The 119,697-nt window shown below is 40.6% G+C and overlaps 1 protein-coding gene across 5 annotated transcripts; it reads right to left on the minus strand.

Moving 5' to 3' along the window:
* Positions 1-1,088: 1,088 nt before the first annotated feature.
* Positions 1,089-98,262, minus strand: lin54 (lin-54 DREAM MuvB core complex component). Of its 5 annotated transcripts, none has more exons than XM_060825762.1 (14): positions 98,063-98,262; positions 80,612-80,712; positions 76,600-77,201; positions 56,942-57,035; positions 56,699-56,844; positions 50,194-50,410; positions 47,013-47,083; positions 45,694-45,891; positions 43,783-43,874; positions 42,113-42,184; positions 34,484-34,586; positions 22,149-22,286; positions 12,662-12,864; positions 1,089-6,946 (listed from the first exon to the last, which is right to left on the minus strand). In XM_060825762.1, exons 3-14 carry the CDS (start codon positions 77,164-77,166, stop codon positions 6,745-6,747), a joined length of 2,103 nt encoding a protein of 700 aa, XP_060681745.1. In that variant the 5' UTR covers positions 77,167-77,201; positions 80,612-80,712; positions 98,063-98,262; the 3' UTR covers positions 1,089-6,744. The 5 variants fall into 5 exon arrangements, with proteins under 5 accessions (XP_060681745.1, XP_060681729.1, XP_060681743.1 ...); XM_060825746.1 differs by having other exon boundaries at positions 76,489-77,201; XM_060825760.1 differs by lacking the exon at positions 98,063-98,262 and adding an exon at positions 97,168-97,213 and having other exon boundaries at positions 76,489-77,201.
* Between the last annotated feature and the right edge of the window lie 21,435 nt (positions 98,263-119,697).

The raw sequence follows: 119,697 nt of genomic DNA on the forward strand, positions 1-119,697 counted from the left end.
TTGTGAATTGATGGGACACTTTTAGAAGTGTGAGCAAATCACCCTATGTCTCCGCAAACAAGTGTAAATGTTTGTAAAAGGAGAAAAGCAGCATTCTGATCAGCGTAAGAAAATCATCTCAGCGAGTCCTACAAACTGTGGACCTCTGAACTGCTTTTCCATGTTTTCTTTTGTGTGTGTGTAAAGTTTATACGCAGGTTAGGGTTTTAACAAAGTAGAATGATAATGCCAATGGTTCATGATTGTTTACTTGTATCTAGATTACATTTACTTATCAAAATTTTTCTGTAAAGATTGCAAAGCATAAGTGCAATGTGGGGTTTTCAATCGTGTTAAAATGCTAGTAAGGCATATCCCAAAAGTGTGTCACATATTGGTTGTAGAAGAGGTAAACGGTTTTCTTCTCAGCATCAAGTTATGAGGTTTTCTATTACATAAGGATTTTTTTTACTCTATAGCATGGAGGCTCAATGCAATCCTAAAATCCATGCCTCAGTTGAAATGTTCTTCAGTTTAAAATATTGTGTAATGCATATCACAACATGCACCGGTTGCCCTTTAATTTACTACTGGAGGAGCTATATGCAGGTTATTCTTCTATCAGATGGAGATAAGCTAGAAATTCACCATAAAAACTAGTCTCTGGAAATTAGAGCAAGTTTGTCACCATCTATTATGATAAAAATTAGTTCCATACTTTTAAGTTTCTACTCAATTGCCTCTGGCATATTATGTCCATGGAGAAAGTGAGGACTGCAGATGCTGGAGATCAGAGTCAGAGTCAAAAAAGGAGAATTGATGTTTCGGGTATAACCTCTTTATCAGAACTATCACGATGAAGGGCTTATGCCCGAAACATCAATTCTCTTGCTCCTTGGATGCTGCCTGACCTACTGTGCTTTCCCAGCACCACAATTTTCTACCCATATTATGTCATTTTATCCAGTCATTTAAATTGTAGACAGGGAGGTTAAGAAATTCAGTTTTAAATGGTAAGATTACAAAACAAAATATTTGTTATGTTGCTAAAATCAAGACAAATGAGCAATAAAACAAGTAGCCAATTATACATTTTTATTATAAATGCAGCTATTTTTATATAAAATTCGCATAAGTACATTACAAAAATCAGTTTCTAATGAACAGAAGATAGAATTGAAATTAACACAATTAAAGCTTCAGATTCCATTTAAAAGGTAAAGTGGAAAATCATCAAGTACCTATTCACCCAATGAACCTTACAACAGGTGCTTAGCACCAGCAACATATTCTTATTCAGGTTTATTCTGACCACTGGTACAATTTTTTTCAGCTGAGCCAATTAAATCCTATTACTAGCATATTGATTATGTGGCTGCTGCTTTAAAAGCATATGCCAGTTATGATTAAATGATGTGATATTAATCAAATCGATTCAATCCTGATTTCTCTCCAAAAGTTATCAACTTCAAGAAACACAAAATTGAAAATGCTGCAGATCCCTTGAAAGTGGTTAGTATGAGTGAGACGGTTAATATGGTGATGATTCCCTTCAAGTGTGAGGAGTAATGAACATTGTGGAAGATAAAGAATTAGAAATCCCACAGTTGGGTGGTTAAAATCTCCACAGAAATTTGTGCTGAACAAATCTGACATTCACATAGAAATGATCAAGCAATGCAGCAGTCAGAAACCCTTCAAACAGCTGCATTTAAATATATCAGTTTCAGTATACTACATTATATATAAAAAGGTTTGTTAATCCACAAAGCAGCAGAGGGAAAGCAACACAAATGAAAATGTAATGGTCTTTTTTTTGCCATTATCAATCTGAAGCATAGATACCCTTTTGCAATTAGAAGCACCAGAGCACTGCAAACTCATACACTGTCACGAGCGCACAAAGTGTGCGTACAGAATGCAAAGTTTTCATCCCTAGCAGTAAATATCAAATGTTAAGAACAGAAATTAGAACATCCAGCTTCTCAGAACATTATGAACTGAAGTTAGTTTTCCTTGAAGTTCAGAGGCTGACGAACAGCTTGGCATCACAACGCCAGAACAATGTCAGGTTCAAGTGGTGTGAGACAACCTCAGTGTCGAGCAATGGCAATTTCTTTATTGCTCCACAGTCAAACTGTGACCTAATGTCATAGAGATAGTCACTCCTATAGTGCTGTGCATTGGAAGCAATATAGAAGTGACCAGATAACCTTTAAAAAGAAATATTCTTAATAATGATCAAAGTTCTTCTATCCCTTAATATTAGGAAGTTGTGCAATATAACAGCTCCTCCATATTTGTATTTTTATAGAAGTACTTCACACAACAGTCTTTGACACCCCTCTCTAGCAGTGCAATTAGTAACATTATCATGATTTGATCGGATTTGTTAGGACAAAAGCACATGCGCTATTAAAGTCAATACTTTTTAAAAAGGTATCTCAAAAATGATATAATGGAATAATTTTTATTAACTTGATTTATATTCTGGTATACCTTAAAAGGTTAATAATCACTAAAGGAGAAAGGCCATAATTTAGGTATAGGATGAAGAAAGTAGTTTTCAATTTCTTACTTATTATCAGTGAAATTCACAACAGGACTACAAAGGAGGACTTCTTTAATGTTGGGAATCCTGGAACTGGCCACACCTGCATGACCTTTGAAGTAAAGTTTACTATAAGGAACAATATCTTTCCTCCACATGCACCTGGCTCATGCACCAATCATGGTTAACCACTTCAGAGGAGTTTGCAATGCCATTATGAATGAGCTGTTGCAAGTTATTCTAGAACATGTTACTCCTCTTCTCCTCAAGGAGTCAGGAAGAGAGGGTGCTTGGTATTTCATTACAAAACTGAAGGTTGAAGCCCAAATCTGTATCTTGTCCACAGTGCCTATGTTATCATTGTTTTTTCAAAAAAATCCAACTAAGGCCCAGAAGCTAAATAGTAGACAATAAGTTTAACAAACTACTTCAGAGAGGGAGAATGAGAGTCCAAACTCAGTTGTTTTATGATTCATAGTCAGCTAAATGACATCCATAAAAGGAAACTGACAAAACCTTGCTTCTCAGAACATGTATGTTAAGCTTTTTGGTTGTTCCTTTGTCTAGAAAATAGTGTGCACAGATCAAAAGAATGAGAGAAAATTCAAAGACAAAGCAAACGAGGTTAAACCAGAAAACATCTTATCCAAATTTGTTGGGAAAGTATGACATCTTTTATTCCCCTGGATCATATACAGATTGCAAGTGCTAGGGTTACCTGCTCATCATGTCACAATGAAATGACACCATAAAATTGGTAGGAATTGCCCAAGTGCAGGTAAAGGATATTCTGTGGGGACAGCAACACAGCTGAGGAATTAAAACTTGGATCAGAGAGTGAAGAACACATGCCCACAATCCATTGTACCACATGCTAGTTATTCCAGTGTTATGCACCATCCCATCAACTGCAAAAATAAAACAAGTCTAGTCGCTACAAGACGTTTCTTCCTTTAAAGGTTACAGGTTATGTTTTAGCATATACAGTAGCGCCTCGACATACGAACGACCCCGTTCACGAACAAATCGATTTACGAACAGGATTGTACGTAAAATTTTGCTTCAACATACATATGAAGTTCAAGGTATGAACGCAAAAAGCCAGTGTGCGACCACATGGTTTCATTGTTCTGCTTTGCTACGCGTTTGTTGAATGCAAAAGCTCTCGGGCCCCGCGTGATCTCATTCAGTTCATCTTTGGCGCGTGCACTGTGAACAGCGTTCGTTGCTACGTCCAAGCATTCTTACGCTAACTGAACAATGGGAAAAATTGATTCAGTTCGCGAACTTTTCGGTTCGCGAACTGGGTCCCAGAACGAATTAAGTTCATAAGTCGAGGCGCTATTGTATACTTAAAAATTAAATTTGCTAATATTAATTATCTTGGTGTTGTTCTCTAAGCTCTCATTCTTTACTGATCACAAAATCAATCCCCAGAAATCAAAATTACATTAAGATGGGCCCCTTTACCAACATAAACTGCTCTTCAGAAGTAATTTGTGAAAGGAAGGGTTAAACAAAAAATGACAGCATTGTCAGTAAACTGTACTGAGAATCATGCATTTTGTCATGTCTAATCCTCTCAAGTAGTGAACAGTTACAGCACAAATACATTTGAGGAAGTCATATTAATAAGATCACAGACAATACCAAGGACAAATATTGCTTTACATTTAACTTGAAAGTGTATATCCTGAAGTATATATTTGAAATATCCAAACATGATGGCTGTTTTCTGGAGAGCTTACATAAATTGTCCATTCAAAGATTGATGCCCATTTATCTGGCTATCAATTTAAGTTGTCACAGGGTATTTAAATCACCTAAATTTAAAAAAGAAGTGACAAACCGTGTTATCTAAAGTTTTACAGCTTTCACAGGCTTCCCAGTTTGCATGAAATACAAATCTAAAATTGATTTAACATAAATAAAGTATACTTCTGCTTTCAAAGGTGACATAGAAGGCAATTAATCAATTTAATATTTGGGTTGTTACAAAAAGGTTCTTGCACTGTATTTGACGAGCTTGAAGAAAAAAAATATGTAAAATGTAGTACAGAAAAATCAGAGGAAAACACAAGACACCAGAAAGATATGGAACTGCATCTTCAAATTAAAACCAGTAAAACACCCACAGTGATATCCACACTATTTTCACAATCTACACACGTAATCTGAATTCCATTCAGATAACCAAAAGTACTTTTGTATACAATATTTAAATATACATAATACAGCTGCAGAAACTAAATAAACAGAATATATACAAATTAGTATAGCATTTCAATTCCTGGTACAGTAGAGAAAGACAACACTTTCCCCCCACCTCTTGAAACCTGATAAAGTACAAGCTTGAGAAACAACTTATCTACTAATATACATTTTATACATCATTACTCAGAATAATTAATCTAAGGCAGGTATGGACTGTAATCAAATACCCTGTTCTAACATTCTGTAAAAATACCTTTTTAAAAACATCCTTGTCGATCTGTATGTTAACAGGCTATTCCTCAAGTTATATGAAAATAGCAGTAATTAACAAAAAAGTTGAGAAGATTAGGACACTGTACACTGCTGGTACCAAATTTCACTAAGTTGACTATTAATTTTGATTCAAACAGGCAAACCTTCAACATGTCTTTCTACAGCAGAATTATGTAGTAATACTTTAGAAAACGTCTTTAAAATTTCAAATTAAAATAAGGGAAATAATCAGTTTTGCCTACATTTTTCAAAAACAGTTTTTAAAAAGTGTGCCTTGAATTTTTGCATATTGCACTGTCATTGCAAATGGACATGCTGACATATTCAAAGAGAAGCATTCACTTTCAGGCTTCTACCTCCATTCATTAATCATTGAAATGGTTATAGCAACTTTATTCAACAGAGCACACTTTACAAAAAGGTCGTGCAAATATGCTTTTATGTAAAAAAAAAGCTTACCCTAAAAATCGTGTGTTTTACACAATGTTAGGTGACCCTTGTGTGACAAGATTATATTTCTCTGAAGACTTTCTTTTGGAAAGATAAAAGTGATGACCGTTCTAGCATTTCTTTTCCTTTTCCTATTCTCTGTTCATAGCTGAGAATGTTTTTGGACCTCTGCCAATACTATTTCTACAAATCAAGGGGTAGCTCTTTATTGTTTTCCCCTTTCACAGGCAAATACCTGTACTTTGGTATGGCAGCTCACAAATAGCCAATAATAGGAGGGAGGGAAGGGAAGAGAGTGAGTGAGTGAGGTGGTATTGGAGAGCAAGGGAGACACACAAATGGACAACCTGCTACACCCTACACTGCAGTGCCAGCTTGTGATCTTAATTGGCAGTTTTGTTCAGAGGTGGAGAAAAAGTCAACAAAATGGTCAGAGGGTGAAAGTCAATGTTAATCAAATATACCAAGATACATGAATTTGCCATGTCTGATAAAGGGCAAAGCCATCAGTTGATCAAAGTGTTATAAAGCCAATAGTCCCTTCAGTACTAGCTCACAGCAAGTTAACTGATTTTCAAAGTGCTATGGACCAAATGACTCAATAATTAATGATGCATCTCATAAGGAGATACACATTTACATTAACACCAAGATGATATGTAATGCAAAAGCTTTTCAGCCACACAAAACCGTATTTCCATCCGCAGGTTCTGTTACATTTTTAATTATCATTATCAAAAACTTGATCTTCATAATGCTTTTGGAAAGTAATTTGAGGGTACCTTTAATTGTAGGTATAGTACTCAAATCTTCCACTATCAAATGCAGCGACAGAATGTACCACAAACTAACAAGACACTTTTCACCAAGGGATCAGAATGCCCAAAGTGTCAATAACATCCTGGGGAAAAGGTGGTCAACAAAGAGAAAGCAACCTTGCATAGAGGGATGGAAAATATATAAAATGTCACCACTAGCATGAAAACGGTGTCTTCTTCACAACGGTTTTGCATATTCACACACTGATTTTACATCATAAAATCTACTTACTCTGTATTCTAAGCATTAAGTTTAAAAAAGGCACCTCAGTTAGACAATGCACACAAAGTCTGCCAAAAAGGAATAATCTGACTTATTGAAAGTTCTTGCTAACCATACAGCTGTAAAATATCATGGTAAGCCCAAAACTTTTCAGATTTAATCTAGGAAAAAGCCATTAGCCGAGTTTTCACAGATGATTTTTCCTGTTCAGTTTCCACAGGACAGCAACTGGTGGATCAGCAACTCAGAGCACAAGTATCTCCTTTGGCTTTTCCTGCTGAGTTTATAATCTGCATTAAACAGCGCCCAAATTCTTCCAGGATCATGCGTTCCGTGACAGCTTTTGTCTGACTATTCTTCTCTGCCTCTTCAGCTTGTGCCAGAAGGCATTCACAAGTTGCTTCTGCCACTTCTTTTGTCACAAATGTGAATGGCAACCTGAAAAACAAAACACAAGAACAATGAACAAAATTTATTAAGTATGTATCAAATTCATAAAGGCTTACTACAAATATTTCTTAATTTACCTCAAAAGTATCTTAAACATGATGGTCCCTAAAGGATTAATTCTCGAGTGAAACTAGTATGAGGGGTTAATGATCAATTTGATTCTTGATCTAAATCAAGTAGGTTCATTCCATTATTAATTAATGGGTGAGAGTGTGTTGAAGCCAAATTAAACTTCAACAAATTAAACTTGGGAAAATTGCTGGAAAAGATTTTTAGGGTCACTATTTACTTGCGTTTGGAAAAATATGGTTTATTAGGAATAGTCAGCATGGTATCATGCAGGGGAGGCTGAGTCTCAAACATGAATTTCTTTGAGGAAATGACAATGATGATTGATGAGAGTATGGCAGTGGATGCTGTCCACATGGACTTTACTAAAGCATTTGACAAGATTCTTCATGGTAGACTAGTTCAGAACATTAAGTCACGAGATCCACAGTGAGTTGGTAAATTGGATACAAAATTGGCTTGGTTATAGATAACAGATGATAATTGTGTTTTTCTGACTCGAGTTTTGTTCGTAATGTATATAAGAATTATTTGGATAAAAATGTGGAGGTTTTGATTAGTAAGTTTGCAGACAACACAAAAATTAGGGGAGTCATAGAATCATATAGTTAAGAACAGGCCCTTTGGACCATCAAGTCAGTACCATCAGAAATATACTACCTACACTAGTCCCATTGCCTCAAATATTACAATACTTCAAATGCTCAGAGTACGTTTTAAACATAGTGAGAGTCCCTGCCTCATTATCCTCCCAGGCAGTGCATTTCAGACCTCCCCAACATCTCTGGGTAAAAAAGGCTTTCCTCAAATTGCTTCTAAACTTACTTTACACTTTAGTATTGTGCTCAATTGTTACTAACCCTTCGACCAAAGGGAACAGCTGCTCTCTATGCACCCTATCCATGCCCCTCATAATCTTGTACATCTTTATCAGGACACCGTCAACATTCTCTGCTCCAAACAAAACAACCCAAGATTATTCATACTCTCTTTATAGTTGCAATGCTCCATCCCAGGAGACATCCTGGTGAATACACTTGGCACCCCCTGCAGTGCGATCACATCCTTCCCATAGTGAGGTGACCAGAATTGCACACAATTTTTCATCTGTGATCTAAACCAAGTTCTGTACAGCTTCAATGTGATCTCCCTGCTCATATAATCTATGCCATGACTGATAAAGGCAAGTATCCTCTATATTTTAAACTGAATTAATAACCTCTCCTGCTACCTTTAAGGATCTATGGTAAAGCACTCCAAGATCCCTGTATTCCTGAGCTTCCTAGTGTCTTACTATTCGAGTACTATTTTGTCTTGTTCCTACTTCCAAATACTTAGAGTTAAATTTCACTTACCACTGATTTGCTCAGCTGACCAATCGTTTATATCCTCCCATAATCTAATACAAGCCTGCCCTCCCTGTCAACAACCCAGTTAAACGTTTGCAAATATCACCTCTCCCACATTCTCATCTACATCATTTACAAATGTCACAAACAATCAAGGCAGCTTTGCAGCATGCTACAGCACACCAGCTCCAGACAAAAACAGTCTCCTACCACCACCCTCTGTCTCCTGTCACTAAGACAACTTGGAATCTATCTTGCTAAGTTATCCTATATCCTATGAACTTCTACCTTCTTTCAGTTTGCCATGTGGGACCTTGTCAAAGGCCTTGCTGACGTACATATAACTGCATCAACTGCCCTACCATCATCCAAACACTTGGTGACTCTATGACTAACTGTATCCCAGAACATTGTGGGAAGTTAGGAAGGGAATTGCAGGGTCTCCAGCAGAAATACTTATAATATTTAAAACCATAGGTGAAGTACCAGAAGGTGGCTAACGTTGTGCCATTGCTTAAAAAAGGCTGTAAGAAGAAGCCTGGAAACTACAGACCTGAGAGTCTGAACATCAGTGGTAGCTAAGTTGTTGGAGGTGATACTGGAAGATAGGATTTACATGGAGAGCTAAGGATTGATTAGGGATAATGGAGGTGGTGCTGGTGTTGGCCTGGAGTAGACAAGTTAAAACAAAAATCACATAACACCAGCTTAGGGACAGTCAGTATAGTCTTGTAAGAGGAAAATCATATCTCAAACTTGATTGAGATTTTTTAAAATAAAGAGCGGCAGACGTTGTTTACTTGGACTTGAGCAAAGCCTTTCACAAGGGTCTGCATGGTAGACTGACTAATAAAGTTCGACTAAATGGTATTTGGGGTGGGCTTACCAATTGGATACAAATTTGGCTTGATGTTCGGAGACAGACGGTGATGGTGCAGGGTTGTTTTTCAGACGGGAGGCTTGTGACCAGATCAGTACTGGTCCACTTCTGTTTGTCATTTATAAAACAATATGGATGAGCGTATAGGAGGCATGGTTAGTAAGTTTGCAGATAGCAGCAAAATTGGTGATATAGTGAACAGCATAGAAGGTTTTCAAAGATTACAAAGAGATCTTGGTCAACTGGGTCAATGGGCTGAGGAGTACCAGATGGAATTTAATTTGAATAAATGTGAGGTGTTGCATTTTGGAATACAAACAAGGACAGATTTTATAGACAGGAAAGGCTGGTGTTTTTATCCCCAGAACACAGGAGGTTGAGGGGTGACCTAATTGAGGCTCATAATATGATGAAGGGCATAGATGAAAAGGTGAATGGCCAGGGCTCCCTGCCCAGGATGGAGGAGTTCAAAATTAGGGGTCATATTTTTAAGTTGAGAGGAGAAAGATTAAAAAAAGGTAAGGGACAACTTTTTCTAAAAAAACAGTGTGGTTCATATGTGGAATGAACTGCTAGGAAATGCATGTAGAGTTATAACAATTAAAAAGACATTTGATAAGTACATGTACAGGAAAGGTTTAGCGGGATATGGGACTAGTTTAGTTTGGGGATATTGTTGACATGGATTAGTTGGACCGAAGGGTCTGCTTCTATGCTATGTGACTATGATCTCCTCAGAAAATCTCATCAGATTTGTTAGACATGGTCTCCCTCTGACAGAGCCATGCTGACTGTCCCGAAACAAATCTTGCCTCTCTAAATGGAGAATTCCAGTTATTCCTAACTGTTAACTTTTTTTTCCTTCATATTCCATGTGCGTGCGAGGGGGTATGCATGCATGTAGGGGGTGTGTGCACGTGCCTGTGTATGCATACATGCACGCATATGCACTCATGTGTGTGTGTATGCGTGCGTGTGTGTGTGTGTGTGGTGACAATCATCCCTTGGTTTTGAATAAAGCATGCATCTGTTTTAACCCTAACTAGTTGCTGCAGGTCATTATAGGTTGACCTTTATCAACAGAAACAGGGAAATAAATATGGATGAAGAGAATAAGAAAAAAATCAGATCCTCTCTCCCATTTGTCTGCAACACAGGACCTTTTTAACACCACAAGAACAAAATATATTTTATCTTCTGCAAAATATATCAATACAATAGTTTGCATTAATACAATGTTTTCAATATCTGAAATGTTCTAAGCCCATCAGACGGAGCAATGGACTGAGAAGTGGCAGATGGAGTTTAACTTAGAAAAATGCAAGGTGCTGCATTTTGGGAAAGCAAATCTTAGCAGGACTTATACACTTAATGGTACAGTCCTAGGGAGTGTTCCTGAACAAAGAGACCTTGGAATGCAGGTTCATAGCTCGTTTAAAGCAGAGTCGCACGTAGATAGGATAGTGAAGGCAGCATTTGGTATACTTTCCTTTATTGGTCAGAGTACTAAAGTACAGGAGTTGAGAGGTCATGTTGCAGCTGTACAGGACATTGGTTAGGCCACTATTGGAATATTGCATGCATTAAGTGGGCGGCACGGTGGCACAGTGGTTAGCACTGCTGCCTCACAGCGCCTGAGACCCGGGTTCATTTCCCGACTCAGGCGACTGACTGTGTGGAGTTTGCACGTTCTCCCTGTGTCTGCGTGGGTTTCCTCCGGGTGCTCCGGTTTCCTCCCACAGTCCAAAGATGTGCGGGTCAGGTGAATTTGCCATGCTAAATTGCCCGTAGTGTTAGGTCAGGGGTAAATGTAGGGGTATGGGTGGGTTGCGCTTCGGCGGGTCGGTGTGGACTTGTTGGGCCGAAGGGCCTGTTTCCACACTAAGTAATCTAAAGTAATCTAATCTAATTCTGGTCTCCTTCCTATCGGAAGGATGTTGTGATACCTGAAAGGGTTCAGAAAAGATTCACAAGGTTGTTGCCAGGATTGGTGGATTTGAGCTATAGGGAGAGTTTGAATAGGCTCAGGCTGTTTTCCCTGGACCGTTAGAGGCTGAGGGGTGACCTTATGGTGGTTTATAAAATCATGAGGGGCATGGATAGGATAAATAGACTAAGTCTTTTCCCTGGGGTGGGGGAGTACATAACTAGAGGGCATAGATTTAGGGTGAGGGGGGAAAGATTTAAGAGAGACCTAAGGGGCAACTGTTTCACGCACAGAGTGGTACGTGTATGGAATGAGCTGCCAGAAGTGGTGGAGGTTAGTATAATTACAACATTTAAAAGGCATCTGGATGGGTATATGAATAGGCCAGGTGCTGGCAGGTGGGACTCAATTGGGTTGGGATATCTGGTCAGCATGGATGAGTTGGACCGAAGGGTCTGTTTCCATGCTATACATTTCTATGACTCTTCAGAGAGTTAACCAATAAATGGACATCAAGCTCAAGGCAGGAGATTTCAGGACCATTGAATTAAATCATGAACAAATGGCAAGATTTATGGAAGATCTGAAGGGATTAGGGCAGAGTCCATCAGCGTGCTGACGTTGAGTTGGTCAAGGGGGAGGGTTGAGCACCTCAGCTCTGCATGACGTTCCTAAGGGCAGTGTGCATTTAAAAATAACAGGGCAAAGGATAGGTCATTCAGAGAGAATCTGCATGCAACACTCTGGGGGCAGGAGACACAATGATCAGTAGGTAAGGGTGGAATCAATGGACAATGGAGGAAGACAATGGCTGTGCTCAAGGAAGTTGAAGGAGGTCAATGTATTGGCATAAAGAATGCTATCCAATGCTGAATAAGGTCTTTTCCATGATGTGGTCAGGATAGAAACCTCACAGAAAAGATTCTGTCATAGAATTGTTAAAAGATAGACAGTTTTGAGACATGACAACACATCCAAAAACACAGCAAAGGGCTGTTGCAGATCAATCAGTAACCTGCAAGTAAAGCACTGAAGATATTTTGAAGTAGGGAGTGACAATGGCAGGTTTGAAAGGGGAGGGAGATCGAACAGAAGTAGCGAGAACAAGTTATGATAGCCCCTACATCTGAAACAGAAACCTATCAGTTAAAATAGTTGCAAGTATTAAGATGAATTATGGGGAGATCAAGTGTGCTATGCAAAAATACTAAAAAACCTATAACTTCAAATTAAACAGACTTGAAACAATTCTGAAAACAACAAATGCTGGAGATCAGTGGGTCAGACAGCATCCACAGACAGAGAGACAGCAAGCTCCATCGATGCAGTCTGACCTGCTGTGACCACTAGCATTTGTTGTTTTCAGTACAGATTCCAGCATCTGCAGTAATTTGCTCCTACAACCTTGAAATAATGGTATTTTTAGCTTGTCTAAAATCTGATCTGGATACAAGTTTTGGAATCAGTGAATGACCTACTTTCCCCCTCCACTTGTAACTGCTGGCATTGTTCTGGTCAGTAGGTCAGATATTTGTGATGAAAGCTTTGTTTTTGCAGCCGTCTGTTGCTGGACACGCACTTCTGCAGCATCTGCCAAATGCATGAGGGTCTTCCGCTCAGGGCTTTCCTCAAAGTTTTTACAGCCAATACATTTACATATCGATGAACACATTATCTTTGCCTGAGAAGCAACAACATAAAGGAAAAACATTAGATTTCAATGTCATGTATTTCAGTCAATCATCATCTGTAGCTGGCAATTGTTTTATGTTTTCAATGAGCTGAATCATTTTGATAAAATAATGTTGCACTTCTCTAAAACAAAGGGCACGATAAGCAGAACTGTCAAATTTTCATTTAAAGGTCTACCAAATATTGAAATGCTGAGAAGACTTCAAGAAAACTCATTCCATGCACTATTACTTTAAATCAGAACCGTAAAGAGTAATGTGCTCAAGCTAATCCATTAGTTTGTCATAAACCACTCTTAGGATTATACCAGTTGTTATGTGAGTTCAATTCCAGGGCCAATCTCCACTCGCCTGAGGTGTGGTGACACTTAGGTTAAACCACCACAAGTTCTCTCTCCATCTAATAAGAGTAACCCTATGCTCTGAAAGACCATATTGACTTCACTGTTCCACAACTGATTTTTCCATTCCCATCATTGCAACATTGAGAAATGACAGACTACTCAGAGAAAAGATGTACAGATTCCATATAAATTAAACGACCTAACCTCTCCAACATTTATTTTGTAAGGTTAAACGTAGTTTTTAATTCACTCATATAAATGCTTTCTTTTTGCAGTTTACTGCTGTAAATTGTAGTCAAGAGTTTTACCAAAGGGAGTTCAATGTTAGTCTTACAAAGGCCGAGGAGGAGGATTCTTTTATCAAAATCTTATGAGATTTTTAGGCAGCAGAGGATCGGGTGTCTGTCATATAGTACTTACACATTATCTTTTCAGCAATGGGCAGTAGTAAAAGAAAATTCACAAGTGAATACAGGCAGTAGATCCAATGTAATATGTTACATGCCCCCAAAGCTTTGCCCACAAGACAGAACACTGAGGCAAGAACAGCCCAAATTTTCAAAAAGGCTAAAAGGCACAGATGCAAACATCCTTCTTGGTAGAGACGGAGAGCACAGGAAAAATGGAGAAACATTCAGTTAACAAGTAACTAGTTAGACATGAATTTAGGTGAAACATTATCCCATAAAGAAGTAAACTTATGAAACAGACTGAGCAAAAAGACCTCCATACTGTGTTCATGAATTCCTTCATTGGAAGTGTTGGTTTTGGATCAAGATTATGTTCCTAACAAAATGAATAGACTCAAAGGATTAAATACTTCACCAGTCACAACATTTTCCTCTAAATTATCATGCTAATTACCATCTACAAATGTTTTCAGCACAATTGCACTGACATGTTAGCTTTGAAATTTGCAATTGGGTGGCAGGATCTGGTCTCTTACTGAAGCCCGTTTCCCACCTAGCACCCATTATTTGTTATGGAATGAGTGAAGCCTCTCTTCCAATTCCTCCAGTATCTTTTGAATGGAGCACTTCATCTCTTTCTACTCATCACCATTTTAAAATTCTCAATGACTACTGATCCTACCAGACAAAGAGTCAAATGTCTCAGAAACAGACCCATAAATCTAACTCATATGCACCGGCCAGATCCCAATCTGACCTAATGCCATTTGCTGCAATTGGATCCATGTCCCTCTAAATCTTTTCTAGTCATGTACCCATCCAGATGTCTTTTAAATGTTGCAATTGTACCATCCTCTACCACTACCTCCAGCAGCTTGTTCCATGTCTACACCAACCTTTGCATCAAAAATTAACCCCCTCAGGTTCTTTTTAATTTTTTCCCCTCTCACTTTAAACCTATGCCCTGTAGTCGTGCCAATTGTTGTGTGCTGCTATCCCTTTTCAAATTAACCTTATCCTCAATTTTCTTTCACAGCTTTTATGTCTTCTTTCTTCTAAATGTATTTCTCTCCTATTCTCAGTACCTAACATCTACTGTCATAAAACTCTACTTGTGCTATCCACAGCCAACCTCTCATCTTTGCCATTGTCTATCATTGCTTCCATGGTCATTTCTCGCCAGTACTGTGTGCATATCACAGATCCTTATCTTTAAAAACTTTCTGTCCTCTCGTAATAGCTTCTTATTTTTGACTTGGTGTTCATTTTATCTCTTCAACAAATGGGTTTATATTTTCTTGTGGAGGCACAATATAATTAAATTGAAATTGTTGCTGAGCTGGCGGGACTTGGAGATAGGCAAGTACAGTATGTGGAAAGCAACTATCCAGGGTTATACTGTTGTAAAGTGGGAACAGACACTTTAGTGATGCAATATTACCTATGAGAATCCAGAATTCATTGTGCTAAAGTTCTCACAAAAGGTTGTGAAAGTGGGATAGAGTCATCAGCAGACCATGATCTACATTCAGACTTTTACAAGATCCAAGCAATTTGGTTTATTGCTGCATTTGTTTCAAGTCTCTCTCGTAATGTTGCAGTCCACTTTTCTTACAATACTCGAAGTGCAAAGCATTGCTGCTACAGCATTGGAATATAACCCAACCACGTCAAAACATTAATTTGTTTGGGATGGATTAAGTTATTATTATTATTCATTTGTGGGAAATGGCCATCATTGGCAAGGCCAGCATTTGTTCCACTTTGCTAAATGCCCCTGGACTACATGGTAGAGGGCAGTTAAGAGTCAATCACATTGCTGGAGATCTAGAGTCACAGAGACCAGATCAGGCAGGAGCAGATTTCTTCCCCAAAAGGTGATTAATGAGCCAGATGATGATAGTTGTCATAGTCACCATTTCAAAGATCAGCTTTATATTCAAAATTTGTTAATTTTTATGGAATTCAAATTCTAACAGTAATGGTACGATGAAAATTCCACCTCCAAAGCATTAGCCTAAGCATCTGGATTATTAGTCCAGTGGTATTATCATCACCTCTCCCAATTGTGGAATTGAAACAAAGCAAAAATTCTTCCCAAAGTAAAAACAGAACACAACAATAAAGGTGCTCAGTCAAATGAATTGATTTAGAAGATATCAAGCCAGAAAAGTTTGGAGAATCAAAGTTAGCCACTCACTAATACAACAAAAAAGGGTTGGATTTATGTGACTCTGCAAAATAACAGATGAAATTTAATGCAAATAATTGTAAAGTGCCACTCGCTCAACTTGCCCAAACAATGGAATAAAACAAACAAAACTACTAACCAAAACAGCCAAACAGAAAGTTATACAAGTTTTATCGCTCACTGGCAATGTTGCACCTGGAGATCGTTCAGGTCAAGAAAACTAAGCCACCCCATAGGAAATGCAAAGACCACCTGCCAGGCAGATGCCTAGAATGAAAAGCTTACACTTTTGGACAAGAAAGGAGATGTTAACATTTCAACTCGGAAAGGAGGTTCATAGATTATGTATCCCTTGCAGTGCTATAATGAAAGGATTTTCAGTATCTTGAGACAGTGAAAGTGCAATGATAGAGTTCAAAGTCAAATTGATATATAAATTTTAATGTGGGGGGTGTTCTCATGACCAGTTTTTTCTTTTAACAAAAGTGCTAGCAGTAATGGGTGATGCAGTCCAGTTGTGGTAAATTGTTGCAATGCCCCTTGTATATGGCACATACTGCTAACACAGCGTACCACAGGCAGAGAATATGCATGTTTAAGGTGGTGGATGGGTTGTCCAGGCTACTTTGTCCAGGGTGGTGTTGAATTTCCTGAGTGTTTTGGGAGCTGTTCTCATCTAAGCAAAATTCCTTTACAAATCTGACTTGTGCTTTGTGGAGTCAGGAGGTGAGGTACTTGCTGTAGAATTTTCAGCCTCTGGCACACTTTTGTAGCCAGAGCATTTACATAGCTTGTCCAAATAAAGTTTATGGTCCAGGATATTGATGCTGGGATATTCAGTAAAGGTGTCAGATAATCAAAGGGTGATGGCAAGATTCTCTCTTGCTGCAGATAGTCATTGCTTGGCACTTGTATGACACAGGTGTCTTGTTATTACCAGTCCAAACCTGAATTTTGTCATGTACCTGCTACTTGCAGCCATGGACTGCTTCTTGGGATGATGACAAGACTGACACAAGAAGCCAAACTAGATCAGTTAGGACTATATTCACTGAAGTTCAGAAGAATGAGAGAGGATCTCATATAAACCAATAAAATTCCAACAGGACAAGACAGGGTAAACTCAGGAAGGACGTTCCCACTAACAGGGAAGTCCTGAACCAGCGGACACAGTCTAAAGATATGGGGTAGGTGATTTAGGACTAAAATGATAATATTTTTCACCCTGACAGCAATAAGTCTATGGAATTCTCTGCCATAGAGAACAGTGGAGGCCAAAGCACTGAATACTTTCAAGTTGGAGACAGATATAGTTTTTAGGATTAAAGGAATCAATGGGTACGAAGTGAATGCAGAAACAGAGTCCCGAGTGGAATGATCAGCCATTATCATACTGAATGGCAAAACAGGCTTGAAAGATGGAGTAACTTACTCATTTTTCATGATGTTTTGGTATCTTTCATTTAATGTCTCCTGCCTTTCACCCTATCACAGAAATTGTTTATTTCTCACTGCTTCACTAACCCTCCATTCCAGCTACTTTGAAGCTATTACATTTCTAACTGTTTCCCAGTTTTGAAAATAAGGGACCTGATACATTTAACTGGTTCTCTCTCCACAGATACTATCAGCCATTTTCTGTTTTAATTTCAGTATCTATGGAGACGGCATTGAATGTCGTACGATCATGAGAAACATCCCTAATCATGACATGAGGGAGGCTATTGATGAAGCACCTGAAGGTATTTGAGGAATTCCTGTAGTGATGAGCTGGGCTGAGGTGACTGACTTCCATGAAACACAATCTCCTCCTTTAGTGCCCACATGAACCCAACCAGTGGGTTGACTCAAATAATTCAATTTTGCTTGAAGTTTTTAGATTAGATTAGACTTACAGTGTGGAAACAGGCCCTTCGGCCCAACAAGTCCACACCGACCCGCCGAAGCGAAACCCACCCATGCCCCTACATTACCCCTTACCTAACACTACGGGCAATTTAGCATGGCCAATTCACCTGACCCGCACATCTTTGGACTGTGGGAGGAAACCGGAGCACCCGGAGGAAACCCACGCAGACACGGGGAGAACGTGCAAACTCCACACAGTCAGTCGCCTGAGTCGGGAATTGAACCCGGGTCTTCAGACGCTGTGAGGCAGCAGTGCTAACCACTGTGCCACCGTGCCGCCCAAGTTATTGATACCACTCCTGATCAAAATGTACCTTGATGTCAAGAACTGTAACTTTCACCTCTGGAATTTAGTTGGGTTTTTTCCCCAGTGTTTGGACAAAAGCTGTCATGAGGTTTGATGAAGAACACTCTTGGCAGACCCCAAACTGAAAATCAATAAGTGAGCAGGTTATCACTCAGTAAAGTGCTTCTTGATTGCACACTCAGTGTTATCTCTCATTATCGAGCACAGGAATAGGGATGTGTTGTTACCATGTATATAGGACCTTGGTGAGACCACCTACAGTGTGCCGTTTTGGTCTCCTTTCCTCAAGGGAGCACAGCAAAGGTTTACCAGGCTGATTCCAGAGATGGCAGGACTAACTTATTAGGAGAGATTGACCAGGTTAGGATTATTTTCATTGGAATTCAGGTGAATAGTGTGGGTGGGTGGGGGGGGGTGGAGGATTTCAAAGACTTACAAATTTGTAACAGATAGGGAGGATGTTCCCAGTGGTGGGTGTGTCCAGAAGCAGGATCACAGTCTGAAGATTTGGGGTAGACCATTTAAGATGATGAGGAGACATTTCTTCACCCAAAGCATGGTGAGGAATTAATTACCATAGGAAGTAGTTGATGTCAAAATATTGAATGTATTCAAGAGGCAGCAAGGGACAAATGGCATCAAAGGTTATGGGCAGGAGGGCAGGGAACAGCAGGATTAGGCTATTGAGTTGGACAAGATGAATGGTGGAGTAGGCTTGAAGAGCTGAGTGGTCTCCTGCTACTCCTATGTTCTATGCTGATGCTGCAAAGTAAACAGATAAGGTGATTGGAGACATGTAGAAATGTGTCAGACATGACTGAAAAAGGCATTCATGTACACTAAAGGAATAGAAAAAGCTAAATCTGGACTACCATTTCAAATTAAACAGAGTTTGTTCAAACTATTGAAAAGTAAATTTAAGACTGATAACAGGAAGTTTCTCACATGCAAAACAAACCAATATTTGTGATGGACTTAAAAAAAAACCCAAGAACTGCAGATTCTGCAAGTCAAAGACAAATTAGAGATCGCTAGAAAAACAGCATCTGTGGAGAGAAAACAGAATTAATGTTTTGGATCCAGTGACCCTTCTTCAGAACTGAAGAACAAAACACAGTTCCTGCCAGACCGACTGAGTTTTACCAGCAATTTCTATTTTTGATGCTTGTAATAGACTGTCTGGTAAACTGGAAACGAAAACCTGAAAATTAAATCTAAAACAGAATAATAGAGGTGGGGAAAATGTGCAGTTTTTTCTGGCTGGCTAGATTAAGATTTAAAATAGCCTGCTCGCTGAGATACTGGCATTCCTGCTCCTGGGAAATATCAATTAGCTCATAGACGGATAGTTATTTTGAACGGTGAACTTGAAAGCTACAGAATTCTGTGAATTTCAACATCTGTGTCTTCAATAAAGATGGGGCTGGAATTTTAGGAGCAGGCCTTTCTTGCAGTAATAATGGTATAATGATAATTGGCAGTTATCCTGAAAGCTATAATTACTTGAGATAAGTTTGCATCCAAATGGTAACTTCAGCTGGCAGGAACTTCAAAAGCATAGCATAAATGTTTCTATTTGTGGGGTAGTACATTTGAATTTTCAAATTCATTTGATCAGGTTCCATACAAGAAGTCATTACTCATCAATTCTGTATGACTGATTCCTTTTTCTGAAGCTTTGAGTTTTCAAGCACCCAGTCAGGTGTGACATCTTCCCACCTGCCTACACATCAATCCATGGGTTCATGGTAACTGAAATAACATATTAGCATGAATTGAGAATTGGGAAAATAACAACAAACTGATCTTTTTCAAGCTGGCAATCAATGGAACAATGGAAGGATCAATGTTACGGCCTCAGCTACTCTCAATTTACATTAATGACTTAGATGAAGAGAAATAGTGCATCCAAGTTTGCTGATGATACAAAGTGCAATGGAAAAGTAAACTATGAGGAACTGAGAAGTGCAGGAGGGATGGTGGCAAATTGAATATATTCACTTTGGTTGGAAAAACAGATTTCTTCCAAGAAAAAGATTGGAAATGTTGATATTCAGAGGAATGTGGGTTTTTTTTTTGCACAAATGTCACAGATAGGTAAGCCACAGGTACATCATGCAAAATGAAAATATATGGTATGCTAATGCTTTCTTCAAAGGAATTGATATGGAAGGGAGAAGGTGTCTTACTGCAATTACGTAGGGTTTAGGTACTTGGCAAACTATTACAAGATCTGGTGGTCTTAACTGAGGAGGATATACTTGCCATAAAAGGTGGTGCAACAAAGTTCGTTAGACTGATTACTGTGATTAAGGAATCAAGTAGACCTGGTCTATATTTCCTAGAGTTTAGAAGAATGAGGGGTAATCTCACTGACACATATAAAATTATTAGTGGGATTGATGTGGTAGACAAGTGGGAAAGATGCACCCCTGGCTCGGTACTAAAACTCTAAGCTTCAGAATAAGGAACGAGTCATTTAAATTGAGGCGAAGAGAAATCTTTTCATTCAAAAGGTTATGGACTTATGTGATTCAGTCCATAAAGTTGCAGATGCTCAGTTGAGTTTATTCAGGCCAAAAATCAACAGTTTTTTTGGACACTAAGGAAATGATAGGTAAACATGTAGGAAGATGGAATTGATATAGAAGATCCGCCATGATTTCAGCCTGCTCAATAACGACCAAACCTTGCTCCTATTTCTTAGGAGAAAGTGAGGACGACAGATGCTGGAGATCAGAGTACAGTATGGTGCTGGAAAAGCACAATAGGTCAGGCAGCATCCAAGGAGCAGGAAAGTTGATGTTTCAGGCATATGCCCTTTGTCAGAAATTAGGCTCATTCCTGACGAACGGCTTACGCCCAAAACATTGATTCTTCTGCTCCTCGGATGCTGTCTGACCTGCTGTGCTTTTCCAGCACCATACTCTCAACTCCTATTTCTTAGTATACATTCACATGTAGACCAAAACTAGGGATCAAAAATACAAGATAATCAGCAATAAATTTAACATGTAAAGAGTTTATGAATGTGGAATTTATGATAACAAAAGAGAAGTAGTAGATAGCATAAATGCATTTGGGGGTATACTGGCTAAGTTGAAGAGGCAGAGAAGGAGTAGTGGAATACAGTAATAAGATAATGCCAAAAGGCTAGTACGAAACTCACATGAGGCATAAACTTGGTCTTGAGTCAAATGGTCTGCTTTTCTGTGCTGCAGATGCCATGTAATATTGATGAGTGAGTACTTTTTCACAGTTTTCAGAAGGAGGAAATGTATGGACAAGACAGAAGCCAAAGATCCTTGAAAATTCTTTCACCTTTAGATTGATTGGTATTTGATAACTTCGTTCAGCAACAGCTAGAGATTGCAATTAGTTAAAACATCCCTGGTCTCCATAAGGATAAAAATCAGTCAGAAGTTTCATCTTAGCCCTGTCAAACCTGTATACATTTAGATGTTGGGTCAAACTAAGTTCCAATTTAGCTGAAATGTCTGTTAGTCAAGCAATTCATTAATTTCACACAGACTGTGTAACATTTGAGGAAAATGCCCAAGATTCTAGGGCGGCACGGTGGCACAGTGGTTAGCACTGCTGCCTCACAGCGCCAGGGACCTGGGTTCGATTCCCGCCTCAGGTGACTGACTGTGTGGAGTTTGCACGTTCTCCCCGTGTCTGCGTGGGTTTCCTCCGGGTGCTCCGGTTTCCTCCCACAGTCCAAAGATGTGCGGGTCAGGTGAATTGGCCATGCTAAATTGCCCGTAGTGTTAGGTAAGGGGTATATGTAGGGGTATGGGTGGGTTGCGCTTCGGCGGGTCGGTGTGGACTTGTTGGGCCGAAGGGCCTGTTTCCACACTGTAAGTAATCTAATCTAATCTAATCTAGTTGTCAGATTGAATACCAGAAGGCAATAGAAAACCAAAAAAAAGAGGAAGGATGGAGAAGAACACATCAGTACATTTAAAAAATAGTCAATCTATAAAGTGTTCTGAGATAGATTGAAATTTGTAACCTTGGGCATATAATGAAAGACCTTTACTCTGTGGCCAAGTAATAGTTTACTCAGTTTCAAATCTGAAAGTACGGAACAACATCTTGCCACCATGCTTACCTCATAGCATTCACAGTAATTTTTCAGACACCCTGATCTTTTACAGTTACATCCTTTGCTGTGTCGTCTATCAGATTCACCTTCCTTTCCTTTCCCAATCTTAGGTTTAAATGCTTCTGGATTTCTGTCAAGACATGCCTAGAAGAGAAGACAACTTTAGGGCATTTAGAGATCTAGGTTTAGAATAAGTCATCAAAAATGAACATAACATTATACATTAGCTCTTCTTTAGTTTAGATTTTGTGGTCAGAAAGCAACTAAAATCACAGAAAACATTGCAAGAATCTTGCTCCAGTCAGATTATTTTGCAAGATAGCATTCAGCTAAATAGAGAAAACTACCAACCCAAAAGTTCACAGACACAAACTGGATCCAAGATGTTATCTTATAACGATCTTTGTAAACGTTTGGCTTTGATAAAAAGTGGGGAAAGAAAGATGGTTTTCATAACATCAGAATATCAAATCAAAAAAAGACTGACCACCCCAAAGTCAAATTTTATTACTTTTAATCCCTTATTTTCTCATAACCCATTCCATCTTAAAAATGACATAACTTCTTTGCTGTACCTCTATAAGTTGGGTAATGATCACATTTGGCACAAAATTGTCTGTAATTAAAAAAACCATATAGAAGCAAGGATGGCTGTTAACTTGCACTGCTGTAGAGTTCTCAGAAGAACACTACAAAGTATTTCTGTGTTGGTTTGTGTAATATCAGTTCACCTTTGTTCAGTTGGCATTAAAGGAGAGAATAAATGTGGGAAGAGGAAAAATTGGATCAGGAAAATCCAACAGGATCTCCATTAAGAGTTGAAACTCATGAATAGATCACATAGATCATGGGCAAAAGGCAGCTTGGCAACCATGTTCCTATAGCCAAAGGGTCTGTGTGTGAACTTAGGCCCTCTTTTGGTGACCTGGCTTCCTTCCACAGTCACTTTGATTTCCATTCTCTCTGCTCAATGGAGGGGCATGTGACTGTACAGAAGACAACTGCAACACATTACAAGGGAAAGCAATGTCCTAAGCCTTAGCAGAAGAGAATGTTGCTCTGGTGTCATTCTGAATTCTCACAGCAAGGATGTGCAATCGAGGGCAATTCAAAGGCAGATCAGGTGAAGTATCTTCAAAGCTTGCTACTTCTCTTCCAAATAATGATAGCTGACTCTAACAGATTCAGTGCTGTGTAAAGAAATCTCTCAGTTAGTCCATTTCTGGAGTTGTTCAGTCCAAATGACCAAAACTTTCACAAAGGCAGTTCCTCTCATGTTCACCTCACTATCAGATGAAAGACAATGAGAGACTAGTTTCCTTTTGAAAAGTGGATTTTCACTGAAAAGTTTAACTTAAATCAGTTTCTTAACAAGTTCAATTGGCTGTCACCATTAGACAGATGGCTGCCAAAGCATTCAAGCCACACAAAGAAAAATGGCAGGAGCAGGAACATGTTGTGGTATTTCTTATCCCTACTTCTCTCACCTACATGGGCCTGGGAACCACCATGCGCACCTCCATCCCCACATATCAGACCTAGTTTTGAGATTAAAATATTGGTTTTATCTTGTAAAGTGTGACCATAGAATCAAACCATGTTTACAGAAGATTTCCATTCACTTAAAATGGTAAAAACTATTGCCATTACAGCTTTTAAATACAAATCCTTTGTAAATTGTGATGATTCCCTTTCCTGATTTTCTTTTAAAAACAACCCTCTAAAAGCCTAATAAATCTAAACTGGTTTGTTAAAAATTCAAGCTTAATTTCTTCTCTAGAGTTTCAAACTGATGTGTTTTCAGATTTTCAAAACAGACTGCAATTTGAATGTTCTTTGAACTAGAAATACAAAATCCATGGGATATCAGCATCCCTGCAAGATTGGTGTCTCTTGTTTCAAGTAGCTTGCTGGGCTACTTCAGGAGCTACTGGGAGAGGTTGAAGTCACAAAGAACAGCAATCAGGTTTTCTTATCGGAGAAGTGATAAAAGAACCAGTTGTATTTTTATTACAATATAAAAACTTTCCGATAATTTTTAATGAAATCAATTTTTTATTCAGATTTAATTTCTTGTTAAAAGCAGAATTATACCCTGAAAGTTACTGGTGGGGGGCAACTGAACTAATATAGCTCGAAACAGTCCAGTCATTTGGATTAATAGTCCAATAATTTAGTGGCTACACAACACTAAATATTTACACAAAAGAGACTAATCAAATATAGAAACATAACAGAAGGGCATTCAGACTTGCAAATCTTTTTTGCCACTCAATAGAATCGTGGCTGATCTTCTACTCAACACTATATTCCTGGTTTTTCTCCATATCCCTTGATGTCTTTAATATCTAAAAAATTATCAATTTCTTTTTTGTATACATTTAATAGTGGAACCATCACAGCCTTTAGCGGAACAAGTTGCATATGTTGACCACCCTCTCCGTAAATAAATGCTTCTTAACACGGTCCGAAATGGCCACCCCCATAACACGACACAGTGACTTCTGAATCCAGACTCTACAACCAGGGGCAACATCTTCCATGCATCTCATTTCTTTAGTCCTGTTAGAATCATGTGTTTCAATAAGATCCCCCTTTCTTTTTTCTAAACTCTAGTGAATACAGACCCAGTTGAAGTAATCTCTCATATGACAATCCCACCACTTTTGGCATTAGCCTAATGAACCCTTCACTACTCTCTCTCTACGGAAAGTGCATGAGATACTCCAGTTGTGATGTCACCCAGAGCCCATATAACTGCAGTAAGGCACGATGGCTCAGTGGTTAGTTCTGCTGCCTTACTGCACCAGGGACATGGGTTTGATTCCACGTTTGGCCGACTGTGTATGGAGTTTGCACATTCTCCCCATGTTTGCATTGGTTTCCTCTAGCTGCTCCAGCTTCCTCTATGATCCAAAAGATATGTAGGTTAAGTGGATTGGCCATGCTAAATTGCCCATATTGTCCAGAGATGTTCAAGGCCATGGAAAATGCAGGCTAGGGAGACTGGGTCTGGGTAGGACGCTCTTTGGAAGGTCAGCGTACACTCGATGGGCTGATAGGCCTGCTTCCACACTAAAGATTTGATGATTCCTACTTTTGAACTCAGAATAGTTTTACAATGAAGGTCAACATGCCATTTACCTTTCTAATTAATTGCTGCATCAGCTGGTTTACTTTCAAATGACTGGTGTACAAGGACCATCACTTTTTTTGTAATCCACATTTCCTAATATTTCATCATTAAATAATACTCTTATTTTTCACACGGAAATCTTGAAATTAATATTTACCTTTGCTATTCTTTACTGGCCACGTGTTTGCTAACAATCAACTTATCTAGACAGTCCTTGCATCTTTCTCACATCTCAAAGTTGCATATTGCAGATAAATGTAGCACACAGCCATCATAAACAAACTGCACCATTCACAAAATTACTTAAGCTCGAATTTTTTCTTAAGCAAAAATTGCACTTTTTTAAAAAAATTGGAATGTGCACAAAAATCAATCATGAATTCCCATGTAAAACATACTCTACGACATCATTTATGGGAGCAGCCACCAAATTAAAGACAGAAGAAAATGTTGTAATGAGTAATATGAAGCAATATTGTATTCAATGTACTAGAAAATGCAGAAAAGCACCTAAAGAGACAGACAATAGAGTACATATTTAATAAATACTTCGTCTCATAGCAGAGTGTGAAGCAAGCCTTCAAAAACTTGAAAATGACAACGTGAAGGACAACTAGTCGGTATTTGCACGAACAAGAAAACTGTTCCCAACAGTCTTCAGGTATTAAGAAGTTGCCAAGCAGAAGGAATAGAGTCAGAGTAAAACCCAGGAAGGGATAAACAGTGATGACTTGAGGCCTAAGAGTACTAGTACAGTGCCATGACACAGTTAGGTTGGGAGTGGACAGCTGGCATTCAAAAGAGAGAGTAATTAAGGTGTGACATCACAGGAAAGCAGCCAAATGGTTGTTCAGTGTTTCTTTGTAACTTTCCCTCTGTAAACTAAGGCATTAGAATAAACTACAAACCAGGAAATCAATAATTTTAATTGGGGTTGAGTATAACAGTAAATGCATTTATAAGAGTATTAAAACTGAGTAACTGTAAAGGGAATGATTAAAATTAATAGTAACATCACAAAAACATATTTGTGTCAAACAGTGAATACGTAAAACAAAGCCAGCATGCTGGATTTAGGGGGAAATTGAGCTACAAGTTTTTCAAAAAGAGCTGGAGAAGGAGATCAGTAATTTCTGAGATATTGGAGGTTTTAAGATTCTGTGAATGGCAGGAATTGTCAAACTTCTGGCTGAGAGCTCAGTGAATACCAATGGGGTCACAAATAAGTGTATAGAGGTGCCTTTAATGAACGTTTACTCGCAGAGCGTGGTAGTTGTCAGGCTGGTAACAGTGGATGTGATCCCAGCCGTTGTCCACGTAAAGGGTGGTCCTTGTGCTAAGAAATGACTTGGCTAGCTGAAAGACCGCTCGGAAAGAGACTGAGAAGGTTGGTAAGATCAAGACAATTCTAAATGGACACAGAGGACTGAGGAAGGATCAAAAGACCCGCAGGAGGCAATAGGGACTATATGAATTAAAGTAGCTGAAGAAAAGCTAACAAATTAAGAGGGGTCAAGCTTTTTTCTTAATTTGTTCACCAGATACGGATATAGCTGGCTAGACCATAATTATTGGCCATCTCTGATTAGCTTTGAGCAAGTGGGGATGAGTAGCATTTTTCACCACAGTAATCCTTGGTATGTAAAGACACCCTCAGAGCTGTAAGGGATGCATTCCCAGGATTTTCACCTAATAGTGAATGAATAGCAATGTAATACCAAGTCAGGATGGTGTGACTCTTGGAGGGGATCTCCAGATGGTGTTCCCATTCATCATCTGCTCTCTACTGCAGATGTCACAACTGAAGAAGCCTTGGTGAATTTTGCAATGTATTTAGTAGATGATACACTCCACTGCTACTGTGCATCTGTCGTGAACAAAGTTAATGTTCAATTTGGTGAACGGGATCCTAATCATGTAAGCTGCTTTCTCCTAGATGGTGTCAATTTTGTTGAGTATTGCCTGGATGAGTGTGTCTCTCAACAAGTGCACAGTATTCCATCACACTGTTGACTGTGACGTTTTTGATGGCAGACAAGTTATGAAGTAGTCAGGTGGTGAGTTACTTGCCACAGAATTCCCAGTTTCTGAACTGTTCTTGTAGCCATGTTATTTACCTGGCTGTTCCAGGTCAGTTTGTGGTCATACTAAGATAACCCTTAGTATGTTGACAGTGAAGGATTCAGCAACAGTAAAGGTTAAGAGCTACTGTTAAATAAGATGGTCAAAATGAATCCGTTGACTTGAAAATGACCAAGGCAGGGACAGGGTTAAAGAAAAATTGCCTGAAACAAGAACATCCGAAAAATGGCTAGCAGAGACCTGACGTGACAGGACAAACTAAATGACCTCAAAAGTAAAGGCATATCAAGATAGGAGCAATTAAAAATATGATTAAATGTTGCAGTTCACAAGGAAAAGAGTGGGACTAAGACTAGTATTTTAAAATTGAAACAGAACAACTATGTGGGCACGAAAGCCAAGTTCTCTGAAGCAAACAAGGATATTAGAATTGTAGGGAGTGTCAAGTTTATAAATGCAGGTTCCTTCAGGGTCAACTTGAATATCTTACCAAACAACCTATCCAGAGAGGTTGGGACTCAAATTTGGGTATTCTTGCCCATCGAACTGCAGCCCAGTCTTCGAGATATTTCTCATCAATTCCAACTTTACTGTCTACAAAGTGAACCCATGCCCCCAAAACAAGAATCTTGCTATCTGGGTTAGCAGACTAGTGACGTTACTACTGCACCACCTTGTGACAGAAAAGGGTCAACCAGAACGGCTCCTCACTTTTTCCAGGAGATGTGTAGTAACAGGTCTGAATAGATTATTGATTTTAAAAAAAATCTTACATCTGATTGGGCTGATTTGAAAATATCAAGAACTGATTTCTACCCTTGAAACCTTGAGACACAGAAAGGCATATGGGGACTAGAGTACATTATTCCCCTCTTCTACCATTGTTGTGAAACTGTCCCAAATAGGCAGTGTTTGTTGTTATTTGCTTAATTAGTTTGTTGAGCAATTTGGAGGCGAGTCTTACAAAATAAAAAACAGCTATGTTGTTTGCCCATGGTGAGCAGTGCCAGTAATTTGTTTTGGATTAATTAGTTAATTGGGTGATTTTGGTGGTGATGTTTAAAAGAAAAATAAAGAACTGGATTCTTGGATAGAGAATTGATTGGCTGGCTGGTTGGCTGGAAACAGTATGCATAATGGATTTTTTCAGATTGGTGGGATATGACAAGTGGGGTCCCACAGATGGGTTAGGCCCTTTTTATTTTACAATCTGTATTAAAAACTTAGGTTGAAGTATGGTGGTTAAATTTGCAGTTGACACAATGATAGGAAGGAAAGTGTGTTGTGAAAATGATGTAACAAGGATGCAGACTGATAGAGATAGGTTAAGTGAGTCAGCAAAACCTGATGGATAGAATATAATAGAAAAATTCAACAGAAGGAGGGGAGTTGAGGACTTTACCTTTTTTTTAGGGCAGAGGTAGGTTGATTCTTGTTAGGCAAAGGAATCAAACGTTAATTAAGATAGATGGAAATTTGGAACACAACCAGATTAGCCACAACCTCAACAAATGGCAGAGCAAGTTTGAAAGGCCAAATGGCTTACTTCTACTCCGAATTTAAATATTTGTATTTAAATGGGGATAGAGAAGTCCCAGGAAGACAAAACAATATTAAGGAATGAATTCAACTCCACAGGCGTATTTCCGAAACAACAATGACCAAATGTAGCCTAAAACAAGCCATATCAACAAATTATAAACTCCAGCTCGATTACATTTTTTTTCTGGAATCTGGTAAACCTATCCTTCCCAATTCTAATACACGTGTGCGCAATACATATGAAAATTGGTGCATGCTTCATTATTTTACTTAGATCTGTTTGAGTATAATAAAACAGATCTCTGAAGCTCAAGAAAACCTGTGCTATTGGTTCTTTCATGTTAATGGCATGCAAACAGTTACTAACTGAATTGGGCAAACATCCTTGTTAAGCACAAGCCTTTTACAGTCAAACGAGGACAGGGCGAGGGGGAACCATTAGACCCTTCCTCACCTGACTGTAACGTTTACAGCAAGCTACTAACTAGATTTTACAAAGAGGAGTTAGTGATTTTTTTTTAAAGTCATGGATAGGTAGCTGAGACCAGCTATTGCAATTCCTGAGCTATATAGGAACCTGAATATTTCATGGGTCTTGGGTGAAATGTAAAAGATATGTCTCCATTTGCTTGAACTTGGGCCTTTGAAGCTTGATTGATGGCTGCAGTCACTGTGGAGCAGAGATCGTGATGGTCATTGAACTGTGTGCTCCATGAGGCGGTCACACCACAGGGGAAGTTAAAAATCCCACAACACCAGGTTATAGTCCAACAGGTTTATTTGGAAGCACTAGCAGCATTTTGAAAGAGCAGCACTTCGAAAGCCAGTGCTCCTGAATAAACCTGCTGGACTATAACCTGGTGTTGTGGGATTTTTAAGCTTTGTACACCCAGTCCAACATCAGCACCTCCAAGTCATGAACACCACAGGCAGTATGTGTTCAACTGAAAGGCAATGAGTGGACACACTGAAGAATAGAAGAGGTGACTGAGGTACAGAAAGAAAGAAGAAAGCACAGCAAAAAAAAAGTAGAAAGGAGTGTAGTAGCCTGTGACAGTTCAAAGTGAGATAAAAATCATTAAGGAGGGAGGCCAGAAATACAGGTGCAGCAACTGAAATAAACAGGGTGTCAAACATTGACCCAAAAAAAATGCTGGGAATGCCTGAGCCAAAACAGACAATTCTGTCAGGCGTCAAGTCCTTGCAAGATCAGCACCCAGACAATTGAACCAGAGAGTCCCCAGAATACATTAGGAAGTGTGAAAAGGGCAATTTAACCCTTCCTGACAAACAAGCACTAGATGCACAGGGAAGACATGCTTCAGTATGACAAAAGACCAGCTGTATATTCTGAGATGGAACCAGACTTCCAGGCCAAAGAGCAGACATAAAGGGATTGTTGTTAAGCAAGCCAACAAGAACTATTAGCAGCATTTCAAGATGATAAAGCCAATTTATTTGATACTTCTGATTGTTCAAATCTTGGAAAGTTCCAGAAGGTAGCCAGGAGGGTATAAGAATCCAGCCTGGCAGGAGTTGGGGGACCTCACTCTCCAGCCTACCTATAGGCATATTGGGATATAGCAGCAACCACAGCCTGCCCCCTGACCTGAGAGGGAATCAACATGTGAAGAGAGGAACAGACCAGCAAAAGCTACGAGTATCTGCCAAGCATTTTAAGCTTCTAAAGAAATTAGAAATAGAGTTGTTAAACATCTTAGAGACACCCTGTTCTAGGCAACAGGAGTGTATAAAATTCCAAGTCTCTTCCCAAGCAGAATCCAAATCCACATCACAACAACTTCCAAATGGCTTCTTCTGCCAAAATGTTTCAAAATCAAAAATTACCAGGTTATAATCCAAAAGGTTTATTTGAAATCAAAAGCTTTCGGAGCACTGCCCCTTTGGCAGGTGAAGTGAAGACCGCATTCAGGCACAGACTTTATAATCAGAAAAATCAAAAGATCATATAAATGGCATGAATAATAGGCCTCCAAAGGTGATCAAGTTTTGGCGTGAGTAATGTGTCAACAGCAGAATAACAAGTGGAGGGAATACCTATAATCTGATTAATTGAAGCAGAGATATAATTACAAAAAATCAAAAATAAGGTGATGTTGGAGATAAACCAAACAACTGGAACAACATGCTAGGTATAAGAGTCACATTCTGAGGGTCTAACTAAAGTAACATGTAATCTAAAACCATACAAACTAATTAAGGTAGAGAGAACATAGGTTATCATGGTGATGGGGTCAAAATAGGACAGTAAGGAAGATTTTACAAATACTGAACAGTATGGTGGGGTTACATGCAGCACAACATGAATCCAAGATCACTGTGGAGGCCACCTTCATGCATATGGACTTGATCATCAATTTTTGCTCGGGATTTTGCATTGCTGTGTGTCTCAAAAAAGTTGCCCAAAGATTGGAGGCTGAATGTCCTTGTTTGCTGCAGTGTTCCCTACTGGGAAGAGAATTCCTGCCTAACAATTGCTGCATGGTGTCCAGCCATGTGTTGTCTTAGTGTCTGCATGGTCTCGCCAATGTACCATGCCTCAGGGCATCCTTGCTTACAACATGTGAGGTAGACAACGTTGGCTGAGTCATGAATATCTGCCATGTATGTGATGGGTGGTGTTCCCACGTGATGGTAATATCCATGTTGATGATATGGCCTATCTTGCAGAGGTTGCCATGGCAGGGTTGTGTGGTGTTGTGGTCGATGATGTCCTGAAGGCTGAGTAGTTTGCTCTGAACAATGGTCTGTTTGAAGCTTGGTGGTTGTTTGAAGGCAAAAAGTGGAGGGTAGGGATGATCTTGACAAGAGATTGGTCGTCGTTGATACATTGAAAGCAGCAAAGAACATGGCATAGTTTCTCCGCTTGGTGGAAATACCGGATGACGAAACGTACTTTGCCAGTCGTATCCTGTGTTTGCCTTCTTAGAAGGTCATTGTGATTTCTCATGGTGGTATGTCGGGACTGGTAATTGAGTCGAGCATCATATTCTATTCTTATGAGCACTTCTTTAGGTGTCTGTTGCGTCCATCCTCGTCTGAGCAGATTCTACGCAAGCAGAGGGCTTGTCTGTAGGGGATAGCTTCTTGAACATGATTTCGGCAGAAGCTCGAGAAGTGCAACATCATGAGGTTATCCACAGCCTTGTGATAGAGTGAAGTATTGAGGTGTTCGACCTTGATGGAAATGTGCATGTCCAAGAATGAGACTGATTCTGAAGAGTACTCAATGGCAAGTGTGATGGTGGGATAAAATGTTTTGAAATGACTATGCAATGATATCAGTGATTCCTTGTCATGAGTCCAAAGGAAGAAAATGTCAACAATGTATTTGGAGTATCATGCAGGTCGGAGGTCCTGTGCAAAGTAGTCTTGCTTGAATTTGTGCACAAAAAACGTTTGCATGTTGTGGTGAAAGTTTGGTCCCCATAGTTGTTGCGTGTGTCTGAAATGAAGAGCTAGTTGTCGAAGGTGAAGACGTTGTGGTCAAGAGGAAGTGATGGGTTGTATGACGCTCATGTAGAATGCCAAAATATCTACTGTGACAAGGAATATTCCTGGTTTGACTGGTCTGTGGGTGCTAAGTTTCTGTAGGAAGTCTATAGTGTCAGGATAGAAGCTGGGGGTTTCTTGTACAGTGAGTTTCAAGATGCCCTCTACATAACCAGAGAGGTTCTCAAACAGGGTCTGTTGCTTGATACATTGGGGTATCGAAGTGTATTTGCTTGGTATATTGGCAAGACCATGCAGATATGAAGACAATGGATAAATGGACACCGCGCAACAATCACCAGACAGCAATGTTCCCTCCCAGTTGGGAAACACTTCAGTGGCTAAGGACATTCAGCCTCCAATCATCCCATACCCATGATAATGGCCTTACTATGACCTTGGATTAATGTTGTGCTACATTTGACCCCACCATACTGTTCTGTGACATCTTCCTTACTGCAGGTTTTGCCACCATCACTTTGAGAACTTGTTATCATAGAAGAGATCACAGAATCCCTACAGTGTGGAAACAGGCCCATCGGCCCAACAAGTCCACACTGACCCTCTGAAGAGTATCTCACCCAAAACCATTTCCCTCCCCATTACTCTACATTTACCCCTAACACATTCCTGAACACTATGGGCAATTTAGAATGGCCAATTCACCTAACCTGCACATCTCTGAATTGTGGAAGGAAACCAGAGCACCCAGAGGAAAACCACGCAGACACAGGGAGAATGTGCAAACTCCACATGGACCGTACCAGAGGCTGGAATCAAACCAGGTCGCTGAAGCTATGAGGCACTGAGCCACCATGCCGTCCACATGATCTCTCCACTTTAGTTTGTAGTTTTTGATTACCTATTACACTGGTTAGACCCTCGGCATGCGACTCTCAATTAGCATGTTATTCCAGTCATTTGTATTGTTTCCAGCACCCTTGGTTTTTGTAATTATGGATATTCAGCTATTTACACTTTACTTACACCGTCTGACACTCTTGATTACCTTCAGAGACCTTTCATTTGGTCTGATGACAATTACTCACACCATATGTATGACCTTTGCATCTCTGATCATAAAATCTGTGTCTGGGTGCTCTCTTCACTTCACCCAATGACGGGGCATCACTCCAAAAGCTTGTGATTTCGACCTGGTGTCATGTGATTTTTGTCGTTATCCACCCCAATCCAACACCAACACCTCCACAAAATGTGTTTCAATTTGGTCTGTACAGGACCTCAAGATGGAAAGTTTCCCAAGCTGGGTACAAGGTAGCTTTATTTTTGGACCATGAATTCAACCAGGAGTAAGGGCACTTACTTTTCCTGTTTTGAGTATTTCAACAAGTTTTGGCCCACATATTTCATGCCCAGCTTTCAATGAAAAGTAAATTAGCCATCAAGCTCTTTCTCCTTGAAATGTGAAAGTAAATATATGAAATTCTTACATCACTGCATGACAACATATTCATTGGAGTTGACTGGAAAAATATTCATCAGCAATTCTATTTTGGATCTGTGCTGCATTGAATAATTTAATGTGTTTGTAACCAAAGTCATGACAACCAAGTTCATGCACAGCCCCAAAAATCACATCTGACTCAACAGCCAAGAAAATAAATTGTTAATAGTAATTTTTGTTCTTTCTGTCAATCGTCTAATCCACTCTTCTTTTCCTGCATGACTTGTCATTACAAATTCAAGATTCCATGCATCTTTAATAACGAGTGGTCAATCCTCAAATGTGAACTTGAATTATTGAGTTACAGGTGCAGCTTAGCCATGATTCTAAACCTACACACATCTGGCAATCCAGTATGCATTGTTAGCTAGGCTGACTGGAGGGAAAAGCAAAAGAATAGTGACAATTGTTGATTCGCAAGTCAAGTTTAAAATGTGTACTGGTGGGTGGGGTAAACAGAATGAAAGTGGATTGGTGAGATTAGCAGGCATCCTGGGCAGAAAGAATCCTAAGATTAACACTGAGGACTTTCTGCACTTGTCAGACAAGCACATTGTTAATGTTGCATCTTTAAATTCAAGAGCTACAAGTGTAGCATCTCACCTTTATTGCTTTTAGCCGCTCAGCTTCATGTTCCAGATTGTTGAAGCAGTTAGTACAATTGCAGTTATTGCAAAATTCTCCATTTGCAAAACAATCACAGTATCTAAAATGAAAAGGTGAAATCTTACAGAAATATCAAATACATTAAGTCCACAAATACATTTAAAACACTAAGGAATTCATCACTGTCATATTGTGTACCATTCCTGGAAGCTTGGAGGTTTAGCTCACATTTTATAAAAACATTGTAATATAAGCAAATCAGAGATTTAATAAGGGTGGCTATTATGTATTTTAGGTTTACTAAGTTTTTAGGTTGATCTAGTAAAATGAGGCAGTTTGTGTCTGCCACAATCTACTCAATGCAGACAGCATGACAAGTGATCAGCTCAGTTCCCAAAATTCAGCTGTGAACATCAAATTTGATGCTTTCTGAATGATCTTCAGAGGCAGCAGAGTTTCCTTCCTTGCACTCATCTCCCATCTGTGGTTTGGCTAAGGGGAAACCAATGGAGTCTGCCATGGGGTTTCTCCATCATTTCAGCGAGCTGAAAGAATTACTGGCTACAAGCAGACAGGAGTGGTGCTGGAAAAGCACAGCAGGTCAGGCAGCTGTGCAGACTGCAGCTCTCCAGCACCTGTAGTCCTCCCTTTTGGCTACAAGCAGACAGGGTAACCCCTACAGCTTCCATATAAGAAATGAAAAAAGCAAAGTTATCATGAAACAAAAAACAATACAAATGGTAAAGCACAATAATTATTTTAGCATCAAATGTTCTGTGCAACTTGCATGCTCTGTGCAATGTGAAAATATTTTGAAAATTGTCAAAAACGGAGTGATGTGAAGACCGATTGAACTGACTGCAGCACTAAATTGATGAATTTAAAACCCCTTATTCTTGACATGCACCTAGTAATCTACACTTAGACACAATCTAGGGCTCTTTTGGTGCAGGGATAATGTGTCAATCATTGAGCCAGAAGGCCTGGGTTCAAGTCTCATCTTGCTCCTGGGGTGTATCACAACAGGTTGATTAAAAATCATTTTTAAATATTCATTGATTTTTAAAAATAAAAACAAACATACTTTAAGATTTTGATGCTCAACCTGCTGTATGCCATATTTAACTTTGAACTTTTTGGGGGACAAAGTTCTTCTGGGAAATAAGTCACATGTTAAATGACCAAATTTGACATCAGTTGCATATCAACCAATTCATTGGCAAAATGTAGTTACAAATTGAAGTAAATGATAAGCAAGGGGGTCAATATCATCAGGGAGTTGACAGGAATGTGGAGAAATCAGATCAGTCACAATTTTATTGAATGGCAGAGGAGCTTTGAGGGATGAGTATCCTATTCTTGATTCTAATGTGTTGGCATGTATCTAGACACCATGACAGACTCAATGTATTCAAGGATGGAAAATAAATATTCCAGGGTTTACAACATTTCTGAGAGACAAGCAGAATGGCTAAGGAGCCGTAGTAGTAAACGATGACAGGTGGTCTTAATAAGAGGCCTCAGATGACCATGAAGTAAAATCAACTTATGAAATTAGGAATAGCAGGAATTAGACAACTGAGGGGAGTACTTTAAAACCCCTAACATTAGTTGTAACGTTGCACAGAGCATTTGCAAGTATTCATTATAGCTTGTAATAGAGGCAATGTGATAATTGTGGGGGACTTGAATCTTCTTATAGATTGGGCCAATCACATTGTCAAGGGTGCTCTAACAAAGGACTTATCAAATGTTTTCATAACAGATTCTTGGAGCAATATGATGTAGAACAGACTAGGGATAAAGCTAATCTAAGGTTTGGTATTTGTATTGAATCAAGGTTAATTCGTAATGTCCTAGTAAAAGGCCCTTTGGAAATTGTGATCACAAAACTTAGAATATTACATGTTATAAGTCATACAATGTGGACTGAATTGCATGTTAAGTCTGAAGTTGACATACTCCAAACACAAACATAAATTTTAAACTTAAAGCAATTATGTGAGTTTGAGAGCAGAACTAGTTAAAAGTTAATTGAATAAGTTGATTACAAGCCATGACTAAGTGAAGAATGGGAAATAATTGAAAATGTTCAGATGTACATCCTCTGAAAAGCAAAACCTCAGCAAATCAGACCCATCCGTGGCTCACTCCAAAAATTAGGATAGTAATGAATTAATAGCAGCTTTTAACATTACAAAAATTATAGCATCAACATTGCGGACTTTGGGAGTTTTCTGCTCATCCTGCAGTGTATGCATTAAATTATGTGCACGTGTCAAACTGTTCTTGAGAATGTTCACTCCTGATAACCAAGTTGCCGTGATCTATAACCTTGTCAGTAGATTAACCTACTACCATCTTGGTGTGACTAAAACCTAGAAAACAAAACACTTGTCAACATGGTGACACATGCTCACCTGACTATAAGTATAACGCCTAAAGTGTGGTGACTCCTATGTTAGTGGGTCCAGGACAGTGGAAGTCTCTCTTTTGGTTACTGGAGGCTAGTTGCTGGCGTGGACTGGGTAGGAAAGAATATTTTTCTATTTTTCTCCCCCCAAAAGAATTTGTTCGTAAAAATCTGTAACTAGGTGCCTTGGTACCTAAAAAATCCCATAATGTGACTTGCAAACATTTCATTGTACTCATTTGAGTACATGTGACAATAAAGCTAATTCAATTCAGTGTTCTGCTTCTGCTCTTTTGTAAAAAAATAAAACATTATTACACAAAACCACATCTTTCCTAAAGAAATAGAGGTGCTAGAATGAACTCAAGTCTCAGCTGCACTACTTATCACTTGGCAACTTCACCTTCTTCAATGAGCTCACTTGCTTCTATTAATCCTACTTCCTTTAAAAGTTGCATGTAAAGCATATTTAAAAATACACCTTGGTGAATGTTAAGAAAAATAAATTTTAATTAATAATTTTATGCTGAGAAAACGCAATTATCATCAGGTCAAAGTCTGGTTGAAGATTTGTAGCTCGGGTGTCCGTTGTTGTGGTTCTGTTCACCGAGGTGGAAGTTTTTGCTGCAAACGTTTCGTTCCCTGGCTAGGGAACATCATCAGTGCTATTGGAGCCTCCTGTGAAGCTTCTTCCGGTATTTATAGTGGTTTGTTCTTGCCGCTTCCGGGTGTCAGTTTCAGCTGTAGTAGTTTGTATGTGGGGTCCAGGTCGATGCGTCTGTTGATGGATGTTCTTGCCGCTTCCGGGTGTCAGTTTCAGCTATAGTGGTTTGTATATGGGGTCCAGGTCCATGTGTCTGTTAATGGAGTTTGTGGATGAATGCCATGCCTCTAGGAATTCCCTGGCTGTTCTCTGTCTGGCTTGTCCTATGATGGTAGTGTTTTCCCAGTCAAATTCATGTTCCTGGTTATCTGAGTGTATGGCTACTAGGGATAGCTGGTCGTGTCGTTTTGTGGCTAGCTGATGTTCATGGATGCGGATTGTTAGCTGTCTTCCTGTTTGTCCTATATAGTGTTTTGTGCAGTCCTTGCATGGTATTTTGTAAACTATGTTAGTTTGGCTCGTGCTGGCTATTGGGTCCTTTGTTCTAGTGAGTTGTTGTCTGAGTGTGGAAGTTGGCTTGTGTGCTGTTATGAGTCCTAAGGGTCGCAGTAGTCTGGCTGTCAGTTCTGAGACGCTCCTGACGTATGGTAGTGTGGCTAGTCCTTTTGGTTGTGGCATGTCCTCGTTCCGTGGTCTATCTCTTAGGCATCTGGTGATAAAGTTGCGTGGGTATCCGTTTTTGGCGAATACCTTGTATAGGTGGTTCCTCTTCCTCTTTTCACAGTTCTGGTGTACTGCAGTGTGTTGTGGCTCTTTTGAATAGTGTCCTGATGCAGCTTCGTTTGTGTGTGTTGGGGTGGTTACTTTCATTGTTTAGGACTTGGTCTGTGTGTGTTGGTTTCCTGTGTACCCTTGTGGTGAATTCTCCGTTGGGTGTTCTCTCTACTAACACGTCTAGGAATGGGAGTTGGCTATCCTTTTCCTCTTCTCTCGTGAATCGTATTCCTGTGAGTGTGGCGTTGATGATTCGGTGTGTTTTTTCTATTTCTGTGTTTTTGATGATTACAAAGGTGTCATCAACGTATCTGATCCAGGAGTTTGGGTTGGATTTGTGGTAGGGCTGTTTGTTCTAACCTTTGCATAACTGCCTCTGCTATGAGTCCCGAGATTGGTGATCCCATCGGTGTTCCGTTGATTTGTTCGTATATCTGATTGTTGAATGTAAAGTGTGTGGTGAGGCACAGGTCTAGTAGTTTAAGTATGCCATCCTTGTTGATAGGTTCGGCCTCCTGTGTTCTGTTGTGTATGTCCAGTAGGTTGGCTATTGTTTCTCTGGCTAGGGTTTTGTCAATCGATGTGAACAGTGCCGTCACGTCGAATGATACCATGGTTTCTTCTTTGTCTATGTGTGTATTCCTGATGGTGTCCAAGAATTCCTGTGTTGATTGTATGGAGTGTTTGGATCTGCTGACTAGGTGTTTCAGTTTTTGTTGTAGTTCTTTGGCCAGTTTGTATGCTGGTGTCCCTGGTAGTGATACTATGGGTCTGGGTGGGATGTCTGGTTTGTGTACTTTGGGTAGTCCGTAGAATCCGGGGGTGTTGTTGCTTTCAGGTTTCATTCTTTGCTGGTCCGCTTTGGTTATCTGTCCGTTTTTTTGTAGATTCCTTAGTATGTTGATTATTCTATTGGTAAGTTGTGGTGTGGGGTCGGAATCCTTCATTTGGTAGGTGTTGGTGTCTGCGAGTAGTTGTTGTGCTTTATTGATGTAGTCTGATTTATCTAAGATGACCGTCATTCTGCCTTTATCTGCCGGTAGTATGATTATGTTCTTGTCATTTTTCAGTGCTTCCCTCTCCTTGGTGTTGAGGTTATGTGTATGTCGTTTTCTTATCATCGTAGGTACGACCGTTTGTCTCACTGTTTGTTGTGTCTCTTCTGTCACTCCATTGTTCCTGACAAAACCCTAGCCAGAGAAACAATAGCCAACCTACTGGACATACACAACAGAACACAGGAGGCCGAACCTATCAACAAGGATGGCATACTTAAACTACTAGACCTGTGCCTCACCACACACTTTACATTCAACAATCAGATATACGAACAAATCAACGGAACACCCATGGGATCACCAATCTCGGGACTCATAGCAGAGGCAGTTATGCAAAGGTTAGAACAAACAGCCCTACCACAAATCCAACCCAAACTCTGGATCAGATACGTTGATGACACCTTTGTAATCATCAAAAACACAGAAATAGAAAAAACACACCGAATCATCAACGCCACACTCACAGGAATACGATTCACGAGAGAAGAGGAAAAGGATAGCCAACTCCCATTCCTAGACGTGTTAGTAGAGAGAACACCCAACGGAGAATTCACCACAAGGGTACACAGGAAACCAACACACACAGACCAAGTCCTAAACAATGAAAGTAACCACCCCAACACACACAAACGAAGCTGCATCAGGACACTATTCAAAAGAGCCACAACACACTGCAGTACACCAGAACTGTGAAAAGAGGAAGAGGAACACCTATACAAGGTATTCGCCAAAAACGGATACCCACGCAACTTTATCACCAGATGCCTAAGAGATAGACCACGGAACGAGGACATGCCACAACCAAAAGGACTAGCCACACTACCATACGTCAGGAGCGTCTCAGAACTGACAGCCAGACTACTGCAACCCTTAGGAATCATAACAGCACACAAGCCAACTTCCACACTCAGACAACAACTCACTAGAACAAAGGACCCAATAGCCAGCACGAGCCAAACTAACGTTGTTTACAAAATACCATGCAAGGACTGCACAAAACACTATATAGGACAAACAGGAAGACAGCTAACAATCCGCATCCATGAACATCAGCTAGCCACAAAACGACACGACCAGCTATCCCTAGTAGCCATACACTCAGACAACCAGGAACATGAATTTGACTGGGAAAACACTACCATCATAGGACAAGCCAGACAGAGAACAGCCAGGGAATTCCTAGAGGCATGGCATTCATCCACAAACTCCATTAACAGACACATGGACCTGGACCCCATATACAAACCACTATAGCTGAAACTGACACCCGGAAGCGGCAAGAACATCCATCAACAGACACATCGACCTGGACCCCACATACAAACTACTACAGCTGAAACTGACACCCGGAAGCGGCAAGAACAAACCACTATAAATACCGGAAGAAACATCACAGCAGCGCTTCACAGGAGGCTCCAATAGCACTGATGATGTTCCCTAGCCAGGAAACGAAACGTTTGCAGCAAAAACTTCCACCTCGGCAAACAGAACCACAACATCATCAGGTCATTCAACTCCAGACAGCTCTTGTGCAATTTAGTTATTCTGCACCTTTGATACAAGTTGCCACTAGACTTTTCATGATGCTTCGTTGTTATGCTTTACCTATTTTTGTTTTCTACTTGTTTATTAAGAATTTTATCTTCCTCTCTACTCATGTGAAAACTGACACTGGCCTTCCTTACTTGACCAACCTCTGTTACAAGTTCCCCACAAATATCTTCATTCCCCTCACCTTTGCTGACATCAATCTACGTTTCAACTCTCCTGGACTTCCTCTGCTCAATTTCACACGATTAGTCCCAGGGGACTACAGGATTGAAAATGTAACACCATTATTTCAGAAAGGGACAAAGGATAACCCAGGAAAGCAAAAGTCAACCAGCTTTACGCCACAATGGGCAAACTGATGGAAATCATAATATAGGACAAAGAAAATATACACTTAAAGAAAAATAAATTAATACCAGACAGTCAACATGGCTTTGTCAAGGTCAGGTCATGTCTGAAAAATGTGATTGAGTTCTTAGATGAGATAACACAGGCATTGAATGAGGGTAGTGCTTCCTGAGTGGCATTATCAAAACTGCACTATTGATCCATGCTGAGAAATGAGTTTTCTTTTAAACTGTAAAGTTGTATAGCAGTCCAAAAGTAACTAAGCTGGCTGAACATAGCCGCTGCTCAAAAGAAGTTAAAGGCAAGGTATGTTTAAATGAATAGGCCAAGCACTACAAAATAAAAGAACTGAATCGACAGTTCCCAACTCATTTCATATCCAACCACGTAGAATAGTCTCTCATTGCTCTATCATAGAGTCAGAGATGTTCAGCATGGAAACAGATCCTTCGGTCCAACCCGTCCATGCCAACCAGATATCCCAACCCAATCTAGTGCCACCTGCCAGCACCCAGCCCACATCCCTCCAAACCCTTCCTATTCATATACCCATCCAAATGCCTTTTAAATGTTGCAATTGTACCAGCCTCTGGCAGCTCATTCCATACACGTACCACCCCTTGTGTGAAAAGGTTGCCCCTTAGGTCTCTTTTATTTCTTTCCCCTCTCACCCTAAACCTATGCCCTCTAGTTCTGGACTCCCCGACCCCAGGGAAAAGAATCGGAGGTGATACACTGGCAGTTCAACATTCACTGAAACGATACTCCAATTTGAAATCTAAAATGTATACTTGAAACTAGAAGTGAAGAGGCATCATTAAAGTATTGTGGAGATTGGTCATCAGTGTTTGGCAGCATGATCAAAACATCTTACTTACAGCTTGAGGCACTGAGACTTTGTACAATTACAAGGTTTCCGAGGTCTTGTTCCTGACTCTGATGTTGATGACCTAAATAAAAGAAAAAAGGGTGGATGGAGAAAAAAAGAATAAAGTCTTCCTTAACTTCTCAATGTGAATGGCACATCGCTTAATGTTGAAATTGTGGATTAACAAAGCAGACTTACTTTCATGGACATTTTGGGATCCTGCCAAGTATGCTTTTTACACATATTAACACAACGAACAGTATGCTGAAATTGTTCTTCTAACCTTAAGTTTTCTTTAAAAAAATGTGTAAGCATTATAAAAATGTGGAGAAAGTGAGGACTGCAAATGCTGGAGATCAGAGCTGAAAACGTGTTGCTGGAAAAGCGCAGCAGGTCAGGCAGCATCCAAGGAACAGGAGAATCCACGTTTCGGGCATAAGCCCTTCTTCAGGAATCCTGAAGAAGGGCTTATGCCTGAACCGTCGATTCTCCTGTTCCTCGGATGCTGTCTGAACTGCTGCGCTTATAAAACGTGGATTTGCTTCCTCAATTATTGAGGCAAAACTAAAAATTAAAGTAAGCATTTCAGTAAAGGACCACATCTAACCAACTGATTTCATTTTAATAGCAGTGGGAAATTTATGAATTACTGCGAGAAAAGTCACAGAAATCTTTGAGTCACCAAAGGACCTGACTTTGTGCCACAACTAAGAAGGTACTTCACATATGAACTCTCATTATTATTTTAGAAAAATCTAAAATTAAAATTAAATTTATATTCCCTAATTTGCCTCCAACAAGTCATTTCTGGAATTACATTTTTGTCCTGCATAGTTAAAATCTTGCAAGAACAAAGAAAGAACATCTGTATCGCTACTGATACTGCTTTACCCAAGCTGATCAATACACAAAATCTTATGGACAGAACTATGCCAGTTATTACTGCTTGTCGTTCCATTATTATACTGTACAGAAAACATTTAAAAAAAGACATTTGAAAATTAGATTCATGGAAATCAACAGCAGATCTTTGATCAGTGTTGGGATCATAGCTGTTCACAATTGATAACAATTATTTAAATTTTGCAATAAAAAAAATCAATACTTCTAAGTTTGTGGTGACACTAACTTGTGCAGTTTGGAGGGAATAGGAAGTGGAGGTAAGGAATAGCCAGTTGAGAGGGAAACAAGTTACATGACAATTTGAAGAAATTTGCAAAACTGGTCTCTCTTCACAAATTAATTTCAATGTACTACTTATTTCAACAAGAAAAAAAAAAGAGTTGACATATTCTTTGGAAGAGAATCTAAATGGGTGAGAGGACTAAAAGGGAAACACACAAAATCACTAAGAATAGTGAAATAGCTACAACAAAAACCAAACTAAGTAGTAAGGAATTCAAAGGAAGTAAATTTTATACAGTGTTTAGACTGTGGAATTCAATACAGTGACTGGAGTGAACTACACAATTCTAAATTCAGCTAAAAAATATAAGAGAATGGTGGAGAAGGGAAAGAGAGTCTATTACATTTGATGAGTAAGGACAGGAAATAACTCAGGTGGAATATAAGTGTAGACATGGTCTGGTTAGGCCAAATGACCAATTTCTTACCATTTTCATGCAATTCTATATAACTCAATCATAATACATATTAATGTTAGATGCATTAATGTCTTACCCATTGATTGGGAGCTTTGCTTGACTCTGAATGTTGGATGTTCCAGAAAATCCATTGTTACTGGATATTGATACATAGGAGGTCTGCTGCAACTAAAGTTAGGGGAAAAGTTAATGACAATATATATTTTGTCATGTCATCCATTTAATGACATTGCATATCTCTATAATAGTTTAAATATTGTTGATAATACATTGAGTGCTATTTGGTATCTTTATGTATAAATTAAAGCAACTCCTCTACTGCTGAAAAGATCAGCCTGTTTCCATTCTTCATTTCCTGACCTGGATGCATGTCCCATCTATGATCATTGGATTGGTGTGTTACATTATGGTCAGTATACCTTGAAGAAAGATGCTCATGATATCATAATAGCATGTTACATAAAACAAGCTAATAGTGGGAATCCAAGATAACCTTTCTGGGCATTAATGCTAATTGTAACATCTCAATGACTACCTTTGCTGGATCTACCAGCGAAATCTAAGATTTTCATGGCTTCACAATTTTGATCAACATTCGACAGAGCATTTACAAACTTGGGCAGTGTACAAGTATTTACATATACTTCAGTAATAGGGAGAATGGAACCCTAATTCACTTGATCAACATAATTGATCAAGAATGAAATCAAACATGTTCAATTTATAATGTTCTTTTGTGATCTGAGGCCATTTAAAGTACATTGCCACCACTGAAATACTTTGGAAGTATAGTTATGGAAGAAATGCTGCAACCAATGTAGACAACACACTCCCACAAAGCAAAGTGATAAGCAGATAACTCCGATTATTTTTAGGTTGTTAGTTGAAGAATAAATATTGGCTTGGACGTGGGGTAAAACTAGTGGCATGGGATCTTAAACATCTCGCTGGAGGTGAGGTGAGGGGAGGCACAGATGGACCTCTGCTAACAATTTGTACAATACTGAGGCTCTGCTACATTATTGCAATAAGTTTAGATTTTGTGCTTCACTTTTGGAGTAAATCTTGAAACAATAATGTTTTGACATGGAGGTGAATGTGCTACCACTGAACCATTTGTTGACACTTGACCTGTTAAATCATTATCTGCAGTAACAATTGAAGAGCTACAGGATTAAAGAGGTACAGTGGCAACTTTTAAAAATGCCAGTCGGTGGATTGAATTAAAATTCAAAGGAGTAATCATCACCAAGCTTAAAAGAGGTCTGTAATGTTATATAAACATTTAAAATATTATAGATAAAATCCTTCACCAAGACAGATGAAGCATCTAATCTGAAACATTTTGTTCACAAAAGCTACTGATGTGCATGTCTTGCTTATTGTTTCAAGTTGGCACTTCTTGTTTGCTCATGTTCATTATCTTTAATAAAGATTAACACCATTAGCTGATAGAAAAGAAGCACCAAAACTGAAAATTTGAAATCGCCAGGAGCAATCAATTGCAGAATGATATTGAATTTGTAATGTGCTGATTATAACAGCATGAAAACTGATGTTCAGTGTGCATACAAATATTTCATATTGCTTTGAAAGCACGACCTGTATTAACTGAGAACAAAAGCCATTGTTCCCCCTGATCACAGGGCCATAACACCAAGGAGAAAAAATGTAGGTAATCATGATGCTCTGATTACTAAGGGTTTATATCCATTTTATACCACACAAAGCCAATTGTTCCACCACAAGTCTTTTAAAAAATATAAACACGTCTTTTGTGCATGATCCTCAGTAAAACCAGTTTTCTTCCCAGTTACAGCAGACTGCATTGTGTAGTGGAATCCAGCAATGCTAGCTCAGACCCCTGAATAGCCTAAAAGCAGCTCTGGGCTTTGAGGAAAATAAAATTTAATTAAGTTACATTCATCTTATATTTACAAATCAACTTAATTTCTAAAAATCCTGGTTAAGAATTTCTTTCACTTGCCTGTGTTACATATTGAGCTGGGACAACTGCATAGCCCACACCGCCAGTTCCAGGAGCTGGTGCCAGAACAGTGCCTGGTGGGAGATTTGTTAAGTTAGGCTGGATCTGTGGCAATGCAGTTGCAGGCATAATGAGTCTCTGTTGAGGTTGGCTGGTAGTAACTATTTGTGTCGTGCTGCCAATGGGTTTAGGAACCACCTAAAGTGAGAATTAAAAGAAAATGGTTTCTTAAAATTGGAAGACTAACAGCTGCAAAACAAATTTATGTTTGATTTATATGCAATCATAACTCAAAAGTACTGCCTTAAAGCTAAAAATGTTTTATTGTCAGACAGACTTGCAATAAATTATACACATACGATCAGTTCAATGACTAAAACAAACAAGTGCACAAAGTGGCAGATAACTCGTAAGGGAAAGGCCCTTCAAGCTGAAGAGAAATGTAGAATGCCCGCCCCCCCCCAACCCAAAATTGGTGTTAAGACAATTGCACTTTTTGATTTATATTGATGATGTGGATTTTGGTATAATTTCAGTATTCAAAGACAAAACTTCGAAGTTGAGACAACAGCAACAGGAAAAGTCTTAAATTTCCATAGGACATGGCTGAACTAATAAAGGAGCAGACACATGCTAAATAAATTTAACACAATGAAATGATTCAGGAGTAGAAGAGGCTACACAAAATAGATGGTATTACCTTAAAGAGAGCAAGAACAGATGGGGGTGCCTGTACATAAATCTTTGAATGTAGCAGGATAAGTTGGGAAGGCTTTTAAAATTGGATCTTTGGCTTTATAAAAAAAGAGCATACACTACAAAATCAAGTTATGATTAATTTTGACAAATCACTGGCTAGGATCTACTGGATTTCAGTAAGAAATTCTGAACACTTCACACGAGAACAGATGTCAAGAACTTGGATACGGCACATGAAAGCTTTACTAGAATGATCAAATATAACAAGTTTACATTATGCAGAATGACTACAGAAACTATAGCTGTTTTCTTCAGAGCAGAGAAGGCCATTGTAATCAGAAACAAGCACAGGAGTTGGCCATACAGCCCCTTGAGACTGCTCCAACATTACGGGAAAACTTTATGGAGATGTTCAAGATTGTAACAGTTTTAATAGCTTCATTTTAATACTTATGATGTTGTAATGTGTTATAAATATGGACAAACAAAAGAGGCACATTATATAAACATCTGAGCATTAAGCTCGTGAACACTTAATGGAATGGCAGTTTATCAATGACATGGGCTAGGTGACAGCATTATAAACTGTGAAGGCAAGTACATAATAGCTTTTAACTCACATTTTTAATGCCTTGTGCTGGTGCAATTGGGACAGACATACGAACTTGTGGATTCAGGACAACTGTCTTCGCTGTTTGCGAGAAATAAAAATTGATTACAGACAGAATGGGTTTAACTTTTAAGTACTATTTTACACAAAGAAAAGTTAGGAAATTATGTTTATTCGAGTATAATTCATAATAACTAATTATAATCAGTATGGAAGTAACTTTTATAGCTTTGAAAACAGCAAGGGGTTTAACCACTCAAGATTAGAAACACTTTTTTTAAAGCAAGATTGCTTTGCATGTACATTTGCCGCTGAGCTGGAAGGTTCATATCCAGACATTTCGTCACCCTACTAGGTAACATCTTCAGTGGGCCTCCAGGTGAAGCACTGCTGCTTTCTATTTATATGTTTGGATTTCTTTGAGTTGGTGATATCATTTCCTGTTTTCTCATGGGATGGTAGATGGGGTCTAACTCGATGTGTTTGTTGATAGAGTTCTGGTTGGAATGCCATGCTTCTGGGAATTCTCGTGCGTGTCTCTGTTTGGCTTGTCCTAAGACGGCTGTGTTGTCCCAGTCGAAGTGGTGTCCTTCCTTACAGATAAGTAAGGATACTAGCAAGAGAGGATCATGTTGATTTACGGCTAGTTGATGTTTACGTATCCTGGTGGCTAGTTTTCTGCCTGTTTGTCCAATGTAGTTCTTGTTACAGTCCTTGCACAGTATTTTGTAAATGACATTAGTTTTGCTTGTTGTCTGTATAAGGTCTTTCGAGTTCATTAGCTACTGTTGTAGTGTGTTGGTGGGTTTGTGGGCCACCATGATGCCAAGGGGTCTGAGTAGCCTGGCAGTCATTTCTGAGATGTCTTTGATGTAGGGGACAGTGGCTAAGGCTTCTAGAAAAAGAACAGGAAATGACATCACCAACTCAAAAGAAACCCACACACATAAATAGAAAGCAGGAGTCAGCAGCAGTGCTTCGCCTGGAGGCCCATTGAAGAGGTTACCTAGTAGGGTGACGAAACATCTGGAAATAAACCTTCCAGCTTATCGAGCAAACCTACATCTTGAACCTCAACCTGAGCTACAAATCTTCTCAAAACTCGCTAAGATTGCTTTGCTTCATTATCTGCCTAAAAAGTACTGAGATTTAATACCCTTTTAAATGCAGTTCAAAAGAACTATCAATTTATAATTATTTTGCATAGTTAGATTTACAAAGTGCAGATGAGACAATCCAGTTGAGAATATGTATGGGGTATAAGCAAGCAAAGAAAGAGTTAAGTTTTGCGTTTTGTGAAACAGGAGGTTCAGCTGTGCATGACTCAGATCTTAAGAACTTACAGTTAACAATGGGGTGCTGGAGGCAAGGGTAATGGGTTAACAAGGTGGAAAAGCATTCACCATGTAGAGCCACTTAACAAGATGAGGAAGCATTCAGTATGGGAGGTCAGTTTAACAAGATGAAAAGTATTCATGATGTAAAGTTATTGCATAACAGCAGATGGCTTAATCTTTACTATTAACACTTGCTGATTGTAATGTCACCCAATTAATATGTATATTGCCTTATTTGGATGCTCCTCCCTGTAAAATGACTACATAATTCATTGAGAAACTACTGTTCCAGAGAAGACTCATGTCCCTGTGCACATGGGTGATTGTTCTCTCTCCCTCCAGACCCCGGAATAAAGATGGAGAAGGTAAAACTACATTGAGCGTTTTGCTTCGACTAGGGACTGGGTGGGGGGGTGGTGGAAAACAGGATGACACAGTCAGTTGTCTGTGTCCCTATTTTCTTACAAACCTTCATTACTGTACTCAGTGCTTTTTCCATTGAACTCAGACCTTGCCTTCTACTTCTCTTGTTATTTTATTTCATATGTAGTCAACTTCAGCATCTGCCCAATTCCATTTCAGTCTCTGGCTTGCTGCCCAAGGCTCTAGTCCATCCCCAACTTTACCACCATGAAAACAGTTTAAGCAGACACGGACAGAAGGCAGGATCACAATGTCAGGGAATCTCCAGAGCCCCTATTTCCACTTTCAAATGAAAATCCCATCCCAGAAGTTTTCATATTTCTGAAATATATTTTCTACAAGTAAAACATGAAAAACAAATGCACAAAGCATATTTTCTTCAAATTAGGTGCTCGTCATGCAGTGGAAGGGTCCCTACCTGAGCTAGCAGCCTCAGCTGCAGGTGTATTTTACTATCACTGAACAGTGTGATTAAAAATATGCATTTTCTTCAGGTTTTCTCCTCAAAGGCAGGCCCTTGACGATTATTTGCCAAATCACAATAAAATGCCTTCTTTTTTAAAAAAACTGCAGGTAAGGTAAGGAGATACATTCCAAATTAGATATTGAGAGTCACTAAGAAGATTGCATAGTGAAGGTGACATTTGGTATGTTTGCCTTTCTTGTTCAGTATAGGAGGTGGGAGATCATGTTGCGGATGCACAGGACAGTGGTTAGGCCGCTTTTGGAATATCGTGTGAATTCTTGTCTCCCTCCAAGAGGAAAAACATTCTGAACTCTTTCAAGTTTCACAAAAGATTTACAAGGATTTGACCAGTGTTGGAAGATTTGAGCTATAGGGAGAGGCTGAATACACTGGGGCAATTTTCCCTGGAGCATCAGAGGATGAGGGGTGACCTTATAAAATTGAGAAGGGCATGGATAAGATAAATACACAAGGTCTTTTCTCTGAGGTGGGGGGGTGGGGAGTCCAGAACTAGAGGGCATAGGTTTAGGGTGAGAGGGGAAAGATATAAAAGAGACCAAAGAGATGTTTTCACACAGAGGGTGTTGCATGTATGGAATGAGCTACCAGAAGTAGTGGTGGAGGTTGATATAATTACAGCGTTTAAATCCATCTGGATGGATATATGAATAGGAAGGGTTTAGAGGGATATGGGCTAGGTGCTGATAAATGGGACTAGATTAGGTTAGGATATCTGGTTGGCATGGACAATTTGGATCAAAAGGTATGTTTCCGTGCTGTACATCTCCATAACGATCACTTGTCCTTGTAAACCTATCTTTAATGCTTTATCTCAAAGTTTTGACAGTATTTATTGTTGGCAAGTCTAAGTCCAGAAAATTTACATTTCTAAAATGTTTTTCTACTAATCAATAAACTTTATGATTCAGACAGAATTCCAAAAATAAAATTTTCTTGAAGCAAACCTTGTGATAAAGGTTGTGTGTTGGCACTGGAGCTCGAGCTGACTGTCTGAGGGGTGCCACTGGCTGTCGTTGCAGTAACTAGCCGTACATAATGAAACTTGCTCCCTGGTACTTGTATCTGCTGAACGTTGGGTGGTGTTGCCAGAGGAATGATGGTTTTGAACTGGGGAGCATTCACTGTTCCCATTGTTAGTGCTTGGGCAGCTGGCTTCACTGTCTGCTCAGAAGTCAATACACAGTGTTCAGTAAAAACATAACATGGCATACTTTAGTAATCAGAATTCTCAAACTGACAAAATAATTGCACCAAGAGAAAACCTTTAAATCAGATTACATACATTAGGGCATTGAAAAACAAAATTGGATACCCCATGCTGTTATAATAAGAAAAAAGCCATACAAATCAAATGAACTCGAGGGTGAAGGTGATAGGTCAGAGAGGAGGGTGGGAAGGAAGATGAACAGCAGGACAGTTCAGTAGGGTGCCAAGTTGGAAGGTTGGATCTAGGATACAGTGGGGGAGAGAAAATAGGGAAACCTGTGAAATCCACACTGTTCCCATGTTGTTGGACGGTCCCAAAGCGGAAGATGAGGCGTTCCTCCTCCAGGTGTCAGGTGGCTAGAATTGGGAGGTGGCATGTCCTTGGTGGAGTGGGAGGGGGAGTTAAAGTGTTCACCCGAAGGGCGGTGGGGTTGTTTAATGCAGTTGTCCCAGAGATATTCTCAAAAACATTCCACGAGTTAGCATCCTGTCTCCCTAAGGAGGAGACCACATCAAGAGCAACAGACACAGTAGATGGCACATACGAAAGAGTAGATAAATCTATCGGATGTGGAAGGATCCTTTGGGGCCTTGGCCGGAGGTGGGGAGTGTGGGAGCAGGTCTTGCACTTCTTGCTGGGAGTGGAGGGTGGGTTGGGGTGTGTGGATCTAATAAGGGAGTTGTGGAGGGAATGATCTCTCCACAGCGCAAATAGGCGTGGGTTGGGAAACATATCACTCGTGGTGGGGTCAGGTTTTGGTGGTGGAAATGGCAGCGGATGATGTGATGTATCCAGAGGTTGGTTAGGTGGAAGGTGAGGACCCAGGGCGGTTCTGTCCTTATTGCAATTGGAGGGGTAGGGTAGAAGGGCATAGGTGCGTGAAGTGGAGGAGATGCACTGGACTTCATTGACCATGTGGGAGGGGAAATTGTGGTCTTTGAAGGAGGCCATTGGGGATGTTCCATGGTGGAACTAGTCCTCCTGGGAACAGATGCAACAGAGGTGGAGAAATTGGGATAAAGGGATAGAGTTTTTAGAAGAAGCAGGGTGGGAGAAAATGTAGTCCAGGTAGCCGTGGGATGATGGGTTTGAAGTATATGTCCGTGTTAAGTTGGTCACCAGAAGTGGAGATGGAGAGGTTGAGGAAGGGGAGGGAGGTGTCCAGGATGGTTCAGATCAACTTTAGGTCAAGGTGGATGATATTCGTGAAGTTGATGAATCGTTCAATCTCCTCATTGGAGTACGAGGTGGCGCGGATACAGTCATCAACATAGTGGAGGAAAAGATGGGAACGGTGCTAGTGTAGCTGCAGAAGATGGACTGTTCCAGGTACCCGAAGAGGCAAGCATATTTGGGGCCCATGTGGGTACCTATGGCTACCACTTTGGACTGGAGGAAGTGAGCGGATTCAAAGAAGAAATTGTTGAGGGTGAGGACCAGGTTCAGCCAATTGAATCAAATCCAGCACACCTTCACCTACTTATCGCACTCCCAGTTACCTTCCCCCCAGCCCCACCGCCCTCCCATTTATCTCTCAGCCCCCTTGGGTCACCTCCTCATTCCTGGTGAAGAGCTTATGCTCAAAACATTGACTCGCCTGCTCCTTAGATGCTGTCTGACTGGCTGTGCTTTTCCAGCACCACACTCTTCGACTCTGATCACTAGCATCTGCAGTCCAAACCTTTTCCCTCTGTCAGTTAGCAGTGGAGGTTTCTTTCTTTCTCTCTCTCTCTCCTCCCACTTACTGACCAAGTAGTTGCTACCTTTTGTCGGTCTTCCTCCTTTTAAAGTCGATGTTTTGATCCCCCCACCCAACGTTCCAAACAATGCAACAGCATGTAAAACTCTAATTGCTGTTCCTGGAATTTGAGGAACTTGCCTCCAACACCTAAAATACCTCAAAAAAAAAGTAGCAGCTCTTACAGCCACAATTTTTTCCTGTCCTCCAGCTTGGATTACACAATCTTTTGAATCAAAAGATTATTTTAATAGCTTTCCCCAATTTTCTACTGTAGAATCACAGTTGGTAAACACTGAATGTTCTCTTTCATCTTCCCTTAGCAGCATGCACTGTGTTAGAACTAAAATGACAAAGCACGTTCAGATCGCGTATTTCTTAGATTAAATGTAGAGTATAGAAGTCCCTCACTGCAACAACAATATGCTTCTGCCTGAGCAAATCAAGTGCAATCCAGTGAATCAACATGACACCTCTATCTCACAACTTAAGTTGTAATTAAATTGTGTGCAGTGTGTCGCCTGGATCCCTTCAAATCCTAGATCTCTTGAGGACCATCACCTTGATGTGGTGGTGATGCTTATACTTTCTGATCCTTTGAACGATGCTATAAGAAGTTCCTCACCCTGAGCATGGCCACCACCTAGAGCTACAAGATTGGGGAGGAGTCAGACAATCAGGAGACATCCAAATTCTCAATAGCGAAGAGAATAAGGACAACTATGCATTCAATCACTTGCAAAGGCAGCTGTAGCAGCAAGATAGACAGTTTGACAGCTCATTAAAATGCAATTACTTAACCAGCAAAAATTGTGCAGTAGTGATGACACCACAGGGTCCCATGTAAATCAAGTCATATGCAGAGTTCTACCATTTGTCAAGAACCTGACTACAGCCAATAGAATCATGAAGGTATTATCTACCGGCATTAGAACAGAGGTGACTTTGGGCAGTAATTCAATTTGAGAACATGGTGTCGAATGAAGTTAGTTGCGCTAGATTTCGGCTTCTCAACCATTGTACTTGAGCACTATCACTGTCACCAGTAATGGTTTGATGAAAACACTCCTGAAATGTGACCACCTGGAACAAAAACTCTTACTGTCTGGCAGAACAACATTTGGGCAAAAGTCAAGAAGGTAAACAGTTCAATAGCTCAAGGTTTCTACTTGAAGAAAAATCCAAAACTTAAAAAGGATTTCTGGTGAGAAGAGAGAGCCCAAGAAAATGCTGATCAACATGTGAACATTTTTTGAAGTCACCAGGGCCATCTATCGACCTAGGCCAAATGGACAAAATCACTCAGAAGACATTACCATATATCACTACTAAAAAGAAGGTTTTGAACAACTCGACTGTGAATTCCCAGTTGCACTGGACATTCTTTAAGCTGCTCACAATACCCTATAGCAGAATTTATGACAGATTTATTACAAATAATCAAACAAGTGGAAAACAAAGCTTGGCTCCATGGATGTTCCAGCTGGGATCTTCAAAACTCAAACTACCGCTCACACGTATACTTCAAGCATTCACCCCACAGATGGTGAGGAACAAAAGAACTAGCTCTTAATTCCAGCAATGTGACAACTGTAACAATCTTCAAGAATTGAGATACATTATGCAGAAATACCTGAGGTATTTCCCCATAGCTCATAGCTGCAAAAATCTTGACAAGTATCCTTCTGAATCACCTACTTCTTTGACTAAGGTTTTTCCAGAGACAGAGAATTTGGAACTTTCAGAGGAACCGCCAGCATATTTTTTTGCTTTCAGACAAAAAAAAAATCAAGAAATATGTTAAGACTAAGAACATTGCATGCATTCACCAACCTGACCAAAACATTTCACTTAGTAAATTGGGAAGCTCAGAGGATTGCACTTCAAAAGATTTGGATAGCCAAGAAACTTTGTCACAATCCTGGAATTGCTTATTGATAATATGACAGCAACTGCTCAAGTGAAAAACCTCAAATAGACACCTTTAAAATTCTGACCCAGGTCAGGCAAAACTATATGATAGCCCTCAAACATTTTACAATCTACCCATAATAGATATTCACCATAAATACAACGGTCCTGCAGTGAGTGTTGAAAATCGCCTTGATGGAAAACTAACATCCATGGCAAAGCAAAACTCCTATCTCATTACAAATCCTGGTCAGCCAAATATTCCACTTCCCACATGCAGAGGAACTCGATGATCCAAATGACACTGGCAAGGAGTATTTTGTCGGATAATTGAGTGCCTGGATAAGTTGAATGCCAGATAATGCAGCTTAGCCAAGCATCGGTACCTTGTGATCTTGCCGGATAATCGGATATTTGAATAATTGAGATTCCTCTATGTAGAAGGACAAACTTTGGAATATGTTCAGCATTTTACATAACTGGACAGCCACTTTTCTTAAAAGGCCAGCAATGACTAGGCGATCCAACACCGGAAAAGCAGTGCCAGCTTAAACTACAGCAGTGAGTATTTGACAATTAGGATCCTTTTGTCCAATAGAAGTCCAAGTACTAAACAGTAGTCTTCACCAGACTCATGTACTGTGTAGAGACCTGAACTTTAAATTTCTCGTGTCACACATTCAATCAGTTAAGTCTCTGCCACATTTAATGGAAGAACTGCTGAAGAAACAATAGCATTCTTCTTGAAGGCAAGTCCACAAGAATGAAAACAAAACACCTGCAAAATCAACTTTTATGAATTGACGTCTCTGGATGTCCGAAAAACATTCCTCCTGCGAGGTCTAACTTCCTCATTGTTTAAATGGCCAATGTTCAGGGGACAGACTGAAGAAAATGCTTCAAAGATCTCCTTGAAGGCTGACTGCATTACTATTAATGACTGGGTGGAGCTTACCAATTGTATAAAATGGCAGCAAACTATTCATTAAACTGCATCAGGTTTTGAGCCACAGTTTCTTCACAATGAGAGAGATGCAGCAGAGGACAAAGAAAAAGAAACCAAATCCTACACCCAAGATCTCTCAAACTTGAAGGACTTCCTGCTAGTCTTTGGGCACATTGGACAGGTCAAGTTTCCCCATTCAGAGTTGATCCTCTTCTCAAACTAATGGTCAGCCAATGACAAATAACTCGGTTAAAACTACTCTTAAAAAAAGATTCCTTAAGACCATAAGAGCAGAATTAGGCCATTCTGCCCATCAAGTCTGTTCTGCTATTGAATCACAGTTGATATGTTTCTCAACACTGTTCTCCTGCATTCTTCCCATAACCTCGATCCCCTTACTAATCAAGAACCTATCGTTCTAAAATACACTCCAGAAGGCTCGGCTCCACAGATTGACCATACTCTGGCTGGAGAAATTCCACCACATTTCAGTTCTATAGGGTCATTCTTTTACTTAGAGACTGTGCCCTCAGGTCTTAGTTTCTCTCACTAATGGAAATATCTTCTCCACGTCCATTCTCTCCAGGCCTCTCAGTATTCTCCAAGTTTAAATCAGATCTTCCTCAAACTCCACTGAGTACAGACTCAAAATCCTCAGTCACTCCTCATAGGACAAGCCCTTCACCTTTGAGATCATTCTTGAGAAGCTCCTCTGGACCCCTCCAACACCAGCACATTCTTCCTTATGATGTGGGGTCCAAAATGGCTCACAATATTCCAAGTGCTGTGTGATCAAAGCCTTACACAATCTCACTTGTACATCTCTGCTCTCATGAATTGTCCTCTTGAAAGCATTTGCCTTGCCTTTCTGCCAACTGAACCTGTATGTTAACCTTAACCAGAATCCTTAACTAGGACTCCAAAACCTCTCTGTATTTCAGATTTGCAAAGGCTTTTCCATTGATTTAGAAAATAATTATGCCTCTATTCTTCCTACCAAAGTGCATAACCTCTCACTTTCCAACACTGTTTCATCTGCCACTTTGCACACTCTCCTAGCCTGTCCAAGTCCTTTACAACCTTCCTGCTTCCTCAACATTACTTGTCCCTCCACCCATCTGCAAACTTAGCATAAACGCCCTCAGTTCCTTCAACCAGACCATTAACTACGCTATAGAGCAGTTGTGGTCCCAGCACTGATCCCTGTAGAACCTCAATCATCACTAGATGCCATCCTGAAAAGAACCCCTTTATCCCCACATTCTGCCTTCTGCCAGTCAGCCAATCCTCTATCCATGCCAGGACCTTGCCCCTAACACTATGGGTTCTTCTCTTATTTAGCAGCCTCCTTGTCAAACTAGAAGGTGAAGCCCAAAATCAGACCTCAAAAGGAGAGAAACACTGCCATTGAATGCTATTCAGTACCCAATGCTACTTTACTTTTATCTATTTTCAGAGGAGGGCTGAAATGGGAACATTAATAAAACTCAGACTTGCTCTTTTTGTTTTAAATTCACAAAATTTGTATTAAAAATAAAACTGATCAATTCCAAACGACAAATTTTAAACAATTAATATTTCTTCTCCAGGCGCCTCCTAGCACTGTGCTGTCCAGGTGTACGAGACACAGAGTGAGAGAAAATAAACCTTATTTGGAGATTTCAGTGGAGAGATAGCAATCTTGTTTGCTGTCTGTTGTGCTGCAGAGTTGAAATTGGACCCAATAGCACTGCCTTCAGACATAGTGATAGTGTTTGAGGCAGTTCCAAGCGCGTTTTGAGGAAGAACTCTACCTGCAAATTAACAACAAAACCACAAGTAAACATGTTTGCATAAAATTCATACAAGAAGAGAAATCTGAAAGTCTCAAAAGAACATTGGGAGAATAACCTGTTACAATGTTCTTGTTGTGGACGGGTTTGGCAATAATGAATTTTGTGATCATTGGTCCTGCAGCAGAAGTGGATGTGCATTTCTTGGCAATCTGCAAAATACATAAGCTTCTGTAAGTAAAAAAAAATTTTAAAACTTTACTTTCAGGCTTCGCACCCTTAATAGGAGAATATACGATAGGAGAGGATTGATAAAGGTATATGCAAAAGGGACAATGCTTGGATGGAAACAAGCTTGGCGAACCAGCCCAAATGGCCGCATCAAAGCTTTCCCTGAAAAAGAGGGAGGAGATAAAGAGATATGGGGAGAAAAAGAGAGAAAGAAACAGTGAGAGATCATAACTGCCAACTTGCATGTGCTTAAGCTGACATTTAAAAGTGAGGAGTTGCAGACTTTAAGCAAAACTCAGAACCCAATTGCATTCTTTAGCTCTATTATGCCTCACATTTCATGCCACCGGACACTTTGACTCCACTTTATATTGTAGAATACAAAGAGATGAACGTGTAACTGTTGCAATTTAAAATACATTAAGATTCACTGGAATATTTCAGTTTTTTCCACTCATTAATGCCATTTTTCTCCTGTTTGACTCATGATTCTACGTATTATTTTTTGTTCTTTTGGAGATCCCATGAATAGAAGCAAGCAGAAACCTTACCAGAAAAGCTAACAAGCGAGTATAAATAAATTTAGCAGTAGATTTGTGAAAATAGCTGAAGCACAAAAGAGGAGAATTATTTCTGCAGTAAATTGGCAAAACGGAGGAAGAGAAGGATGGCAAGATGAGAGATGCATTGAAGATTCTCACTGCATATTAACCTCTTCAAGAACAAGAAAGCACAGTGGTTTAGTTTTGATCATTTTGCTAACTTAGCTCCATGGTTATAATCGCAGAAACTTTCCAGTCCAAGTAAATTATCTTGGCCTGAGAGCAGAACCTTACTCAAAATAAATTTCCCATACTCTGACAAAATGGGTAAAGAAGAGTGATTATGAAATTATAATATGAGTGCTTCACATATACTGAAACCCTCATTGAGAATATTCTTACAAAATTTGAGACAAGATGTTGCAGAAGATGTTACCTACTGCATTTTAATACTCGCCAACCATGAATCAATCTCTCAACCCAAAATCCACAGGAGTTACCTTTTTATTGAATTGTGCTTACCGTTATTTCTGTGACTAATGCTTGCTTGTGGTAGAAGAAAAACATTGGAAAGTTTTTGTGGCTTCATGCTAATATACCAATTAACTTTGTGGGGAAATTATGTCTCATTGAATCTCGGAATTGTTACAACGCAAACAGAGGCAATTAGGCCAATTATGTCGGCATTGCATCCCTCCCCAACCAAACGAGCATCTCATTTAGTGTCATTCTCCTACCTTCTCCATGTAAGTCTGCACAATGTTCCTTTTCAAATAACCATTAAGTGTGCTGTTGAATGCCTCAACTAAACCCATCTCCAATTCACTCTAAGGCAGGATTCCAGACCATATCCACTGGGTGAGAGAAAATGTTTTGTCTCATCACTTTTGCTTCTTTTTCTAATTATTTCAGATTGTGTTCTCTTGCTCTCAATCCTTTCACAAGTGATAAGATTTTCTCCCTATTTACTCTATCCAGATCGCTCATGATTTTGAATATTTCAATCAGGTCTTTCTCATGAAAGCACACCAACTTCTCAAATTTGTCTTCATTATTGAAATTTATCATTCATGGATACTTGCAAACATTTTTGTAAACCTCTTCTGTGTTTTGTTTAATGCCTTCACATCTATCCTAAAATATTGCACACAGACTGGAAGCAATACTCTGGCTGTGGTCAAACTGGTGAATTAAACAAGGTCAACATAACCTTCTTGCTCTTTTATTAGTGTTCTTGCTCCATTCAATTCTAAGCCAGGTTTGGTGGCTTGCTGTGTTGCCTCCATTCAATTCTAAGGAAGACTGAAACATTATTGTACATTGCTTAGGCACTGGCAATCTCACCTCCTTCGGTCTCCTTGGGTGCATCACATCTGGTCCTGTAGCTTTGGCAACTTTAAGTACAGTGAGCCTATCAAACCCTCTTCCTTTACAATTTTAAACTCTTCTTGTCACTGAATTCCCTCCTGTTACAATGAGGTGGGTAGCACCTTTGTCTTTGCTTAAGGCTGATGTAAAGCACTTGATTACTACTTTAGCCTTTCGTATTTGTACACTGATTGCAGGCTTTGGCACTTCCTTTTATGTTGTTGCTGATTTCTCACCATACTTTTTTTCTTAAAATGTGCTTTTCACATCCCCTTCAAATCATTCTATATTCAGCCCATTCCTCAAATGTATTTTATACAAAACACTTCAGTACACTTTAAGTATAAACTTCTTTTTATTTCTTTTTGCATTTAAAATGATCTGGTTGCACTACCTTTCCCCCTAAAGAGGTAATATACCTTGACTGTGCCTAAACCACCTCTTCTCTGAAGATAGCCGTTCAACTACTGTTTACCTGCAAACCTTATCTCCAATTTATTCAACCCAGATCCATTCTTACCCCATTGTAGTTAGCTTTTATGAATTAATTACTTTTACTCTGAACCATTCTTTATCCTTTCCCGTAGTCAATCTAAAAACCAATAACACAATGATCACTGTCCCCGAAATGGTCCCCAGTGACACTTGACTTTAAGAATAAGGTCAAGTAATGCTTCTTTTTTCAATGAAATGTAATGCTGTAGAAAACGTGCCTGAACACACACACTGGGAACTCTTGACAAGCTCTGGCCTTTACTACAGACACGTAAGCTTGAAGTCTCCTACCATCTCAAAAGACATCTCACTCAATAGGAAATCCAACATGATGAAAGCGTTCATTAATTAACATAGTAGCTAAAGAACATCTGTTAACACTACAAAGTCAAAAATGTACGACATAGATTTTCACAAACCCCAGGAGCCCCATCCAGGACAAACATATAAATAGAAGGCAGGAGACAACAGCTTCGCTTCACTTGGAGGTCGCCACTGATGATGTTACCTAGCCAGATAATGAAACGTCTGGATATCAAACCTACAGCTCAGCGAGCAAACCTACACCCTAAACCTCAACCTGAGCTACAAACCTTCATAAACCTTGCAAAAATAGATTTTCACATTTTCCCCATTACACTCAGTTATCCTCGAGTCCCCAACTTTCCTATATCATATATATTCAGGTGAAGATTGTAAAATTAAGCTATTGGTAAAATGGCACAATAATATTTTAAACCAAAACTGAATAAAATGGCTTGCACTTTTTCAGAACTGAGTTTAATGGCTGCAGTTTTAAAATGGAATTTCATTACTGCAAAACCACAATTCACCCAAGACATTCCTTGAGAACACATTTATTTAGGTGAATCCACTTAAAGTCTACATGATGAACAGAAGGTGGTGGCAGAAGGTTGCTTTTCAGACTGGACGCCTGTGACCAGTGGTGAGCCACAAGGATCGGTGCTGGGTCCACTGCTATTCGTCATTTATATAAATGATTTGAATGTACACCTGGGAGGTACAGTCAGTAAGTTGTGAGGTGCTGTATTTTTGCAAAGGCACGGGTTATACACTTCATGGTAAGGTCCTGGGAAATGTTGCTAAACAGAGGCGCCTTGGGGTGCAGGTTCACAGTTCCTTGCAAGTGGAATTGCAGGTAGATACCACAGTGAAGATGGCGCTTTTATTGGTCACAGCATCAAGTATCCAAATTGGGAGGTCATGTTGCGGCTGTACAGAACATTGGTTCGGCCACTTTTGGAATATTGTGTGCAATTCTGGATTCCATCCTAAAGGAAGGATGCAAGACTCAAAATGTTTCTAAAGATTTACAAGCACGTTGCCAGGGTTGGAAGAGTTGAGCTATTGGGAGAGGCTGAATAGGCTAGGGCTGGAACAGAGGCTGAGGGGTGACCTTGTAGAGATTTATAAAATCATGAGGGGCATGGATAAGGTAAATAGGCGAAGTCTTTTCCCCAGGGTGAGGGAGTGCAGAACTAGAGGGCATAGGTTTAGGATGAGAGGGGAAAGATTTAAAAGGGACCGAAGGGGAAATTTATTCACGCAGAGGATGGTGCATGTATTGAATAAGCTGCCAGAGGAAGTGGTGAAGGCTGGTATAAATGCAGCATTTAAAAGACATCTGGATGGTATATAATAGTAGGCTTGAGAGCGATATGGGCCAAGTGCTGGCAAATGGGACTAGCTTAATTTGGATATCTGGTCGGCATGGACCAGTTGGACTAGAGGGTCTGTTTCCACACCGTACATCTCTATGACTTGACCCTCCCCAATCTACCTATCACAGATATGTCCATCCATGACACTACTGGAAGGAGTAACCACTGCACCATCCCTGCAGAGACAAAGTCCTTTCTTCTCATTTAAGGTATCTTCCATTGTGTTGTGTGGCAGTACCACCATAGAAAATGGGATAGACTCAAATTTAGCTCCACATAATTAGGCATCCCTGAGATCATCAGCTGCAGCACAATGGAGTTCAACTACAATATACACATCATGACCCACCAGATATCTCACCCAATTATACAAACAAGCTGGGAGATCAACCAAGGTACAGTAAAGAGTGCAGCAACACTTGCAAGAGCAGCACCATGCATACTTAGAAATGAGGTGTCAAACTCCTGAAGCTACAAAACTGTAGGAGCAGCATGTTTGATTTAACAATCCTCCGGCTGCTCCGGTTTCCTCTCACAATCCAAAGATATACAGGTCAGATGAATTGGCCACACTAAATTGCCCATGGTGTTATGTGCATCAGTCAGGGGTAAATATAGAGTAGGGAATGGGTCAAGATGGGTTACTCTTTGGAGGGTCAGTGTGGAGTTGTTGGGCTGAAAGGCCTGTTTCCATACTGTAGGAAATCTAATCTAATCTAAACTAAACTAATAATAATCAAAGCTAAGCTCTAGAGCCCTGGACATCAAATTGTGAATGGTGATTAATAATCAAACTACTATCAGGAATTGGAGACTCCACAATTATCCTCAAAGATGGGGAAGCCCAGCATATCAGTGCAAAATTCAAAGATAGAATACCTGCAACAGTCTTGAGTCAGAAAGGATAAGTGGATGATCTACCTCAGCCTGCTCCTGAGTTCCACAGCATCAGAATACCAGTCTTCAGCCAATTCGATTCACTCTACATGATACCAAGAAACAGCTGAAAACACTAGGTACGACAATGGCTAGTGGTCCTCACAACATTCTGGCAATAGTACTAAATACCATTGCTGTACAGCTACAGCACTGACATCAACCCAAAAATACAATATATCCCAGATATATCCTGTATACAAACATAGGACAAATCCAAAGCAACCAATTACTGCTTTATCAGTCTCCATTCCATCACAAGCAAAATGATGGAAGAAGTCGACAATAGTACAAAAGCAGCACTCAAAAAGGAATAACTTGCTCACTGTCCTTAGTTGGATTTACACCATGGTCACTCTGCTCCTTACCCTATTACAATCCTGGTCCTTGGTGAGTGACACTTCCCGAGACATCAAGGTAGCATTTGACTGAGTATAGCATTGAGGAACACAGCAAAACAGGAGTCAATGGGAATCAAGGGAGAAAGCTCTGGTGGATGGGAGTTATGCCAAGCACAAAAGATGATGGTTGTGGTTATTTTTTCATTTTTATTCATTAAGGAATACAGGGTTAGCATTAATTGACCTTGAACTGGTGGGGAGGTGTGGTCTTCAACAATTGCAGTTAATTTGATGTAGGCAGGACCCAATACTTTAAGGAGTCTTCCAGGATATTGACCCAGCGATAGTGAAGGGAATGGCAATGTATTTCCGGGTCAGAATCTTGAGTGGCTCAGACAGAAACTTATATGTGGTGATATTCCCATGAGTCTGCTGCCCTTGTCCTTCTGGATGGTTATGGTTGTGGGTTTGGAAAGTGCTGCTTAAAGGAGTTTTGATGAAATTCTGTGTGCATCTTGTAGGTGTCACACACTACTTCTCCAGGACATCAGCAGTGGATAGAGTGAACGTTTACGGACTTGATGCCAATCAAGTGGGCTACTTTATCCTGGATAGTATCAAGATTTTTCAATGTTGATGGAGTTGTACTCATCCAGGCAAGTGGCAAATATTTCACCAAACCTTGTATATGTGCATTGTAGATGCTGTTTAGGCGTTGGGAAGTTAGGGGGTGAGATATTTGCCACAACATTCGTAGCCTCTGGCCTGATTGTGTAACCACTGTATTTACGTGGCTAGTTCAGTTCAGTTTTTGGTCAGTGGTAACGCCATGATGTTATTAATGGGGGAATTCAGCAATAATACTGTCACCTGAATGTTAAGGGGCAACTGCCAAACTTTCTCTTATTGGAGGTCAATCATTGCAGTTCAAGGTATCACCGTAGGAGTTCTTCAGGGCTGTGTCCAAGGTCTTCAGCACTTTCATCAATGACATTCCCTCCATCATTAGATCCGATGTGGAATGTTTGCTGCTCATGTCTGCATATTGTCCAGCACTATTCATAACTCTTCATGTACTGAAACCAACAATCCATGTCCACATGCAGGAGGACCTGGACAACATTCAGGCTTGGACTGAACTGGCAAGTAACATCTGAGTCACACAAGTGCCAGGTAATGACCATTCCCAACAAGAGAGAAAACCTAAGCATCATCCAATGACATTCAACAGGATTATTATTGCTTAATTCACCATAAACAGCTTCTTAGCAGTTATCATTGACTTGAAACTGAACTGGAGTAGCCATATAAATACTGTAGCTACACAGCAGTTCAGAGGTTTGGAATCTTACCTATCTCCCCAGTATGTTTTGCACCATCTACAAAACAGAAGTCCAGAATGAGATGGAATACACTCCACTAGCCTAGATGGGTACTGCTCCATTAACACTCAGGAAGTTTGACACCACCCAAAATAATGTAGCCCTGCTTGAACGAGACATCATTCACCATCTTCAACATGCATTCCCTTCACCACCAAGGCACAGTGGCAGTGGTGTGTATCATTTATACAATGCACTGTAGTATATCACCACAGCTCTTTCGTCAGCACCTTCCAAACTTGTTCTTCTAGACAGTAGAACTTACAAGGATAGCAATTGTGTAGGAATACCAACATCTGCTAATTTCCTTCCAAACTGCACTATCCTCACTTGGAACTATATTGTCACTCCATTGGTGTTGCTGGAATTAAAATCCTGGAACTATCTTCATAACAGGATGCTATACCTACCAAAAACAGTTCAAGAATGTGGTCATCACCACACCCTGAACAGGAAGGATCGATGATAAATGGTGTTGCCAATGATGTCCTATGAATAGGAATATATGCAGCCGGTTTCAATACCATCAGCTTTTTACGGTTCTGCTTCACTGATGTACTCCACAAAAAAAAGCAATGCGGTTAAGTAAGTGAATTTCAATCTCAAGAATAATGTGGCTCTTCAGGAGAGGTAGTAACTCCATGACCTGTGAATCCAGACTACAAATATTGTAAAGTGCCAAAGTTAAACAAAGTCCAGTGTCAGATATAGAGTTTTCTCATTTAAGTATTTGACTTCAGTATTACTAAGCAATATCACAGCTCAGACTTGAAAGAAGAACATCATTGGTGACAACAATCAGCTCAAATGCTGATCATTCAAATCCTTTTTTGTTACTGCTTGACAATACAGAGCCCATCAATTAGTTTAAAATGAAGGGAGCGTCTTATCCACAGCTTGTAAATGACGCAGTCAATGAGTGAATAAAATTGTAAACTTCAACATATGCGGCTCTGAACATTACCAATGCTGATAAATCTCAAATATTTAGCAGGAGAAATTAAACAATATATCATTGGAAAGAAAAATAGGAAATGGTGGCAAAACTCAGCAGGTCTGGCAGGATCTGTGGAGAGAGAAACAGTTAAGAGTCTGGTATGACTTCTTCAGTCTTAAATCTTTGAATACATGACATTTTGAATGCAACATTTGTACCATCAATTTACTAAAACTATCATATATTTTCTTGCTTGCTATTTTGTTTTCTTTCCAACCTAAAAGCTAACTCATGAAAATAAAATCTGGTCTCTTTTTTAAGACTTTGTTCACAACTCCAGAAGAATCTTTTTCTAAATTATTCATCCAAGAATTATAATTAACCTAGTTATACAACAGACTACATAATGTTGAATCTTACAAGTCTAGGAGTGGAGTTCAAATCTAACTCACACTGATGACTGGATCCTGCAGAAATCCAATTTGACAGATTCAATTCAATCCAAGTGAGTTTAAGCTGACAGCACAAATTGTCCATGAAAAGCAACTGTTTGAAAACCAAACAAGGCTGAAAGAACATTCATAAACTAGATGAGATTGCAATATGTCAGGAGCGGAGTATATACCATAGCTAGAGGAACATCACGAATCTTACTCTCCACCAAGTTCTACTCTCCCATTAGATTAGATTACCTAGTGTGGATACAGGCCCTTTGGCCCAACAAGTCCACACCGACCCTCTGAAAAGCAACCCACCCAGACTCATTCCCCTAAATCTACCCCTTCACCGAACACTACGGGCAATTTAGCATGGCCAATTCATCTTTTTTGGACTGTGGGAGGAAACCGGAGAACTCGGAGGAAACCCATGCAGACACGGGGAGAATGTGCAAACTCCACACAGACACTGACGCTATGAGGCAGCAGTACTAACCACTGTGCCACCATGCTGCCCATATGCGCTCTCTCTCCAGAGGCAGGGGATAAAAGACTGGATAGGAATCAAGCAGAGAATAAAGCTTTTCCTGATTTAAATCTGTTGTTGATTGATAATACTCCAAACTTAAAATTCTTATTTAAGTTAATTTAATTTTAATACGATTTACTGCCTTATTCCTCCCCATGTCTTGCCTATCATCTTTCCCATGCTACCCAACCGCCTTGAAACACAATCACCTCGAAATGGCCTTTTCAGCATTCATTTCCTTTCCCCACTGTTGACCACAAAATAAATATGAAGGTACAATTTCCGAGGAATTGGCCATTCGGCCCTACAAACCTCTTCCTTCATTCACTAAGATAATGGTTGACCTATTTGTATTTGGAATTCCATATTCCCATCTGCTCCTGATAACCTTTGATCCCTTGCCTAACAAAATACATTTATCTGTGTCAATGATATTTAATCATCCTGCCTCTATTGACTTCGGGACAGAGTTCCACAGTTGCACAAGCCTCAGTAAAAGGTTTACCTCATCTCTGCCCGAAAAGGATGACGTCCAATTTTAAAATGTGCCCTCTAGCTCTGGACTCATCCCAAAAAAAAAAGAATCAGTAACCCTCACTTCCCAAATTCCAAAGAAGAATAAGCCCAGTCCATCCAAACTTTCCATACAAGACAATCCAAGCATTCCAGGTATCGATCTACCAAGCTACCTTGGAACCTGCTACAAAATATTGACATTCTTTGTTAAAATAAGGAGACCATCAAAACCTTCTTGAGATTTCCATTTACTTATCCTGTTATCTTTGCCAGTCTTGACTGGTGCATTATTAGGTTTATTCATCTTACCCCTTCCTGCCATGCTAATTTGTGATGCAGAGCAATGGGTTTCAATTCCTGCAACACCCGAGGTTACCATGAAGGACTCCTTTTCAATCTCTCTCCTCACCTGAAGCATGGTGATCCTCAGATTAAACCATCACCAGTCACCCTTCCCTATTTTTCAATGAGAGACCAGTCCTACCAGTAGGACTATGGTGACCTCACCTTACTTTTAACCTTATATCTCTCATTATTAATTTGCTCTCCTGCCTTGACCCTCTTCTTGAATTTTCGACATTTACCCAAGCTTAATCCCTTAACCACAGTTTTCTTTAAAGCCCTCTCTATATTCATCGTCATTTGGTTTGCTAGATCCCAGGCCCTAGCATGGTTCAAATGCAGACTGACCAACAGTAACAGCCCCCAGCTTTCCCTTATATGGATGCCAGTGTCCCACGAACCACAACTGACTTCTCCTGCACCACTCTTGGAATCACATTCATTTCCCTCATCTTATCTGCCCTCTGCTAATTGGCACACAGCCAATATAATAATGCAGAGGTTATTACACTAGAGGTTCTCTTTAATTTGGTGCCTAGTTTCTCATTCTGTCCACGCAGAACCTCCTTCCTTGTCTTGCCTATATCATTGATACCTACATGGACTGCAAAAAACTGGATCCTCCTCATCCCTTCCAAGCAGATATCCCGAACTCTGGCACTACTTCAGTAACATTGCCCTTCTGGACTAACACTCTTTACTGCAGAGGACAGTGTCTATCTATTCCCAGTGCTATCATCAGTGCCACTGCATTACTTTTTGCTCCCTGCACCTGAATGGCTTCCTAGATCACAGCTCCACGGTCAGTTAGTTTAGTTGTCACTCTCTGCCAAAGATTCAGAAATATTCTTAACAATCCTGTAGACTACTGCTACTAGTGATATCTTTCCTCCGTTATTCTTCATCTCCGTCCAAACCAATTCTACATCTAGATTACTCGAACAAAGATCATTCCTCACTATTTACACCAATGCCTTCTTGATTAATACTGTAACCTGTTCTACTTTAATTAGCTGTATAAATATATCTTCAATGGTCTTGGTCACACAGTAAAGTTCCCTTTCTAAATCTATATGCCTTTCCATTCCTCTCTTCCTTTAAAGCCACCTGCAATCAAACGTTTGATTCCTCTGTTGAAAAGCTTCTTTACAAATATCCTTGCGATATTACTGACACTATATTTACATCTCTTCATTACTCAGAATTAGTTTACTACTGTACAAATCATACTAAAATAATTGATTTTATATTACCAATATACAGCATTTGAAGTCTACAACAGCTTCACATTTAACAGCGTTCAACATTTGGATGGAAGCCAATGTGAGCCAAAACAGCCAGCACAATTTGACAAAGTGCTGCAGCAGGAATTTGCTTCATATACTTGGAGGCCATCCTTTAATTACCGAGGCCCCAAGCTCTGGAGTTCACCTCTGCCCCAACTCAAACTTCTTTGCCTCACTCCCTTCTTTGAAGCCATTAAATATACTTTCTTGACCAAAATGTTTGGTCAGCTATTCTAGTATCATTACGTGACTTTGTGACAAACTTTGTTTCGTAACACTCATGAAACATCTAAATGAAGCTTTTCAGAAGTTGAAAGTGCTGTGATTGCCAATAGTTTACCTCAATTTATGATCCTGTTGTCATGCACCCAGACAGAGGACCTATCAGACACACATCCACAGTAAAATAGAGCTGGATTTATCCTGTAAGTAAAAGATCTTATTCTGAGATTCAAGACCTTTTGTTTTATTTTGTAGCACAGACCATCCAAACTTCTGAAAGCTGGATGTCTTTTAATTATTCAGCATTACTGTAGAATATGCTGCCAACACTAGATGGCACTTTAGCAAATTTAACCTAAGAGTCACAGAGTCATAGAGATGTAGAGCATGTAAACAGACCCTTAAACCAACTTGTCCAAGCTGACCAGATATCCTAATCCAATCTAGTCTCAATTGCCAGCACCTGGCCCATAGCCCTCTAAACCCTTCCTATTCATATACACATCCAGATGCCTTTTAAATGCCTCCGCCACTTCCTCTGGCAGCTCATCCCATACATGCACCACACTCTGCGTAAAAAGGTTGCCCGGTAGGTCTCTTTCCCCTCACACTCTAAATCTGTGCCCTGTGGTTCTGGAGTCCCCCACCCTGGGAAAAGACCTAGTCTATTTATCCTATTCATACCTATGATTTTATAAACCTTAGTTGGTCACCCATCAGTCTTCGACGCTCCACAGAAAACAACTCCAGCCTATTAGTCTCTCCCTGTAGCTCAAAAGATTTACAAGTTTCACAACATCCTTCCAATAAGACAAGAGGGAGTCAGAATTGCACCCAATATTCCAAAAGTGCCCTAACCAATATTTTGTGCAGCTGCACTATGACCTCCTAACTCCTGTACTCAATGCTCTGACCAATAAAGGAAAACATATCAAACACAACCTTCACTACCTTATCTACCCGCAACTCTACATTCAAGGAACTATGAACATGCACTCCAAGGTCTCTTTATTCCTGAGGCAACACTCCTGAGGATGTTACCATTAAGTCTATAAGTCATGCTCTAATTTGCTTTTTCAAAATGCAGCACTTCGCATTTATCTAAACTCCATCTGCCACTCCTCAGCCCATTGGCCCATCTGATCAAGATCCCCATTGTAATCTAAGGGAACCTTCTTCGCTGTCCACTACACCTCCAATTTTGGGGTAATCTGCAAACTTACCAACTATACCTCCTATGTTCACATCCAAATCATTCATATAAATGAAGAAAAGTAGCGGACGCAGCACCGATCCTTGTGGCATTCCACTGGTCACAGGCCTCCACCACCACCCTCTGTCTTCTTTCTTTGAGCTACTTCTGTATCGAAATGGCTAGCTCTCCCTGTATTCCATGAGATCCCACCTTGCTCACCAGTTTTCCATGAGGAACCTTGTCAAATGCCTTACTGAAGTCCATATAGATCTCATCTACCACTCTGCCCTCATCAATCCTCTTTGTCACTTCTTCAAAAAACTCAATCAAGTCATGAGACATAATTTCCTACGCACAAAGCCATGTGGATACTTTCTAATCAGTCCTTGCTTTTCCAAATACACGTAAATCCTGTCCCTCAGGATTCCCTCCAACAACTTGCCCACCACCGATGTCAGGCCAGTGTATAGTTCCCTGACTTTTCCCTAGCACGTTTCTTAAATAATGGCACCACATTAGTAAACCTCCAATCTTACGGCACCTTACTTGTGACTACTGATGATATAAGTGTCTCAGCAAGGGGCCCAGCAATCACTTCCCAGTTTCCAACAGAGTTCTAGGGTACACCTGATCAGATCCTGGGGATTTATCCACATTTATGCATTTCAAGACATCCAGCACGATCTCCCTCTGTAATATGGACATTTTTCAAGATGTCACCATCTAAGTCCCTGTATTCTACGTCTTACATGTCCTTCTCCACAGTAAACACTGATGCAAAATACTTGTTTAGTATCTTCCCCCATCTCTTACAGTTCCACACATAGACTGCCTTGCTGATCTTTGAGGGGCCCTATTCTCTCCCTAGTTACCCTTTTTTGTCCTTAATGTATTTATAAAATCCCTTTGGATTCCCCTTAACCCTATTTGCCAAAGCTATCTCATGTCACCGTTTTGCCCTCCTGATCTCCCACTTAAGTAAACTCCTACTGTCTTTATACTGTAAGAAGTCTTCGATCTCTGCTGTCTATACCAGACGTATGCTTCCTTCTTTTTCTTAACCAAACCCTCAATTTCTCTAGTCATCCGGATTTCAAGACATCTACCAGCCTTTCCTTTCACCCAGACAGGAATATAATTCTCTGCACTCTCCTTGCCTCATTTTTGAAGGTTTCCCATTTTCCAGCTGTCCCTTTACCTGCGAACATCTGCCCCCATTCAACTTTTGAAAGTTCTTGCCTAATACCATCAAAATTAGCCTTCCTCTAATGTAGAACTTCAACTTTTAGATCCAGTCTATTCTTTTCCATCACTATTTTAAAACTAATAGAATTATGGTCACTGACCCCTCAGTCATATGCCCTGCCTTATTTCCCAAAAGTAGGTCAAGTTTTTCACTTTTTCCATTATATACATGCACATATTGAATCAGAAAATTTTCTTGTACACACTTAACAAATTCCTCTCCATCTAAACCCTTAACACTATGGCAGTCCCAGACTATGTTTAGAAAGTTAAAACCCCTTCATAACCACCCTGTTATTCTTAGTTAACGGAAATCTCCGGACAGATTTGTTTTCTCAATTTCCTGCTGACTCTTATTGGGATTGTATTATACACCCCTAAGGTGATCAACCCTTTCTAGTGAAGAGATTTGAGAGATATTGAAAATCACAGACAGAGAGAAATACCAAGAAATTGGAAACAGGCTAATAGAACACAGAAAAGTACAGCACAGAACAGGCCCTTCGACCCACGATATTATCCCTAATCTAAAATAAAATAACGTAACCTAACTTACGCACCTCACAATTCACTGCTGTCCCTAATGACTCTGCTCCCACCACCACCACTAGTAACGCATTCTATGCATTCACAACTCTCTGCATAAAGAACCTACCTCTGACATCTCACCTATACCTTCCTCCCAATATCCTCGTGCCAGTCAATCCTGCCTTGGGGAAAAGTCTCTGGCTAATGACTCTATCCATTGCTCTCAATACCTTATATATCAGAACAGGTCACCTCTCTTCCTCCTCCTCCTCCTCTCCAGCGAGAAAAGTCCGAGCTTAATCAACCTCTCTTCGTAAGACAAGCCCTCCAGTCCAGGCAGCACTCTCTCCAAAGCCTCCGTATCTTTCCTATAATAAGGCAAATAGAGATGGACCCAATGTTCCAAATGTGGTCTCACCAGGGTCTTCGAGAGCTGCAGCAAAACCTTAAACTCGGTCCCCCCGTTAATGAAAACCAAAACACCATATGCTTTCTTCACAACCATATCCACTTGGGTGGCAACTTTGAGGGATCTATGCATTTGAACACCAAGATCCCGCTGTTCCTCCACACTGCCTAGAATCCTGTCTTTAATCCTATATTCAGCATTCAAGTTTGACCTTCCAAAATGCATCACTTTGCATTTACCCAGGTTGAACTCCATCTACCATTTCTCAGCCCAGCTCTGCATCCTGTCTATGTCGCGCTGCAGCCTGCAATACCCTTGATACTATCGACGGCACCTCCAACCTTTGTGCCATCAGCAAATTTACTAACACACCCCTCAACATCCTCATCCAAGTCACTTATAAAAATTACAAAGAGCAGAGGCCCCAGAACAGAGCCCTGCGGGACACCACTCACCACGGACCTCCAGGCAGAATACTTTCCATCTGCAACCATCTCTGCCTTCTGTCAGCTAACCAATTCTGAATCCAGATTGCCAAATCTCTCTGTATCGCATATCTCCTGACTTTATAAATGAGCCTACCATGGGGAACCTTATCAAATGCCTTGCTGAATTCCACATACACCATATCCACTGCTCTACCTGTCTTGTCACCTCCTCAAAGAACTCAATAAAATTAGTGAGGTATGACCTGCCCCTCACAAAACCATTCTAGCTGCCTTTAATCTTGCTATACCTTTCCAAATGGTCATAAATTCTATCCCTCAGAATTCTTTCCAAAACCTTGCTGACCACAGATATAAGACTGACTGGTCTGTAATTGCTAGGGTTTTCCCTATTCCTCTTCTTGAAAAGAGGAACAACATTTGCCTCCCTCCAATTCTCTGTTACGACTCTCGTGGAGAGTGAGGAAGCAAAGATCTTCACCCGCAGCTTCACAACCACCTTTCTCGCTTCCCAGAGTAACCTAGTATAAATCTGGTCTGGCCTTGGGGATTTATTAATCTTAAATGTTTACTAAAATTTCCAGCACATCAACTTCATTAATCTTGACCTGTTCAAGCCAGTTTCCCAGCTCTTCACGGGGTGTTCGTTTTCAAAACACATGACAAAATAAGCACAGCTATCTACCGAGCTAGTAGACTTGTTACAATTTCATGTAAGTTAAAAAAACTAATCATGAGTAAACTTGAGAAACCTTAGAACAATAAGTTAACAACAGTTTACACAGATTGCCACATGGAAGACTTGCCTAAGCGAGAATTTGTTTTTGGAAGGAATAACAACCCAAGTCACTTACAGCAGACCTCATGAAGTTGCGCACATGGACTTCCGAATTTTGTGAATTTTGTGTAGTCAAGGACAAGTTTTCAAAACAAAAGACCAAGAGTTTTGGAAGACTCAATCTATGTTCAACATGTATGCTACTTTGCGTCACCTAAGCAGGAAAGCCAACAAGTGAATGACCTGCACTGTAAAAACTACAGAGTACATTAGAGGAAACAAACAGGTAACTTGTATCTCTATTCACTATAGAGGGCACAAGTAACATCCCAGAAGTAACTATAAATCACGTCAAGAAAATGAATACCAATTCTCAGGTAAGTTGTTCAAAATTGCAGGCTGATTGACATCATCTGAAGGTCTTTGGAAAGTAGCTACTGAGATAGTTAATGCGTTGGTTTTAATTGGGCAACAGTTCCCTTTATTCTGGAAAACCCAAAACCAGGTTAGGTTGGAAGATAGCAAATCTAATCTCTTTGTTTAAAAAGGGAGAAAAAAGAAAGCAGGAAGCTTAACATCTGCCATGAGGAAAACGTTAGAAGCTATTATTTCAGTAGTTATGTAAGGAAATCTGGATAAGTCCACGATAATCAGAGCAAAGTTAGCATGAATTTGTCAAAGGGAAATCCTTTTTAATTAACTTATTAGAGTTCTTCATAATAGTAACATAATGATATGGAGAAAATGGAATCAGTGGATGTATGGTTCTAAGATTTCTAGACCGTTTTGATACACTGCCATATCAAAAGGTTATTGAAGAAAGAAGTGGTTCCTGGTGTAGAAGATTGTACACTACCTTGTGTAGAACATTACCTGGTTCTGGTAAGCCAGCCAGTGAACAAGCGTAGGTAATTATCATGTTTGCAAGATGTAATGAATGGTGGGTGATAGGAGAAGTGCTGGGACCTCAACTGTTGACAACTTAGAAAGAAATAACTTGGATGAAGGGACAGAAGAAATAACTGCCCAATTTGTTGATGACAGAATGATGCTAAGAAAGTAAACTCTGAAAAAGACACAAGGTTACCAAAAGATACAAGGTTAGTTGAGTGGGCAAAGATCTAGTAATTGGAGTATAATGTAGAAAAGTGTGAAATTGACAATTTTGAAGGAAGAACAGAAAAGAACAAGATTATCTAAATGGTGAGAGGATATAGCGTTGTGAGGTGGGGAAGGATTATAGGCAGCATGGTAGCTCAGTGGTTAGCACTGCTGCCTTACAGTGCCAGGAACTCGGGTTCGATTCTAGCCCTGGGCAACTGTGTGGAGCTTGCACATTCTTCCAGTTTCCTCCCACAGTCCAAAGATGTGCAGGACAGGTGAATTGGCCATGTTGAATTGTCCAGTGTTAAGAGCATTAGTCAGAGGGAAATGGGTCTGGTTGAATTGCTCTTCGGAGGGTTGCTATGGACTTGTTTGGCCGAAAGGCCTGTTTCTACACTAGAGAATCTAACCTAATCTGGGTGGCCCAGTGCATGAATCACCAAAATCTGGTATCTAAGTAATGAGGAAATTAATCGTTTATTGCAAACAAAAGGACACAAAAGTAGGAATTTCTGCTTTAGTTATTGAGGCCTCTGCTGAAACCACATGTGGAATAATGTTATAGTACTGGTCATCTTATTTAAGGAACAATGCAAATGAATTGAAGGTAGTTCAAAGAAGGTTTCCCAGACTAATACATAGAATGGGTTGGCATGCCTTATGATTAAAAGGTTGGACAGTTCAATTGTGTATCCGCTAGAGCTTAGGAGACAGAAACATGCATGATTCTGAGGGGACTTGACAGGTTAGATGAGAGAGGACCTTTCCTCTTATGGAGGAATCTAGAATTAGGGATCACTATTTAAAAATAAAGTGTTATCTATTTAAAACAGTTTAGGTGAATTCTTTTTCTCTCAGGAAGGTCATGAGTCCTTAGAGTATTACTCCTTAAAGGCAGAAGCACAGTCTGGATCTTTATGAAAGGCAGAAGTGTACAGATTCTTGATAAGAAAGGGGGTGAAGGGTGATAACCTCAAGTGGGCTCAAAGGTTGCAATCAGATCAACCATGATCTTATTAAGTAGCAGAGTAGGCCAAGTTAATTGAAAATAAATTTCTCTTTCACAGGCAAATAGCCTACTCCTGTGCCATGTTCATATGTAAATCAAATTGTACAGCACTTTAGTAAGACCACACGGAATGCCATGTCCAGTCTGGTGGCAACAAGAGATACTTAAATGTAAAACATTATGGAAAAGAACCATAAGGTGAATACTTCATTGGTAATTGGAGGAAATAGTGGAGAACTCTAGAGCTTTTAAAGCTAAAAAATGTGCCTTGCAGCCATGATCTGGTGCAGTTATATAAAAATAGTACAGAAGCAGTTAATACCAAATACTACTTTAAATAGTAGCACTTGAAGAAATGGATACCAATTTTAGGACTAGTAATAGCAGAGCTTTCTTCAGACAATGAATTATCACATGGAATTCATTTATGTTTCAAGTAGGGGACACAAAAGATGTGAGAATTACAAACAAAGAGCAGAAATTAAATTTAAAGTATTGCATCACTCTTTCTCATGGTGGTTTAGTGGTTAGCACTGCTGCCTCACAGTGCCAGGGACCCGGGTTCGATCCCAGCCTCGGCTAACTGTCTGTGCGGGTATCCTCCCGGTGCTCCGGTTTTCTCCCACAATTCAAAGATGCGCAGGTTAGGAGAATTGGCCATGCTAAATTGCCCAGAATTCAGGGGTGTGTAGGTTAGGTGCATTAGTTAGGGGTAAATATGGAGTAATATGGTTGGGGAATGGGTCAGGGTGAGTTACTCTTGGAGGGTCGGTGTGGACTTGTTGGGTTGAAGGGCCTGTTTCTACACTGAAGGGATTCTATGATTCTAATTCAGGATGCCCATTGTACTTTGCAAACAATTGTGTACTTTTTCCACATGTAGTCATTGTTGTAATTTAAGAAGTACAAGCAGCTCGTGCAGAGTTAGTTCCCATGAGCAAAGAGATAGTGCCCAGATAACCTAACTTTGTGATCTTGATCGAGTCTTGATTCTACACATTCCTGCTCTTCTTTGAATTGTGGGTCCTTTTACATCAACCAGAGAGCACAGACAGGGCTTTAGTTTAACGGTTCATCCAGAAGATGCTACCTCTGATAATACTGCATTCCCTCAAGTCCTGCAGTGGAGTTTTAGGCTAGATTTTTCCGTTTACGTTTCTAGAGAGCAACTTGACTTCATAACCGCAATAGGAATGCTACAAACTAAACCGCTGCCGACAAAATAGATGAGATTGACTTTGAATTAACAAAAATTGAACTAGAAGCCCTTCATCATCAGTTTTTAAAAAAAATTTCTTTCATTTTTCACCAGTGAATAAAAAAAATCCACGGAAGTAATAAACCTAGCATTGACAGCAGTAGTGAAAGTCCTTTTTGAAAATACAAAGAGCAAATCACAAAGTCATACAGACAGAGGCAAGACAGCAGGAAAAAGAAATCAAGGGTGACAAACAAAAACAGTGAACAGCTTGGGAGAAAGGACTAAGTTCAGTTGTCGCTTATTTGTGATCCAAGACCCACTTGATAAATGCTGTCTCTCTCTGACCAGAGTGAAGTTTATAGCTTATGGTATGACAATGTCAAATACAGCTTTTCCCTAGGCCTATCATTAAGTTTCTGTCAGTCATTCATTAACTTCACCAGATATGCCATCTCTAACATTTCAGTAGTCACTGAGTCTTATTAGAAGCACTTTATCATTTACCTGATTTTGTGCAGGCTGAACTGATGTATTTAGAGAAGGATTCCCAGAAACCAACATATTTGATACTCCAGTTAGTGTCTTTCCCGCAACTCTTCCACCAAGAGTAACTACCTTTATTTGTTTCTGCCCCTGTGGGTCCATTGCTGGTAATTGAGAGGAGACTTGAAGGTGAGTTCCTTGACTTGGCGGCAACGAAAGTACGATGGACTGTCGGGACTTTCCAAGAGTAGTCACTACCAGTTGCTGCCCTACTGGTTCTGACTTTATAGCTTGGCTGGAGATGCTGTAATCAGAGTGTTCAGATACTGGGTTAAGAACAATCTGATTTGCTGCTAAAGATATGGGTGTTCCAGCAGTTGTGCTTGGGAGGCTGATGTTGCCAGTAGCCTTTGACGTACTGTCAATAGTATTAATTTCCATCTTTATACTTGGGTCACTTAAAACAAATGGTGTAGTACTATTTGTCAACACAGTGACCTGGTCTGCAATGCTCGACAGAATCTCAGAGTTCTTGCCTTCATTTGGATCTATAATTTCCTCGAGCTCAGTTTCCATGGGAACTGGATCACCATGCTCTGAGGTTATTGTGATAGCCTCAATACTATCATCTTCGATGATGGCAGTGTCCATTATCTCCTCAGGTAGCAGGCTATTCACCTCAGCTGACACCACTTCCATCTTAATAATGCAGATACTCGGCAAGCACTGGGTAACTGAAACAAAAATATGAGAGAAAAGCAAAATTAAAATTTGCTATTGCAGCACTTAAAATAACGCTAGATCAAGTCTCAAAAACAAACTGGCAAAAAGAAAAGTACTCTTCCATCCATGTTGGTTGACAGCTCTATGAATAATCTACTTCTATTAATATTGATATTAAGAGAAATAATCAAAGCTTAGTCAAAGCCAAAGTTTTTGAAGATGACTTTATAGAGGCCAAGAGGTTTAGAGAGGGAAATCTAGAGCTTAGGGCCTACACAGTTGAAGACACATGATGAAGTGGACAACTACAAGATTTGGAGGAATGCAGAGTTTGCATAGGGTTAAGGGACCACAGGAGTTTACAGACCTAAAGAGAGATAAGACCATAGAGAACTCAAAGTTTGGGAGAAGATTTGTAACTCGGGTGCTTGTTGTTGTGGTTCTGTTCGCCAAGCTGGGAATTTGTGTTGCAGATGTTTTGTCCCCTGTCTAGGTGACATCCTCAGTGCTTGGGAGCCTCCTGTGAAGCGCTTCTGTGATGTTCCCTCCGGCATTTGTAGTGGTTTGTCTCTGCTGCTTCCGGTTGTCAGTTCCAGCTGTCCGCTGCAGTGGCCGGTATATTGGGTCCAGGTTGATGTGTTTGTTGATTGAATCTGTGGATGAGTGCCATGCCTCTAGGAGTTCCCTGGCTGTTCTCTGTTTGGCTTGCCCTATAATAGTCCCAGTCGAATTCATGTTGCTTGTTATCTGCGTGTGTGGCTACTAAGGATAGCTTATAGTGTAGTGTAGTGCACAAAACACTACATAGGACAAACAGGAAGACAGCTAACGATCCACATCCATGAACACCAACTAGCTACGAAACAACACGACCAGCTATTCTTAGTAGCCACACACACAGATGACAAGTAACATGAATTCGACTGGGATAACACTACGATTATTGGGCAAGCCAAACAAAGAACAGCCAGGGAATTCCTAGAGGCATGGCACTCATCCACAGATTCTATCAATAAACACATCGACCTGGACCCAATATACCTCCCACTGCAGCAGGCAGCTGGAACTGACAACCGGAAGCGGCAGAGACAACCACTATAAATGCCGGAGGAAACATCACAGAAGTGCTTCACAGGAGGCTCCCAAGCACTGAGGATGTCACCTAGACAGGGGACGAAACGTTTGTAACACAAATTCCCAGCTCGGCGAACAGAACCACAACACCATAGAGAACTTGTGCACAATGGACTGAAGTTTACCAGTGTACCATTTCCACCCCAGCTAAATATTCAGATAGGGGTGGCCCATTCATAAATCCTGATTGCACTGCAGCAATTTAACACTGGGAGCAGCAGCACAAATTGCTTTAATGTGAGACTTCTTTCTCTTCGCAGGGGAACGTCCCAGCTTAGATAAATGCCAGACAATCAAATGTAACAGATCCCAACCAAGTGCATGAATGGAGGCCTTAGCCTTGTAGTTAAGGGGATGTAGGGCTCTCAGCTATTTAGTGGAGAGTGGCAGTGATTGTAGGGAGGCTCCACCCATCTCTCTAACTCTATGGCAGTCAGACTTTGCACCTGGTATGTGCCTCTCACTACTGGGTACAATATACAGACAGTGGCAGGAAGAGGTGGTTAAGTAGTCATTAATTGGTTCATTAAGGTCTTTAATTAAGCTCAAGACCAAATAAGCTGCCTGATGCATTTCCCGACCACATAGAATTTTATGCAGGAGGTAGTGAGAGATATGCAGCAGGAACATCAGGTGCTAGACTTTACTTTCATCCCTGTCCTATGATGGGAGTGCATAAAAGCTGGCCCATTTTAAAAAGGTATTCAGAGATCAGAGGCAAAATAAAAAAGTACAAGTCACCACTGTTTTCTCATGAGAGAGACTACTAATGGGGAGTTCAACTGGAGAATTATCAAGCCTCAGGCGAGTTGAGGAGAGTACTTCATGATAACCTCGGCCAGTGCGGGACTGGAATCCACGCTGTTAGCATTACTCTGCATTGCAAAAAGGTTGTCCCAGCCAACTGTGCTAAGATTCCATAGAGACAAAGTAGATCTGCAAGCACAGGGTTGATGAATAGCATTTGGTACATGGTAGAATGGGTATAGCAGAACAGGCAGCTATTCAGCCCAGTGTATCCACGCCAAAGGAACTCAGCCACGCTAGTTCCAGTTCTGTGGCCTTTCTTCATCGCCCCAGACATGTCGTCTTTTTAACAGCTTTAGCCTTTTTAAAAGCTTCAACATACATGTTGTGCATTCACTCACTGCTTTTTAAAAAAAAAGGTTTTCCTCATGATACCGTTGACTCTTTTCTGGCTCACCTTAAAATGACTGACCCGTGGTTCTCACCCTTTCCACTATTAGGAAATGTTTTTCTCTATTCTAGCTATAGCCCTCAATTTTGAAAAAACTAGGAATCAATGGGTTATTTTCCAAGTGATAGGGGAGTCTAAAACTAGAAGGCAAACGTTTAAGGTGAGAGGGGAACAACTGAAAAGTGATCTGAGGTAATCTGTACGAAACAACCTGGCAGAGCAGGTGGGTACAATCTCAACATTGAAAAGGTATCTGGAGTGGTACATGAAAAAGAAGGATTAAGATGGATTTATGCCAAATGCTGGCAAACGGGACAAGATCAGTTTAGGAAATCAGGTTGACAAGGAGGAGTTGGACTGAAGGGTCTTTTTCTGCGCTGTATAACTTTATGACTCTGTGGTAGGCAGTGGCGATTGGGATGCAAGAGGGATCTGTGCAAGAACCCCAGTTATTCACAATATACATTAATAAATTAGACGAGAGAACTCAATGTAATATCTCCAGGTTTTCAAAACACACAAGACTGGCTGGAAGAGTGAACTACAAGGAGTATGCACAGATACTTCATTGTGATTTGGACAAGTTGAGCAAGTGGGCAAATGGATGGTAGATGAACTAGAGTGTGCATAACCATGTATGAGGAAGGTGGTCTGGTTATGGAGGGAGTGCAAAGACCTACCAAACGGATTCCTGGGATGGTAGGACTGATTTATAAAGAGAGAAATTGGATCATTTTAGATGATATTCACTGGAGGGTCAGTCTCACAGAAGCCTATTTATTTGGCATAAATCCATCTTAATCCTTCTTTTTCATGTACCACAAATGCAAGAACGACACCCCCTGGGAGCAATCAACAAGTAGCATCAGAGGCGGTGGAGGGGCTGTGGAAGATAAAATGTGTACAAAAGAATGGGCAAGGAACTGTGCTGGTGACCAAGTGAGATAATGTCACATATGTGGATGCAAAATCTATAAGTGAATTTTAACTAGATACTTCTAAACATACAAGCAAGGTTGATTGTTGATTGAAAACAATTAATAACTAAAAGGTAGCTTTTCATGAACTAATTTTTTAAAAAAAACTTACTCTGCTTCAGATTTTTGACTCAAAACATCTTCTGTTGTTACATGATGATAGTTATCTCGTCTTGGCATGGACATTCTTCTGAATTTAACAATTAACGCGATCTGTGAACAATCATATACAGAAATAATGACGCGGCTGTATGCAGAGTTTTTAACAACTTGTGCTATGTCATTGTTTTTAAACCCAGAGCATGAAATATCTAATTTCAATGCTAGTTCAGTAGGACTTATGAACTTGCAGATGGAGAACTTGGCAGTATTGGGAATTTTTTTCCATTTTGAAACCTGGTCTATATTTGTAACCATACCAGCATTGCTGCAGTCTAGTTTTTAAATTTTAAAGAGATTCTAAACTACTCCATAATTCTTTGTTTTTATCAGTGCATATGCAGCGAAAGAAAAAGTTGGAGGTTAAACTCTCAAATTATACACAGGTTTATTTACATTTTTAAGCAACACAGCTCCATAATTTATTTGTGCAGTCATGTGTTTCAGATATAGTAGTTTTAAGCAGCCAACTTGTGCATAGCCTGTATGGGGACTTTCAGTTTGTGGCATGACTGCACAGCTTAAAAGACAACGTTGGTTATAAAATTCTTAGACCAAATAATAGTTTTCATCTAAGAAATATGCTAATATTTGATAGCAGGTACCAAGTTCAGGAGCTCATGACTGAAATGCATGATATCAGTGAAGTAGCATGTGGGATCTTGTATTAAATCATGTCTTTAAAACACCACAATACTTAAAGGGCAGAAAAATGTCCTCGTGCTTGAAGTCAAGGAAAAAACTTATCACCGGACATCCACAATTGTATCGAGCCATCTTCTCTAAAATCAGTACATTGCTCCATTAGTTTTCATGCCATGACCACTGACTAGAACCATAAGGGGCAGAAGCCTAGTGGCAATATCAGTGGTCTAATAATCCAGAGTTCTGGACTAATCCTTGGGAGATATACTCAAATTTCACTGCTACAGCTGGAAGAACTTAATGAATCCAGAATTAAATGCTAATTTCATTAATAATAATCATGAAATTATCAGGCTGCATTACAATTCCATCTGGTTCATTTGTGTTCACCAAGAAGGCTGGTCCTATACAAGCTGGATGGATTGCACCTTGCAAGACAAGGACCAATATCCTCAGTTGAGAGTGTGGTGCTGGAAATACACAGGAGGTCAGGCAGCATCCAAGGAGCAGGAGAATCGACATTTCGGTCATACGCCCTTCATCAGGAACGAGGCTTGTGGGTCGGGGCTGAGAGAAATGGGAGGGGGATGGGTTTGAGGGGAGGTAGCTGGTAAAGCGATAGGTGGCTGAAGGTGAGGGAGAAGGTGATAGGTCAGAGGGGACAGTGATGGACGGGTCTGGAGGGCGGTGCCAAGTTGGAGACTTGGGACTGAAATAATGTTTTGGGGAAAATGGTTGCAGGGTCCCAAGGCGGAATATGAGGCGTTCCTCCTCCAGATGTCGGGTGGTAATGGTATGGCGGTGGATGAGGCCCAGGACCTGCGTGTCCTTGACTGAGTGGGAGGGGGAATTGAAGTGTTCAGCCACAGGGCAGTGGGATTGGTTGGTGGTGCAGGGGTCCCAAAGATGTTCTATGAAATGATCCACAAGAAGGTGTCCCGTCTCCCCGACATAGAGGAGACCACACCAGGTGCAACCAGTGTCATCTACTGCATCTGTTGCACTTTCAAGGGCGTGCAGGTCTTGGGACTCCTCCACTGCCAAACTATTACCATCTGACGCCTGGAGGAGGAACGCCTCATATTCCACCTTGGGACCCTGTAACCACAGGGGATAAATGTGGATTCGGACAGCTTCCTCATTTCCCCTCCCCGCACATGATTCCCAGACCCAAGCCTCCAACTTGGCATTGCCCTCCTGACCCATCCATCACCATCTCCCTCACTTTCATCCATTTATCGCTTTCCCAGTACCTCCCCCCAACCCATCCCCTTGCTATTTATCTCTCAGGCCCAACCCACAAGCCTCATTCCTGAGGAAGGGCTTACGCCCGAAACGTTGATTCTCCTGTTCCTTGGATGCTGCCTGACCTGCTGTGCTTTTCCAGCACCACAGGTTCGACTCTGATCGCCAACATCTGTAGTCCTCACTTTCTCCCAATATCCTCATTAAGGCATTGAGTAGTGCAGTGGGGAAGGATGAGAGGCAGGGGCATTGGAACCCAAGTGAAGAGATACGTGAGAAGGAAATAAAGCCAGAAATAAAACATGGAAAAGTAGAAAGCAAAAGTTGAATGCAGAGGTAACAAAGGTGACTAGCAGGAAACAGGGGAACACTGAAAAGACAAATCTAATGGTATTATATTACAATGCTATTCAACAGTGTTCAATATTTAGAAAGGACAGGAAAGGAAAGGAACTGGAGAGTATTTTTAATAAAGAATGAACTCTGCAATAATGAGAAAGGATATCGGTTCAGAAAATCTAGATGTAGAATCAGTATGGGTAGAGATGAGAGATAACAGATAGAAAACAGTAGTTTAAGTTGTCTATAAGCTTCTTAGCTGTCGTGTTTAGGAATGACAGGAAATTAGAGAAGCATATAGGAAGGATGATATTCATTGAATACTCTATCTACATAAAGACTCAGCAAACCACGTTAGCAGATGAACCTCTGGAGTGTGGACTAGATTTATTTTTCTAACCAGTTTATTGAGGAAAAAGTTGTTCTAGATTTGGTACTGTGCACAGAGATGGGGTTAACTAATAACCTTTTCATGTAGCTGAAAATGTGTTGCTGGAAAAGCGCAGCAGGTCAGGCAGCATCCAAGGAACAGGAAATTCGACATTTCGGGCATAAGCCCTTCATCAGGAAAGGCTTCCTTTCCTGATGAAGGGCTTATGCCCGAAATGTCGAATTTCCTGTTCCTTGGATGCTGCCTGACCTGCTGCGCTTTTCCAGCAACACATTTTCAGCTCTGATCTCCAGCATCTGCAGACCTCACTTTTTCCTCGAATCTTTTTATGTAGGTCCATTAGGGAACAGTGACCATAATACAAAGGGAATTCTTCACTGGGATAGAAAGAATAGTAGTCTAATCCAAAACTTGGATCCTAAATCTAAAGTGTGGTGCTGGAAAAGCACAGCAGGTTAGACAGCACCTAAGGAGCAGGATAATCAACGTTTCAGGCATACACCCTTCATCGGGATTCCTGATACAGAGGAAACAAAGGCTACTAGCAGGAAACAGGGGAATACACAAAAAAGTGTAAAAATACTGAAAAGACAAATCTAATGGTATTATATCAGAATGCTATTTAAGAGTGTTCAATATTTAGAAAGGGTTTAGAAACTTTTCCATGTTTTATTTCTGGCTTTATTTCCTTCTCATGTATCTACTCACTTGGGTTTCAATGCCCCTGCCACTCATATATATCCTTCTCCACTGCACTACTCAATGCCTCTGTGAGGATGTTGGGAGAAAGTGAGACTGCAGATGCTGGCGATCAGAGTCGAGCGTGTGGTGCTGGAAAAGGATTCCTGATGAAGGACTTATGCCTGAAATGTCGATTCTCCTGCTCCTTGGATGCTGCCTGACCTGCTGTGCTTTTCCAGCACCACACTACCAACTCTGATCTCCAGCACCTGTAGTCCTCATTTTCTCCTAAATCTAAACAAAAGGGTATTATGAAACCCATTGCAACAGTTATACATTTCTTTCTGGTTGAAAAGCACATCAGGAAAAAATGGCACACAACTGTAGCTAACAAAAAGAATCAAAGATAGCATTAAATCCAAAGAGGAATCAACAAAGTTGCTAGAAAAATAACAAGCCTTGGATTGGAAGCATTTTAGAATTCAGCAAAGGAAAGCAAAAGAAAGAAAGGGGAAATATAAAAGTAGGAGAGAAAAGTTGCAACCAACGTAAAAGCAGATCGTAAATTCTCCATATTACAGAGGAGGAAGTGCTGGATGTCTTGAAACACAAAGGTGGATACATCCCCAGGACCTGATCAGGTGTATCCCAGAACTCTGTGGGAAGCTAGAGAAGTGATTGCTGGCCCTCTTGCTGAGATATTTGTATCATCGATAGTCACAGATGAGGTGCCGAAAGACTGGAAATTGGCTCATATGGTGCCACTGTTTAAGAAAGGTGATAAGGGCAAGGCAGGGAACTATAGACCAGTGACGTCGGGAGTGGGCAAGTTGTTGGAGGGAATCCAAAGGGACAGGAGTTACATGTATTTGGATGGGCAAGGACTGATTAGGGATAGTCAGCATGGCAAATCACGTCTCACAAACTTGATTGTTATTTCTTCAAAAAAATTCAAAGAGGATTGATGAGGGCAGAACTGTAGATGTGATCTTTATGGACTTCAGTAAGGCGTTTGACAAGGTTCCCCATTGGAGACTGGTTAGCAAGGTTAGATCTCAGAATACAGGGAGAACTAGCCATTTGGATATACAACTGGCTCAAAGATAGAAGACAGAGTGTAGTGGTGGGAGGGCTATAACCAGTGGAGCGCCACAAGAATCGGTGCTGGGTCCACTACTTTTCTTCATTTATATTAATGACTTGGATGTGAGCTTAAGAGGTACAGTTAGTAAGTTTGCAGACGACACCAAAATTGGAGGTATCGTGGACAGCGAAGAAGGTTACCTAGGTTTACAACGGGATCTTGATCAGATGGGCCGATGGGCTGAGGAGTGGCAGACAGTTTAATTCAGATAAATACGAGGTGCTGCATTTTGGGAAAGCAAATCTTAGCAGGACTTGTACACTTAAGGGTAAGGTCCTAGGGAGTGTGGCTGAACCAAGAGACCCAGGAGTGCAGGTTCATAGCTCCAAGAAAGTAGAGTCGCAAGTAGATAGGATAGGGAAGAAGGCATTTGATACGCTTTCCTTTATTGGTCAGAGTATTGAGTACAGGAGTTGGGAGGTCATGTTGCAGCTGTACAGGACATGTGTTAGGCCACTGTTGCAATACTGCATGCAATTCTGGTCTCCTTCCTACTGGAAAGATGTTGTGAAACTGGAAAGGGTTCAGAAAAGATTCACAAGGATGTTGCCAGGGTTGGAGGATTTGCGTCATCAGGAGAGGCTGAGTAGGCTGGGGCTGTTTTCTCTGGAGCATCAGAGGCTAAGGGGTGACCTTATAGAGGTTTATAAAATCATGAGGTGTATGTGTAAATAGACAAGGTCTTTTCCTTGAGGTCGGGGAGTCCAGAACTAAAGGGAATTCTAACTATGCAAATACTAACTGGGATTGTTTTACTCTCCAAGATAAGTGGGGAACAAAATTCTTAAATTGCACCCCAGAGAACTTATGCAATCACTATGTACGAAGCCCTCCAAGGGAGGGGTGTTCCTGGATGTAATATTCTAAAATGAAGCCAAACAATTAGTAAGTACTGTACATCAGTAGAGGAACATTTTGGTGATAGTGACCATAATTCAGCTACATATTGCATAACTATGGAAAATAATAAGGATGATTTGGAAATTAAATCTGGAGAAGACCAATTTCACAAAGATATGATTTTGCCCAATGGGACTAGGCTTGGAAGGCAGGTGTGTTCCTGAAAAGACAAAAGGATGAGACCAAGACTGGAGAACACTGGATGTCATGGGATATGATTATTAGGATTAACCAAAAAAAAAGCTTATGGCAGAGAGAGTTCAATTTCATCAGAATCCAACGAGATTATAACAGATTTGATAACCCTCAATTTAACCTTCCTGCCTCTCCCCATAATCTTGATTCACTTACTAATTAAAATTCTGTCTGTCTATCTCAGCCTTGAATATTCTTAATCATTCTCAATAGCCCTCTTTGGTAAAGAATTCCACAGATTCACTGCCCTCTGAAATAATTCATCCTCGTCGCAGTCTTAAATGGGCGATGCCACATTGAGATCATAATCTCTGCTCTTAGATTTTCCCAGGAGTTAACAATCTTTCTACATGTACCCTATTAAGTCCCTAAAAGTCTATGTTTCAATAAAGGTGATCTCTCATTCTTTTAAATTCCAATGAATAGAGGCTCAATCAACTCAACCTCTCCTTGTGAGATGATCCCTCCATAACCAGGATCAACTTAGTGAACCTTCTCTGGGCTGCTCCAATGCCAGTATATCTTACATTAGATAAGGAGCCCATTAAGTATTCCAGCTGTGGTCCGACTAGTGGTCTGTAGTTTTTTAGCAAAACCTCCCTGCTTTTATACTCCATTCCCTTTGAAATAATTCCATTTGCTTTCCTTATTACTACCTTCCCCAACAGTAATTTTCAAATCCTCAATGGTGATATGACATCTGCTAGGATTAACCGATAATTCCATTACCATAGAAAGGACAAAGAGATGAACCAGGCAATTTCAAATCAGTCAGTTTAACCTTGGTGTTAGGGAAGTGATTAGAAAGAGTTTGGAGAAACAGAATGTATCGGCACTTGGACAGATACAGATTGATCAGGGAACTTGACATAGATTTGTCAAACATGAGCTTCCCTTGACAAACCTAATCAAAGTTTTTGCAAGGTAACCAGAAGTATTGATGAAGGTCTACATGGACTTCAGCAAGGCTTTTGAATAGGTCCTTTGAGGTAGACTGGTCAAGAAAATAAGAACCGATGGGATCCAAGGCATGGTGGCACATTAGTCCCAAAATTGACTGAAAGGCAGAAATCGAGGATGACTGTAGAAGGATGTTTTCGTGTCCAGATGTCTATTTCCCTGGTGGATTTTGCATAGTTCAGAGTTGGCGCTGTTGCTGTTTGTAGTACACATTAAATGATTTGGGCTTAAATATTGGGTTATGATCAAGTTCACGGGTGACACAAAAATTGATAGGGTGGTAAATAATGAGGAAGATAGCATAAACTGCAGGAGGATATCAGCACAGTGAGCAGGTCGGCAGAGCGATGGCAAATGGAATTCAACGCAGGAAAGTATGAGGTAATAAAAGAGCTAAGGTGGCAAGGCATTACATTGTGAATGGTAAAACACTGGAAAATGCTGAACAGAGGTACCTTGGTAGGCAGTCCTCAATGAATACTTTGCCCTAGGGAAAGCTGTAATAGGGAAAACAAATGGAATGTTGGGCTTTATTTCAAAGGGAATGGAGTATGAAACTAGGGAGGCTTTGTTAAAGCTCTACAAGGCACAAGTCAGACCACAGTTAAAATACTGTGTACATCTAGAGGTGGAAGAACAGATGGATAAAATGGCTAAGAAAGCATATATACTTTCCATTATAGCAGAGGTTAGGCCACAACTAGGGAACCGCATGCAGTTCTGATCACCACACTATAAAAAGGATGTGATTATACCAGAGAGAACGCAGATAAGATTTAACAAGATGCTGCCTGGACTGAGAGGTTTGAGCTAGGGAAAAGATTGGATAGGTTGAGGTTTTCTTCTTTGGAGCAGCAAAGGTTGAAAGGGGACCTGATAGAAATAAAGGAAGTAGATAGGAAGGTATGTTTTCCATTAGGTGCACTGGGACAATAACCAGGGCCAAAGACTTCAACAAAGTCTCGGACAGCTAAGAGGGTGGTGGAGAAAGAATATTTTCAGAGGGTGGTGGGTGTCTAGCCCTGCCAATTCTCTCACATCCCAAGGATGATTATGAGACATAAATCACATTGTAGCCTTACTTGTTTTGAAACATATGCCTGTTCTGGACCAGGCCAGATCCCCTCAAAATATTTCAAGAAGGTAGCCTAAGCCCTAACTTTTTCTTATGTTAAAGGCAGATGTTAAGTGGATATTCCAGTTGTGACGCAGCTGACCTTAAGCAAAACGACACTTATTTCAACACTACAATTTAAACATGAACAAAAGAAAACAGAATTTAGAATAATTTAATTATTTGAAAACTCCACCAACTCAATACTGAAGCTTACTAAAGAGCTGTTCCAATCCCCGCAACATCACATCAACACACCACTTGGCAAAAGGTAAACTTGAACACAAGTTCTTAAGCAGGAAGGATTTCAGAGAGTCAGGCAGGTATAATCTGCTGAAGCATGGAACCTTTTTCCACTGCAGCTTCTGACTGCCTGCTACCAACAGCTTCTCTGCTGCAACTAAACCAAATTAGAAAAAAAGACCTCAACTGGGAGAACTGGCCAATTCTCTGCCATTGTTAAAGACGACAAATCAACATCTCTGCCTTTACGACCCCTCTTGGAAAAAGCCAAGGACAAAATAACTATGTTAAAGGGGTGTTATCATCACAATGCCAATGGGAAAAAAAAACTACTTGCAGAACGAAAAGAGAGGAATCTCTTGCTCCTCCTGACATTGTACTCACCCCTTAAGCGAGGCAAGTCAAGCCATCAACAGCTTGCACAAGTTGCCATCGACTGCAACATGCAGTAGTATACAGGGATGAGGATTATGGAGGCCGTTAGTGAGAAGGAAGAAGGGGCAAGTACAGCTTCACCCGGTCCCTTTTTTAAAAATCTATTGCCCAAAGAGGTCTCAAGTTTGAACTGTTTTCCGAATGGAGTTCGCTTATCCCATTATGGGAGGCAGTCTGCATAAGACTGTAGAAATCCTGGATTTCCATGAATTCATCACATTCGATGAGACTGGCTGAAACAAAAAAAAAACCCAGACAGACGAAAGCAGCAGCAGATCACGACACATTCCAACTTGGCTGGGATTCCCCATGTAGCTGAACAACCCAATGCTTTCCATAGAGGCTGACTTAGTGGATTAACAAGGCAAGAGGGGGTGATGGGGTAGGGAAATCAGGACTTTACTTTAAGGACTAGGTGATGACAGAGAGTGTGCCAATAAATAGCAAATAGTTATTATTAGTAGCCATGGGGACGCCAATGTACTGGAAACTTTTGTCATCTTTTAAATTCATTTTGGTTTTTGCTGTCAGGCTTGGAGCCCACACACAGTAGTAACAAACAACACTATGCTATTACTCCCTTTAACAATTCTGAAAGGGAGTGCAAGTGGACTCAAGAGGTAGCATTGGGGTTATGACAGTTGAGGTCGGATACTTAAGAGATTTGAGGAGAAAGTTGTTCTCTTGGACGAGGCATACTTGGAGGGGGCAAGGGCAGAGAAGCAAGATGTTGAGGGCTAGTTTGGGAGGGGAAGTGGGTGAATGTTTGAGGTTATGGGAAAAGACTGGAAATTGCAGCACTAGGATGGCGTAGAACAAAAGAAAGTTAGCAATGAGGGTGAAGGTACTGGCACAGAGGTTTAAGAAAGTATCTCTCATTAAATAAAATAATCGGTTTTATCGGTTCTCCAAGATGATGTCAGCATAATAGATTATTAAGGCAGGGGATGGATCATAATAAAATAGTTGGTGAAATAAATGGGAAATTCAAATGGACAAAGTGAATTTCATGACATTGGCCAAATAGCACATTTAAATAAAAGGGTATTTAAGGGATACCTGCAGAAATATTTCCTCCTCCTTTTTATTTGTCAGCAGCTATTCTTCCATCACGTTTGGTGATGTATTTGACCAGTGCTCACCTCTGTCCCAACAAATAAGTTACTTTTGTTGATAAATAGTGAGTTTTGATATTTGTTGACAAAAAACGTGTTTTGACTAATGTAATGAAATCTGACCACCAATTTGCATACATCAACATCCAACCAAAGAGAAGAAATGACCAGTTACTCAGTTATAATGAATTTTGTTGAGCAAAAAACGTTGGCGAAACAATGTTGACCAGAATTTAGGAAGAACTCCTCTGCTTTTCTTTGATTGGTGCCATAAGACTATTTATAAGCACTTGAAGGGGAAGAAAGAATTTAACTTTTATCCAAAAAAAACCTTTTCATTGTAAACAGGTTCAAGAAATTGAGATCTAGCTTGTCAATATTTTAAAAACAAATTTGCTGTCCTTTTAGGGAGCATCACACCTCATTCTAATTTTAAAAAGAACTGGAAACTCCACCTTTTTCACCACATAAAGTGGTGGAATAAAGAAGTAGTCACGACTTAGACAAATTAACCATCAATTTCCTTGACACAATAAAGTATGCAAATTTTTCAGAGCATTCTATTTGCAATCGGTAAAAAAATTCACTCTGGAAAAATTAGTGGTATAAATGTGTACTAATCTTCATTTTGTGCTAAACATTAAGAACCAATGCACAAAAGCTATAAAATAGTGATGATTCCCCCACAACAGGGACGACTTACAATATCAACTCAAGACACTGGAAAGAGATTTAGTGCACAAAATGGCACCAAGCTTCAGCATTTTATAAAAGATACTTCCAACCGAGCAGACAAACTGTTAGCCGAACAGCTGTTCTCTGTATATGCACAAAAAAAAACTGCATTGGTACTTGGTTTGCTACACATTCCTTCACCTTAACAGGCCATGTTGCAATTGTAACTAAGACCTGGCTTCCTTTATGTCTACCTAGAATTCTCTGAAGCAATCGGAGAGGAGTGTGGGGAGCATAAAGGGGAATGACATTACTCTTTCACATTGTGGGAAACAGCCTGCTTCTGAACAGCAATTTCGTACAACAACACAATTAAAATAAGAACAATGTTACATTGCAAATTCCCAACAGCATGTCACTGTTGCACATGCCAATTGGGCATCACCATTTTATAGTACACTTTATTTTGACTGTGAAATTCCTTTACAAATTAGCTTGCAAAAATCAAAGTTATCAGTGAATTTTGAAGTCCTCAAATGTCAGGATACTGCTGACATTCATAAATTATAAGATTATCAATTACATAAATCCTATTAGTTATATGGTAGCAACTCATGTCATCTCAACTACCTTACTTTTTTTAAATTTTCTGGAATGATTGACTTTTTAAACTGTGTAATTCAAGATAAACAACCATAACAATATAGATCAGCTATTGTAATGATGTTAATAAGGTCAGTTCTTCTCAAATAATCATTGTGTTAGAATATTTGCTATTTAATTTTCTAGTTTTTCCAATCCCTTGCATCAAGGAATGGCTTGTGTTCGGGATGCAATTAAAACAACTGCTTGTTTTAAGCCTTGACAGTATCAACAGGCTAAGTGACTTATTTTCAAGATCTTGTTCAAATTTTTGTTATATGGAGAAAATGTAAATAATAATGGCTAATCGACTACTGGTCTTACAACCAAGTTACATCATCATCTTTGGTTTCAGCATGAAAATACTGGAATTTGCTCAACTAACCAGAAGAGTATTGGAAACAGTAAGAAAAATTTGTTGCAAAATTATAACTTTACCAAATTGTATGAGGCTTCATGTTCTCTAAATGTCAGCATTATTTCTTCAGCATGGAGGAATGTCAGGCTTTTCAAGAAGTACTATTTTATGCATCATGTTTGTGATTATTCTTCTCAAAGCAGATGAGCCAAACAAACAATCTCCATCCAGTTAAACTCAAAATATTTTATTGGTTCAACCATACTCATCTAAATGAGAAAGTATCAGATTTTGTTTTACTCCGATCTCCTTCCAATGTCTTTCCTCTGTCCATCTCTCAAGATTCTCCGTAAAGCCCAGCTTTGAAAAAGCGTGTTAACACCTCTGAACCACTTTCATTTATATCCATTTTCAACTGAATATATCATTGTGAAGATATTCTTTTATATTAAACAAGGTGCTATATAAATATAAGTTGAGTAGTTTAAATTCTTCACAGAAAGAGTTACCGAGTGAAGAGGAAGGTTTTCAGGAGGTTATGGAGATAGAAACAGAAAAGTAGTTTGGGGAAGGCAAGTGGATATTGAAAGAAGGTCAGTCAGAAAACCTGAAAGAACACAATGGAAAGAAAGATCAAGTGATAGTGGAAGGAGGGGGAGCACTTTGTGGGCAACTGCATCAAGCTGTCTGTAGATCCTCAGTACACAAACACCAAGTGTCACTACCTACTCTCTCACTCAGGTTCTAGCTGTCCCGGTGTTGCAAATGATTGGTCTGGCCCCCTGACTATAGAATGCTCCAAGGAGTTGGACCATTTCATTTAACTGAGCCCTCGTGGAAGATATTGCAAAGGAAAACACCTTTGACCTCAAGTAAAGTCATCAGGCAGTGGTCTGCAAGAATATCCTTGAGAATCTCCAGGAAAAGGACAGGGTTGATTCTGTTGGGCAGTTCCTTGAGTAGACTGTCAACGAGTATTTAGCAGATTGCCTCAACACCAGAATTTTCCAACAAGCACCAAGACATAGCTTGGCTGGTGCTGAGAAGAGCACAACCAGTCATATCATTCAGACTCTGCCATCATATGCTGTCTGGAAGCAGTTGTAGAGGGGAATAGATTGTCACACATCATCTTCTGGAATGCATCTATTCAAAGAAGGTCTGGAGATAGCTGCAGTGATTTTGTTGATGTGGGACTGTGCACTCTATGGACTTTTTCCCAGGACAAGCACTGAAACAAAAGTAGACTGCACCTGAAGGACCATCAACTCCGTGAAAGACACTCTGGTCTGCACAATACTTGTTGACCTTCCAGCATAAAGAGTTTACCTCAATCAAGTGTTGCAGACTAATTCAGAGTAACAGGACTATGTGCTGCGTAATGCACTAAAGTTTGGGGCAGCTGCCACCAAGTGGAGAAAGACGACAGTGTTTCTGCCAAAAACAAGGGCCTGTTAAATTTCAAGATTCCCTCATGACCTGAATGGGAATGCAAGTAGTCTCCTTTCAATATGAGGAATGACAAATTCATTGTATTTTCTGAAAAGTTTATACATAACTGTTTTGACCTTTTCATACTTGTAGATAACTTATGATTAAAGTACATTTTTGCAATAAAACAAGAGGGTACATCACAACAAAATTTGTAGGAGATTTCAGTTTTAAACCTTCATAGGATGGGAAATAGAATAGGTCAAAGAAGAGATGATAGGTGAAAGTGAAGATTGCAGATGTTGGAGATTTGAGTCAAGATTAGTCAAAAGCACAGCAAATCAGGCAACATCCGAGGAACAGGAAAATCGACGTTTCGGGCAGGAGCCCTTCATCAGGAAAGATGAAGGGCAACTGCCTGAAATGTTGATTTGCCTGCTCCTCGGATGCTGCTTGGCCTGCTGTGCTTTTCCAGCATCACTCTAATCAATGAGGAGATGGTGACAGGTTATAGAAGCAATGGGAAGAAACAAGAGCAAAGGTGACTGATAGTTGAGACAGCAGTTTGGTGATGGTTACAATCTATTGGGTGAAACAGGTGTGTATTGAACAGGATTTGCACAGCCTAGTTTGGTTTGAGTGTGCAATATCTTGGAGCTGAATACTTGGCAGGCATTTGGTTATTTGGGGATAGCAACCTACTAGTACTTTTGCCACTGGCTTCTCTTCATATGTGACCATAGAGAAATGCTGGCAGACAATTCACCTGTTAAAAGCTAAATCCATGTTTATCCTCATCCAAACCTCAATACACTTTTTCAGAGTGGATGAATGGCCAACAATAAGAAGCAAGGATTCTTCCTGATTTTTTGCTTTTCCTAATACTGGGGAAGTGAATATAGCACTTTACTCGCTAACCTGACTGTGTTTTCCTACTCAATACTGACTGTCAAGGAAATCAAACATATTCTGTCCTTTATGTCAAGAATTTTGTCCCCACTGGGAAACTCCTTCAAAAACTGTTTATTTGTTCTCTTTTTGAAAACCTTACAGATTACTTTTCTTCCTGTGTTGTGTGAAAAGTAATTATTGCAGAACAGAAAAACTTACTTTTCTGATTATGTCAATGAGTACCAACTCCACACATTTCTGTATCAGGTAGAGGAGATTTGAGCCATAATGTTCAACAATATTCTGTACTTTAAGTCTTCAGAATAGGGCTAGCTGACTATTTGAAAGCAAAATACTATATACGCTCTAAGTTTCAAACAAAACAGAAAATGCTAGAAATAAAAGTGTGGCAACAACAAAAAACATGAATGAAATTTTCCAGCTGTGACTGTTCATCAGGATAGAATTCTAGATATTATCTGGTTGAGTGCCACAAATGTCAAGAAATAACCATCTCTCCCTTATATTCAATGACATTACCATTGGTAAGTACCCAACCAACATCTTCCTCAGGGTTACTATTGATCACGAACTTAACTGGCTCAACCGCATAAATACAATTATTACAAGAGCAAGTCAGAAGCTAGGAATGCTGCAGCAAATAACTCACCTTGTTTCTCTAAATGCTTTGCACTACCTACAACATATAGCTCATGAATGTGACAGAACTCTCTCCACTTGGCTGGATGAGCATAGCTCCAACAATTCAAAGCTCAACAACTCCAGGATAAAGCAATCCATTTGCTGGAGACCAAATCCACTACCTCAACATTCACTCCCTCAATCATCAGCACACAATAGCTGCAGTATTTTCAATTTAAAAGTGCTGCAGTAACAGAACTTCTACAACAGCTCCTCCCAAAAACCATGAACTCTATCACTCAGGATAAGAGGAGCATGGGAACCAATACTGGCAAGTTTTCTCTTCCAAGCAACACATTAATTTGAAACGCAAAGGATTTTTTCCCCCCACTGTTATTTGGTCAAAATCCTAGAACTTCCTCCCTGACTAAATTTTGAGAATGCCTACACCATAGACACTGCAGCTTTTGTACCATCATCTTCTCAAGGACAACTGAGGATGGATAATATATGCAATGCTTGTCTGTAACATCCACAATCCAGAAGCAAGAAGAAATTGAAGGTTAAAGATTTGTAACACGAGGAATTAAGCAGGCTACAGAGTCTGCTGTTACCAAACAAAGCACAAACTGCAGAAACCAAGCATGCAGGTTTGCACGTCAAAATATTTTAGAGCTTTGTTCAACTACCTCCCTGGACAAGGAAGAATTATACAGTACTTGAATGTTCTCCGTGTAGCAACACAGCAAGGCAATTACATAACGAGAAAGAGTCAATGAAAGGATAATCTGTGGAGACGGAAGACTTAACAGAATGAATGTGGTTTACTTATTTAACATTTGTTACCCCAAGCTGAAAAGACATCCTCTAACTACATTTTCTGACTTTTCTATTTCCCACAACAAATATTAACTCCTTTATCATTCGTGCTATTTCCATCAGTAAGTATGCCGACAATGACAACCTTGCAATTGAAGATGACTAACAGACATAAAAGGCAACCAAATCTTTAAAATATTTCACTTTTTGCCTGCATTACTTTGTAATCAAGCCATCATTTATCACACCATATGTTTGTGGGGCTTTGCTGTCACATGCCAACAAGTCACCACACAAAAAAAATCACTTTCAATGGGTGACTGAACAGTAGTACAATTTATTTTCATTCCCATTTTTAATTCTAGTTTCCCATCCCACCTCCTAAAAATCTTCTCCATCCCTCCTTCCTTGTCTGCACCTGCTAATATTTCAACATTTACCGACATCATGGTCCTTTGTGCATTCCAATCTCCCACTGGTGGTGATCAAAAGAATGATGCATCACAGAAGGAGGCCATTTGGCCCATTGCCCCTGTGTTATCTTGTAGTATTCTAATTTGCTTTTTGTCATATTTCTTTTCACCATTAAAATGTATCTCCTCAGCAGCACTTTGGTCCACCTCCTGTAGTCTTGCCATCCCATCCCTCAATCAAATGTTTTGCTACATTACAAAGATGTAAACTTGGAGCTAAATAATCATTCACACAGTCAACACACCAGTTGCAATCAGAATCACTGCCTCCAATCCTGGAACAGCTGATCGTCAGGGATGCAGTATCCATGAGGCCCAGGTTCAAGTCACATCTACTACAGAGATGTGTCATAACATCCTTGAACAGGTTGATTCGAAATTTATTTTACGTTTACACAGTTGTGAACCTGACTATGATAATTTAGCTATGTTCTGGGAGGACGAACGGGAGGAACATTGGGAGGGGGCTCTGTAAATTTCATAATCGACAGAGTAAAGAGATCAAGGAATGAGGATTTTTGCGACGAACATTTATGCATGACCTCTATTTACTAATTATCTTTATTAGTGAAAAACCTCAACAAAAAGTATTGCTGCTTGCCCTCCGAAATCCTAGGTACGTAAAATGTGAATAATTTTACATTGTACTTGGATCAGGTCTACTAGACGACTAGGTAACTTCTAAACGTAATCTTTGTTAAGCGGAATCTGAGCATACCTTACTGTATCCTTTCAGAGAGCCACGTCTCTCCAAACGATCTCTAAAGAAAAGAACTGCAAGGCCTTTGCACCCGAATTGTCTGTGCTTGGCAGAGAAACCTGAAGTGTTATTAGCGTGACATCTGGGTGCGAAAAGGGAGGACGTGTCATTTTATGTCTAAGCGGCCGGGCAGAACTCAAAGCCGGTTCGGTCTTTTCAGACTAGGCTCGGGTGTATTATTAGGCAGGGATTGCATTTCGAAAGGTCCGCCATTTTCACCTCGTCATCACATTTCCAGAGAAAGGCAGGGCCTGAGTGAGACTAGGAGACATACAAAAATCATACGAAAAAACCGCGGAAAAAAACTAACAGGAAATACCATAGTTGCCGAACAAACCCCACCAACGTTCAGCCTGACGCCCTGGCGCACTCCTCCCCAAACAACAAGCAACTTACAAATCAACAATCTACCTGCTGGGAAGTAAAACCTCTCAGATATTCTTCAACATATAAACACAGTACTGCTCCCGTTCAAATCGCTGGCGGGGCTTAAAGAAATGGTTCCTGTACAAGGTCAGCACGACAACAACAACAACAAAAATCCGACCCTGGGGTATGTGATGTTGCCCGTTTTTGGGAACATTGTTAGTACAAAGCCCTTCGGATCACGATCCCAGGGGTGGGGGGAAATCTGTAACTGGGGAGCTCAGTCAGGAGCTAAGGTTAAACTTCACAATGAAATGTTACCACTGCAACACATAAACTAGACATCGCTTCAGACCAAATACAGGCAGGATCCAGTCGCTATTCAGTTTTTTTTAAAAACCTGAGCGCAGATCATCTTCGAACTGCTCACTGCTGCAAATGTATTTTACAAACGGAGCTATAACAGCGACGTGAACCTTCCAGGTCTCAGAAATGCAATAAGAAAGTTACACAGCATTAACAAAAAAAAACAATTTAACACAGCAAAAGGAAAACGAGACACACGGCTGGAGGAGGCGGGGAAAGTAAGTTACGAACAAATTAAGGCAAAAATCGCCGTAAAGAAACAGAAAAGGGCAGAATCAGGGATTGGGGTGAAGGCAAGAAGGCGCTGAAAGAGCTGTCACCGGAGGAGAGTCTCTCAGAAAGAGGGAAACACACTCAGTGAGGCCACTGACAACTTCAACAAGGCAGAAAGTCCCAGTCAAACCGCCCAAAGACCCCGGCTCCAGTCAGACCGGGCGGGAGCTCCACTCTCTCACTCCAGCCCTGCCGCCATCAGCCGGTGCTCCGAAGCCGCCCAGCGCCGGTGTCCTCGGTGCCAGCCAGCGGTCCCTATAGCCCAGACATAAACACAGCCGCGCCGCTGACGGATACTCACCGGCTGTGGTGTCCGGGCCGCTCGGACCTGCAGGCGGGCGGCATGAAGGAGGATCGCGGCCGCCTGGGACCTGAGGCGGCGCTGGCGGCCCCGGTTACCAGACACACACAGCGCTCGTCACCGGGAGACCGACCGTGTTTGTTCAAAATCACGCGCCCAGCGCCATTCCTCCAGCTCTAACATCCCATAATAACACCACGCTCCCCGGGAGACCACGGCCCCGCTCCGCGAAGCACGTCACACAGCAGGGACCGCCCCCTTGTCAAACCACGCGGCGTCTCATCACGTCAACGCTGCGTCATGCCGTTCATGGCACGCACGTCGCCTCGTCCGTGCCCCCAGGCACCGCTCACTCGCCCGGGCCCCGCCCACATTCCGTGGCCGAAAGGTCTCGAGCTCCTGGGATGCTGCCTGACCTGCTGTACTTTTCCAGCACCACTCCAATCTTGACCTGGAGATGCCGGTATTGGAGTGGGGTGTACAAAGTTAAAAATCACACAACACCAGGTTATAGTCCAACAGGTTTAGTTGGAAGCACTAGCACAAGACCTGATGAAGGAGCAGCGCTCTGAAAGCTAGTGCTTCCAGTTAAACCAGTTGGACTATAACCTGGTGTTGTGTGACTTTTAACCTAATCTTGACCGCCCACTTTCCCATCACCACTGTCTCAGACTCACGTGGTTTTGGAGTCATCCAGATCTGAGGGTTTGTTCAGAGTTGGACAGACACTACACTTCTTAGAACAAAACTAATGGACTTTCACTGGAACAGGTCCTCTTTCAACTGGACCGCAGCACCATCCCAATAATCAATTAAGCTTTGAGTTTTTTTGATGAAAGCCAGCATACATTGCTTTATTAATCATTAAATTGAATTTATTGTCACGTGTACCGAGGTACAGTGAAGAGCTTTGTCTTGTGAGCAATACAGGCAGATCACAGAGTTAAGTAGTACAGATAAGTAAGTAATAGGTAAACAGCAGCAAAAACAAAAGCACAGGTAAAGGCAAATGGGGCAGCACTGTGGCACAGTGGTTAGCACTGCTGCCTTACAGCACCAGCGACCCAGGTTCAATTCCCACCTCAGGTGATCGTCTGTGTGGAGTTTGCACATTCTCCGCGTGTCTGCGTGGGTTTGCTCCGGTTTCCTCCCACAGTCCAAAGATGTGCAGGTCAGGTGAATTGGCCATGCTAAATTGCCCATAGCGTTAGGTGCATTAGTCAGGGGCGGGGGGGGGAATGGGTCTGAGTGGGTTACTCTTTGGAGGGTCGGTGTGGACTTATTGGGCCGTAGGGCCTGTTTCTACACTGCAAATAATCTAATCTAAGAGTTTGTGAGTCCATTCAGTATTCTAACAACAGTAGAGTAGAAACTGTTTCAAAACCAGCTGGTGTGTCCCCGATGGTAGAGGTTGTAGAAAAGCAATGACAGAGTGGGATGAATCTTTGAGAATGCTGGCGACCTTTCTTTAATAGTAGCCTAGTAGATGGATTCTATAGATGGGAGGTTGGCATTTGTGATCGTCCGGGCTGAGTTCACCACTCTCTGTAACCATCTCCGATCTTGAATGGTACAGTTGCCATACCAGGTAGTGATACATCATGACAGAATGCTCTCGGTGGTGCACCTATAAAAGTTGGCAAGGGAATTCACCGTCATGCCAAATTTCCTCAACTGCCTGAGGAAGAAGATGTAATTTGGAGGTGCCAGTGTTGGACTGGGGTGTACAAAGTTAAAAATCACACAACACCTGGTTCTAGTCCAACAAGTTTAATTGGAAGCACTAGCTTTCAGAGCACCTATCCTTCATCAGAACTATAACCTGGTGTTGTGTGATTTTTAACTTTGAGGAAGAAGAGACGTTATTGGGCCTTTGTAACCAGTGCATCCGCATGAAAAGTCCAAAAAAGCCTGTTGTGGATGACCACTCCCAGGAGCTTGACACTCTCCACTCGTTCCACCTCTGTGCTGTTAATGTGTAGGGGGGCATGCATAACATCTTGGTTTTGCTGGCATTGAGAACTAGGTTGTTCACAGTGACCATCTTTCCAGGTCTTCCACCTCCTGTCAGTAGTCTGTTTCGTCGCCATCTGAGATTCGACTGACTATGGTGGTGTCATCAGCGAACTTGTAAATGGCATTAGTCTATTATTTGGTGACGCAGTCATGGGTATACAGTGAGTACAGTAGAAGGCTGAGGGGCTCCAGTGTTGAGTGTTCGTGAGGTTGGCCTGTGGGTCAGGAAACTGAGGATCCAGTTGCAGAGAGTGGGACGTAGTGCAATGTTGGCTCCAATGTTGCAGCTCAGACAGCTAACTAAAGAACATCAGGATCCCATATCCAATATAAAGGTGCAGAAATAGAAATTGCTGGAAAAGTCAGCAGGTCTGGTAGCATCTGTGGAGAGAAAGCAGTTAGGGTTTCAGCTCCAGCGACCCTTCTTCAAGGTAAAGGTCATGGTTTTTGGGCAGCTTTGTGCTCCTCCCACATGTTTTGGAAACTTGGACAATCTATAGCAGGCACCTTCAATACTGGAGAAGTACCATGCTTTTGTACAGTCCTCCAAATCTGGTGGTAAGAAAAAAGGTCCAACAACAGCATCCTCTCCCAAACCAACTTGTCCAACATTAAGGTGATAATAATTCAAAACCAGCTCGACTTGATGGGACATGTGTTACACATGCCTGACACCAGACATCTGAAGCAACCATTATATTTTGAGCTTGTTTGGAGTTGGAGAATCCCAGATGGACAGCATAAGCCCTCAAACCATCCCAGAGTCAAACCTCCTTGCCAACGCATAGGACCAATCAAAGTGGAGAAAGCTCATCTGAAAAGCACTGTACAATGTAAAGCAAACTGTACTATACTAAATAAGGAATTTTTAAAAATCAAGAAATGTCTAAACATTGAAACCAAAGTAAATGTTCTGAACTACAAACCTGGAATGAGTAAGTGTTAGGTTTTGATCGATATATCAAGAATTTCCATTGAGAATGTGCAAAGGGTAAAAATCAAGCTACCTGGAGCATTGTATAAATCTGCAAACAATACATCTTCCCAACTATTTAAGCATGAACGTCATCCTTAATCCTGAGAGACGATCTATAAGAGAGGTAAAAAAAATGGGCAAACAGAAAAGCAACATTAGCATTGGATTTCTCCTCCCTCTCCTTTGTCAAATGAATTACTCTATGTAGAAAAAAATTCAAGTTTATCATAAATATGAAAACACTTCAACTGGGTCACCCCTCTCACTCAGTTTCTTTGCTGATACCACTTTCAGGAACTGTCTCTGTGTTTGAAATTTTCTTAATTGCAAACTGTAGCTGGTAATATCAACAGTGTTACTTAAAGCCAGCTAAGAACCACTCTGAAGGTGTTTGAATCTATGAAACAATGCTTTTTCCTCTTCCAGCTTCTTTGTATTTGGGGTTACAACATTGTGAGTTGAACATTCATGTATTTTCTTCCTGTCACTCATTCTTACAATTCCACTGTGTTTAGGTCTCTCATTGCATCTTTTCGTCTTGCTCAGGACTTCCCCTTCTGTTTGTTTTATGGCCATCCATCATCTTCACTTGCCTCACTGCTTTTCTTCCCTCTTTCATCAATATAATTTATATCCTTTCTCAGATACTTTCACCAGTACCGTCATAATCTTCACTGATACCCTCATGATCCCCATTTTGACCTTTCTCGTTACTCCATACATCCATCTCAGCATCTACATCTTATTAGGAACCAGTTGTCCTTGGTGTTGCTCAGATTTATGTATTAAGTAGAGGGTGAGACTAACTAGCTTTATTCCTGATGAAGGGCTTTTGCCCGAAACATCGATTTCGCTGCTCGTTGGATGCTGCCTGAACTGCTGTGCTCTTCCAGCACCACTGATCCAGAATCTGGTTTCCAGCATCTGCAGTCATTGTTTTTACCTAACAAAAAGGACATCTGACTATAAATCTACTGGCCAAATCAGACAGCTGACATGAATGGAAGTGATACCCATTTAATCATGCTACAGATTGAAAATGGAAATTTCCTAGATTTTAGCTGGATTTAGATTTGTTTCAAATTTCTATTGCTAAAATGGTATCTTCAAGCTTATAGAGGGCAGCATGTAGGAGGGAGCCACAATGGAAACCACGATAGCAGTCACGAGTCAAAGATGAAAAATTTGGATATTGTTTCTCTCCTATTCCTTATTGGAACAGTGCAAGTACAAACACTATACAAGGGTAAGATTCAGTTCAGCCCAGTAGTCTCAAACAAGTTAAACAACAACAACATGAGTTTTGAAGAATGAAAGGTGATCTCATTAAAGTTTATGAAATTCCTACAGGGTGAATGTAAATGGATGTTTTCTCTGACTGGTGAGACAAGAATCTGGGCACATAAATTCCAAATAAAGGGTAAGCCATTTAAGACTGGGATGAGCAGGAATTTCTTCACTCAAAAAAATGGAGAATCCCTGAAAGAGAGCTGTGAACATTCAAAATGCTCAAAACAGAAATTGATTGGTTTTTGAAAATAACTACATTAAGGGACATGAAGATAGAGCAGGAAAGCTGCTTTAAGTAGAAGAATGGACAAGATCTAATCTACTGGTGGGGCATATTGGATGGCCTGAATTGCCTACTGCTGTGCCCGTGTTTCTATAACTTATGTTTATATAGTGCCTTGAACATAATATAATGTGTCAAGACACTTCACATGGGCATTAAAACTCAAAATATGATCATAAGCAAAATAATATTTCAGGTGGCATAGAGGCTCAGTGGTGAGCACTACTGCCTGCACCGTGCCAGAGACCTGAGTTTGATTCCAGCCTTGGGTGACTGTCTGTATGGAGTTTGCATGTTCTCCCCTTGAGTTTCTGCTGGATTTCCTCCCACAAGCCAAAGATGTGCAGGTTAGCTCAATGCTAAATGCATAGTGTCCAGGGCTGTGCAGGTTGGTGGATTGGTCATGCTAAATGGAGGATTACAGAAAGAGGGTGGGGGGAGGGGGAGGGGCGGTGGGTTTGGGTACAATGTTCTTTGGAGGGTCAGTGTAAACTTGATTGGCCAAAAGATCTCTTTCTGCATTGTTTGAGTTCTATGATAAGGATATATCTGGCTGAATGCAAAGCCATAAAGGGATTTTAAGTAAAGATAAAACTGGTAAATCAAAACATTGCATTACTCAGAATTCATGTGAGTCAGTGATGACAGGACTGATAAAGGAAGCAGACTTGGTGGAGTTAAGATGCATACAACAAAGTTTTGGATGTCTTTAAGTTTAGAGAGGGCACCATGTGGGAGGGAGTCACAATGTAAGCCACAGTAGCAATGCAATAGTCAAGTCTAGAGGTAGAAAATGTCTAAATGAGGATTTCATCAGCAGATGAACTGAAATTGGTACATTCTGATGACGATTTTACAGAAATAAGGAAAGGTACACCATTTCTCAAATATGGGAGGACAAATGCAGGGCTCATGAATATCAAAGCTCATACAAGGATTACAGTTACACACTGGCATTATTCTGTACTGCACTCCAGCCGTTGAGCCTACTATGCTAACTACAATCTAGTTCAGTCTCAGATTGTTGACTGGGAAAGGGACAGAGTCAGTATCTAGGGAGCAAACTATAGAGGGGTAACAAATTCAATGGCCTCAGACTTACTAATACATAAGAGGACAAAAAATCTGCTTGTCCAGTTCTAGATGTTTGTTAAAGCAGTCTAATAGTTTAACGACTGTAGAGAAGGTGAAAGAAGTAATAAGGTAAGGTGAGGTAAAGTGAATGTTGTGAAAACTACTCTGTGCTTTCAGCATACACAAAAAAATTAGGAGAGGGTCAGGATAAATTATTGGGGGGAAAGTCAGAGATAAAAATATGACAGAAGAAATAGAAACCATTGGAAGTGAAACAATGGATATGATAGGATAGATAAGAATGGAACTGTCTGAGAGCTATTCCATTTAGTTGTCTCACAGTTGAGAGGCTGTGGAGGAGCATGATGTAGTCAACTGCAGTAGAATAAGGAGTGATAAATTATCATTGTCACACTCACATTGGATGTCATTTGTAACTTTGATAAGAGCTGTTGTTGTGCTATGGTGGGACAGATACCCCATTGAACAAATTAAACATGAAGTTTTGGGAACCCTTGGCACAGATTTGGGAGGTGACAAAACATCCAAGGACTTTGGAGAGGATAGGGAAGTTCAAGATAAAGCTGTAGTTTGAAAGGATGGTAATGTCAAAGGATGACATTTTTTCAGAGAGGAGTGGTAATGGGAGATTTAAAGGAAAAGAGACAACACATGAAGAGAGGGAAAGATTGGTAATATTGGCTGACATGGAGGCAAAGAGAGGAAGTGTTCAGCTTTGGAAATTTAGAGAAATTTGAAGGAGAAAGGATCTCATGACATGTTGTACTCAGACAGCGCATGGAAGAAGACAGAAGAGAAACTTGTGAAACATGAGAGTACAGCATTTCCCAAAGGGAATTTAGCTCGTGGAAGTTCAGCCCAGTAAGCCAGTAAAAGAGAGAGATGAGGCAGAGACAGCTGATTAGGTAAATTCTCTGTACTTCAGTGTGATTGAGAATGGAGGAGACAGGGGAAACAAGTTAAAAAGGTAGTTTGTAGCAGAGAAAAGAAAACCAGGCATATCCTCGAGGATGAGCACTTTTTGCAAAGATTCAACATTGTCATACATAGCATAGCCTCCTTGTGAGCAATTCAAAATGCACAGCAGCCAACAGAACTGAATTCTTATAGGAAGATCCATCCTTTGGATCAGAGAAGTAAAGAAATTTTTTACAGAAGGAAGGGAAAATATAATATTAATGAAAAAAAATGTCAAAAAAAATCACAATTCCATAGAATAATAAGTGTGCTGGACAACAATATTGTTAAATTAATTGTTTCTTTGAGCACTTACCAATCCTGACAGCTAGTGAAAATTGTAAACAATCAAAGCTCTAAGAGATAGCTTACAGTCTGATTGAAGACAAAAATATTTTGCTCTATTATGTATCTTGAAACATTTTCTATATTTAGGGTATTATATAAATATGAATTGTTGTTGTGGGATTTGGAGGGTGACACTGAGTGCTTTAAAATGGTAGGAGTAACTTACATAATGTAGTGCCTAACACAATCTCTGAACATTTCAAATTGCCGTAGAGCTATTGAATTACTGAGAAATGTAATATAGGATAAAACTAATTTGCATACATCAAGGTTGAAACATCAATTAAATAAGTGAACAGAAGGCAGAATTCTCAAATGGTACCACCACCCAACACAATCTATCACATTGCCCACTCTCCCATCCTGCCAGCCTATAACTTCCAGCAGTTAAACTCTGGCTAGTTCTTTCCATGTTAGCCTCCAGAAATTTGCTACCTCATAAATTCTTGAGATTATGCCTTATTTTCTTATTAATGTGGTATTGAGATTGGTTCTGTTAACATCCTAGCACCGAGAGAAAAATTGCTCACAGGCAATGCTTTCTTTGTCCTTATGAAACTTTCCAGCTGAGGTTCTCTTTTACTTGGTCTGGGGCGTTAGTGTTGTCAGCAAAGACAGTGTTTTTTATCCATTGTTAATTTCCTGTAAGAAGACGATGAGTGGTTACTAACCTGAACTATCACAGCTCACCTGGTATTGTTCCATCTACAGTGGGTTTAGAAAGGAAGATCCAGGATTTTAACATAACAACAGTGAAAGAATGGTGACATTTTCCTTGGTCAGGGTAGTGAGCAGGTTGGAGGGGAACTTTCAGTTGATTGCATTCTCATGCAATTGCTCCCCTTTCCTCGGTGGCCCAGGTGACAGATTTTAACGGTGCTGTCAAAGGAACTTTGGTGAATTGTGGCTGTGTATTGGCATATTTGGTAATTGGTACACGCTTTAGGGTGTAGGTTTGCTCGCTGAGCAAACTTGTGAAACATGAGAGCAAACCTACACCCTAAACCTCAACCTGAGCTACAAACCTTCACAAAGCTTGGTACAACTGCTGTCACTGTACATTGTGGTGGAAGGAATGGATTTTTAAGTTGGTAGATCAGATACTGATCAAGTGAGTTGCTTTATCTTGGATAGTGTCAAATTTCTTGAACATTATTGGAGCTACACTTTCTGAGGTAAATTGACAGTATTTCATCACATTCCTGACTAGCACCTTGTACAGACTTTAGGAAATCAGGAGGTGAGTTACTCACTGTAGAATTCCCAACCTCTGACCTGATTTTGTAGCCATGGTATGTAAATGGTTATTCTAGTTTGCCTTCTGGTCAAGGGTAACCTCCAGATTATTGGTAATGGGGATTCAGTGATCATCATGCCCCTGACTGTCAAAGGGAGATGGTTAGATTTTCTATTGTTGGCGATGGTAATTACACGACACTTCTTTAGCACAAATGGTATTTGACACGCATCTGACCATGCCAGGATTTTGACATATCTTGTTTCCTACATACACACTGACTACATCAGCATTTGAGGCGTCAAAAATGGTGTTTGAATATTGTGCAACCATTATTAAACAACTCACTTCTCAACTTGTTGAAGGAAAGTCATTGAATTAGAATTAGAATTCCTACAGCGTGGAAACATACAGGCCCTTCGGCCCAACAAGTCCCTACCAACCCTCCAAAGAGTAGCCCACCCAAAAAAATTTGCCTACATTTAACCCTTGATTAATGCACCCAACCTATACATCTCTGTACACTGTGGACAATTTAGCAGAATCAATTCACCTAACTTGCACACCTTTGGATTGTGGGAGGAAACCCACACAAACTTGGGAAGAATGTGCAAATTCTGCACAAATGGTTACCCAAGGCTGGGATTAGAACCCAAGTCCCTGCCACTATGAGGCAGCAATGCTAACCACTGGGCCACCAGAAGGAACTGAGGATAATAGGGGCTAGAAAACTGTTGTAGTGACTTCCTCCAGCAATAGCCTGGAGCTAAGATGATTGATCTCCAACAACCACAACCATCTTCTTTGGTAAAAGGCATGGCTCCAACTACTGGAGAGTTTTCTTCCAGGTTCCCATTGACTCCTATTGTTCCAGCGCTCCATATGCTTTCCTCAGCTAAATGTTGCATTGATGTCAAAGGCAATCACTTTCACCTTTCCCTCTTGAGTTTAGCTCTTTTGCCAATGTTTGAACCATGGCTGTAATGAGGTCAGGAGTTGAGTATTTTTTATTCATTTGTGGGATGTGGGCATCACTGGCTGGCCAGCATTTATTGCCCATTCCTAGTTGTCCTTGAGAAGGTGGTGGTGAGCTGCCTTCTTGAAGTGCTGCAGTCCTCTTGCTGTGGATTAACCCACAAGATGAATTGGGAAGGAATTCCAGGATTGTGACCCAGCAGCAGTGAAGGAACAGTGATATATTTCCAAGTCAGGATGGTGAATGGCTTGGAGGGAAACTTGAAGGTGATGGTGTTCCCATGTGTCTGCTGCCTTTGTCCTTCTAGATGAAAGTGGTCATGGGTTTGGAAGGTATTATTGCTGAGAGATGCTGATTTGTTAGCACTGTCAATGACTCCTTTTATCACTTTCTTGATGATTAAGATAAAATGATGGTGCAGTAATATTCTGTACTGGATTTCGCTTGCTTCTTGTGATCTTACCATATCTGGGAATTTTCCAGATTACTGGGTGGATGCCATTGTGTAACTCTACCTGGAACATCTTAGCATATGACTAGTTTTGGAACAGCAGTCTTCAGTACTTTGCTGGAATGTTGCACGATGTAGTGCCTTTAGTGACTCCTTTATATCTAATGGAGTGAATTGAATGAGTTGAAGATTGACATCTGTGATACTGGGGTCCTCAGGAGGAATCCAAAATGAACCATATATTCGCCATTTCTGTTTGAAGATTGTTACAAATATTTCAGCTTTGTCTTTTGAAATAATATGCTGGAATCGCCCAACATTGAGGATGGAGATAATTGTAAAGTGTCCTCCCACTCCTGTTAATTCTTTAACTGTACACCCTCATTCACAACTGGCTGTGGGAGGACAGCAAAGTTTAGATTTGTTTGGTTGGTTGTGGGATCACTTAGCTCTGTCTATTGTATGCTTTTTATGCTGTTTGGTGTTGAAGTAGTCCTATATTGTAGCTTCATCAGGTTGACATCACATTTTGAGTTATGCCCAGATGCTCCTCCTGACAAGTTTTTACGCTTGTCATTAAACCAACACAAAACTGCAGAGGAACATAATTTTTTCTTTTCTTCTGAGGCAGCCTCTCAGGATGGAGGATAATATCCCTCCACAGTGGTACAATGAGGTTTGAGCTGGCACATATGTCCAAGGTGGGAACTGCTGACTCTGCCATATGTGGGGTAGATGGTGCCTGAAGGTTTAGTTATTTGGAGGCTTGTGCACTCTACCTTAAGCCTCAACCTTGCCTGTACATGTTCGTAATGAAGTTTCTTGATGTGTTCAGTTTTGGTGCTGGCCTGATGATGGAAGGTTCCTTTACCACTCTTGAGTTGATCAGCTTGAGTTCACTAATGAAAACTATATATGAAAGATATTACAGGATTTCTTTCAAAATGTTCTTGACTGACTCAACAGATAGGTTCACATCTTGTAGTCTGATTAGAAGATCAGTATTCTGCATAGGTGGACCTGAAAAGGAACAGACTTGGAAACCATTGGGGGTTGCCCACTCTAGCTTTAAGAGCTACATGTTGATAATAAGGTATCTGCTGCTGTGTTTAAAAACTAGCTGGTTTCTCTCTGGTTCTTGGGGTAATAAAATGTATTTGCCGTGGTCAGTTTTGATCATGTTACAACCTATCAATAATTCTAATGTCCACCCATAATGATTTGGAGATGCTACACAATGGATGATGGCCTTGCATACCTATTTTGGATTTAATAGGTTTCTCTGCAGCTCTGTCTTTTAGTTTTAGAACTTGGAGAGAGTAAGTATAAGAATCCCTGGATTTTAAGTTTTAGATAGGTCCGTAAACAATGGGGAATGTGAATTCCCCAAATGAATTCACATCCATATCTTAGTACGTCCAAGATATTAGTGGTGGGAGGGAGGGAAACATTCAATCGGCATTTGATTAGGAACTTTGTAGGGACTTAGACGAAGTTCTGAGTCTCTGCAGAAAGTCACCTGATCCTTTGAAACCATCTTAGTAGTTGTTTAATATCCATGTTTAAAAGTAATGACCATTCCAGAAAATCCAGTAAAAAATACAATCCATATTTAAAGTTATGAATATAATATGCCTTCACTGGACATGGTAGGAATTCACAAATGATTGAATCAGAAGACCGTAGAGCTTGGGAAAGGGACAATGGTCTTTTATTGTTATCAAACTGGAGGATGTTACACAAAGGATAGTATTACAGCTGTGCTGAGGGAGGGTATTCCCAGAAATACATCCAGGGAAGTTATTTGGGTGGAACTGGAAAATAAGAAAAGGATGATAATCTTATTGGGATTGTATTATAGACCCCTAATAGTAAGAGGGAAATTGAGAAACAAACTTGTAAGGAGATCTCAGCTATCTGTAAGAATAATAGTGTGGTTATGGTAGGGGTTTTTAACTTTCCAAGCATAGACTGGGACTGCCATAGTGTTAAGGTTTAGTTGGAGAGGAATTTGTTAAGTGTGTACAAGAAAATTTTCTGATTCAGTATGTGCATGTACCTACTAGAGAAGGTGCAAAACCTGACCTACTCTTGGGAAATAGGCAGTGCAGATGACTGAGATGTCAGTGGTGAAGCAATTTGGGGCCAGTGACCATAATTCTATTAGTTTTAAAATAGTGATAGAAAATGATACATCTGATCTAAAAGTTGAAGTTCTAAATTGGAGAAAGGCCAATTTTGACAGTATTAGGCAAGAACTTTCAAAAGCTGATTGGGAGCAGATATTTGCAAGTAAAGGAATGGCTGCAAAATGAGAAGCCTTCAGAAATGAGATAATGAGAGTCCAGAGACAGTATATTCCTGTCAGGGTGAAAGGAAAGGCTGGTAGGTATAGGGAATGCTGGATGAGAAAAGAAATTGAGGGTTCGATTGAGAAAAAGAAGGAAGCATATGTCAGGTATAGACAGGATAGATTGAGTGAATCCTTAGAAGAGTATAAAGGCAGTAGGAGTATACTTAAGAGGGAAATCAGGAAGGCAAAAAGGGGACATGAGATAGCTTTGGCAAATAGAGTTAAGGAGAATCCAGTATACTGTACAGCATCCTTGGGTAAGACAAAAGGTGGAGGGGTTTGCTTTTTAATCAACAACTTGTGGTGCACAGACATTGCAACCCTGGGCAGCCATTGCTCCCCAAACCTTGAACTCCGCACCATCAAGTGCCGCCCCTTCTTTCTACCACGTGAATTTACCGCTGCTATACTAACTGCTGTGTACATACCACCACAAGCAAAGGTTGAGAAAGCTCTGGATGTGCTGTACTTCACCACTAACACCATGGAAATGGAACCGCAAGGCCCTGTTTATTGTAGCTGGTGACTTCAATCAAGGAAGGTGTTGCCCAAGTACCACCAGAACATTACCTGCCCCACCAGGGACCCGAACATTTTAAACCACTACTACAGCACTGTGGAAGATGCCTACTGCTTGAACCTCCGCTCTCATTTTGGGAACTCTAACCACAATGCTGTGTTTCTTCTCCCAGCTTATAGGCAAAAGCTCAAGCAGGAGACCCCCTCGTGGATACAGGCTCAGTGCTGGTTGGAGGAAGCAGAGGATCAGCCCTGGTGCTGTCTGAAATTGGCTGATTGGGTCATGTTCAAACAGTCCGCAGGTAACTTGGACAAGTACGCCACCATCGTCCCAGACTTTATCAGCAAGTGTGTGAAGGACTGCATACCAAGGATGTCAATCCAGGTGTTCCCCAACAGGAAACCCTGGATGAATCAGGACATACACAACCTGCAAAAAGCCAGGTGTGAGGCCTTCAGATCAGAAGACCCACTAAAATATAAGGAATCCAAGTATGACCTTCGCAGAGCCATTAAGACAGCCAAGGACCAATATCGATCCAAACTAGAGACCCAGACAGACACCCGGTGACTATAACAAGGACTGAATGACATCCCAGGTTCTAAAAACTGACAGTGCAAGATAGCAGATGATGACATATCCCTCCCAGATAGTCCCAATGCCTGCTTCGCTCACTTTGAGCAGAACTTTGGTGGAGAGGTAACACCTATTCCGACAAGTCCAGATGAACCTATCCCAACAGTCACTGCATCAGTGGTCAGACCATTTTCCTTTGTGTGAATCCAAGGAAGGTGCTGGGATCAGATGGAGTACCAGGCTGTGCACTCAGAGCATGCACAGATCAACTGGTAGAGGTCTTCTCAGACATCTTCAACCTCTCCCTGCAGCAGGCCACTGTCCCTGCCTATTTAAAGAGGGCCAACATCACCCTTATGCCTAAGAGGGCTCATGCAGCATGTCTCAATGACTACCGCCCAGTGGCCCTAACTTCGGTGTTCATGAAGTGCTTTGAAAAGTTGGTCATGGCATTAATCAACTCCAGCCTCCTCACTACTCTTGACCCATTCCAATTTGCCTATCGGACCAACAAATCCATGTCAAATGCCATATCACTTGCCCTTCACTCCTTTCTAGAACATCATGACACCAAGAACAGTTATGTAAGAATCCTATTCATTGACTACAGTTCAACCTTCGACACGATTATCCCCTCAAGAGTGATTATTCAACTTCGTGATCTCGGATTAAGCCCCACTCTCTGCAACTGGATCCTCAGTTTCCTGACCCACAGGCCACAAGTGAAGATTGGAGACAATATTTCATCCTCACTAACACTCAACACTGCAGCACCCCAGCGGTCTGTACTCAGACCCCTACTGTACTCACTGTATACCCATGACTGTGTTGCCAAATACTAGACTAATGCCATTTACAAGTTCACTAATGACACTACCATAATTGGTCAAATCTCAGATGGCAATGAAACAGACTACTGACAGGAGGTGGAAGACTTGGAAAGATGGTTACTGTGAACAACCTAGTTCTCAATGCCAGCAAAACCAAGGAACTCATTATTGACTTTTGACGGGATGTACTCATTCCCCGACACATTAACAGCACAAAGGTGAAACGAGTGGAGAGTGTCAAGCTCCTGGGAGTGTCAAGCTTTATTGGACTCTTCACATGGACACACTGGTTACAAAGACCCAATAATGTCTCTTCTTCCTCAGGCAGCTGAGGAAATTTGGCATGACAGCAAATACCCTTGCCAACTTTTATAGTTAAAAATCACACAACACCAGGTTATAGTCCAACAGGTTTAATTGGAAGCACTAGCTTTCAGAGCGACGCTCCTTCATCAGGTGATTGTGGAGGGCTCGATCATAACACAGAATTTATAGCAAAAGTTTGCAGTGTGATGTAACTGAAATTATACATTGAAAAATTGATTGTCTGTTAAGCCTTTCGTCTGTTAGAATACAGTGATAGTTTCACTTCTTTCATGTGTAAATCACAAAACCCTTCTTTTTAAAGTTGCATTCTTGGGTTAGCTGCTAACAATGGTGATAGCTAGACAATGTGTTGAAGGTGTTAGCCCGCTGTGTTCTCTGTCTATGACCTGATGTTTAGATTGATTCTAATCTAATAAGTGAGATAACAGTGTTTTACAAAAATTCCTGCAGTTTTTGAGCTCAGAGTTCTACATGAATGTATGCAGTTTTTGAGCAAAATGCAATGTAACTCTGCAATACAAATTCACCCCACAAAATATATGTGTGCATGTGGGTCTTTGTCTGTCTGTGTGTGTGTCTGTCTGTCTGGGGTGGTGTGTGTGTGTGTGTGTGTGTGTGTGTGTGTGTGTGTGTGTGTGTGTGTGTGTGTGTGTGTGTGTGTGTGTGTGTGTGTTGTGGATGCAGAATATCTTAAGTCTGCGAGGGAGTGCATGTGTGAGTGTGGGAGTGTGTGTGTTTATAAGGGTGTGTGTGGGTGTCTGTGTGCGCGTCTGTGTGTACCTGTGTCCGTGTGTATGTGAGAGTGTGTGTGTGTGTAGGAATATCTGTGTGTGTGTGTAGTGCAATGGTGATCACCTGTAATGTGACATGAACCCAAGGTCCCAGTTGAGGGACCTATGGGTACCGAACTTAGCTATCGGCCTCTGCTCGGCCACTTTCCTCTGCTGCCTGTCCCGAAGTCCACCTTGGAGGATGGTCACCCGAAGGTCCGAGGCTGAATGTCCTGGACCACTGAAGTGTTCCCCAACTGTTGATTGTTGTGCGGTGCCCATTCATCCGTTGTCGTAGCCTTTGCTCGGTTTCCCCAATGTACCGTGCCTCCGGGCATCCTTGCCTGCAACGTATAAGATAGACAATATTGGCTGAGTCACATGAGTACTGCCATGTACAAGGTGGGAGGTGTCCCCACGCGTAATAGTGGTATCTATGTCCACAATCTGACACGTCTTATAGCGTCCACCATGACAGGGTGTCCACAATCACCTGAAGAAGGAGCGTCACTCCGAAAGCTAGTGCTTCCAATTAAACCTGTTGGACTATAACCTGGTGTTGTGTGATTTTTAACTGTGTACACCCCAGTCCAACACCGGCATCTCCAAACCAACTTTTATAGGTGTGCCATCAACAGCATTCTGTCTGGATGCATCACTACCTGGTATGGCAATTGTACCATTCAAGATGAGACAGTTACAGAGAGTAGTGAACTTGGCCCAGACAATCACAAAGGCCAACCTCCCATCTATGGAATCCACCTACCAGACCCACTGTCAAGGAAAGGCCGGCAGCATTCTCAAAGATCCATCACACCGTGGCTATGCTTTTCTACAACTTCTACCATCGGGGAGAAGGTACAGAAGCCTGAACACACACCAGCCAGTTTTGGAACAGTTGTTGTAAGAATTTTACTCATTGAATACAGTTCAAACTTCAACACTATAATCCCCTCGAGACTGATTATTAAACTTAGTGATCTCGGATTAAGCCCCACTCTCTGCAACTGGATCCTACTGTTGTTACCCTACTGTTGTTAGAATTTTGAATGGACTCACGAACTCTGAGCATTTGCCTGAACCTGTGTTCTGGGTTTTGCTGCTGTTTAACTATTATTTACTTATCTATGCTGCTCAACTTTGTGATCTGCCTGTTATCCTTGCAAGACAAAGGTTTTCACTGTGCCTCGGTACACATGACAATAAATTTAATTCAATTCAGTTCAATTCAATTCAATTCAATTCAGTGTTTACTGTGGAAAAAGGACATGGAAGATATAGAATGTAGGGAAATAGATGGTGACATCTTGAAAAATGTCCATATTACAGAGGAGGAACAGCCTCAATGTCTTCAAATGCATAAAAGATACATCCCCAGGACCCGATCAGGTCTACTCTAGAACTCTGTGGGAAGCTAGGGAAGTGATTGCTGCGCCTTTTGTTGAGATATTTGTATCATCGATAGTCACAGTTGAAGTGCCGGAAGACTGGAGATTGGCTAATGTGGTGCCACTATTGAAGAAAAGTGGTAAGGACAACCCAGGGAACTAGAGGCCAGTGAGCCTGATGTTCATGGTGGGCAAGTTGTTGGAGAGAGTCCTGAGGGACAGGATGTACATGTATTTGGAAAGGCAAGGACTGATTAGGGATAGTCAACATGGCTTTGTGCATGGGCAATCGTGTCTAACAAACTTGAAATTTTTTGAAGAAGTAACAAAGAGGATTGATGAGGGCAGAGTGATAGACATTATCTATATGGACTTCAGTAAGGCGTTTGACAAGGTCCCCCATGGGAAATTGGTTAGCAAGGTTAGATCTCATGGAAAACAGGGAGAACTAGCCATTTGATTACAGAACCGGTTCAAAGGTAGAAGACAGAGGGTTGTGGTGGAGGTTTCCTTTTCATACTGGAGGCCTGTGGCCAGTGGAGTGCCACAGGGATCGGTGCTAGGTCCACTACTTTTTGTCATTTATGTAAATGATTTGGATGTGAGCTGAAGAGGTATAGTTAGTAACCTTGCAGATGACACCAAAATTGGAGGTATAGTGGACAGCGAAGAAGGTTACGTCAGATTTCAACAGAGATCTTGATCAGATGAGCCACTTGTCTGAGGAGTGGCAAATGGAGTTTAATTTAGATAAATACAAGGTGCTGCATTTTAGGAAAGCAAACCTTAGCAGGACTTATACACTTAATGGTAAGATCCTGGAGAATGTTGCTAAACAAAGAGACCTTGGAGTGCAGGTTCATAGCTCCTTGAAAGTGGAGTCACAGGTAGATAGACTTGTGAAGAAGACGTTTGGTATGCTTTCCTTTATTGGTCAGAGAATTGAGTACAGGAGTTGGGAGGTCATGTTGTGGCTGCACAGAACATTGGTTCGGACTCTTTTGGAATATTGCGTGCAATTTTGGTCTCCTTCCTATCGGAAGGATGTTGCAAAACTTGAAAGGGTTCAGAAAAGATATACAAGAATGTTGCCAGGATTGGAGGATTTGAGCTACAGGGAGAGGTTGAATAGGATGGGGCTGTTTTCTCTGGTGTGTTGGAGGCTGAGGGGTGACCTTATAGAGGTTTATAAAATCATGAGGGGCATGGATAGAATAAATAGGCAAGGTCTTTTCCCTGGGGTGGGGGAGTCCAGAAGTAGGGTGCATAGGTTTAAGGTGAGAGAGGAAAGATATAAAAGGAACCGAAGGGGCACCTTTTTCATGGAGAGATTGGTGCATGTATGGAATGGCCAGGCAGAGGAAGTAGTCGTGGCTGATACAATTGCAATATTTAAAAGGCATCTGGATGGATATATGAGTAGGAAGGGTTTGGAGGATATGGGCTGGGTGCTGGCAGGTGGGACTAGATTGGGTTGGGATATCTGGTCGGCATGGACAAGTTGGATCGAAGGGTCTGTTTCCGCGCTGTACATCTCTATGACTCTATAAGAACTTCATAACAGATGTGTTTAGGACCAGCAGCCAATGTAAATCAGTGAGCTCAGCATTGATGATTGAGCAGGACAGGAAAAGTCGAAGTCTGTAGAGAGGTGAACAGGTTTTAGGGGAGGTTTTCTCTTAAAATCACTTTCATCCATAAAAAACAGACAGGGACATGTGGAAGCTTAACCATTGTTTATTCATGCACATGCAAGTGAGATGCACTCTTCCCATGGGGAAAATGGATCTTCCCTGAGCTGTTATAGAACATCAATTTTTATATTACATTTACGTTCGCATTATCTTATTGGAATGTACCAATCACCAATAATACATGTGAATTCATTCTTCCAATCATTGTCAGACTCTGTCTTTGACGTCTGAATAGTAAAATTAACACCAGGGCACGTACACAGGAAGGAGGGGAGATAAACAGATGGCAACTGCTATGTCTCTAATCTTGTTTTGAGGAGGCACTTAAGCTTTATTATTAGAAATATATCTGTTTACTTGTCCAATACAATGACTTAATATTTTATAATAGCATATCTGCCCTTTTTCTCATATGAAAGGAGCCATTTGTTTTTACCTGTTGTCCTTTCTGGAGTCCTATCTGTTCTGTTAACATGTCTGACTCTAAGCAACCTTAATATGCTCGATTAATTCAATTAGTTTTCCTAAATTACTTCATTTACTCCAAATACTATCCAAAGATTTATTCAACCAATCTTTCCCCTTTCAAAGGGATACATAGCAAAATCACAGTCACACAGGATGTTTGACAGGAAACAGCAAGATTTTGGACATGTTGAAAGTTATGGTGTGCAGAGGAAGGAAGTCTGGACAAGAAAGCAATGGAATAGTCAAGATTAGACTTAATATAATATGGTTGAGAGTTTCAGATAGACGGAGAATGCCATGGCTGGATAAAATGGGTAAAATCTGATAAGTAACACAGACAAATTCTGTTTTATTGAGGTACAGATGCTTTATGTTACACACTAAGTGTGCTATAGGATCATTACGTTGAGAGTATTATTAATGGCTATCATAGCACTACCTCATGGAATAGGGATTCTATCTGCACATCAAGCAACTCTGACTATTACTCACAACAGTAGAGGAACTGACGATGTACAACTTCAATACTATTGGAGCACCTCCATTATGACGCATGTAAAGCGATATTTATAATTATACAGAATTAAATTTATAAACATAAACATGTGGACTGAACTTTATAAAAGTTCAAAACACAATCTGAAACATAACTGGATTGGAATGATCTTACCAAAATCATTAATCATTGCTGACTTTAAACAGTGAATAGGCTGCCCAGACATCATTAAGAAATTTTTATTCGTGTTTTCTCTGCAGTGGTAAATAGCTATATGTCGACCAGGGATAGATTTACTTATTTCTGTAAATAGCAGCACAGCAAACAACCATTATGATACTAATAATAGCTTTAATTAATATCTTTTGCGATATGTGCACTGTTGGTAACACTAGCATTTATTGCCCAGCCCTAAATTCATTTCTCTGATCAGAATTTTCTTTGTGCAAAAAGGCAGAAATTGTATATCTACTTATGCAGGACTATCTTTTAGAATCTATTTCATATCTGCCAAGTTCTTGACTGAGAGAGTGGAAATTCTGGGGTGAGGTAGAGCAGCTGCACTTACTACATTCTACTAAGCCAAAGAAAGATGGGGATATGTGGAGGTAAGAAGTGAGTGATCAGTCCAAGGACTGATGCTATTCTCTGCTCTTATCCAGTGGAGATGATTATGAAATGATTTTAGTATTTTCTGAATTTCAACCTATAGCTACATTCAGTAAATTCATTGCATCACACATTTTCTACTCCACTCCCTCCTGCCCTGAAGATGATAAACCACGTAGGCTCCAGCAATCATCTGGTATTTAGACAATGAATCCTCTTTGTCTTTAGCCATAGGCGATTGACTGTGTGGAGATTGCACGTTCTCCCCGTGTCTGCGTGGGTTTCCTCCGGGTGCTCTGGTTTCCTCCCATAGTCCAAAGATGTGCAGGGTAGGTGAATTGGCTCTGCTAAATTGCCCATAGTGTTAGGTAATAGGTAAAATGTAGGGTATGGGTGGGTTGCACTTCAGCAGGTTGGTGTGGACTTGTTGGGCCGAAGGGCCTGTTTCCACACTGTAAGTAATCTAATCTAAAAAAAAACAAAATGCTACAAATACCCAAATGGTCTGACAGCCATCTGTAGAAACAGCGTTAACTGTCAAGTCAAAAAATACTTATTCATAACTGAGGGAGGGTAGATCTGTGACTGGTTATATGGCATTGAAAGGTGGGAGGGTTTCATTAAAAAAACCTGCCTGGGTTAGGGTCAAAGACGGAAGAAATTGAGTAACAACATGCTTTGGAACAATAGGTAAAGGGAGTGGTTACAGTGAGGGAAAAGGTTTGTCCAGATAAAGTAGTAAAACCAGATTTAATACTTAAACAAAGGCAATCAGAGTCTCCATGCCAGAAAAAAGCACTCTCGTCTCAGATAATATACTTGTTTATTCCATTAATTTGGTATTCTTGGGGCACAATGTCCCTATCTTTGAACCAGAAGGGCTGGGTTCAGGTCTCATATGCTAGAGAAGTGTATAATAAAATCTCTGAATACAGTCATAGAGTCATAGATACAGCACAGAAACAGACCCTTCGGTCCAACTCTTCCTTGCTGACCAGATATCCCAATCCAATCTCGCCTCACCTGCCAGCACCTGGCCATATCCCTCCAAACCCTTTCTATTCATATACCCATCCAGATGCCTTTTAAATGTTGCAATTGTATGAGCCTCCACCACTTCCTCTGGCAGCTCATTCCATACACATATCACCCTCTGTGTGAAAACATTGCCTTTTAGGTCTCTTTTATATCTTTCCCCTCTCACTCTAAACCTATGCCCTCTAGTTTTGGACTGTCCCACCCCAGGGAAAAGACTTTGCCTCTTTATCCTATCCATGCCCCTCATGATTTTATTAAACCCCTATAAGGTCACCCCTCAGCCTCCGATGCTCCAGGGCAAACAGCCCTAGCCTATTCAACCTCCCACTGTAGCTCAAATCCTCCAACCCTGGAACATCCTTGTAAATCTTTTCTGAACCCTTTCAAGTTTCACAACATCATTCCAATGGGAAGGAGACCAGAATTGTACACAATATTCCAGTAGTGGCCTAACCAATATCCTATACAGGGCTTTTGCCTAAAACGTTGATTTTCCTGCTCTTCAGATGCTGCCTGATCTGCTGTGCTTTTCCAGCACCGCTCTAATCTAGACTCTGATTTCCAGCATCTGCAATCCTCACTTTTGCCAATGTCCAATATAGCTGTAACATGACCTCCCAACTCCTGTCCTCAATATTCTGACCAATAAAGGAAAGCATACCAAATGCTTTCTTCATTATCCTATTTATCTGCGGCTCCACTTTCAAGGAGCAATGAACCTGCACTCCAAGGTTTCTTTGTTCAGCAACACTCCCTAGGACCTTACCATTAAGTGTACAAGTTCTGCTTAGATTTGCATTCCCAAAATGCAGCACCTCGCATTTATCTGAATTAAACTCCATCTGCCACTTCTCAGCCCTTTGGTCCATCAGATCAAGATCCCGTTGTAATCTAAGGTGACCTTCCTCGCTGTCCACTACATTTCCAATTTTGATGT

This window comes from Hemiscyllium ocellatum, chromosome 1 (genome assembly GCF_020745735.1).
Source record: "Hemiscyllium ocellatum isolate sHemOce1 chromosome 1, sHemOce1.pat.X.cur, whole genome shotgun sequence".
NCBI lineage: Eukaryota > Metazoa > Chordata > Chondrichthyes > Orectolobiformes > Hemiscylliidae > Hemiscyllium > Hemiscyllium ocellatum.

Bases quoted from the DNA above. Each gene is read 5' to 3' on its own strand.
- lin54 (XM_060825746.1), bottom strand. From the start codon at position 77,166: ATGGAAGTGGTGTCAGCTGAGGTGAATAGCCTGCTACCTGAGGAGATA. The intron at 57,036-76,488 runs GTAAATGATAAA...TGTATTTTGCAG, and splicing joins TTCAGCCTGCACAAAATCAG to ATTGCCAAGAAATGCACATC. The intron at 12,865-22,148 runs GTAAGCATGGTG...GTTGCTTCTCAG, and splicing joins ATTACTGTGAATGCTATGAG to GCAAAGATAATGTGTTCATC.